This window comes from Lissotriton vulgaris, chromosome 2_2 (assembly GCF_964263255.1).
Source record: "Lissotriton vulgaris chromosome 2_2, aLisVul1.2, whole genome shotgun sequence".
In the NCBI taxonomy this organism is placed as follows: domain Eukaryota; kingdom Metazoa; phylum Chordata; class Amphibia; order Caudata; family Salamandridae; genus Lissotriton; species Lissotriton vulgaris.
The window spans coordinates 226,446,055-226,590,233 of record NC_141688.1 but is presented as its reverse complement, the minus strand read 5'-3'; the positions used below and the strand labels follow the sequence as shown (position 1 = coordinate 226,590,233).

The following is a 144,179-nucleotide window of genomic DNA, read 5'->3' as shown; positions in this document are numbered from 1 at the left end:
GTGACATACCCCGAAACCGGTCCTTGGATGCTTATTTCTGGCCCGGGGAGGACCTGGCTTGGCAGTGCGGTCTAAACTGTTCCCATGAGGCACAGGGTTAAGACTGACTTGCATATGGATGGGTCCAAACTGAGGTTGCGCAAGGTACAAAAGAACAATGGATTTAACTCAGATCTCTTAAGTGGGGGGAAATGTTTGAATCATTCAGCATTCCGTCCATCATTTGTTGAAGTTACACTTCCAGCTCCAGAGGTATGGTTCTAAATAGAAATAGAATTTTGGACAAAAAGAAAAATTTTCAGAACAACATGTTTGCTGATTAAAGTAAGCTGTAATCCATTAATCTGTCTCAGGTCTTGGCTGGCCTTTCCTAACATCACTCTAGATTCACTTTATAGAGAGTACCAAACGCTGCTGTGATCTTTATTCCTAAATATGTGGCATTATGAACTCTGCTGTCTGTCAGATCAATGTTGCGAGTGCATATCAACTATGACTTCCCGGTGTTAAGATGGTGCCTTGAGAGTGATCCAAACTCCTCTGCCAATCTTTCTACTTCCAAAAGGGCTGTCTGGGCATCAGGCATCAGCAATGCTATATCATTTACTTACACTAACACTTTTATATGTTATGTTATGTTAGGGGGTTTATAGAGCACTTGTTAACTCCAGGAGGCGTGGTCCTGTGCTAAGAATCCTCCAACAGTGGCCTAAAATTCCTTTTCTGAGTTTCATTCATTATTACCTTCAGTGTTGCCAAAATAGCCAAGTCTCCAATTTTTTTGGGACTCAAACTTCAGTTAGCTCCATTCTCAGATCGAAAGGCATAGAGTTTCAAAGTCTGGCAGCCTGGAATCTGAAAGAGCTACCCCCAGGTGCATTCTGGTAGCCATAAGGATCACAGTCATTGCAGACCCTGCGGACCTGAGATGGCTGTTAGGAAGGTAGAGTCTAATCAAGGGAAGAAGGTAGTGCAGACTTCCTGAGAATTGAATGGCAGTAACAGAGTGCTTTCAAGGATACCCTATGCTTGATAGGGAGCAAGTGAAGTTGAGCAAGTCCTGTGCTCATGGGAGAATGTTTCAGAACAATCAACGACATTCAAGCAGGAGCGTTTTGCAGCCTTTGGTAAATTCCCAACCTGCCTTTGGAAACCCCCAGGTAGAGTACAGTACAGTAGTACAAACCCGATAGCAGCAGGGCCTGGACTACAGTTTTCTTGGTTGAGCCCGGAGGAGCCCCTATATTTTTGGGAGAATCTTTAGTACCCTAGAGCAGGTGCCAATAGCAGCGGAGATCTGGCCATCAAAGGACAGGGAGGAGTCGAACATAAAACAAAGATTTTTCACCTTAGGTTTGGGGACAGGTGTGGGGCTCAGTTGGCTAGGCCACCACATGGAAGACCATATTGAGGGTTGTTTCCTTATCCTCAGGGCCTCTGTTTTGCCTGCATTTAATTTCAGGCAGCTGAAGTTCATCCATTCAGCGAGGTCCGCCAAGCAGGCCTTAGAATTGGCTGCAGCACTTCCATTATCTTGCGCCAGGTTGATGTACAGCTGAGTGTCGTCAGCATAAGACACGATCCTAATGCTGTGGTGCTCAACCACGTCCGTCAGAGGGTGCATATACAAGTTGAACAGGAACAGACTGAGTGCCGAAAACTGTGCACTCCCTGCTGCAAGTAGATGACTACAAGAGATGCAGGGCTACTGAATCACCTGAAAGGTGTGGTTATGCAGGAAATCCACAAACCATTTAAGGGCACGTCCCCCGATACCCTGCTTCCATAGCTGCTCTAGTAAAAGGCCATGGGGCACGGTGTCAAAAGCCACACTTAAGTCTAGCATGATTAATCAATAATCCTTAATCAATTTGTCTATTTTGTCTATTTATTTTTTTTAACTTACACTTGACAAATTGTAATTTTGTTCTATTTACATAATTATTATGTTCCATATTCGTTTTTCCTCTCCTTATACCCTTTATAGTTTATTTTTTCTTTTTCTCATGGTTCTTCTCCTCTAATATGATTATTTACCTGTGTACAATTAATATTATGCTACTTAATGCTCATTTATGTTGCTTTGTTATTTGATCATCTTGTCTTTTCTCCATTGACATACTTTTAATGAACGTATCTTTTGAAACTTAAAAAAATTATTTTGTGCGCCACTATGGATGTGTTACATTTACAATGCAGTGCACTGTGGTGCAAGGATTAACAGATGCGTGACACATCTATTGGCATAAAGGCAACGCATTGCTGGAGTCGTATACAAGCATGACACAACTCCAGCAATGCTTCGAAATGCCTATTTCTATAATGCTGCAACACTCCTTAAGCCTGCTTGAAGCAGGCGTAAGGTTTCAACACAGTGGAGTCATGAAAATGACTCTGTGAAATCCTGTAGAATTCACAGCCTCACTTTTATGAGGCTTTCTTGCGTCAGAACGCCCACCCTGCATACATTATACCTGACACAGGTATAATGTGACACAGGGCTTTACAACGTGATGCATCGCGTAAGGTTTTCTTGCAGTGGCGTTGTAAATGTGTCACAACATGGTGCATTGTTTATGACGTTGCTGCTTCACAAAAGTTACACAACAGTGGCGTAAAAGTGTCGCAAGAGTCTTGTAAATCTTGTTCAAAATGAAATCTCTTCAGACTGTCATTCAACTAATCTGGTAACATTGTATCTACAAGAGACATACCAGACAATAATTTCCTCTGCAGTCCTCCCCTTCAGTCTCTATGTCTTCTCCGAGAGTCTCAACGGAGGTACGTGCTCCAGTCGTTGCTCATCTGCATGTGCTTGGTGTACAAATATTTCCATATCTGGATGACTAGCTATTTGATGCGCCTTTTTTTTTTTTTTTGGTGAAGGAACATTCACAGCGGGTTTGTGAAACCTTGGAGTCTTTGAGATTTGTCATCAGCAGTTCTCCAAACTAAGGAGGTTGAACCTTCGTTGCCAGGTGTTACAACTACTCCAATTCAAAACTGCCTCAGCTCATCAGAGGCTGAGAGTTCAAGGTCTCATGGCCTCCTGGACAGCAGTAGTCCCATGGCTTCAACACCACCTGAGGCTTCCAAGATCTACCATTTTCAGATACCAATGCATCAGACCACTGTTCAGTCCCTGCAATGGTGGTTAATCCCAGAAAATCTTCAGTAGGGAAATTCTATGATAGATACTCTTCTCCAAGTCATTACAGCAGATTCGAGTCAGTGGGTTGTAGAGTGAAGTTCGAAGATCAGCAGATGCAGGATAGTTGGCCCCCTGTGTAGAGCCAAATCTTAAACTGGTGGGAGTTAGACGCGATCAGCAGAGCTCTTTACAGCTTCACTATTGCTGTCATTGGAAAAGCTGTGATTGTCAGCATGGCCAACCGAGTTGCGAAGTCCTATTTAAACAGCCGGGGGACCAAGTCTCTGACCTTAGCTTCTCTAGACAGTGAGATTTTCCTATGCGCAGAAGAAAATCTTCTATACCTACAAGCTATGTATATTCTTGGGTAGGACAACTTTATAGTCGACAGACAGTATGGAAACTACCATACAAAATAGACTAACACCGCAGTCAGAAAGATTTCCATTTTTTATTGAGCATAACATGGTTATTAAATAATATAATATCAAATTCATTCTTACATCGGACGTCAAAACATATATTAATCAGCCATAAAGTTAACCATTGTCATACAAATACATTCAACATTTTAACAGAATAATTTCATTGCCATTGATTCACCAATACCCATACTTCCTCTTGGTAGAAAACTGTGAAATCAGCAGATTTACATACATTCATAGGCAAGAGAATAGCAGGAAAGAAACACCCTCCAAGTTCCCCTTGTCAAACTTCATTAATCGTTGTTACCTGCCTTGCTTGTAGTCACAACATCTGGGGTGAGCCAGTCACTACAGTCGAAACGCTCTTTGATACATGTTGTCATGGGGGACCAAATCTGCGCCCCCGCTTTCTGGCGCCTATTCTGTTGCCATTATACCAAGTTCTCTCTAGATTATGCATGCGCAGTAGCTGAGAAAACCACAGTTGTGAACCATAGATGGTTCACTATCTTACCAGCCAGTCACTATCACAAGTAGTGCCACTGCAGTGGAAATAAACCTAAAATGAAACTGTACCACATCCCAACGAGAGAGGGTCAGCCCTCCATAGCATCAGTGATGGCCTTAAATATATCTCTCTTCTAAAGATCCTGCTCCAGTAACCCTCAATACCCTCTTCCAGTGCAGCTAACGTTGTACAATCATAAAATATGTGTCCTAAAACATCTGAGGGCATTTGTCATTAGACTTTTTGCCCCAACTGAACAAATTGGCCAGTGTGTAATATAAACTAAAAATGTTTTTATAATTCTGAGTTTCCAGACTTGCTGTCAGCAACACATTCATCTCAACCTCTACTGAGGGCCAATTTTTTAGACCCTGCATCACCAGCTATTCCACCCATTTAACTACTTGGTTGTCAAGGTCGTCCACCGCCATTTTTTTCAGTAATGAAAACATCTTAGTTGCCTGGCATATAATAAAATCCAAGAGAGGGACTTTTCAGGGTGAAAAATAACAGTTTATGCAAGCTATTTCTAGTCTGTGCAAATTTGAAAAAAATCCTCTATCCAATCCAAAGTCCTGTTGCAGAGCCACAAATAGCCTAATTACTCTTAGTAAAACAAATTGCCCAGCCGGGAAATGTCTGCCTTTATCAACCACCTATGAATACCATCCTGAAACACCGTGGGAAATGAGGGGGAGTACCATAGTGGAGTATAACGATTACACTTGGAAATTTCTATCTTTTTTTTTTACCCGGCTCCAAATCTTTACTGCTTCTGCCACTACCTTAAACTCCAATCATTTTGTAGTAATTGGGTTCAAAATGTCTTAAAAAACACCCCTAGCTTCACCACCCAAAGCTAACTCGTAGACACTTGGGGGTCTCCTAGAAATGATCCGGGTGACTGAGTATGACCCTTAGCTGACAATAAAACTTTCACATGCTGATAAAGTGCAGCCTAGTAATATAGCCATCGGATAGGTACTGCCCACCCACCTCTGGCCATTGGGAGCACCATACACTTTTGGGCCATCTTGCCCTTGAATATTGCCAAATAAAGTTGGTGCACATAGCTACGAACTTTTGGGGCCACTGCTCTTCCAGCTCAAAAGAACAATGGATTTAACCCAGATCTCTTGACTGTGGGAGAATGTTTGAATCATTCAGTATTCCGTCCATAATTTTTTGCAGTTGCACTTTTTGCCCGAAGCGAGATGTATATGCCCAGACGTGGGTCCCTTGCTCACTCTGCCACGGGATTCAAGCTAGCTTTGCTGATGAAGGATGACATACCCCGAAACCGGTCCTTGGATGCTTATTTCTGGCCCTGGGAGGACCTGGCTTGGCAGTGCGGTCTAAACTGTTCCCATGAGGCACAGGGTTAAGACTGACTTGCATATGGATGGGTCCAAACTGAGGTTGCGCAGGGTACAAAAGAACAATAGATTTAACCCAGATCTCTTGAGTGAGGGGACATGTTTGAATCATTCAGCATTCCGTCCATCATTTGTTGCAGTACACTTCCAGCTCCAGAGGTATGGTTCTAAATAGAAATAGAATTTTGGACAAAAAAAAACATTTCCAGAACAATATGTTTGCAGATTAAAGTAAGCTGCAATCCATTAAACTGTCTCAGGTCTTGGCTGGTCTTTCCTAACATCACTCTAGATTCACTTTATAGAGAGTACCAAACGCTGCTGTAATCTTTATTCCTAAATATGTGGCATTATGAACTCTCCTGCTGTCTGTCAGATCAATGTTGCGAGTGCATATCAACTATGACTTCCCGGTGTTAAGATGGTACCTTGAGAGTGATCCAAACTCCTCTGCCAATCTTTCTACTTCCAAAAGGGCTGTCTGGGCGTCAGGCATCAGCAATGCTATATCATTTACTTACACTAACTCTTTGATATGTTATGTTATGTTAGGGGGTTTATAGAGCACTTGTTAACTCCAGGAGGCGTGGTCCTGTGCTAAGATTCCTCCAACAGTGGCCTAAAATTCCTTTTCTGAGTTTCATTCATTATTACCTTCAGTGTTGCCAAAATAGCCAAGTCTCCAATTTTTTTGGGACTCAAACTTCAGATAGCTCCATTCTCAGATCGAAAGGCATAGAGTTTCAAAGTCTGGCAGCCTGGAATCTGAAAGAGCTACCCCCAGGTGCATTCTGGTAGCCATAAGGATCACAGTCATTGCAGACCCTGCGGACCTGAGATGGCAGTTAGGAAGGTAGAGTTTAATCAAGGGAAGAAGGTAGTGCAGACTTCCTGAGAATTGAATGGCAGTAACAGAGTGCTTTCAAGGATACCCTATGCTTGATAGGGAGCAAGTGAAGTTGAGCAAGTCCTGTGCTCATGGGAGAATGTTTCAGAACAATCAACGACATTCAAGCTGGAGCGTTTTGCAGCCTTTGGTAAATTCCCTACCTGCCTTTGGAAACCCCCAGGTAGAGTACAGTACAGTAGTACAAACCCGATAGCAGCAGGGCCTGAACTACAGTTTTCTTGGTTGAGCCCGGAGGAGCCCCTATATTTTTGGGAGAATCTTTAGTACCCCAGAGCAGGTGCCAATAGCAGCGGAGATCTGGCCATCAAAGGACAGGGAGGAGTCGAACATAAAACAAAGATTTTTCACCTTAGGTTTGGGGACAGGTGTGGGGCTCAGTTGGCTAGGCCACCACATGGAAGACCATATTGAGGGTTGTTTCCTTACCCTCAGGGCTTCTGTTTTGCCTGCATTTAATTTCAGGCAGCTGTAGTTCATCCATTCAGCGAGGTCCGCCAAGCAGGCCCTAGAATTGGCTGCAGCACTTCCATTATCTTGCGCCAGGTTGATGTACAGCTGAGTGTCGTCAGCATAAGACACGATCCTCATGTTGTGGTGCTCAACCACGTCCGTCAGAGGGTGCATATACAAGTTGAACAGGAACAGACTGAGTGCCGAAAACTGTGCACTCCCTGCTGCAAGTAGATGACTACAAGAGATGCAGGGCTACTGAATCACCTGAAAGGTGTGGTTATGCAGGAAATCCACAAACCATTTAAGGGCACGTCCCCCAATACCCTGCCTCCATAGCTGCTCTAGTAAGAGGCCATGGGGCACGGTGTCAAAAGCCACACTTAAGTCTAGCATGATTAGGGAAGCAATTTTATCTGCAGGGAGGGCGGATTCAGTGCTGAAACGCGGTCCGAAGCCTGACTGAGTCTCATGCAGGAGCCCTTTCTCATTCATAAACTTCACCAGTTGCCGGTTTACGTGTTTTTCAGCAGTTTTAGCAAAGAAACTTTTATTTTAAAACCAATTACCGTTGCTGGTTGTTTACCATTTGCTTTATTAGGGGTTCACTCTACAAGGCAAAAAGAATAGGGGATCGTGGACAGCCCTGCCTTGTACCTCACGAGATGTGGATCCAATCTGATTCTTGACCCATAATGTGGAGTTATGCAAAAGGATGGTGATATAATGCCTTCAAAGCCTTCACTATGCCTGACCCAAACCTTTGCACTCTAGGATCCTCCCCAAGGCAACTTGAGCAAATACTTTCTTGGCAACAAGTAGGTTCATAGCCAAGGAATCGCCTGAAGTTGCACCAATGTCACATAGAGCAATGAACCATCTCCTATAGTCTGTTATTCCCCGGCCCAGAATAAACCAGTGCTCCCAAGGTGATATTCACCTTTCTATGGTCCTCCCCATGTGAGTCGCTAAGAACTATGAGTACAGCTCTGTATGAGAGTTGATCAGGGATATCGGCCAATATGACCCTGTGTTTTTGGAGGCTTTCCCTTTTTTATTACAACTATAATGTCGGTTCCCTCCCATCAGCTTGATGTAATCCATTCCTGTTGAACCTCACAGAGCAGTTCCAATAGATCCTTAGCCAGCTGAAGAAAAACCGTTTTATTAAATTCTAGGGGAGTCTGATCTGTGCCTGCCGATTTCCCTGCAGTCAATGCCTTTAGCGCATTACCTACTTCTTCCATTGTAAAAACAGAATCTAATTATTCTGCCTCCCAGAGTCTAGGGCATGATTATTGCCGGACTATAAAAATTCCTTTGTTGCCCTTCAGAGGGATACTTATCCTCTGTATATAACTTTCTATTATATTCCTCAAACACCTTAATAATGTCTTCTGGCATTGTGGCCACTCTCCCATGACTCCCCTCAATTACCTTAATCACTCTGCCCACCTCTTGCTGCCGAATACAAAGGGCCGGGAATCTGCCAGCGGACTCGCTATATTCAGCAAGTCAGGAAGATGTTCTATTTGTGACAAAGTAGTGGGGTCAGTCGACTCTATACCTGTTTGTGTCCCCACAACTGCCCTTCTTCCTCAGTTTTGTATGGGAAGCCTGGGTACAGATGCTCTCTCAGTTCCGTGGCCTCATCAGCTTTTATACACCTTCCCTCTGATTCCCCTCTGCCCAAAGGTGTGTCCGAGGACTCTGAGAGAGAAAGCAATAGTAATCCTCATTGCTCCATTCGGGCCAAGCAGACCTTGGATTCCTCTCCTTTCACAGTTGTCTAACCTATGCTACCTTTTTGTCCTAGTCCCCTTCGATTTCCAGTGTTAAGTTGCATTCAGTTGCAACAGTAATGCTGACAGCCGGGAAAATAAAAGGGTTAGCTTACAAAAATTAGGATGTTCCATAGAGGAGGCCTGTGACATTTTTTTTCAAAGAAAGACTTGACCCCTGAACCTTTGCCCAGCAGTGGGTACATTTTTCAAAATGGTGAAATAAACCAGGATATGATCCTGTTTCAGTAGACCTCGTCAAGATACTGGATTCATTCTTCTATTGTCTGGGGTCTCTAAGGGTCGGGCTCCTTCTACATTGACAGCTCAATGGGCTGCAATTAATCCCTGTAGAAGCGCCTCTAGAGGATCCATCTTACACTGTCCTTTCAGTGAAAAAACTCCTCAAATCTTTTAACTTAAAAAGGCTGAGGGTATTGAATCCAATCTCTTCATAAGATCTTTCACTAGTTTTGCAAGGTCTACAGAAAGCACCTTATGAACAATTAAATCTAGCTCCCATCTCAAGGGTTTCTGCAAAAAAACTGCCTTCTTGGTGGCGTAACTAGCATTAACATCTACAAGAAGAATGGGGCGTTGATATCTCTGTTAATTTCCTATCCTTAGTTGAAGTTTCTTCAGGGGGATTCCCAAATCAAACCCTAGATTCAAGTTAAAGTCCAGTCTCATTTTCAACCAACCCAGAACATTTTTCTCCCAGGTACTCTGGACTATGAAAATGTTCTTTCTTCTCTAGATCTGATAAGAGCTTTGCAGATCTATCTAGAGAGATCAAAGGAATGTAGACGATCTCAGTCTATGATCATATCCTATGGGTCAGCAAACAGAGGCTAGCAGGCACCTATGGTGACTATCAGTAAATGAGTCAAACAGGTCCTTTCTCAATCCTGTGCGGCTATTGGTGAACAGCTGCCAGATAATGTGTTGGCTAGATCCACGAGGACCTGGCTACTACTTAGGCAGAGGCAGGTTGATCCTCCCTACCGGAAATATGCAGAGCTGCTACCTACGCCAACCTTAACACCTTTCGTCAGCATTATTGTCTCTGAATGATTCTGTGAATTTTGGAGCATCATTTCTTAAATCAGCAAATACGTAATTACAGGATGTAATAATATTTTTTGAGCAGCATAAATTGTATCTGCCTTTTTTTAGCTTTGGCATAGCCTCAAGAATATAGACTAAGGGGTCCATTATGAGCGCGGACGGACTTGAGTCCGTCCGCGACCATAGAGGATGAGGGAACCTCCGCATGGCCTGCGGAGTTCCCTCCTGTCTAATTAGGATGTGACCGCCACCCTGGCGGTCACATCCTCTATTTTTACCATTGCGGCGGGTGCGGGTTGAAGCTGCACCTGCCACAATGGTAAAAATGCATATATTGCATTTGTATGCAGAAAGATGCAGGCACGTGCGGTGCCTGCCGATTTCTGCATACAAAAACAGGGGGGTATCATAGGTACCCCCCATGTGCACCCCACACCCTCCCTTCACCCAGGGGGCCCACAACGGGCCCCCGCAGCGAAGGTCCACATGCTTTTCCATGGCGGAAAACCCGCAGCGGAAATGCATTTTTTAAAGCCCATACTAATATGGCTGGCGGTGTCTGAGAGACACCGCCACCTTATTACAGCTTTTCCACCATGGTTGTAAGCCAACGGCGGCTGAAAAGCTTCAGACGGAAACCAGGACCCACCAGCCATCCTAATGTGGCGGTGGGTCTTTGGTGGGTCCGCTGCGGTTTTTCCGCATCCTCCGGGCCGGCGGTGGCTTCCGCCGGCCCGGAGGATGCGGAAAAACCGCAATCGTAATAGGCCCCTAAGATGGGAAGGCCAAAGTTTAGGTGTAATGAACCCATTGCTTACCACTAAACTTCATTACCCTTAGAATAGTCTTTCTAATCATAGTAAGTTCCCTTCCTCTTAGTTCCTGTGACACAATTTATTCTTTGGTAGCTAACAGGAAGTGGCTGGGGAGGGAGGGATCTTTATGCATCGACTACGTTTGGTGTACTTCAAGGAAGCTTGGATAGTTACCTCGTGGGAGGCAGGACAGCCTCACAAGTATAAGAAAGAGCGCCAAATGGTAGAGTCCACTTCCCATACAATTATGCATAATTACAAGTAATTTTGCAGCAAATGCTTGTAATAACGCTAGAGAGAATTACGCCAGTCACTCCCACTCCTATTCTCGAGCTCCATCTCTCTGAGAGCAAATGTGGAGCCAGAATTCTGTGTCAGAGCCATCTAGCAGGTTCTCTGTGTGTCTTTGCTGCGGCACCTCTGCTGCTTCTCATCTTCGCGTCTTTCTTTTTTGTAATGGGAGTGGTTCCCTGCTCCCACTGTACTCTTGTTTTTAGAGGTAAGGGTGATGGACGCCTAATTGCCCATGCCTGCAGGGCAATAATGCCTGTTAAATATGTGCATACCTATTGGGACTCAAGTATATATTTTTTGACAGGTAGTTAACAGTTGTTAGTTCCCATAGATACAGTTAATAATGCTTACATATTTAACACATTGGATATTACGTGTAATAAATATTGGTATAGTCAATTGGTCTTATCTTTGCAAAATAGTGCAATAGTTACTTTTTTTGTAGTCTAATCCATTAAAAGAAAAAAGACAGCCTGCCACTGTCTAAACATGATGGCCATATGGCTGTATATAATTTTAATAGAATAGTACATGCACTTTGTATCAGAAAAGCAAAAGCGCATCTAGAACAGGTATGGAAATACTTTCTTTTGCTTAAAAGCACAGCAGAGGAAAATTAAATTCTAGACACAAAGTATTTATTTATTTATTTCGTGTATTTTGTTATAGAGCACAGATACCCGAACGGGGTGTCCCGGCGCTCCTGTGCGATCTTATGCTGAATTAGATGTTGTTTGAAGAGGGGATGGTTAACAGAACAGGTAGGTTTTTAAAGCTCTTCGGAAGGGGAGTTCTTCCTGGATCATACGGATGGAATTTGGTAACTTGTTCCAGAGGGCAGAGGTACATACTTGGAAGGTTTTTCTGCCTGAGCGGGTTTTTTTGAATCTGAGAGTGGTGAGGAGATTTTTTGAAGAAGAACGAAGAGTCCTGGTGTTGCTGTAGGGGGTGAGGCAGGTGGAAAGATAGGCAGAGCCCTTGCCTCTCATTGCACGATGAGCCAGTACCAGTGCTTTGAATTCTGCCATTTTTTGTATGGGCAGTCATGAAGTCTGCGACGGTGGGGAAAAATGTGCTCGCGTAGGGGAATGCCACCAACCAGTCGTACTGCAGCATTCTAGACTGTCTGAAGTCGATGGCATAGACCTGCAGACAGTCCGGTGTACAGGCCATTGGCGTAGTCCAGATGCGAGGTGATCAACGCCTGGACTATAGTCTTCCTGGTGTTGTTAGGTAAGAAATTTATGAACTTTTTCACCATCCTGATCTTGGCAAAGCATGCTGCAGAGACTGTGTGTACTTGTTGTTGAAATGAGAGGTTAGAATCCCATCTAACCCCTAAGTTTTTCACCGAGTCTTTAGGCTGGGGTGGGGCACTCAAATCAAGAGGCCACCAGATGTTGGGATCTAGTGGGGACGCTGGTGAAAGAATAATACCTCCGTTTTTCCTGCGTTTAGCCTGAGGAAGTTATTGTCCATCCACTGGGCGATTGTACGTAGGCAGTTTTTTAGTGGGTCAAAGGTGGTTTGGGTAATACTGTTGAACGAAAACAAAAGTTGAATATCATCAGCGTAGGAGGTGGCCTTTATTCCAGTTTGAGCGATGATGTCAGCAAGGGGTGAGAAATAAACATTAAATAGGAGGGGGCTCAGTGAGGAGCCTTGGGGGACTCCCCACTGAAGTGGGCGTGCCCTGGATGCCTATGGATTGTAGGTGGTCTAGGAGGAGGGGGTGGGAGACGGTGTTGAATACTGCTGACAAGTCAAGCAGCACCAACACCGCTCTTGATCCCTCGTCCATGCTCCAGCGTACAGCATCTGCCATCTCGATTAGTGCTGACACAGTGCTATATCCTGGTCCAAAAATGTGCTGAGAATCGTGGTAAGCACCAGATGTTTCTAAAAAGCCAGCTAGTTGTTGCTGAACGAGTTTTTTCGAGCACTTTGGCGGGAGCTGGTAAAGTAAACGTACTATTGGCTTTTAATTACTGTAACCTGTAGATATAGTTTAGACGCACACAGTTGGCTTCAAGAAATGAAAAAGTTAGAGGATCTACAGCAAAAAAAAGGATTGACATGGTAAAGTATTGGCCCACAAGCCTGGCACTGAAATGCATTTTTTTTAGGCAGATGTACACATTTGATTGGAGAACAATCCATTGTTCACAGCTGTAGAGCGCCAGTGGCTTAATTTGACTCATCCATTACCCACTATTGTTCTGTGGCGGGTAGAAACAAAATGCGAATGACAGTTGCAAAGACCAATGAATGAAGTTAGGTCAACGAAAGTGCCGATATATGGACGCATTTTTACTTTATATATTTCTTATTGGCGCACTTATGTGCAGTCGCCAATTAGAGTGGACAGTCAAGCTGATGTAACGGCTCAAAGCCATGTAGCCCCGCCCCCGACAACAGTTTTACAGGGAGTAAATTTGTGGGTGCGTCAGTTTTGCGCTTCTGATGCGTCACTTTATGTGACGCATTGGCGGCGTAAAACATGCATCCTGTTGCGCATTATTTACAAAGTGACCATCTAAGCAGATGCATCACTCTGTAAACCCCTGCACTACATTATTCTTGCGTCAGGTATAATTTATGCAGGGGGGGGGGCGTTCTGCCGCAAAAAGCCTTGTTAAAATGATGCAGTGAAATCTATGAGATTTCACTGCATCACTTCTAGGACGCCGTTGCGTCAAAATCTTGCGCCTGCCTCACAGCAGGAGTAAGACTAACTCAGGCCCTTTCACATGGGGCTCGCCCCATGTGAAAGGACGCATTGCTGGAGTTGCGTCACTTTTGTGACACACTCCAGCAAGCGCCACTTTTGCACTTACAGATAGTTCAGAAATACTGACGTATCTGTAACTCCTTGCAACATGATGCGTCATACATTAAATATGACGCATCAGGAATGTCGCAAGGAGTGCGCACTGAGAAGTGATGCATCGCTGCTTTCATGCAGCGATGCGTCATTTCTCATAAATGAGGCCCATAGTTTCCACTTTGAGCTTCTCGACCATCTCCAACATGTGTTCTTTTCCATGGATATTTAAATTAATTGCAAATAACATAGGTAAAAACTGAGTTGTAGGCGTAGTTGTGTCTCGAATGTAAGAAACCACCTCTTTTTAACTCTTTTTTTCTCTTTCCTTTGTTTCTAGCGTGTTCGCAAATTGTTGTTTTGAATCTTGTTGGTCGGGTGTTTGTGTAAGCTTACTTGGTAAATTTCAGTATTTTGTTACATTTTGAGCCAGAACTATGAATCCGTTTTTAAGTAAAATGAATACATTTCCTAATTTCCAAATCCCGCTACATGCAGCGTTCAGCTGCGCGCAGCAGGTGTTAGCAGCATGGCCTGGGCTGCTGCTGACATGAGCTTTCAACCCCTGCAGCAGTCGCTGGGTGCAGGGCAGTGGTCAATTTGTAAAAAAAATAAGTGCCAGTGCTCTCGTCAGGGGCCAGCTTGCACCAGCCTATTTCTTCTGACAGCGCTGCCTAAAAAAGTAGAACCGACTCCCAACCATGAAAGTGGAGAGATGTCAGAGCAGGGTAACCAGGTTCAAGTCTCAGCTAGGCTTAACTTCTTGTGATTCTGGGAAAATTATTTAATCTCCCAGTAAATTAATGTGTCCCTAACTGATCCTCATGAAAAGCGCTGGTGTTGATGATTAAGGGCCGGTGCACCGGAGACCACCGGCTCAAACTAAGCACTGGTGCAGGGCCTGACAACCTCTGCACAAACCACTGCCGTCCGCCAACTCATATGGAACACAGCCTTTATCCAGTGGCCAGGTCCAGCGTGCCTTCAGCTAACCCTTTGGCGTCTGCAATGGTGATTGTGCGTAGGGGTTGATGTGAGGCCACAATCTGCACCCAACGTGTACCATACCTGCCCCCTGATGAGCATGGAGTTTCAGCATGTGCAGTTGGTGCTTGGCACAGGGCCTGGCCTGCAGCCAACCCCAGTGCTTTACACCCTTCCCTCAGTTACCTCTGACTGTGCATGCCCGCAGGGGCTAGCCTGTGGCCAGTCACTGTGCCCTACCAAATGCCGCCAGCCCACGTTAGCGACCTTTGGCGTAACAGTGGGGGTTAGGTAGATGCCAGACTTGCAGCAAGGGCCTTCGCCCATCTCTTTGCTGTCATCCACGGCCTACTTGCAACAGCCTTAGGCCATGGGCAATTGGGTTTACCACAGTACCAAGCCTGTAGTGAGGCACTGTGCCCTACGCCCTGCCTCTAGCCTCCACCCAGATTAAATAGCCTTTGGACGTGCACAGTCGAGGTTAGATGTAAAATAATTGTTAATATTTGTTTTAAATGTATAACACAATTAAAATGCTACAGCAGTATTAGCTTCATTTTGAATATGTAATTAATATAATCAATCAATCAATCATGACACTTATAGAGCGCGCTACATACCCGTAGGGTCTCAAGGCGCTGGGGGATGGGGGGTGCCGCTACTGCTCGAACAGCCAGGTCTTCAGCTTCTTCCTGAAGGAGAGGTGGTCTTGGGTCAGGCGCAGGTCGATCGGGAGGGAGTTCCAGGTCTTGGCGGCCAGGTAGGAGAAGGACCTTCCTCCTGTAGTCGTTCTTCGGATGTGGGGGACTGCGGCGAGGGCGTGGTTGGCTGATCGGAGGTGGCGTTTGGGAGCGTAGAAGTTGATCCGGCTGTTGAGGTAGCTCGGGCCTTGGTCGTGTAGGGCTTTGTGTGCGTGGGTGAGGAGGCGGAAGGTGATTCTTTTGTTGACGGGGAGCCAGTGAAGGTCTCTCAGATGTCCGGAGATGTGGCTGGTTCGTGGGATGTCGAGGATGAGTCTGGCTGAGGCGTTCTGGATCCGCTGGAGTCTCTTCTGGAGCTTGGCGGTGGTACCGGCGTAGAGGGCGTTGCCGTAGTCCAATCGGCTAGTGACGAGGGCCTGGATGACGGTCTTCCTGGTCTTGGTGGGGATCCACCAGAAGATCTTCCAGAACATGCGTAGGATGTTGAAGCATGCCGAGGAGACGTTGTTAACTTGCCTGGTCATGGAGAGGGAGGAGTCCAGGATGAAGCCCAGGTTGCGTGCATGGTCTGTCGGTTTGGGTGCGGTGCCCAGGGCAGGAGGCCACCAGGAGTCGTCCCAGGCGGAAGGTGAAGAGCCCAGGATGAGGACCTCCATCTTGTCAGAGTTAAGTTTCAGGCGGCTGGTCGTCATCCACTCGGCTACCTCCTTCATCCCTTCGTGCAGGTTGGCTCTGGCGGTGGCAGGGTCATTGGTCAGGGAGAGGATCAGCTGGGTGTCGTCGGCGTAGGAGATTATCCTGAGGTTGTGTTGGCGTGCGATGGCCGCGAGGGGGCTCATGTAGACGTTGAAGAGGGTGGGGCTCAGAGAGGATCCTTGAGGGACGCCGCAGATGACTTCGGAGGCCTCTGACTTGTACAGTGGTAGGCGGACTCTCTGTGTTCTTCCGTCGAGGAAGGAGATGATCCATTCCAGCGCCTTGTCCTGGATTCCGACGTTGCTGAGGCGCTGTACTAGGGAGAGGTCTAGGAGGATGAGGGCCGCTGTTTCTCCGTTGTCCATCAGGGCTCGGATGTCATCAGTGGCGGCGATCAGGGCGGTCTCGGTGCTGTGATTGGCTCGGAAGCCGGACTGTGAGGGGTCGAGGGATCCATTTGTCTCGAGGAAGGCGGCCATCTGCTTGTTGACGGTCTTCTCGATGACTTTGGCTGGAAACGGGAGGAGCGAGATGGGGCGGTAGTTCTTGAGGTCGGTGGGGTCCGCTGTTGGTTTCTTGAGTAGAGCGCTGAGTTCGGCGTGCTTCCAGCTCTCAGGGAAGGTGGCGGTGTCGAAGGATGTGTTGATGATGTCTCGCAGGTGGGGTGCGATGACAGCGTCGGCCTTGTTGAAGACGTGGTGAGGGCATGGGTCGGTCGGTGATCCGGAGTGGATGGAGTTCATCGTGCGGATGGTGTCTACGGTGCTGATCGGGGCCCACGCGTGGAGGGTGGTGGTGGGGGTGGTTGTTCGGTCATGGTGTGCGTTGGTTGGTTGTTGAAGCTGTTGTGTATGTCCGCGATCTTGTTGTGAAAGTATGAAGCGAGGGAGTTGCAGAGGTGATGTCGTTGTTTCCTGCGCTGGGGTTGGATAGCTCTTTCACGATGTTGAAGAGTTCCTTGCTGTTGTGTGCGTTGTTGTCCAGCGGGTCCTTGAATGCAGTTTTCTTGGTGGCGCGGATCAGCTGGTGGTGCTTCCGAGTGGCTAGCTTGAGGGTGGTCCTGTTGTCCGGTGTAGGTTCCCTTCTCCAGACTTTCTCAATCAATCAATCAATCAGTGACACTTATAGAGCGCGCTACATACCCGTAGGGTCTCAAGGCGCTGGGGGGGGGGGGGGGGAGGGTGCCGCTACTGCTCGAACAGCCAGGTCTTCAGCTTCTTCCTGAAGGAGAGGTGGTCTTGGGTCAGGCGCAGGTCGGGAGGGAGGGAGTTCCAGGTCTTGGAGGCCAGGTAGGAGAAGGACCTTCCTCCTGTAGTCGCTCTTCGGATGCGGGGGACGGCGGCGAGGGCGTGGTTGGCTGATCGGAGGTGGCGTTTGGGAGCGTAGAAGTTGATCCGGCTGTTGAGGTTGCTCGGGCCTTGGTCGTGTAGGGCTTTGTGTGCGTGGGTGAGGAGGCGGAAGGTGATTCTTTTGTTGACGGGGAGCCAGTGAAGGTCTCTCAGATGTCCGGTGATGTGGCTGGTTCGTGGGATGTCGAGGATGAGTCTGGCTGAGGCGTTCTGGATCCGCTGGAGTCTCTTCTGGAGCTTGGCGGTGGTACCGGCGTAGAGGGCGTTGCCGTAGTCCAGTCGGCTGGTGACGAGAGCCTGGGTGACGGTCTTCCTGGTCTCGGTGGGGATCCACCGGAAGATCTTCCGTAGCATGCGTAGGATGTTGAAGCACGCCGAGGAGACGTTGTTGACTTGCCTGGTCATGGAGAGGGAGGAGTCCAGGATGAAGCCCAGGTTGCGTGCATGGTCTGTCGGTTTGGGTGCGGTGCCCAGGGCGGGAGGCCACCAGGAGTCGTCCCAGGCGGAGGAGGAAGAGCCCAGGATGAGGACCTCCGTCTTGTCAGAGTTCAGTTTCAGGCGGCTGGTCGTCATCCACTCGGCTACCTCTTTCATCCCTTCGTGCAGGTTGGCTCTGGCGGAGGCGGGTCGTTGGTCAGGGAGAGGATCAGCTGGGTGTCGTCGGCATAGGAGATTATGCTGAGGTTGTGTTTGCGTACGATGGCCGCGAGGGGGCTCATGTAGACGTTGAAGAGGGTGGGGCTCAGAGATGATCCTTGAGGGACGCCGCAGATGACTTCGGAGGCCTCTGACTTGTACGGTGGTAGGCGGACTCTCTGTGTTCTTCCGTCTCCGTTCTTCTCGAGGGCTCGGCAGTTCTTCTTGGAGCTCTTGAGTTCGTCGGTGAACCACGGGGCTTTCTTGCTGCCGGGTCTGCTGGGCGGGGTCCTCAGAGGGGCGAGCTCGTCCGCGCAGATGCTGATCCACTTCGTGAGGTTGTCGGGGGCCTGGCTGGGGTTCGCTGAGCTGGCAGGAGGGTGCTGGCTCAGGGAGGTGGCGAGCTGGTCTGCTGTGATCTTGTTCCAGCTTCTGCGGGCGGCCTGTTGCTGGTGGTGGTGGGTCGTCGTTCTCTTGAAGGTGAAGTGGATGCAGCTGTGGTCCGTCCATTGAAGCTCTGAGGCGTGGCTGAAGTCGATGTCTGTGCTGGAGGAGAAGACTGCGTCGAGTGTGTGTCCGGCGAGGTGGGTGGGGGTGGACACCAGCTGCTTGAGTCCAAGATTGGCGAGGTTGTCGAACAGGGTGCTGGTGTTGCGGTCGTTGTTGTTCTCCAGATGGAAGTTGAGGTCCCCCAGGAGAATGTAGTCAGCGGAGGGGAGGGCATGCGGGCTGACGAAGTCGGCGATGTCCTCGCTGAATTGGGTGCGTGGTCCCGGGGGTCGGTAGATCAGGGTGCCTCTGAGGGTGGTGTTCGGGTTGGTGTGGATCTGGAAATGCAGGTGTTCGGCGCTGGTCAGGGTGTTGTCGGTGCTGGTCGTGAGACGGATGGTGTTCCTGTGGATGATGGCGATGCCTCCTCCCATCTGGTTGGCGTTGCGGTCCCTCCGGACGATCTTGTAGCCCTCTGGGATAGCGATGGCGATGTCGGGAGCTGAGGAGGCGTTCATCCAGGTCTCCGTGAGGAAGGCAACGTCAGGGGCTGTGGCGTCTAGGAGGTTCCAGAGTTCGATGGCGTGTCTATGGACGGAGCGGGTGTTGAGCAGGATGCACTTGAGGTGGGTGCTGCTGGTGTTCGACTTGGCGGGTGCTGGTGCGAGGCAGGTCCGGATGCAGGTGAATTTGCAGGCGTGGCAGCTGAAAGGTCCGTGGGTGCGTCGTGGTGTGGCTTGGTGGCATTCTGGGAGTCGGCCGTTGTTGAGTGCGATGAGGGTGGTGGCGGAGTACGTCAGGCGGGTAGGACGGGGTCTTCGGGGGCCAGGGGTCCTGGCGCTGGTCGCGATCCGGTCGCGGACGGGCGCAGACCGGCTTACCTTTGGCGCGCCTTCGGCGCACAATCGGCGCGCCCGCTGTGCGTGACCGCTGCGCGTTCGCACGGTCGCCATATAAGGCGAAGTGCGCGGGTGGGCGGAGCAGCTGGGAGGCGGGAGCGGGGAGGGAACAGAAGAGAAAAGGGGCGGGGCAAATGGCGGTGGCGGGAAGCGGGGAGGGAGAGCGGAGGGCGGCGAGGTAGGCGGGCAAACAGGAAGGAAACTGTAAACACGGCACAGAGATTACAATAAATGAAACAGGCACAAATAGAGGGCAAAACAAATGGCTAAAACAGGAAGAGAAACGATCACACGGAACAAAAAATGCAAGCACAAATAGAGGGCAAAACAAATGGCTAAAACAGGAAGAGAAACGATCACACGGAACAAAAAATACAAGCACAAATAGAGGGCAAAACAAATGGCTAAAACAGGAAGAGAAACGATCACACGGAACAAAAAATACAAGCACAAATAGAGGGCAAAACAAATGGCGAAAACAGGAAGAGAAACGATCACACGGAACAAAAAATACAAGCACAAATAGAGGGCAAAACAAATGGCGAAAACAAATGGGGAGCGACCAAGGCGGCAGCGAGGCCGGCGGCGAGGCAGTAAGGCAGGCAATGGGGCACACGCAGCAGCTGGTGGCCGTGCGGCGCGGGGGTGTCCCACAAGTGTATAATGGGAATATACACTTAATAATGGGAAATATTCATCTTGTAAAGATTTGTGAGAATGAAACACCTAGGGTAAAGGTTTCTATGTACTTATTAAGTATTAAAGTGTCCAAAAACTGATTTATAAAATTAAGTTCAATGAATTTAAATTAATTGTTTAGAAGATTAGCTACATTTACCTTTAAGTTAGTAAAAGGTTAATAAAATTTGTTATCATAAAATAGGTTTATTTTTCTATGATATTTAAACAAAACAAAGATATATATATTTACAGCTTCAAAATAAATTTATTTATTTTAGAATAATTTCACGAGGAGTTCTATTAAAAAATGTTATTCCATTATTTTCTATGCGAGGGTTTTGAAGTACCAGAGGTTGGGCATGTGGGTTGCTGCACTTAAACTGGATCTAAGCTGGAGTGCATTTACTACGGCTTTGCGTCCTTTTTGGCTGTAGTAACTGAAGATGTGTGGTTTATGAATAGCAATAGGGCTACTCTTTTAAGGGTGCGTGACTATACTTCTCCTTAGCCCCACCCATTTAGTAGTAAGTATTTCACACTTTCCAGACACTCCACTTGGCACTGGTCACAATTACTATACATTAATTTCTATGCATAAGGATCTTCCCATAGAAAAGAGGCGAGAGGTGGTGATTGTCACTCGTTGAGTTGTGAATTGCATTTTAAGATTTCCACTAGTAGGTTTGTGAATTGCATTTCGAAGTGAATCAGGCCATTTAGGCAGAAAACCCCGGGGAAAGAAGCACCAATTTCGGCATGTCACATGCAACACAACTGGGTGACTGTAGAAGGGGGGAGGAGGCAGTCAGTGATGGGAAAATGGACGTCAGGCGGACTCCCCAGCCAAAGCGCCTTCAGCACTGCAGTTGCCACCTTAGAGCACAGACAAGGAGAAAGCACTGGTACAGAGAGTGGACGTGTAAGGAGGGGAGGAAGAAAGAATGTGAAGGCACAGACATAGAAATGACTAATGTAAAGACTGAATCAATCAAAAGAAAGAAGGCATTAAGAAAAAAAAACAGATTAGGATTGAAAGGCCATGTAGAGAGGAACAGATAGGATTACAGACCAAAACAGGAAGAAATTCAAGCAAATGAATGTCTAGGAAATAAACCGAGGAACAAACATAGAAAAATAAAGAGCAAGGAGGTTGAAAAAGAAAGATAAAAGGAAAAGAAATAGAAAGAACGGAAATAACGAGGAAGACAGAGAGAGCGAGAAAAAAATACACTGCTGTAGAAATACATTGATTATTAACGGCAGAGAGGAAATAGCGTGAGAAAGAAATAAAGGAGGATAGGGGAGAGATGGAAAGACGAAGCCCAGGTGTGTGGCTCTTTCTTAGACAATACAGAGATCTGCAAGTGAGACACGTGATCTACCTTCTCCTGAGTGCTTGGCACCAGACTGGCAGTCTGCTCTGTTCTCCTCGAGCACCACAAATCTCAATGATTAACTCAGAGTTTCCAAAGAATGGTATTCAGAAGGAGAATAAATGATAATATTTAATAGATCTGGCCTACCCGGTCCAGCTGTCAAGAAGGAGAAAGGAGCCATTGTTGTAGCAGGAGATTATTATCAGAAGTTTAAATATGTACATAACCAGGCACAGTGCTGCACCCATAGAAGAAGAGAGCGGCATGCACCGGGTACAACCACTTTCAGTTTGGCAGACACAGCTGATAGGTGCTGCTGTTTCTTTAAATAAATAGAATGCTCTTTAGAACTCATTACCTTCTATTATTAAACCAATGGCCACGGAGAAAGGTACCATGTGTATTCTTCAGGGGTCTCTGACCTTTTCTGTAGTGAGAGCTACTACTGATCTGGGAAAATCCTTGTGAGCTACTGAAGGCCAAGCAACTTTCATATTGCTACCAGACAACCTCATGCCCAGCTCTATTGGCTGTAAGCCTAATGTCCAGAGAGCCCGAGACTATGGTTTGAACAAAATACTTTGAATAGGTGCATTATGACAGAGCTGCCATGTGTATCAGTGAGAATGTGGCCTTTTTGGATATATGAACATAAGTGCGTATGAAAGAGATATATGTGTATGGGTGACTGACGGCCTGTGTCATATGTACTTTAGCACAGGACATACCCTTCACTATTTGTATGCCATTACATGTATAATGCAAACATGTAACCATTTTTTGAAATTGGAGAAATTTCAAGTGTAGAAAATATTTCATCAAAAATGTTTATTAAATTGAGCATTTTTTTGTGCACTTAAAAGTTTTCCTTCTTAAAATAACGGCTGTATTTTTCAGTTACAAATATGGCAACGTGTCTACCAGCCACTGGGAGCAAGAGGCCTGTTGTGTGTAAAGGCAACATTTTGAAATAGGAGAACATTAAACTCAAGAGTTACCTTCATGTTGATATAGATTCCACAACACTCATCATTTACATTTTCTCCCATTTCCAAGTGTCGCATTCACAAAAACCAGGCATCTTGCTCCCATTGGCCTATAGACACGGTGCCATATTCATAACAGAGAAAATGCAGCCATTTGTTTTAATGGAAAACATTTATAGTAAAGAAACATGCTTCATTAATCATTAAATTGCATTATTAGAGTATGAAGCACACAGAGAAGGCAGTCATTTGCAATTTTGTTGAGAACTAATACACTTATGTTTTCCAATCTTGATCAAATGCATTGGTTTCTCACAATACTGTATTAATTCTCAGGACCCAATTCACAAAAGTAATCTGAGGCAAAATCCTAATTTTAGAACTTTCGGTATTCACAAAAGGCATTTAGTAGTAGTAAAGTTGGGATTCCTAACTTTACTACTACTAAACTGAGACAAAAACCTAACTTTACGACTTTCAGTATTCACAAAAGGCATTTAGTAGTAGTAAAGTTTGTTTTCTTAACTTTGCTACTACTACTAAATGCCTTTTGTTAATACCGAAAGTCGTAAAGTTAGGATTTACAGATAGATTCATCAACGAAAAATGGGCTCGCAAAGGGCCAGATTCTGAGAACCTGGTCCTAAGTGATTTGCCCTGAATTACAGGATGTTACACTGACGAGACTTGACCCGGGATCCCCAGCTCTAAGGTCAGCAGCTCTGCTCACTTCTCACATCCTGTTTATTCCTGTAATGCTTGTCAGGGAGCACTTTCCTTCTTCCCTTCTTCCAGGACTCTGACCCAGGTTATTATTCATCAAATAGGTGAAACCAATGCATTGTCAATGCTTGTTTGGTCTGTGAAAAGTGAAAACCCATATTCCCCTATGATGCCTGGATAGATGGGATTCCACATCACTATCCTTTTCTTCAAAGCTGTCTAACCTTACAACAAACATACTCATTGCATTTGCCGGATAATGTGGTTGTCCAGTCCATAGTCAGCTGACATCTCAAGGTCTCCAGGTTGAGGCATACATCTGCTGGATGGAGAACCTCGTAGGTAAGAGGCCTGGCTTTGTTCAACACACTCCATCACAGGCTATGGACTGAACCAGACCGCTTACGGATAGAACATTCTGCGAGTGGTCTCACACATCCGGTGGTGTCCTCCAGGGATGTTGGTTGTGGTGAGCACTGATACAGACTAATACTGATTATAGGGAGCACCACAAATACTGCATTCATTCATCCACCAGCCATGTGGTACCCTCAATTAAGTTGCACAATGACTAACAAAAGGGATATTAGTCAGATGGTTTGAATCCAATCCAAGTCACATTCGCCCTGGTAGAGTTCTGCCCAGAAACTCCACATATTAAAAGTAAACTATATTTCTGTTTCTTTTGGTCTCCAGTTGGTGTCATGCTAGCTTGAGAAATGTTATTAATGATCTAATTTGTTGCAATGGATTCTATTATAATGGCAGAGTTCATAAAATCCAGTGCCTCATTCTGGCCCCCTTTATTGAGTTGGCAAAAAAACAGACATTTAAGCAGACCAATGACACCGAGCCTACAGACCTGATTCAAGTGGAAGTATCGATACTTAAAGCAATAACAGCCCCACCACCTAAAACTCCCCTGGTCTGGAATTACAGGGTATTATATAAGGTCAATGAGCCAGCTCTGAAATTAGACTGTAGTGGCTAGTGAACAGTGTGAGTCTGCCAGTTATATGTGCCTTTTAACAGAGCTTTATTAGAGGGCGACATTCTGAATACACACTGAAACTCATTGTGTTCCTTTTGTACATTCAGTGGCTTCTATCTGCACTCTTCCCATAATTCCTCTGTGTGTGATGTTGTGACTGCCCTGTGAAAAGCCCCTTCAATCGGTGGTGCCACAGACAAAATTCAGTTTATGTAAAATTTGACCCTTATGAAAATGAAACTTATGAACTCTACAGCTGGTTTTACTGCCAACATGGCGCGCAGTGATGACACATTTTATAAGCTATGTTAGCACACTAGTGTTTTACTAGACCTATTTCCATAAGCATCGATTGTCTTCCATGGATTTCCTGTAGGTATTCCAATGTACCATAAGGAAGACAACAGAAAGATACCATAGACTGGAATAGGCTGGGACAGTGTGCACAGTGGAATAAACAAGTGGGTCTGGACAAAGTTTGCATTTGTTGAAAGAACTAAAAAATAATGCATGTAAAATTAAACTACTACATTTCATTCAGATAACAAACAGTAATTAATCTGAATTTCAGTTGAATATCATCATATAATTTAATACAAGTCTTCATTTTTATAATTCATGGTCACACAGATATTTTAAACACTATCCAGTTTCTCTATAGCCTTTGGCTGAACTGTCTTCATGTTCTTTATATACAAAACAACATATTACCGAAAAGTATTTTATGTACAAAAATATCAACAATGCACTAGTCTAAATCCGTTTGCTTACAAAACAAAGAAGGCCTTGCTGAGTCCAATTCTTCGCAATGATCACATCATAACGCCAAATCTCAGTATCGGTTTCCCACTTCCACAAGAAGGAACACCAATAATAAAAGCAAACATTAAAAATTTTACATCAACATAATTCACAGAAAACTGTGTACGTTTTTTCCCCATATAGGACATACTTAGCATGACAAAATCAGTTTAGCATCAACTAGCATCAACTAGAGTGTACCTCCATGCCGTCCTTGTAGATAGACCTTTTTTTATTTAAATAAAAGAACATTGTCTCTGACTTAATTAATGCTGATGCTTTGGATGTCTCAACATCCTTAGTTCTCATTTTCTTTCCATCCACGAGCGTTCTTCCCGAATTTGTAGACTAATCTCCGCCCATCAACGCGTTCCAGTATTTCCCGCTTGTAGTAGTACCTGTGTAAAGGACAATGAAAGTTGACATATTAATACTTTTTTTAGGTAAAAAACTCTGGGCCATATTATCAAGCAAGGGCGATACACTATCGCTGCTTTTATCGGCAGGAAACTGCCGCTAAAGCGATGATAGTGGGCTTAATAATATGCCCTTGTCAATTCCCATAGAAGCCCAGGTTAACAACTGAACCTGGGTTTCTATGGGAATTCACAAGACCCTATTATCAAGCCCATTATCACCGCTTTAGCGGCAGTTTCTCCATTTGAACCAAGACGATCAGATGATTTGCAGGATCAAGAGTCTCGATTGCTCATTTAGTGATGCGACCCAGCCTCTATTAGCATGATCTTTCAGTCACACTAACATTTTTTTTTAAATTTATTTTGTATTCATATTTTGTCAACAGTTACAGTTAATAACTGTTCTCGCATACAAGGAATAAAGAGAGGGCAAGTAACATCATTAGAACTACGCATTATCTTCTTGCATCGTATACTTCAGCCAGAGGGTGACAGCCTAACAAAGCATATAGCGGTCGTGTGCCCATGGAGTAAACAAAGGCCGCATGAATCTCATGCTAAGCATAAAGCGTTCTGCGTTAAAGAAAAAAAAGAAAATAACCGAGAGGTAGAGAAAAAAAAAAGGGGAGGAAGGAGAAGGATTGTGGGGGAAGAGTAAGTAGAGGGGAATCTCTCTGGCAACTAGTTGGACAGCGCACCCGGTAGTTGGACATCGAATGAGGGTGTTCTTCTTACGCCTACTGGCCCGTATTGATAGGAGCCCCCGCCTGGTCAGGCAGCAAAGCAGCAAGGTAACGCTGCAGCGGTTCCCAGATGTTCTTAGGGCACGACTGCAAGGGCAAAAGCTCCCAGAATTTCACCAGCTGGTTATGATAGAAGACAGCGTCTTTAAGCCAGTCAGCCATCTGTGGCTTCCGCTTGCATCCCCAACAGATTGCGACCCGCCTCTTCTGCAAGCAGAAGAAGCATGGCCACCAGCTTCCTGTTTTCAAATGGTACATTGCTCACATAGCCAAGCAGGGCTACCAGTGGGATCGCTCGCATGCATACCCCGTTATCGCCTCCAGTACATTCTAGATATTCCCTCAGTATTCTATGATGGCAGAACATTCCCACGCTGGTGCAAAAAGGAAGCATCCAGCGCTCTGCAATACACACAGCATGCATCAGCACTCAAACCCGCTTTATGCAACCAGGCCGGGGTCCTATATTGCTTGTGGAGGAATTTGAAATGAATCAGGCGGAATCTGTAACTAGGCGATAGCTCCCTATCCTGCGTGCAGCAGTCTTCCCACACTCCCTCACTAAAGGGGGCTCCCGGGCTGTCCTCCAGGGCCGGACTGGGAACCAAAACCGGCCCTGGAAAAGTGCTCGACCGGCCCCCCCACACCCCTCGGGGGGAGGGGGTGATTGGGGGTGCCGCCGAGCTCTTTGCCGGGTCTGGTTTTCGGCCGATTGTGTTACTGGGCCGATTGTGTTACAGGGTCCTGTAACAAAAAAGGCCCCCAGGGGCCCAAAACCAGCCCCCACCCCTGCAGCGCACCGGGGGATTGCCTGGTGCCCGCAACGGCCAGTCCGGGCCTGCTGTCCTCCCATTTGCGTTGTGCTAGTGTGGGGCATTTCCGAGTACAAGCGGGTGATGAGTTTATGAGGGAACGGGTTAGTCAGAAATTCCTCCAGGATGGGCAGTGTCGGAGGTGCTATCGTGAAAGATTCTTAGGCTGTATGCAACGCAGCTCTAAGCTGAAAATATTTTAATTTAGCCATCAGTCATGTGTGGTCGTCCCCCAACGCCCTCTCCATGCATACGAAGGTGACATCAAGGAATGCATGTGTGTGAAGATGCAGTCTCCGCAGTTAATGATAGACACCGGCCTCAGCAGTAAAACGGAATGCGGGGTGTCTAATGAGTGGCACAGAAGGTGCAAACAAATAGTCCTGCTGCGCCCTGCATTGAAGCTCACGTCAAGCCCAGCAGTGCAGCCGACCGGGTAATTCCAGCCCGGGGGCGGCTTTGTTTCCGGAAGAGTGACTAAGATCAAATGTAACTACATTTTTTAACACATTCTAAATTTGTCTATTTGATTTTCAGAACTTTATTCAGTATGTTTAAAATAACCATAAAAGTATACATAGTTTTACAAAAAAGCTAACTGCATTACACTTGGATGGCATAAGTGTTATAAAAGATAATACAAGGCAAAATTCTGTATACAACAAGTAAACAAAATTGGTCTTTTCTAAAAACACTTAGAAATGTTTAATAGGGTACAAACTCTAGTTGAAAACTTAGTTGAGTCACAACTATGATGAAACAGCGATGCTTTTACATATATTAATTGCATTATTAATAAAAAGTGCTACATTGAGACAAACCCTGGAATCACTTAATTTGGACAAGTGTTTTAGGGCTGCAATTAGCGATCCATTACCATACGCAAGCAGAAGTGGTATTCGGTAATAACTACTAAAACCAGAATAAAACCCACAAACAACATAAAGTGCACAGTGCTTTGCTTACTCTGTCAATCACATGGACAAGGAGTCGAATCCAGGGGACACATAGTCATATTGGGGTAGGCAACAAGGTGGTGGGCAATTCCCAATCTGAGTCTAATTAGTGCAAAACGATGCATGAGATTAGGAAAATAAATGAAATAGTCTTGACAGCCCAACATCACAGTGTCAGATAGAACCTGACAGCTGGTGTCCTTATCTCGCAATCCAGCCGAACTTCCCTCTTAAAATTCATCAAAGTTTCACTAATAAACTGCTTACTAAGTGATGAGACTAGCAGAGGGCTAGTCTGGATTGACACCTGAAATAGTTTACTGTACATAAAATCAATGTAGTGTAACCAAGGGATAGCAAATATGTTGTCTAAAGTAAAATAATCTAAAATGATGGACTTTGCAAAACTAGTTTCCTCTTTGATCCATATGAAACGCCAGAGCAGTACAGGGCGCAGTGCAACTCTCGCTGAAAGTTGCTAGAGCCATACTACTCTAAGAATGATCTAGGAGGAAGCGCCAGTAGGTGGACAAAGCAGGCATTTGAGGAAACCAATTTCCTCAATCTGAAGCGCTCAATCTGAAGCGCTTTACTGTTGTGGTAGCCCCACACACCAGCCCCATATGTGGCAATAGACAAAACCCTTGACCTATACCTTGCTGTCATCTTCTTAACTGGCCTGGAGCCCAGCTTGGCAGAAAATATAAAGACTCCATGAGTGTTTCTGTTCATTTTGCTCCTAAAGTTAGTAATTTCATGGGACCATGAACCTTTACCCAAGAAGGTAATAACCAGGTAGCAAAATGTATCAACAGAGGCTACTGGCTATTTATCCATAAAAAATGTTCTACAATGCTTTTCCCTTAACCCACAGGTCATTGTATAAGTTTTACTTTTGCTAATAATCAATTTTCTAGTAGCAATAAAATCCCCAAAGGTATCCAATAAATGTTGCAGCCCCACCGGAGTCCCGGCCAGCAGGATAGCATCATCTGCATACAAGAGCACTGGGTGGCATCCTTTAGTTCTTGGGTGGAATCTGGAACACTGAATGTGTGGTTCAGATACCACAGAAGGACGGTCAGCTCAGGCTTGTTGGAGCAGCGTAATTGCTTATCTCCTGTGTACAATACATTATAGAAACATACCGGAGTATCCTGTTATCTATTTCTGAGGATTTCTCACGCGGTGTGGGACGCCCAGCGACCTTTGGGGCATCAGCATGCACATATTGTAAAGTCTGGTCCACCCCACTTACAAATAAAGGAAATAACAAGGAGGCTAGTCCACAGCTTTGTTGAATGCCATGTTTAACTGTAAAGTTGGTGATACATTTACTCCATGGGCCATAACGCACTTTACTCGCCAAATTCTCACAAAGTCTAATCAGATAGCAGATGATTGGATAGCGAGCAAAGTGGTCCAAAGAATTGAATGGTCAACTACGTTAAGAGCACTGCTCAAGTCAGCAAAGCAGAGGTATAATATTTCCCCTTTGGCACTTGTATACTTCCTTTAAGTAAATCTAGATTCAAACATTGCTCAAGGGTCCCCACACCTTTCCTGAAACCAAACTGTGCCGCTGAAAGTATTGAGAAATCGCTAGGCGTGCAAAGAACCACAGGCCCTTTAGAAGTGAGAAGAGCCACAATCCCGGAAATGTTCCTAGACATGATCATGGCTACCGATGATGGAGGTGTCCTAGCCCCGCATTCAGACTCATCAAAGAGCTAAACTCCTTTTTGGAACACTATGGGCTTTTACGGAACATTACTATCACAATATATTACAGTATGTTTGAGTAAATACCAAATAATTAATTTGTAAGAAGTCTGGCGCTCGACTACTACTTCCATATATAATTATGGGGTGTTTACTAATCCAGCTCTGAAACTACTAAAAGGTCAGACATAATTATTAGAGATTAGCTACTAATCTCATCTAAATTAAATATTCATGTGGCCTTTATTAATTGTCATTCTCCAAATATACTTGAATTTAGAATCCACAATAGAGATTAAGGTGAGTTGGTACAGGTTGTATTTCCACCATGTCTATTAATGCACACACCATCACGTAAAACAATGAGCGTGCCTTAACATTCCACAAGTATTACTTTGTTTTAGGAATGATTGGAAAGACCAAGGGGCTTATTTATGAGAACCCTGCATCACCTTTGAAATTTGCACCACGTCAAATAGTACATGCATGACACAGGGCTCTTCTTTCAATTTATGAAGCCACACAAAACCACCCTGCGTGGCTCTGAGTGGCGTCATAAATCATGAGTGAGGCATCGCCTTACTCTGCGTCCTCGATGCCTTCCATGGGCGTTGCAGTGGTTTTTCCCACGCAACACCTATGGAATTTGACGCTGCCCCAGATTTAGAAAGTGATGTAAACTTGGGTAAGTGACAAATTTGGTCACCTCTGAGGTGAGGTGTAAGGTGGAGGAATATCTTTATTTTTTTATCTTTCCATGTGCACTGTATTTTGCAGCATACATAGAAAGAGCGAAATACCTCTTTTCATTTTTTTTTGTGCAGGTAGGTGCGCCTTTCTGCACAAAAACAATTGTGCATGTATCAGAGGTACCCTCGTACCATGGTGCAAGTGTGCCTATGTTGGCGCTAGGCTGCCGCAACTGTGCCAGCACATGGGGAAATATTGCTTAAAAACAAGGCGTGGGGCAGTGCAGTGAGGTGCCTTGCAATGCTGCCCTAAGCCAAAATGCCTTAAATGAGGGCCCACATCTCTAAGACTATTTCTTATATATTAATCTAAATTCTAAACTGGGGTACTGAACATCCCAACACATTCATTACCTCAGGTTAATATGTACAGCAGAGGAACAAGCTATCAGATTAATTTATCAAGTTGCAACTAAGGCACCTTTGTGGTATGGTGGTATGGTACAGAATTTACGGTACTAAATTTAGTACTAAATTATGTGACAAGATAATTGACAAGTAGGGATCATATCCAATGTAAAGAAATATTGCAAAGGACAATGATTCAATGCAGAAATATATAGCTGTACTTGTTGCACCGACTTAATGTTGCGTGAGTGAGTAGAGTTTCTTTACAGGTGGCAGAAGCTGACTGATGTTGATGCTGTGCACAAGAATCCTTAGCGAGAGAGTGATAGAGACTGGCGTGTTTTGTCTTGTAAACAATGTGTTGTACATGCTTTGTATACTGTGATAACCGGCTTTTACATGATGTGTTCACATGATGGACTTAGGTCTAGCAGATACCTAAATAGACTATTGTAGGTTAGAATTCCCATGACTATATAGAAAATAATGGAGTCAGTAACTTGAAGTAATACCCTATAGCAAATAAACGAAAGTATATATTTTTTAAGAATTAATAGTTATTTTCAATATAAAAAAATATTAACATTTTATTGTATTTCTCATATTAAAATATTATTTTAAAATGGATTAAATAGGTAAATTAATTCAAATTCAAATTGATTACACAAATAATTGTTTATAAAATTTAGTAATTAATAATAACATATACAAATAATAATATAACTCAAATACATGTGTGCCTGGTTAGTACGTTTAGGACGCCTACTGCTTGTTTTCCTCAAGTGTAAAAGTCATTAGACAACAACAGATGAATTCAATGTAAATACAAAAACGTCTTTTGGTCAGCCTTTACAGAACCGGATTTTAGAACATTAATCATTTAACAGAGCCAAGGGACTACAGTTCACTCTTGCTTTCTAAAAAGGAATATGCTTACATACATAGCACTGGTCGTGTTTGTTTTGCTGTAGTATGTTTTTATTTAGTTTAAAGCCTATTTGTAATGGAATTACCAAATATTATGGGTGCCGTGGATGCTTAAAAAACATAATGCAGAGTGGCCGCCTCAGATGCTTGTGCATCCACGGTGGCCATTTTGAGTGAATTTTCTTAAAGCACTACAAGATGGCCGCTGGCTGTTACTGGGGGCTAGAGCCACTCAGAGCACACGGGGGAAACATGAACGGGAGAGTAGAATTTAATAAAGAAGCGGAGAGCAGGGAGAGCCAGATAAAGAAATTAGACTATTCATCTGCACTGTATTGCAGCGGAAAGATACACGCCATCCAACAAAACACAGTGAGCTGGAAATGTTAGTGGGGGGGAGGAGGGGGAGGGAGGGAGAAACACGTTACTATAGAGGAAATCCAAGAAACCAGTAGCAAGGAAATGAGATACAAAAGAAAAACATCTAACCGTGAATAAGGGAAAAACCAAAAACCCTATAACTCTATATTGGATAGCAGTAGGCAAGATCTAGGTAATCAACAGAGGAACAGCTATTGGAACTGAAAATGAAACCGCTTGAATCCCATTAAGCAATAGGAAAGAAACATAATGCACAACACCAGACACATCAAAACATCTGCTGTTACAGAAGTCTGTTTCAGAGATATACCATGAGGATACGAATATTGCGTGTGTGGATAAAATCACCTTGGAAAGGTCATTATAAACGTACCCACTTGAGCACTACCCCCAAACCTTTGATACCTCAGATTGAATTTCCTACAGACACAGGGATCAAATGAAGCAGAAGGGCGTTGAGATGCTTGTATGAAATAGTCCACCATGGGTTAAAACAAATGTGAGCTTTAACTAAATTTTTTGTTTCATTTAGACAACTCTCGTAATTTCTAAAATAGTCTACCTGTAACAATGACACCTTCAAAAGTAGAATTTAAATTTCATAAATATGCCTCCAACTTTGTAGCATAGATCATTGAATTTTCTAGAAAGATGAAGGACCAGGTATCAGTTTCCGCTATGAGTACGCTAACATCTACTTTCCGTGATGGGTCCATGTTCGGCTGGCTTCTTTTTCAAAGATTTAAAATTCATTCTTAACTTTAGTGTATTTAATATTTATAAATTATGGCAAGCAACACATATTCAAAGTAGGTCTGCCCTTTTGAAGTTCAAATGGTACACTCAAATATAACAGTACGTTTAGCATGGCCTCACTCTGATTATCATGCAGTGCAACAAGTTACCTTGCTGCGCTACAAGAAAAGGAAAGGGCATGAGTGCGCTACCCTTAACAATATTCAGCGCATTCCTGTCATTTCCCACCTTTGGCGCACAACGCGCTACCCAGCGCCATCGCAGACACCCTCGCACCATATTTCAACAGTGCCCACATAGTAAGCAGGATTGTTTTTGTGCTATCCTGAATTGCACTTTCCTCTTTGTGTGCTGCAGGATACAGAACAAATAGAAAGAGGAAATAATGAGAAGAAATAAAGATATTTCCCCTCATTACGCCTCACCTGGGGAGGCATAGCATTTTGACGCATTCCTAGGTTTTACCAGGGTTGAAAAATCTGTGAATGCGCCACGCTACACCCATGGAATGCGACGCAGCAACTTGCACTGTGTTGTGTTACTCTAGATTTATCAAGTCATGTGTGGCTTGATAAATCCGACTTAGGCTTTGCGTCCCCCTTGGACCCCCTTGCTTGCAAGGGTAATGCAAAACCTTCATAAATATGGCCGCTGCTTTCTAGCTTTAGTTTGTGCTATAGAAAGATTTATTAGACCTCTTAGATGGCGACTTCTCAATAAACACTTTAGTTAATGCTTAAAATTTCCAGGTTCCGTTTGCATTAATCCTTGACTCTGGGACCTGAAAATACTTCATAGCTTTAGGGAGAGCTACCCAGACAGAAGGTGTTAATGATTTTGGTCATACCTGAAATAAAAGTGACACAAAACAGCGATTTTTTTTTGTGTGATTTACTTTCTATCCCAAACTTGTTTTGCACTTTAAAGTTCCCTAAAAGTAAAGGAAAGCAGCGCTTTGTGCTTCTTTGCGGTACTTAGCACCATGGGTGATACATGGCAGTCCCCATGCAGCCACCCATGCTTTTTGACGCAAACTAAATCTACTAACATTCGTAGAGAAGGTTTCCACCAAAGACTAATGCCTGTTGGAAGCAGGCATTAAAAAGGGGAAATGCTTTAATTGGTCTTAATGCTACCAACTTTGCATGCGTACTGCACAGTACAGTACACATCCGACATGGGAAATGTATTACAGTCAGTCTAAGTATAAGATTTTGTACTGGAAGAATACCCTTCCAGTGCAAAACGTATGCTAGACTCATGCAAACACCCTCCCAGTATGGTGCAAAGGTGTGCCAGTTGCACTCCTCTTGCTGTGTTTTCACCGGTGCTAGGGGAGAGGGAAGAAGACTGCCATATCCCAGTAGATATGGCGCTGTCCTTCTCTCTCCCTTTCACGCAACACAGCACAACAATTTTGGGTGCTTCATTGTTTTTCCATTTTTTTTTTATCTGGGCCTATGTGTTATGAGTAGTTTTGTAGCACACTGTCACGCTTGAGGGTATCCTAGCGTCCACTTGCCACTAAATATGCTTAGTATAGGCTGGAACAGGTCGAAGTGAGTCCAAGTGGATTAAGGAATTTGAAACACATTTTCATTTTGATATGAGTTTCTGATATGAGTTGGTTGTGTGCTGGTCAAGCAATTACCTCATGGCTCGACTCAGCTTCTCATAGGTCATGCTACTGTTGTTTTTCTTCTTCCCCCAGAGTTGAGCCACTGCCTCCGACTTTAGGAACCTGAAGACACCCTCCGACCGGTCCTCCCACTTTATGAGTCCTGGGTTCTTCTCTGGTGTCAGTAGAATGTCTCGAATGAACTCCCACAGGTGAGTTCCTCGGGGGTCTGGAAGAAGATAAAGGTATATCAAAACGGGGTGCCGCAGGATCAAGGTTCAGCTTCCAATACATTGACAAACAATCACCCAATCCAATTCCTAGAAGTCTTGGGACATTAAGATAACCTATACCCTGCACTGAAGACAAAGCTATGGCTGTTTACTCAGGCGAGAGCTAAATGTAAATTGTAGGGTAATCTACACTGACCACACTGAGGTGAGACCACCAGCTCCTATGATAGAGGGCCAATACAGGCATCCAAGGTCAACACTGATCTAGAAAAACATGGCTAAATCAAACCTCACAAAATTGAAAGGGCTCAACAAGAAAGGGATATAATCATCTGAATCTAGGTTTTATTTTTAAGGCAACTTCCTTCAATAAGCTAGAGATGGGCGGTAAACTCAGCTCCGACAGAGCAGTGATCACGGAGTTCTGCCCACTCTCTCTGTAGGAGCAGTTGAATCCAAACAGCCATCTGCAAGCCGTTGGATCCATCAGTATCCATTGGTAGTTGATCAACTTTATCTTCACAGACAGTAACCATCAATCAGCACCGCTCAGCCTTATCATGTAGTACTCCAAAGTGACGTGCTGATGACATGTTACACGGTAAAGAGCACCACTTGCATAACTATACTTCACACCATACTTAATTCAGTAACCACACAACACCGTTGCGCTATAAAATACAGCACATAGCACTATACAATAACACACCAAAACGACACCACACAATATAACAGAATAACAAGACACAATTATATTACACTTCAGAAAACACAATAACATATTACACTATGACATATGACATAACTGGACAGAAGTGCAGCGCTGCTCTTATACATGGGATTCCATGATCCAGGGAGGCCATTGCAAGCTCATGAGTATACTCAGTTAGAGCTTTTGAGCATTGCATAGGGCTGCACGAGTCACTCTTGCGCTATCGCTCATGTGATGTGCGCAAGGTAAGGGGCTCCTTTAAGAGTCAGGTGGCTAGTAGTTTATTTAGAGGAGGGGGGTAACAAAGAAGGTTCCTCACCTTTGCGACTCAGATGTGGTGTCTCTGAATCCAGGGAGAGTCCTCTGACTCCACCTTTCACTCTATCAGGGTCCAGAGTTGCAGATTAGAAGGTGACCGAAAGGTCACAATGTCGGCCAGAGTTGGTGCTGACTATCAGGAAAAGGAAGCGTGGTGTTGCAAGGATTCTGGGCTGCACCCCTAAGAGTAGTTGTGGGACTACTTTGAGGAAATTGGTCTTGTTCTCCTACTTTAGGCGCAGTCTCATTGCCCATATTTGAGAGTGGAAATTCGGCCACAACAGGGACACATTGATGGGGATTCCACTGAAATTTTTCTCCACAACGTTTTCTCGATACTAGCAATTTGGTTGAGAAACCACCACTTGCTCGGTAGGGGTTGTAAGACTACCAACATGGCGGATGGAAATGTGCCAAACAAGCTCTTTTGCTACTATACAAGTTAACAACAACAAAATGAGAAAAACACAATACACAATAACAAAATACCACAACACAATATGAAATAAGAACTCAACACAACTGCACCACACAATATACCATAAAAGAATAACACAGCACACAATACCACAGCAGCAACGGAGTGACAACACAGCATTAACCTGAAATTGAAAACAGCAAATTGGGTTTCTCTTTCTTTTTGCTGCAATGCGCTGGGCCACCTCATTCCAAGCTCCCTAACCAGCAGGGCCGACTGGGAACCACAACCAGCCCTGGCAAAGTGCTCGGCCGGCCCCCTCTCCTCACTCAGTGAGAGTTGGAGGTGCCGCCGAGCTCTTTGCCAGGGGCGGTTTTCGCCGATTTTGATACAGGGCCGATTTTGCAGCTATGCTGCAAAAACGGCCCCCAGGGGCCCAAAACCGCCCCCACCCGTGTGGCATACCGAGGAATAGCCCGGTGCCTCCTATGGCCAGTCCGGCCCTGCTGACCAGTCATACACATTCTTCTGGTCCAGTTATGCACCCAGACTACTATGCATGAATGGCAGTTGACAGTTCTGCACAGAAGGTGCTCTGGCAACCTGAGCTTTTCTAGGAAATGTGGCTATTTCTAGGTACTGATAGCGCACCCAGGCCCTCTGGAATGCAGCTACAGGAAGTGAGTATCCATAAAAAAGATTTGTTTAATTGTACTCTCTAGTGAACTTCACATTGGCTCAGATGTTAAAAGACACTCTATTTGGATAATAAACATAGGGTTCAGCCCAGGGTGTTCAGACACTTGCTTGTTACTTTCTCAATTACTCTTGTCCGGTTTCTTACCTTGCCTGCGCTGCATCCTTTTGATGCATGATGTGATTTTCTTTTGGCCACAGGTGGTTCCACCTGATTATGATACGGATAGATCAATAGGTTCAATGTCTTATTATGTGGATTCTTTTGTGGTCATCAGATTCCCTCTTACTTAGATACTGGGGTAACACGTGCCTGTCTGACTTTTACAGTGGCCTCTCTTTGACGTCACCTGAATCCATCTTACTCTGAGTACTGAGGCATCCAGTGCCCACCTGCCATTTATATTAGGAATCTCTTTGAGATCACCTGCCAATCTGAATCTGACAATGAGGCACCAGGTGACAGCCTGCCTTTTACAGTGGTCTCTTGTTGAGGTATTATTACGCTATGTTATATAGTGTTGTAGAGCGCACTATAATCCAGTAAGGTATCCTGGGGCAGAGCAAGTATGAGTCTCGGTGCACCTAAGGCCTACTGGGACTGCTAAAAAAACGAGGTCTTTAGCTTCTTACGGAATTCAAGAAAGGAGGAGCCGTTCCATGCTTTAGGAGCGTTGTTAGAGAATGCTCAACTGCCGGAACTAGTTTTTCGTATGCATGAGATGTGCACCAGCAGACATGTCTGGAAGATCTGTGAAAGCATTTGCTATTGTCGAGGTACGCTGGCATAGTGTTATGAGTGCTTTGAATGCTTATCGTTTCTGAATGGGGTGCCAGTGGAGCTCCTTTTGATGTACTGTGATGTGAAAGCGGCATGGAAGTTTGAGGGTGATTCTGTAAGCCGAGTTCTGAGTGGTCTGAATTCTTCTGGTGAGTTTTTTTATTTATCCTGTCATAGTAGTTGTTCCAGTAGTCCAGCTTGCTAGTGACGAGGGTATGTGTGATGATTTTCTGAGTGATGATTGGGAGCCGTCTCAAAATAGTCTTCAGCATCTTCAACACCTCATGCTATCATACCATGAGGTGTTGACGGTGTTGACTTGGGCTGTCATGTTGTATTTGCTGTTGATAACGTACCAGAGGATCTTTGTTGGCAGACTGTTGGCCACTAGGTGGAGTCCTGTGGTGTTCTTCCCGTAGACCATGATTTCAGTCCTGTTGGTGTACAGCTTCCGACAGGTGATATTCATCCAGTGGGTGATTACAGTCATGCAGGCATTGAACTTGATACATGTACTGGGCATCTTATCTATGAGGGAGAGAATGAGCTGTCTGACGTTGACATAAGAGAGGTTGTTGATGTCATGAGAACAAACGATGCTGGTGAGAGAGAACATGTATGCATCGAAGAGGGTCGGGCAAAGGTAGTATCCTTGCGGAACTCCACAGATGAGCCTGCGGCCATCCGAGGTGTGTGGTGCCAGGCTGACTGACTCGGTCCTTGCAGTCAGGAAGGAGCAGATCCATCGGATTGCATGTCCTTTGATTCCGATGATGTGTAGGCATTGGATAAGGATGAGGGGGAGACCATGTCAAATGCTGACGAGAGATCCAGGAGGATGAGGGTAGCCATGTCTTCTCTGTCCGGAGTCATGCGGATGTCATCTGTGGTGAGTTTTTGTGCTGTGGTATGGTCTGAAACCAGACTGAGTGGTGTCAAGGAGTTGGTTGTCATTGCGGTATTTTGTGAGGTATCTGCTGATGATTTTTTCTAAGACCTTAGCCGGGAATGGTAGCAGGAATATTGGTATGTAGTTGGTGAGCCTTGAAGGATCCATTGAAAGTTTTTTCCACAATGGGAGAACAGTTGCATGTTTCCAGTCATCTGGTAAGGTTGTGGAAGGAGTGCAGGCATTCAGAATGAGTGTGAGCATGTGGCTGGTTGAGATTAGTCCCCTGGATTAGGTGTGGTAGGGCCAGGGGTCTAATTGGGCTCTAGAGTGCATGGACGTCATGGTTGTGGCAGTTTCTACTGGGGTGATAATGGGTCATTTGGATAGCAGTAATATTATGTAAAAGGTGGTGATTTTGTAACTAAAGAATTCAGACAAGTTGTTGTAGAGGTGCTGCGAGGGGGTGATTAAGTTGAAGGTGAATGCTGGCAAGATGAATATTTTCATAATGGCAAACATCTATGTCTTTTCTTGTGTTGGTGCTGGCATTGGTGCGGTCTACCAGAGCACATCTGACTCTGCCTGACACCGAGGACCACATCCTCACCTGCCCTTTACATTAGGCATCTTTTGAATTCACCTTAATTAATCGAAGTCCAATATTGTGGCACCACATGCCTGCTGTCCCTCTACAGGGACCTCTCTTTGCCCACATCCAATTCGGACAGTTCCTGTTTTTAGGATATTAACACATATATGGTCAATGTATGCCTTTGCTTTGGCCTCCATTTGTTGACATCTGAATCTGATGCTGAGACATCTGTAGTATGGACTGTATTTTCTGCGATCTGTCTTTGGCTTTGGTATGTGATATAGATCGATCTAGTTTAGGTGACCTTTGCTTTGACCTCCCCTCGCTCACGCCTGAATCTGATGCTGAGACAGCTGCTGTCTTGGTTGTTTTCTCTTTGTTCTCAATTTGCTCACACCAGTCCCTCTGAGCCTAATACTGAGACATGTAAGGCCCTGACTACTAACAAACGTGATGCTGAAACATCTGTGCCCACTCCACACTGACACATCCTTGTGCTGTACCTGAGCTTGAACATCTGTTTGGCCATACCTGAGTCCATCTGACAGGCGCACGCTCTTCTGCACATGAGTAAGTCAGGGTGATATCCACAGAATCATGCTACATTCTCTCTTTGTTTACTACAGGTTCTGCCCAAGCCTCACACACAGACCTTCACTGGTTATCTATTTAGCTTCTGCTATTGCCAGCCCCGCCCCCTCCCTTGCAGACACATCACAGCTGTGCAGCCTGTCCACATTTCCATAGACAGAGACCGTATTGTTCTCGACCGGCACAGCATCGATCCATTACTTACTGTGCTTTTTGGAGCCTGGTTTCGGGGGACCGTCTTGCTGCTTTTTCGTATCCAAATCTGTGCAACATTCGAAAAACAGGGATCAGACTTCCTGGTGTGAAATAGTGTTATTCTTCAACTATATATTATAAATTATTATACATATAACCAATAAAGCACCACAAAGTAAAAGCAAGAAGTAAGAGAACTTTGCATAGCAAGTTAACCATTAACAGCAGAACCTCAAACTGAACAAAGAGCCCTTTGAGTGACAGAGATATGTCTAGGAGACAGCAGGAAGTGGAGAAGTCACCAGTGCCCACCATGGACTGGCATTGCCATCTGCTTCCAGCTAAACTGTGATGGTAAAAAGGATCTAACACAATCCATAAAACCTGCATGCCAGCTGTACTGTGAAGGCATCGGTGATATTATCACAGAACTGATAGGCAGATGAAGAGAATATAAAATATTTAAAACCCTAGACATTGTTGGAAAGGAGGCAAAGTGGGGAAAAATTGACATTTCTGAAGTGACTAAACATACACAGACAGGCAACTGCGCCTGTCAGAGAAACTATACCGTTTGAGGTACAGCTTCCAAACTATATTATCTTGTTTTTCACTCTGCAGGTATTCAATTTTTGCAACATAGTAAATACAAGCCACATGTCTAAAGTATTTACGCCTAGGATTGGCACAGAACACAACTTCAAAGTCCTCAAAATTCTCCACCAACGTACAAGTAAAGCACCATTTGAGCCTGCATTTGGTGTTACCTTAGAATATGTGTTCACAGAAACGTCAATGGAAAGTCTACAGCCTCCCTGCAGGAGCTGCGAAGGTATGCTTAGTAATGATAGATGAAGATAAGGAGCATGAAAGGTTTGAGTGTGGCTATGATGTCCTATAATATAACAATGTTCAATCATGCATATGGGGGATCCTTTAATAAGGACGGAATCCCATCACCCGCCTAGGTGGCATGCTTTATCATCTGGGATTTCTACTCTGGGTTGCAACACCTAGTGCAGCCAAGGGCTATAAACCCCCTCACTGTGAGGGAGGAGCTCAGGATTGTTTTGGGTTACTATTCTTGCATAGGATCTGCTAAAATCCAAAAGTTGTAAAGCACTAGTGGTTTTGAGTGATGGGCGCAGTGTAAAAAGAGGGTGAAGTGTGTTATAAAACTAACTCCCAAGAGACAAAGGCATTAATAATTAACTGTTGGCGCAGGATTAAAAATAGTGCTAATGCAGTTTGGAAATAATAACTGCATCTTTCCGGTAAACAGGTCTACATGTTTCGACCAATAGGACCTACAAAAGTGTTATGGCCTTCCTTAGGAGCAACATGTTTGATTGCTACTGCGTAGTGAAAATGAAAAGAATAGGTGTAACTCAAAAAATGTGGTTTCGAAAGTTACCCCAGAAAAACCATTTCGATGTAGCTGGCTGGAACATAGCCACATTTCCCTTCAACACGTCACACCTGTGCTCATCGGATTGCAATGGTTGCCATCGGGATGCAGAATTGACTTTGAAGTGGAGATAAGGGTTGATACCAAATTATCTCTGGTCAACAGCGACACTGCTATCACCCTTCTTTGATCAATGCTCCACTCAAGCCAGATTACTTTCAGTTCCTGGATTTCCTACAGCAGAAGTGTCTGGCAGGGCCTTCCCAGTGGATAGAACTCACTCCTGGAATGAACCTCCAACCAAAATATGGAGTAGAACCAGCTATACCCTTTTCAAGAAAGTGCTGTGACCACAATATTTTACCTCTCAATGATGCCTCTTTGTTTGCCTCTCTGTCTGTCATCTATGTTCAGACAGATTAGTTCCTGACAGTCTATGCAATAATTTTCCTTCTCATGTTGAAGCATGTGACCAGTTTTGTCACCATTATTTGCACATCAGCATAATATTGTGCAATTCCACTGTATGCAGCAAATATCTTTTGCAGAAAAATATGAAAGGGGTTAATTCAACAGAAGAGCGCCATATTTACAAGTTAATGAGAATAATTGATAGAGGAGATGTATCTTACCTATCGGTTGGTGGCTCGCGCTGGCCATGGAGATCTGTTCTCGACAATGGGCTTTGCTCTCATACAGTTCTGGGGGAAATTATCAAAAAGATAAAATTTCAGATAACGCTACTCGCCGCCATTGGTGATCATGTAAATAACACTGAGAGAATGTATTCAGTTGTAAGGCACAAGTTATTTTTGAACAAGGTGGTGGCACTTGCAGTCAAGAGATGAGTCTACTAGCCATGATGCATGTGGTGGCATATGAATTTATTGGCGAATAAGATAAGGTTGGACTGAGCTGTAGGTTACAGCACTGAAACACAGAATGTTGTTGTATAATAATGCAACCAAAGTTTCATGCCTGTAAGCAGCTCAGACTCACAAATTACAAAAACAATTCTGATTGAAAAAAGGTTAGGATTAAATTGTGACATACCGTCATAGCTGCCATCAAATAAAAATCTCTCATCATTCCACGTTGTTATCAGCGAGGGCTCTTAAATAAATCAGAAGAAAAAGAATGATGAATACAATTCATACCCAATGAAATATCACAAGTGGCAGAATCCAAGCGTAGCTTAGAAAATGGATTTTAATAAGCTATGATGATATCCACCTGGTCTGACCAATAGGACCTTTCGGGGAAACTAGAATATACAAAAACGCATTTGCAGTGTAATTCGTCTCACGCTTCTTCAGTGAGACTTGAAACAAGCCTCCGTTAGCCCTGAGAAAGGCACAGAACTACAGCTACTTCAAGAAGAGCCTCACACAACTGGTATTACAACAAGCAAATCAACTGGACAGTGACGTGCAAAAAACCAATAGGACAACCTGAAAAATACTCTTATTCTAAGCATACAGACAAACAACAACCAGATTCCACCAGGTGGAAGCTTTAAACCATATTCTAAGAAAACTGGAGATGGAACACCATATGTCTCAAGATGAATAACTTCAAACCTCAACAGCATTCAGGGATGGGGAATTATAACACACCACTAGGAGGAACCTCAGGATCCTCTTATTCTTAGGAAGCAAATCTCTTAGGGATGAAGGTTTTTCAGAAAACACTAGCATAAATCCAAACACCTGTGTTGTATGAAACCAAGCATCACTCAACGAAGGATGGCCGTCGCACAACACTAGGAGGAAAATATAACGAGTGGAATGCTAACATGTAATTCACAGAGATCCAGAGGCACTCACAAAAAGGACCATCAAACACTACCAACAAGAACCACAACCCTCCTCCTAATCTAAGTATCACTGCACTACTCAGAGACAGAGGACAGTATTCACCACTTTGAAGAACCTCAGAACCGTCACACTTCAGTAACAAAATGCCAACCAGCAATGGAAGACCTCTGTTTACCACCTGCAGGAACTTCAGACTATGAGAAACCCAGCATCATTCAGAAAAGATGGATTGTAAAATAGGTATAAAAGTTACTTTTGTATTTGTATTTGTATAGCCTTTAAATTTACAAATCCAATGGAAGAGGGGCAAATTAAAAACCTAGTACAAAAGAAAATCCCAGACACTAAGATTTTCACTTAGTTCAGTAATTTCTATTATTGAAACACTTCAAAATATGTTAACATTTGTTAATTTTCACATGCAATATTAGCCACAACAATCACTTTCCGTTAAAATGCGAACATTACTACAGCAAGTTCATTCACACTTCATGGACTTCAGAAATCTCAAACAGACACATATATGTTATTAAATTCATTGAAATGCAAAAAATACAACACAACTCGTCATAGATAGATACATCATTTGTGGATATTTAGTTACTGTAAACGGTATGAAATGATGTAATCACAACTCTGCTGTTGATGGTCTCAAACAAATAATAATTATGGTTGACACGCATTTCAGTGCTGGTAATGGAATATAGTGTACCTACTTCAGGAACACTTTGTTTTCAAACACTGCTGCAACATGCTTCAATTAGGGCAACATTTATTTAGGTATGCTAGTTAGTGCAAATTAGACCTTTCTGTTGTCTTCTATAATCTAATAATTATAAGACTCTGGGGCATCTTTCCTAAAAAAAAAGCGTTTCGCAGCATTACGCCACATTTGGCAGCACCACGATCGGAATTTTTTTTTTATATTTCTTTTTTTTGTAAACAAATCGACATTACTTATTTTTGTGCAACAAGAGCGAGAAATTGAAAATAGTCTAATTTTGTAATATGGGTTAGGGTAAATCAATCACAAATATACAAATCGTGACAGTTAGGGCATTTCTAAAGTTTCATCACCATTTTGAATTGCTTGTGGGATACAAATATTTCACCTATACGAGTTCCAAGGCCGCCATAGCTTGTTCCACTTCCCAGGACACCCTCTGGCCACATATACTGACTTTTCCCCAAACATTCACCAGTCCAGGTCTTCTCCCATTTGTCTAGTGTCGACGGTTTGAAGGCACCCCAGTTTTGCACTATGTTTAGCTTAGCAATCATTAATGCCAGGGTTGCCCATTGCCTGGTACAAGAGGCGAGGTCTTTCGGTCCACAAATCTTTAGGATACATCTGCGGGCTTCGGGTTGCAGGTCTACTGTGAGTGCATCCCGGAGAGTGTGATTGTTGCAAAGTCATCCTGTGCCCTGGGCACCTCCCAACTGACTGGAACTGGTGGTAACTGACTCTGACTGACCCTGGGCTATGTTTAACCAGGCCCAGGGCCAGTGCCAAGCTAAAAGAAACACATTAGAATACAGTTAAGACACCCCACATACACTAGGGTACACTATGGTATGGTGGGGCACCCCTGTAATTAGCATGACCTACCCCATAAGCCCCTAGTATGTAATAGGGCAGGGAATTGAAACTACCTAGAAGTCTCCAGTATCATGGGTTAGGACAATTAGAGGCCAGCAGATTTTCTGCACTAGTATGTGTGCAGTGCTGAAGCCTAAGGTCAGTTTAAAAGCATCCCTGGTGTCCAGGGCTCCTTTTAAACTTTAAATTGTTCCCAAACTCGACTTTGGGGGTAGGGCCCTTAAAAATGAAAAACCTACCATGTTTTTGCATATTAGGGACCCCCAGGGTCACCCATAGGTATCCCAGGGGTGGGGGGTCAGTTATCTATTAGGAGCACCCTTATAAAATGAGTTGTTATGTGCCTGGGTAAAGTGAAATTTTACATATCTTCCCCATATTGTGTTAAAGAGCTGCTCAAATTCGACTTTGATGGTAGAAGGATTGGGTATGGATAATCTGCATGATTTCTGCAGATTCAGAACCCCTGAAGTCTCCCCTAGTGGCACAGGGTTTGGGGGTCCTGTAGAAATTAGGGAAAAACTTATTAAATATGGTTTTATAATCCCTGGCTCTTGAAAAGTGGCCCAAGTCATTTTCCCCATTGCAAACCCCATGGCCCATAGGTTAACATGGTAGGAAGTGATTGATTAATAAATATTGATAGGAAAGTACTAGCCGGACCATTCAAAGACTTCCCAGAAATACAACAATATTATATTGTTGAATTTCTCCTAACGTGTACATACAAGAAGTAATGAGACTTTCTTGTTTGTAAGTCCAGATTCAGCCTTTCAGTGGACTGCCCTGATTGGTCAGAGTTAAGTGGATTAGCCAGGCTGCTGGGAGGGCAGTGTGCTGGTCTATAGGAATCCAGGCCAGGAGGTGGCATCGTAAATTATGCTCTTCAAAGGCAGAGAGGAGGCCTGGGTTTCAGTCTACTCTGACAGTCTTGACCTAGAGTCAGGGCTAGGCTTAAGGAAGGTATGTGCAGATGGTAGGGGGAGAGTCCGTGGAAATAAGACATCCAAGGGGGTGTGTTTAGCCAGCTCTTCCCTCCTTGTAGGAAATCAGCCATTATGGATTTGGAAGAATAATGCACTCTGGGACAAACTAATGCCACACTCCACAAAATGTGGTCATAACTATGAGGAGCTGCCCTGCTCTCATTGGTCAGCAGTGACCTGGTGCTTGACCCAGAGAATTTTGAATAAGTGTCTGAGAGGGGCAGAGCCCTCCAGATCTGCTGCTTGAAATGTAATGAAGCAAGAAGTGCCCGGCTGGAATGATTTTGCTGTGCCTGACCTATGAAGACTGCACCATCTGAAACTACAGCCCTGTGGATTACCTTGCTGCCAAAGAACTAAGAGTTGACTCCCTGCAAGCTACAGGTTAACAGAGCTCACCTGGATAGCCCCACAAAGAATTCAAAGCCTGGAGTACCAGTGGATTTGTAAGGGTTTTGTTCAAGTGGAAGGCGGAATTGAAGTTTCACACTTTCAAGGACCCTCTTGGAGATTCCTGAACCTTGGATTGTATGTTGGATACTTTGGGACCGGCAAGCAGAACGCCAGGAAGGTGTTCTAACTGGACCCGCTTGCTGAAGAAGGCGGCCCACTACAGTGATTAGAAAATTCTTCAGAACAATTTATAAAGGTGTGTCCCTGACAGAGAAAACAAAATGACTTAAAGGGGCACTGTTGATTTCTAAGCACTAGAAAGTGACTAATCTTTAAAAATTCATATGTCTGGTACCCTACAGTGGATTATTTTCGTTTTGGTGTCATTTAAAAGATACAAATATTACCTATTCTTATAAATCGGTGTTGGATTTTTATTTTGTGTTGTGTCTTATTTATTTACTGAAATGGTGTTTTTGAATGCTTTACATACCTGTCTTTGAAGTGTCGCCTGTCTGCTCGCAGCCACGTTACCAAGGGTTGAGCAAAGGTATAATTTTCTAAGACCTATGCTGAGTCCTATCATGTGTTAGTGGCCTTATTGCCAGTGGCAGACCTACATTTCCCCCTACCAATAACCCACTTTCCAACAGTGATTCACTATTTTCCAATATGATTGTATACTCCTACACTCCCATATTATATGGATAAAAGAGCCCACCTCCGCACATCCACATCTGCACTCTCCATTGTCCATTCTACCCATCCGTACTAGATCTGGTCCAGCGATATATATTCTGTGCAGAATTTTGTACGCTCGGACATTTTTAAAACACAGGGATACGTCGTATTCACAAGAATACAGCTCACCACTGCATTTTCCCTTGCACTGGTACTAAAGAGGCTGTCCAACGCAGGCCCCCCGCTGCCATGCTCTAGGGAGCCTATGCTGCAGGATCGACGGTTTATGTGCAGGAAGGGACACCTTCCTGCACATAAACAATCATTAAAGGTAATTTGCTCTTTCTATGTGTATTGCAGAATCACACCTGGAAAGAGCAAAACACGAGGAATCATTAATTTCTCCTTGTATCACCATACTAAGACCAGGTATTCCCTGTAATTCGTTTTTGGTGCGGCCTCAGCCTTGAAAATCTGAGAACACTTCAAAAAGCAATGGGTGTTGAGGTGTAATCCATTGCACGGCCTTTTGCCACAGAGGATTTCAACAGAAAGGGGTATATTTACAAGGTGGTATTGGGCAAAGTTAAGTTGCTAAGCACTGCCTAGTAAATATGGGAAATGGCGCTAGTCCCCAAGTGCGTCAAAAAATGGAACGCTCTGGTGGCTTAAGGGGCATGTACAAATGCCCCTATGTAACTTATAATCTTCTGTAAATTAGATACTAAAGGTAATATCATTGCTCAACAAGTGTTCCAAGTTACGTATACAAGACAGTAATTTTCTTCGGATTTAGAATGTATTTTCTATGTGCCTTTATTGTAGACTCTTCTTTGTTAGTAACTGACTGAGCATGGGCCTTTCCATCGCCTGCCCATCTGTATCACCCAGTACAAAACCATACACTTACAACGCTACATTTTGATTTGTTTTGGCACAATTATATCAACAATCTTTTGCGTGTCTTTAGTTTTCCTTGTCCTATAGTAAATCACTATGAATCATTGAACTGGTTCAATTTACTTCTCAGATACATGAGTCTTAATATTCCATGTACTTTTATCATTATAATCTTGAGAATATCTCTCCTCTCCTCTCCTCTCCTCTCCTCTCCTCTCCTCTCCTCTCCTCTCCTCCCCTCCTCTCCTCTCCTCTCCTCTCTTCCCCTCTCCCTCCTACCACCATTTGCCTCATCTCACTTCTGCTCCCCTGCATTTCCCTTCACTTCCCTCCCCATACCTTACCTCCCCTTCCCTTTTCTTCCCTTCCCTGTTTAGAGTGCTACAAGTGTCTATTGAGGTTGTATATATCCAGCCTCATACTGAGTAGTGACCTAGCTGGATGTGTTCACTTAAAACAGAATCAGTTTAGGATCTGAGGATCTTTGTTACCTCCTGCAATTCTTTTGAGAGTGTATTCCACTAATTAGCTCCTCGTTGTGAGAAGGATCTTTTTACCCCTCTGGCATATTTGCAGGTAGGGACAACAAACACAAGGTTAGAGTAGGAGTATATATTTGCACTGTGGCAGCCCTTTCTTCTTACTTTATGTGCTACCTAGAAATGTAGGCCGGCAAAGGTAAAACAATGGGGTGCACCTTACAGGCAGTTTAAAAGATCAGCCAGCTGGTAGGGGTTCAATTACTTCACCCAAACCAAAATGGGATTAAACTCTTTTAAATCCAGAACACTCTAAAACCAGATTTCACAATATTCTACGATCATTGCAAAGCTTTCTACAGGAAGTCATTGATACACGGACAAGGGGCCTGCTTCACAACCGCAAACTTGCACTTTTGTGTTAGTATAAGAGTGTTTGCTATTTACAAAGAGATTTACGGGTGTGGAGTCTCCACACACAAAAAGAGAGACCTTTGTGAGACAGGCTAATGGTGAGGCTGCAGAAATGTATTTAATTCCCTAAAGGTCTGCTCCATATGTAAAATAACGCATCACTGCAAGAATATTTCTTAGATGCCATGGCTAGAAGTCAAGTTTCACTCTACGGCTCCAATTTCTTTGGAAGGGTTGACTTTCCCAGTCTACAAAATGTCCAAAGAGTTTGATGTAAGCAAACACAATACCTGGCAGTGCAGTAGATATACTGTACGAATGTTGACTGGGATTTTGTACGTGATGAAAATAGTCTTCCCAGCTCTACACAAAAGGTATTAATGTCGGCCAGGATTGGCGTGCAATTCACCACTTAATTTGTAAAAGAACAAGTGCTGGCAACCAAAGCTTTTGTCTGTAGCCTGCCTCTGGTGCTGTCAAATGCTAGGTTTGCTGAATAACAAAGTTGTCTAGTCTTGATTTCAACACACCCACCACTATTCAGTTCCTATCCCTTAAATTCACAGGTTCTGTTTCATCCCTGCTTTCTCGCTTGGTCACTATTTTTCCATCTTTCTCTTATTTATTTATTTATTTATTTACGTAATTTTTATAGCGCAACAAATACCCTGGGGTGTCTCGGCGCTGTGGAGCTACTGGGGTCAGTCATCCTCTTACTGGTTAAACAACCATGTTTTTAAGAGCCTGCGGAAGCTCATCAGGTTCGGGGCAATTTTGATGGCAAGTGGCAAAAGATTCCAAAGTTTTGGGGTAGCCACAAGGAAACGTCTATCTCCCCAGGTGGCCGTTCTTGTACGTGGCACAGGGAGGAGACTGGTGTTAGCCGATCTTAATTGCCTTCTGGGAGTATACAACTGAAGAGCTTCAGTCAGGAACCTGGGTCCTATGCCATGTACTGCCTTATATGCAATGCAGAGGGCCTTGAATTTAATGCGGCTCTCAACTCTCAGCCAGTGGAGCTGACGAAGGCCAAAAGTGGTGGATTTGCGGCGCAGAATGTTTAGGAGGATCCTGGCAGCCGCGTTCTGGATGGATTGCAGCTTTGTTATGACACGCTTCTGGGTGTGAAGAAAGAGAGCGTTTCCATAATCTATTTTGGAGAAGACTAAGGTAGAGACCAGAGTCTTCCCAGCTGAGGGAGGGAGATAAGGCAGCAGCTTCTTAATTTTTTTCAAAATAAAGAATGAAGACGACACGACCTTGTTAGTGTGGAGGTCAAAAGCCAGCTTGCTGTCAAAAATGACTCCCAGATTTCTGGCTTTTTCCACTGGGACAGGTGGATGGCCGAGCTTTTCCGGCCACCAACTAGAGGACCATTCAGGGGAAAGTTTTCCGAAGGTCATAACCTCGGTCTTGTCCGAGTTGAGCCTAAGACAATTCGAGGCCATCCAGGTACTGACCTCAAGCATAGCTCTCTGGAAGTTGGCTGCCACAGTAAGGCCGTCCTTGTGGATACCCAGAACCAGCTGGGTATCATCTGCATAAGATGTAAGCCGTACTCCATGGGCCTTTATTACCCTCGCTAAGTCCGCTACATAGATGTTGAATAGCATAGGACTTAGCGAGGAGCCTGTGGAACTCCACAAGGGAGTGCAGAGATAGGAGAATAGAAATCTCCCAGCCTTACTGTCTGGGTACGGTTTGCCAGGAAAGATGAAATGAGATCCTTGGCCGGACCGTTTATCCCCAGGGCTGTGACACGGTCGACTAGAGTGACATGGTCGACCGTGTCAAAGGCCGCTGACAAATCCAAAAGGATGAGGACAGCCGCCCCTCCCTGATCCATGATCGCCCTGATCTCATCAGAGGCCTTTATCAAGGCAGTCTCTGTCCCATGCCCTTTCCTAAAACCAAACTGCGTTTCGTCGAGAAGTTGGTGGGTCTCGACGAACTCTGAGAGCTGTCTATTCATCAGGAATTCGCATACTTTGGCAGGAAAGGGCAGGCACGCAATAGGTCTATAACTGGCGACAGCTGTGGGGTCTAGGGAAGGTTTTTTTAGAAGGGGTTTTATAACAGCCTGCTTCCATATACTGGGAAATTGGCCTGTCTGAAATGCAGTGTTGCAGATCTCCATAAGGGGGCGTGAGCTCACTTCTGTGAGTTTTAGCATCACAGAAGGAGGGCAAGGGTCCAGAGGGGAACCCGATTTAATGGTGGAGATGAGTTTAATAACATCATCATGTGAGGCAGGTGAAAAACCTGAAAAGGAATCATAATTATGATGAGAAAGTACTTCTTTCACAGTACCGCCTCTGTGTTCAGTTTTGATGTCACCTTCAAATGAAGCATATATATCTGCCACCTTTGTGGTGAAGAAGGTGGATAATTCATTACAGAAGGTCTGTGAGGGCTCAACCCCAGGGCCAGAGGGGGGGGTAGACATAGTCGTGACAACAGAGAACAGCTCTCTGGCAGAGTTGGCAGTGGTCTCAATTCGCGCCGAGAAAAAAACCGTTTTTCGAGCCATAATTGCCTTTTTATAAATCATAAGGGCATCTTTATAAATTTGTGTGGCTATGGGGCAGTAGGCTTTCCTCCAGCGCCTTTCTAGATTCCTACAGTGTTGGCGATGAAGTCTGAGATCTTCATTATACCAGGCAGCCGAAGGAGATGCTCTGTTAGGTCTCGTAAGTTTCTCTGGGGCCACTAGATCGGCGGCACTTCGGATCCAATCCTGGAAATCTGTGGCTGATAGTGCAGGAGTGTTTCCTCCCTGAGGACAGGAGGAGGCCAGGGAATCTAGCATCTGAGGAATGTCTGCGTTTTTCCAAGCACGCGTCCCCACCCTAGTTCGGGGCCTGGGAAGTGAAGGGTATACAGTCCGTATATCTAGCTGAAATATAATAGCCCTGTGGTCTGACCACGTGATGGGAATAATGTCCAGCACGGAAATGTCAGGATCATTAGTGAACAGACCATCAAGGGTATGTCCAGCTTGATGTGTAATGCCCTTAACTAATTGGTGCAGTCCTAGCTTAGAAAGGTCAGTAGTTAGTTGAATAGTATCAGAGTTGTCCTTCTCTTCCAAATGAAAGTTAAATCTCCAAGTATCGTATATTTTTCTGAACCTACGACGTTATCATTCAGGTCAGAGAAAGTGGAGAGAAAAGAGTTACGGGGGCCAGGGGGTCGGTATAGTATTATACCATTTAGGGCTTGCTTGGGGTTAATGCTAATAGCAAAAGCAGCTGATTCACAGTTAGCAGAATTTATAGGGTCGAGTGTGGTACGATATTTGTCCTTGTAAATAATTGCAAGGCCACCACCTCTTCCTATAGGCCTATCATGTCTAGCGACGCTATATCCATCCGGGGTAGCGTCGCAGAAATCCGGACCTGACCCGGCATCTGCCCAGGTCTCAGTGGCAAATAATAAATCCAGGTTATGAGTGATAATAAACTCATTGATCTGAAAACTGTGACATGGGAGTGAGCGCGTATTAATGAGCGCGGCTCGACAGCCATGCAGAGAAGCGTTATCTGGAACATGTGACGGGACGTGATTAAGATCTAGATAGGCTAGTAGATGTGATTGGGGGAGTTGGTAGCCGCAACCTGGACACGGGGGGGGGGCGAGTGCCCATCACAGCAGTAAGAGAGACGGGAATACAATCCTGATGTGTCTTACCAGGATTCAGCTCTCTTAAATACAGGGATGAGTACAGCAGTCGAGGACCAGGGATTATGGCCCTGGGCCGTGTCCGGCCGCGGACGGGCGCAGACGGGCTTGGCTTTGGCGCGGCTTCGGCGCGCGCCCGCTGCGCCAGCCCGCTGCGCCGTCTGGTAATAGTACTCATTTATAGGCCGTGAGGAGGGTGGGAGGCCAGCGCGACTAGAGCGCAGCCCCAGCCCACACCAAAGATGGCGCCCGCCGCCGCCTACAGTCAATCAAAGCGGCTAGGCGAAAGAAAGCTGAAATAGCGTGAGGGGGGGTGTTAGAGTGCCTGACACTGAATTCCCATTAAGCTAATAGAATAAAATGCCCCCAAAAAGATTTTTCAGCACGAGGTTAAAATGATTTTAAAACGAAGTACAATCACATTTAAAAGCAGCAATGAGTGTTACTGATCTCAAGTAGCTCACAGCCCTAGTGCTCACACAGGGAGAGCTCAGATAGGCCATTCTTTCCCCCTTTGCTGTCTTTCTCTCTCTTATTTGAAGTCTAAGAGACCGATTTAAATGTCGGCGGAAGGATTACTCTGTCACAGTGGTGACGGATATCCTGTCCGACAAAATATAAATTCAAATGGGTATTCTGGGATTTATAGTTCGGTGGTAGGGATAGCCATTAACGTTGAGACAGAGTAACCTGTCCGCCAACATATGAATCAGGCACTAAATCTGATTATGAAAAATAAGTCCTGGTCCCCAAAAGTGAGTGCTGGTGGGTCCCACCTGCAACCATCAGCACAAATTAAACCCTGAGAGCCATGGACCTCATCAGGGGAGTAACTCAGGCCCCTGTAGCCCCTGCAGTGCAGAGGAACCACAACTATTCATGGGGTCCCACTCAGCCCAAGACCAATGAATGTCTTTGAGTTATGGGAGACTCGGGACCCATCATCATAGTCTCCAAGGGCGGCCCCATCATTCTGTGTTACACCATTACATATCATTTAGGCCAGTGCTTACCTGTGTGTTCAGATTTAACAACAGCATTCAACGTCTGGAGCATTTGACTACCACACTGACCTAGCATAAGAATAGAAAAGAGGGTTAAATACACTGACTTACACCATCCGTTAATTCTTAGGAACGTCTTACGCGGAACAGATTTAATTTAAGAGCATCAAGAGTAGAATGTTTTTTAAAAATGCTTGTCCCTGTGTCTAATATAGAAAAAAGTCAGAATTGTGCACCTTTTGTATTACTCCTTCATTTGTAGGAAATAGCTAACTTTCTTGGAATTCACAAAACATTCCTGCGGTACTCATGTAAAGCTGCAACTCTTGTGGCTTTCTCAGAGCACACACATGTTCCAACAAAACATAGCAAGTATATAGTGGCTCAGGCCTGGTAAACCTATTCAAGCTAGCACCACAGGGCAGGAGGCTCTGACTGAAATGGGGTGAGTGAATTAAAAATCACAGTTCCAGTGTGCTGCCTCTAGTGCCTGTGTTCCATGTGTGTGGTGACTAAACACCACTACCCTTTATTTTCACTTTAGTCTGCCCCCCAAATATCGCAGCCAGAATACTGAAACATACGGATGTTAAGTACAAAATATTGAATCCAAAATAGCAAAAAGTAAGTATACATTTTCTATAGTTTACTCGACATATATGTACTGTGACAATATATATCTTCAAGTTACATAGAGTTAGGAATAGTAAACCCATTCTTCTAACTACCTTTTGATATTTCATCCCTAGGTATACTGTCCAAGATATGCTTGTATCTCTATGTGATGAGCTTGTAGGTTTATTATTTATACAGTGTCCAGGCAGCAGTCAGTCATAGGTTCACTGCCTCCCGGTGTGAGCTGTGACTGAGCTGCAGTTCCACTGTCCCCGTACGAGATCCTGAGAAGGATGAAAGCTGTGCAAGAGGAGTGCGCAGGCTTGTGAACTCTGAGAGGAGTGCAATCATTAATTCACTGAGGCCAGCTTTCTGACATACAGTACCAAGGTATGGGGTTGGGCCACTCCAATAGACTTGGCAGATGTGTACTTCCGACACATTCTCTTTTGTATAGAGGAACTAGCAGTAAAGGAGTAACATCAGTGTTATTATGAGCAATTGACTTGGTGGAATTGTTTGTATTTTTTACCTTTCTAATGAAATATTACAATGATGTGTCTCATCTTTCTAATAATCGAGTTTCCTGTTTAGTTACAAGGAGTAGAGCTTTTCAATAAACAATTAAAAATACATCATTTATTTTCTTTGTGTACACCTTGCGCATGTAAGAGTAGCACACGAAAAGGTTAGATCTATTTTCACGATTCCTCTGGAATCAGAGTGATCATCTCATGAGTGCTGTATTATATGACGGGCATGGGCAGTGCCTTATGGGGGCTAGGTCAGGTACCTATAACGGGAAACAGCAATCACATCACATGCGTGACAACGCATGCAATTACAACATGGTTATAACAACAACCGCATTGTTACATCGCAGTACCATTATAACGCAAGTCGTTACAACAACTTACTGTCAGGGCGCTCTAAACTAAGGAGTAGTACTTACTGTTTCTACACCTTCCCTACTGTTAGACACACTGGAGTTGGAATAGTAAATTATACTATACCTAAGTCCAGCGATCCCCTACAGCAGGTCGTAGTAACGACTTGCGTTGTAATGGTTCTGCAATGTAGCAACACGGTTGTTGTAACAACCGAGTTGTAATCTCATGCGTTGTAAACACATGCGATGTAAACACCTATATTTAACTGTAACTGCTGAATTTTAATGTTTTTTTATGTGTGAAATCTGAGCGTAACTATAATATCCTTATAACCTTCGGTTTTTTCAGTGAATTTCTAAGCGTTTTTTTTAGTCTATTTTCTAACTATATCTTCCCAGTAACCTTTGGCTTTTTCAGTGAATTTAAGTGTTTAAAAAAAATTATATTTCCTACTATAACATCTCTGAAAGATTTATTTTTAAGTGAATATATATATATGTATCTATATCTATTTATACAACTATTTCTCTCTCTCTATATATATATATATTTGGTGAAGCAGAAACAGAAATCAGGCGAGCCCACAGGTTGATTGAAGCAGGTAAGGTGTTTATTCTGGCAGCTAGGTATGACGCGGTTCGACTACAGCCGTAGTCTTGGTTATATATATAAATAAATATATATGTGTGTGTGTGTGTATGTGTGACTTGGCCCTTTTTACAGGGTCATCCCTGAACTTTTTGCCTACCTGGTATTTTTTCTGACCTGGTTTTGGTGGTTTTAGGACTCTGGCCAATTTATCACTGCTGTCCAGTGTAAAGTGCATGTCCTCTCTATGGTAAATGTGGTAAGATTGGTCTACACCTGTTTGGGTATTTAATTTACCTATCAGTCCCTTGTAAAGTGGTATCCCATATACCGGGGCCAGTAAATTAAATACTACTGGTGGCTTGCAGCGCTGCTTGAGCCAACCAACAAAGTCGCCTTTCAAAACAGTCTCAGGCCTCTGCCATTGCAACGCCTGCGCACAGTTTGTGACGTTGGCACATTAAGTGGGTGCAACGTCTGCTATGACTAGAGTGGTGGTTTCTGCCTGGCTTAGACGCATGCCCTAGCCAACCAGAAATCCCATTTCTATCTATATACAGGGCTGGCTTTAGAGCTGGTGGCGCCTGGTGTGACAGTCTTTTTTGCCGCCCCCACACCTCATGACCGCCTCTTGTGATTCTCTCACTACCACCAGGCAAAAGTGCCCCTCATCTCTCCAATCCTAGGTTATTGCTAAAAACAGTGCCCCCTCTGAGGTCAGCGTCCCTCTACAGGTCAGCGCCCAGTGCGGCCACACCTGTCGCACTGCTCTAAAGCCGGGGAACTTCAGGCTGCACCCTATCAGATATGGCGGGCACGCGTGGATCCAGGCAGGTATACTTACCATGCCACTTCAGGCTCTGGATGCTGTTGTAGAGAAGATGGCCTGCAGATCCCGCTGCCTGGGTGAAGTCTTGCAACGTCATGCTGCATAGCCGCTCTCCGCAGATGTCGAACTCTTGAAAGGGGATGCAGCTGGCGTCCATCTGGTTGGTGTCCAGGAGGTGCTGCAGCCACTCCCACACCTGGAATTTTGTCCAGTACTGAGGGTGTAGCTCGTGCCATTGACTGCCACCAAAGAAACCTGTTGAAACTGGAAATGGACAGAGAAGCTTTCATCATATTTAGGTTCTAGTTTGGGTCTTCTGGTTCAATGAAAATTGAGTGTGTTCTCTATATTATCGGGAGCCAATGAGATACCTTCTTTAGTTAATATCCCTGATTCAGAGACCTGTGTGTAATGTTTGGTCAAAGAAAGAATGATAGAATGAAACCAGGGTCTAACTGCTGTTAAGAACCTTGTTTCAGCCTTTTATTCTTCTGATGTCGATAAAAACTCTCATTGAGTTAGACAACACTAGTGTCTATTATTTACAGAATTATAAACTTTATGCCCAGAGAAGCATAAACAAATGGTTATTATCAATTAATACAATATGATTCTTTTTCCTGAAGAACAATGGTAGCAGGTAAACTGTTTGCATTTAGCTATTAATATATAACGCAATATATAACGGCCGCAGACCACATCTGGCCACATACATTCCCAGTTCATAATTCGGAATACCTAAGGTACAAATTCTGGTTTACTAATCTGACCAAACTGTGTGATCCTGAGCACATCATATCTCCTTGTGCCTACTCCCCAGTCTGCTAAAAATGAGGAGTAGCAGGAGGAGACATAGTAGTGAGGGTTAGACAGTAAGATGTATCAATACATTCGCTGGCTCATACTGGACGCACTCTACAGGGGAAGGGCAGAGGGAGTATGAAATACTATCTCTAAAAATTCAGAAACCTACTAAAGATTAATGCGACAAAAAAAATTGTCTTTTTTTTCAAGCAGCCTTTGGAATTGCTATGCGATTTTGTAAATGGTAAATAAGTTTGTTATGAACTGTATATAGCTTTGCAAGCTTTTTTTATGCTACGAATGCAGCTTGGCGAAACAGCTATCAACTAAACGTCTTGCCATGTCTGAGCCATTTATTTCCTGTTTCGCTTTCTATAAATCCTGCATAAGAACGCCAACAATATGACGTGAATTAATAGCAAAAGACACACAAATGATGAACGGAATGCAAAACAAATCAACCCATTCACCCCCAGTCAACAGATCTGGGTTAAATACATATTTCTTTTACTCACCTTGCCACCCCAGTTTAGATCAGCCATATGCAAATCAGTCTTGACCCTGTGCCTCATGGGAACAGTCTAGACTGAACTGCAAAGCAAGGCCCTCCCTGGACCAGAAACAAGCTTCCGAGGACCGGTTTACTGGGTTTTAAAATAAAATGCATACTGTATTTTGATGTGTGTTCTTATATCCTTACAGAATGTGGACCAGCCTATAAGCTGGTACCACTGAAAATGCCATACCAATAATAGTATGGTAACTTCTTTATAATTATTTTTTCACACTTATTAAGCAGAGTGACAAAGTGAAACGTCCTGAGGAATTCCAAGAACCTTGTCAGTCTATCAAGGCAGAAACATGTTGACCTGATCCTAATAGGGAGCATCCATATCCCTGTTTTCATGGAGCTGATTTTAATCTATTCATTAGGGACACTAATAAAGGATTGACTTTGTCAACCAGAAGATAGTTTTAACCCACATTTGATTGTTGCACTCTTCCCCTTACTGTGCCCTATATTGGATGACATAAAATACCTCACACTCCTCTCCTGTGGGGAGTTGTAGCCCACACTGGGTACCTTGCACTCCCAGTGTGGAAGAGGGAACCCAATGATGTAGCATGTCACCTTAGGGTGAGTGAGGGTTCTTGTCTTAACACATGTGTGCAACTGTCCCTCCCCATCACTGTGAATGTCTGGTGAGTAGTGTAGGTACACATCTGGTTACCTTTTTGTGAGTACTTATTATATGGAGTGGTACGGTGAATGGTGAATTCCTCCTTATAGAATAGATAGTTAGATTATAGGCTGTGGAAATTAACACTGCACTTGACTTGTGTAGTCAGTTTGGTTCTGCAGTCTAACTTAGTAGTGGAAACACAGAAATACTATGCAATATATAGTAAAAATATATATTATGCCATTGAAACTGATATAAAGATACAAAATAGTGAGCAGAAATGTATAGCTAGAACATTACCGAATAAATACAAAGATTAAAATATATCACAATTGACAGAAAGAGTATACATGTATTGGTAGAACACAATGGAATAGAGATAAGAGATAACAATTAAAAATATTAAAGTGGATCGAAAGAGAATAAGATGTATTGAGAGATTAATATTGAATACATGAAAAGCTAAGAGGCTATAACGATGGATGGAGGAAAATATATTAACACAGAAAGACAGTGAAAAGCCATAATAAGAACCACAGTTTATAAAAAAGACATACCGTCTAATCTTATAATATTTTTTTCTTTTTCCACAATTTAGAAGCAATTTACAAAATGAGTGCTACCAATGGGTTTCCACCTGAGCTGTCCATCGACCACGAGAAGTTAAAACAAATAAAGAGGTTTTCTCTAGATGATGAAAGTCTAAGGGCCAAATTTAGAGTCAGGAGGATGGGTTACGGCGTCTCAATATGGTGGATATTCCGTCCACCTTATGGCGAGTGCCACAGGATATAAGGCACTTGTAATAAGGCAGACCGGTACACGCCATGTTTGTGATGGAGTAACCTTTCTCCCTTGCTCTAAATCATGCCCTCAGTCTCCAGTGTAGCCTAGTGAGATCTCAGCGTGTAAGGCCTACTTGACATGTTCCATGGACAATGGTAAGCTAGTATCACAAAGGGAACCATTGACAGTCAACACATCTCTGTCTCGTGTAGGGTGCTGGTATGTTGGAAAGACAGGCTGACAGACAAACATGCAGAGATGTCACCCTTAATAGTAGCGCTCTACTACTCAATTTACGTTGCGGCTATCCCCTAAACTCAAGATAGTCTGACAGATACACAAACACATCGACAAACGGACAGACAGATTAAGAGATGAATAGCTAAATTGGCGAATCCTACCGTCACACGAGGGATATCCATGTGACCAGGTAGCTTGATGACCCAGCGGGTTGCTGCTTGAGTTAATATTCATTATGTTGCTTCCTTGCAAAATCATGTTCTGTAAGAGAAAAGGGTGTAAAAACCACTTGGTCAGTATTCTAAAGACTACTCTTCCAGCAGTGCTGTCTCCAATTGAGGGAAGAAAAGTGTGTTAATAAAATGCCTAGGGAGTAACCTGTGTCACAAGACCAGGAGAAGGAACAATACCGGTCTCTCTGCTTCTCCACCAGACACATTGTCTAGTGCACGTATTTCCATATCAAATTTTAGTTTGCATAACACCGGGTATTGAAGCCTGGCACTGGTACAGAAGGGAACAATTGCTTATGATACCAGTGAAAAATGATAGTCCTCGTTCGAGTAATCCTGGAGGCAGAAACCTGGAAAGAACCCAAACCCGCGACACAACAAAGTAAAAAATACAATGTGACTCTTAACAGCATTAATTACTCTTGGACGTTCTCCCTCTCTAACCAGTGTAGTGAACGATATCATCGGCTATGCTTAGACGCTAGCCCTTCCCACAAACAATATGTGGGGTAGGACACTGTCAGCTAACCGTGTACAAAAACCCGCACCGATCTAGGACACATGGCAGAATACAATCGACTACCCTTGGACACAGGCCCCCGCCAACCATTGTGTAGGGCAAAATCACATTGATGACACTTGGACATTAACTCATTCCAACCATGAACAGTGACTGGGCAGGATATATTCAACTAGCCTTGGACAAAGGGCAGTACGCCACACTGCATATAGAGCAGAATAGCAATGACTACTCTTAGGCACATGTCACGCCAAGCAGTATGCAGGGCTGAACAACACTAACTCCCCTACGACACATTACCCTGCCAGAAAAAAGGATAGAATTCCTAGGAATACCCTTGAATACCAGGCCCTCCCCAAACGTGTGTTTAGGGCAGAGATGTGCCAGGCAACAGTGAGATTTGCTATTGGCCTGAAAAGCCAGGGCACATGCTGCAATATGTCATCTGTGTAGTTTAACCAAAAAGGTGTCCCCTCGTACAGAATTGCCACATATATACAAACTATTCTCTCAGCCCCCAAAAGAACCCCTTCTTTAGCTGCCTCACCTCCCTGGTTTCTTTTTTCAATTTCCTGCTGTCCGTTGATACTCAGAAATGAGGCTGGTAAGAAACAAACATCTGTTAAATATGTTGCCCACCGCTATGCCCTCCAAAGAAGGGAACCAACCTTCATCTCAACTATCATCAGAAGGGAGAGCAAGTGGCCTTGATGGAGTTGACCAGGACAAGAGCACTCTTCTCCTGTAAGTTAGGGGCAAAGCCTGGGAGAGAAACTTTGCTGACTAACACCCCAGAGTCACAGAGAATAAAACATTATCTTTCCAACTAACAAGGGTGGAGACTGGGAAAGGATAAAGGACTCAGCTGACCCAACCATGGATACGATATAGAGACCTTCATACTAGAAAACTAGTATTCTTGTTCTGCACACCTACAACTTCTTAGGTCTGGCATTAGAATTTATTTTTTTAACACCAAAATTCTTTAAAAATACAAACATAAACATATATACATAAGAGACTTTCAGTGAGCCCCCTTCATCCACTGGTAGTTCACTTTTTGGTTCCACCCTCCACAGCGTACAGTACAGGATAATAGGGCAGCTCACTGTATCCATGTGTCCCTTCGTTGTGAGAGACAGTATTTACCAAGAGCTTGTGGGCCAGTGTGTATCCTTTGCATTAAAAAAATCTTTCCCCCTTTTTTTTATTTATTTTTTTTTAAAACTATTTTTATTAACATAGCTCATAGTACCATAACGCAATAGACAGTGTTCGATAAGCATATTAGAAAATAGCGTTGTTGGGAACAAAAGTCAGCACATCAGTACACAAGCAGAATCTACAATACCATGATTACTCCCCGGACTCCATCCCCGATCCCCTATATTAAAAAATATTTTTCCCTTTTATTAACTTTTTCTTTTACAAGGGCACAGTCTCTCCCCTACCATGTGCTATAATTGCTCTTTCTTCCACTTGCAGTGCTGCAGCATTAGCCCACCTTTAAATGAGGTTTAAGTCCATTCCAAGATGGCCGTCACTCCATGTACATATGTGTGCGTGCACCTGTGACATACTTTATAACAAAACACATATTTGGTTTTTGTTATACTTTATAGCAAAAATAATTCTGAGATGAGTACCCATGCATGTGCATAGGTGTGTACAAACAGGTAGCTATCTTTGAATGGTGTTCGGCAAAGTATAACAGATAGCATTACAAGAAGGCTGCCTTGCAACCACACACATGCACTCAAAGGCGGTTCTCTTGAAATGTTATTGTCAAATGCAAATTAACGTGATTCCCCAATCAGCCTCCACTACAAAGTAGCGCTCCTTTACAATACTTTAGTGAAAGGAAAGTGAGGACGTTCGGCTTTTGTACTGAGACAGGATGACAACTTCTAACTTTAACAGCTAGGATTTTCAAGGGACAAGGCAAAAACTCTGCAAAGCATTATTCAATAAAAGAACCGTTCTTGGATAACCACAAAGTCTAGGGGGCGACGTAGGACCAACTACGAGCACATATAGAAGGCAAAAGTGAAACCTCAAGAGATGGGTATTTTTATCAACAAACGATATAGGATAACACAGCACCACATGTGTGTGCTACAGGTGCTACACCTGTGTGTCCTGTCTAATAATAATGCAAATTCTTTATTGTTTGATTACTTTAAATCTTACAATGAGGCATTAAACATGTAATATATAATACAATATAAAACAACTAAAACAAGAATAAAATGCAGCATCTAATTTGATTTAAGCCAGTTGCGTTAGGTAAAATCCATTTTTGCAATATATTTTTTTAAAATATTCATTTCATAATATAAAAAAAATGTATATTGTGCTAGTGGTTTCTTAATTGTGATCTTCCAATTTGGCTCCTACAAAAGCAGAATTCATGATTAAATCCTCAGAATGCAGACACATTTTCAATGCTTGCCTACATGACCTTATTCCTCGAGCATTAAAAAGTATGTTTTTTCTTTCAGTTTGCAGTTCAGGGCAGATACATAATAGGTGAATAATATTCTCTTCTCCTGTTTTACATAGTCTAAATAATGTGTCCTCTTCCGACTTTATCCATGGACACCAAATCGTGCCTTTATAAAGATTTGTTTGTTTTTTAATGAACATGGTGTTTCTAAATATGGTTGAATCTTCTTTTTTGAACACCCACTCATTATTGGCCATGCATGTTTTCTTTTCGCAAATATATCTTTATCTCGTACAATTGATAGATGATTTGTTAGTTTATTGATTGCTTTTTTGAACGATTCCTTGGTTATTGTAGTTATCCAGATTGACATCACATCTAATTCTCCCAGCGCTGTATTTAAATATTTCCAGGATTGTAATTTTCTGTTTTCATTTATTTCTTGCCATAATAGCTGCGACATTTAATTTTCGTGATCATTTTTTATCCTGTTCAATACTTTGATAAATTGTCCCTTTCTTGCGTACAACTGATTATGTAAACCAAACTCCAACCTTATTTGTGCTTGTGATGCATTATTTGGTAGGTGAAAAAGGGATTTAAAAGTTTTTGAAACTGCATTGTTTATAATCACAGTATCTTTTCCACTTAGAGCCTCACTTTTTTATGTTAAGCTAGGTAGGAGTTTTGTTCATATAATCTTAATAAGGGGCGATAAGTAGGATTACCTAATGATTTCTGCAGGATCCTGAATGCTGCTGTCAAAGCATTTGCTTTCCTTTATATATCTAATTTTTGCGGGTGAAAGTTTCTATTATCGTCGAATAATATACCCAAGTATTTGTATGATTTGACTTGTTCTAATTGGATATTCTCCAGAAAGTCTTTGAATTTATCTGTTAGTCTTACTTTAGTCTTTGTTTCGTTTATCACCATCCCGTTTACTTCTGAGTATGAAGATATTCGATCTATTAAGCGTCGCAACCCCACTATGGTTTGTCTCAGGAGAATAACATTGTCTTCATATAGCAGATTAGATATTTGTTTACCAGCTAATTTGGGTGGATGTGCATTTATTTAATTCAAAACAGCCCTTAGGTCCGCTAAAAAACAAATTAAAAAGTAAAGGGGCCAATACGCACCCCTGCCTGAGACCTGCTGTCGTTAATATTTCCTTTGGTAATGTCTGGCCATCCATACTCTTACCCATGATGTTGGTGTACAAAAGTTGAATTAGTTTTAATAATTTATCTGGAATATTTTTTTCCTGAAAATTTCTCCACAGAAGATATCTGTGCACACAATCGAAAGCTGATCTTAAATCTACAAAGCACAAGTACAAGGGTTGTTTCGTTAAAATTATTTTGTCCGTTAATAGTGTGTTGTGTGTACCATGGGTGTCATCAGAGGATCGTGCAACATCAGCCCATAGCTCTTCCAACCATAGAGGCACTAGTGGCTCAGTGGACTTATTCGTTCACTCCAAGGATCTGTGTTGACCTCAGGTTCACATGTTCAAATCCAGTTGGGTTCACTCAGTCTTTCAACCTTCTGAGGTCGATCAAATGAATAGCATTGAGATGGGTATCACTAAATATTTATTACTCAGCACCAGTAACTACAGAGGGATGAATGTGTGCTTTACAATTCGTATGTTTAGGTCCAAAATAGAATTTCCCACAGCACCCCATATTATCTGTCCATGGTTGTTTAAGGACAAGAGGAAAGTGAAAATAAGCATGTGTGATGGAAGCTTGCACCACAACTATTCCCAATATGATGCACTTGCATCTTTTCTTCTCTTGTACCTCTCACTGGTATGATGCACCTGCGTCTTTTATTCTCTTGCACCTCTTACCAGTATGCTGCACCTGCATCTTTTACTTTATTGCACCTCTCATCAGTATGATGTACCTGCATCGTTTATTCTCTTACACCTCTTACAAGTATGATGCACCTGCATCTCTTATTCAATTGCATCTGTCACTAGTAAGATGCTCCTATATCATTATTCTCTTGCACCTCACACCAGTATGATGCACCTGCACCTCTTAATCTCTTGCACCTCTCACCAGTATGATACAACTGCATCATATATTCTTTTAGACTTCTGACAAGTATTATGCACCAGCCCCTCTTAATTTGTGGCACCGCTCACCAGTATTATGCACCTGCATTGTTAATTCTCTTGCACCTCTCACTAGTATGTTGCACCTCCAACGTTAATTCTCTTGCGCCTCTCACCAGTATGATGCACATGCGTCTTTTATTCTCTTCACCTCTGACCAGAATGATGCACCTGCACCTCTTAATCTGTTGCACCTCTCAGCAGTATGATGCACCTGAAACATTTATTCTGTTACACCATTCACCAGTATAATACACCTGCATCATTTATTCTCTTGCACCCCTTAACAGTATGATGCACCTGCATCTCTTAATCTGTTGCACCACTTACCAGTGTGATGCACCTGCATCTTTTATTCTCTTGCATCTCTCACCAGTATGATGTGTCTACGTGTTTTATTCCCTTGCGCTTCTCACAAGTATTAAGCACCTGCAACTATTATTCCCTTGCACCTCTCACCAGTATGATGCATCTACATCTTTTATTCCCTTGCACCTCTCACCAGTATTATGCACCTGTATCTTTTATTCCCTTGCACCTCTCTCCAGTATCATGCACCTCTACATTTTATTATCTTGAGCCTCTCACCAGTATAACACACCTGCATCTTTTACACCCTTGCGTCTCTCACCAGCACTATGCACCTGCATCTATTATTCTCTTGAACCTCTCACCAGTATTATGTACCTGCATCTCTTATTCTCTTGAACCTCTCACCAGTATTATGTACCTGCATCTCTTATTCGCTTGCACCTCTCACCAGTATACCGCACCTGCATATTTTATACCCTTGCGTCTCTCACCAGCACTATGCACCTGCATCTCTTATTCTCTTGTACCTCTCACCAGCATTATGTACCTGCAACTTTTATTCTCTTGCACCTCTCACCAGTATTATGTACCTGCAACTTTTATTCTCTTGCACCTCTCACCAGTATTATGCACCTGTATCTCTTATTCTCTTGCACCTCTCACCAGTTTTATGCACCTGAAATGAAATGAAATGAAATGAAATGAAATGAAAAAGAATTTCTAAAGCGCATGGCTGCCCTTGAGCGTCCCAGCGCTAAGTGTACACACAGACAGACCTCCTCTGAACCGCATCCAGAGATGTTAGTCATTCTGGGGGAAAAGGAACGTTTCCTGCAACTTTTATTCTCTTGCACCTCTCACCAGTATTATGTACCTGCAACTTTTATTCTCTTGCACCTCTCACCAGTATTATGCACCTGTATCTCTTATTCTCTTGCACCTCTCACCAGTTTTATACACCTGCAACTTTTATTCTCTTGCACCTCTCACCAGTATTATGTACCTGCAACTTTTATTCTCTTGCACCTCTCACCAGTATTATGCACCTGTATCTCTTATTCTCTTGCACCTCTCACCAGTTTTATGCACCTGCATCTCTTAGTCTCCAGCCGTTCTTATTCGCTGCTCATCTTCGTTGTTCTTCTGAACCTCTAGCCAATCTCCGGACCTCTCGTTCTGCTGCACCTTCTGCTCGGCTGCACCTTTCGTCCTGCTGCACCTCCTGTTCTGAGACCAGTAAATATAACCATTCTCACTCATGCATTTACCCACTTACCCACCCTCATACGCAACTCTCCAGCCAGTGAGGAAGCACTTTCTTTACAAATGCCAGGCCTGCTGCTTTTTTCAGTGCTTGTTTCATGTGCTTTAAGTTAGGTATTAAATATAGAACTCATTTGAATGATGATCGACTCTCGAGTGGCGTTTAATGGCTGCAATGTGCTGTACACATCATTGAAAATCGGACTTAGCTGTCCTGTGGACAACACAGCCATGCACCATCCATTTGTATTAATATTTTATTGCTATGTTAAGATGTCTAACAAATGCCATGTTTAAATAAACCACTGTAGATACTCTGATCAGCGTATATCAATATTATTTCACTCACCCTTGAATGCGAAACAGTACAAATAATTGTAACTAACAACCAATGCCTGTAATGTGATTTTTCTCCTATATTCACTGAGGCTAAAAATTGGAATGCGCTCTATTAAAAATACAGTGGTGCATGCAGTTGTCAATTCATCGTCAGTGAAAAAAAGTGTGTTTCTTAGTTGGCTGTTTAGCCTCCCAGTTGTCTGGTTAGCGCCGTCGGGTGACCTGGACGTCCAAATATGATGCGATGTACCCCCACCACGTGACTGTTTTGGTTAATCCAGTAAAAGATATCACACCATAGACTTTTAGCCCTATGGAATAAAATAAAAATGGCACACAGCAAATGAGGTTAAGTACCCGTATAATTACATCATCATAGTTAAACTATCATAATGTTCATTTGCTAATTTTGACTTTAGGGGAATATTATCAAGCCCAATTATGCTGCTTTAGCGTCCGTTTTTGCCTAAAAAGCAGCGATTATAAATATTGCGCTATCATCAAGGACACGCTAAAGCGTATTTCCTTGAGTTAGCAGCCATCTTATCTCCACTTTGCATGTCAGCGTTATATTTCGCTAATGACACGCCCTGTAGACGTTCCTGACTCAAACTCCATAGAAAAAGTTGCAAACACAACTTCCCTCTATTATCAATGCCTGCGAACCGAAAAGGAATGTCACGCTAACCGAGCTTATCGCTGGAATTTAACGCCTGAAAAAAAGTAGACTTCACCATCTTTTCAATGGGGGGTGGATTGTTAGGTATGGACACACTTGCCTATTAGCAAGCTTTTCTGTAGCTCCGTTAATTTAGCACTGGAATTCTCACGCTATTGCTGGTTTCACCCGCTATCCCTGGATTTCCTATCGCCTTTGCGATACGCGTTGATAATATCACGCTATCACAGCGAGGAAATCCGGCGATAAAATATACAGCGCTGAGCGCGCTTTGCGATAATCATGGTATATCGTTGATAATATGCCCCTAAATTCTCTAGGGTCACATTTTATAACCTATTGCCCTCTCCTCTGGTTTATGAGTAGAAGTGCCTCTTCATTGGTAATACTTCCATCTTTCACTGATGAAGTGGCACTCTCCGTCATGTCTTGTGGGGAAGGGGGCACAGATGGCTGCACTCTAGTGCATCAGTGATAGTGGCACTCTCAGTCATGTCTGGTGGGGGGGCACAGATGGATGCACTCCTGTGCATTAGTGACAGTGGCACTCTCAGTCATGTCTGGTGGGGGGGCACAGATGGATGCACTCTTGTGCATTAGTGACAGTGGCACTCTCAGTCATGTCTGGTGGGGGGGCACAGATGGATGCACTCCTGTGCATCAGTGACAGTGGCACTCTCAGTCATGTCTGGTGGGGGGGGCACAGATGGATGCACTCTTGTGCATTAGTGACAGTGGCACTCTCAGTCATGTCTGGTGGGGGGGCACAGATGGATGCACTCCTGTGCATCAGTGACAGTGGCACTCTCAGTCATGTCTGGTGGGGGGGCACAGATGGATGCACTCCTGTGCATCAGTGACAGTGGCACTCTCAGTCATGTCTTGCTGCGGTGGCACAGATGGATGTACTCCTGTGCATCAGTGACAGTGGCACTCTCAGTCATGTCTGGTGGGGGGGCACTGATGGCTACACTCTTGTGCATCAGTGACAGTGGCACTCTCAGTCATGTCTGGTGGGGGGGCACAGCTGGATGCACTCCTGTGCATCAGTGACAGTGGCACTCTCAGTCATGTCTTGCTGCGGTGGCACAGATGGCTGCACTCCTGTGCATCAGTGACAGTGGCACTCTCAGTCATGTCTTGCTGCGGTGGCACAGATGGCTGCACTCCTGTGCATCAGTGACAGTGGCACTCTAAGTCATGTCTTGTGGGGGGCACAAATGGCTACACTCTCGTGCATCAGTGACAGTGGCACTCTCAGTGATGTCTCGTGGGGGGCACAAATGGCTACACTCTCGTGCATCAGTGACAGTGGCACTCTCAGTGATGTCTCGTGGGGGGCACAAATGGCTACACTCTCGTGCATCAGTGACAGTGGCACTCTCAGTGATGTCTCGTGGGGGGCACAAATGGCTACACTCTCGTGCATCAGTGACAGTGGCACTGTTAGGCAGCAGTTATAGCTGCACTCCTATGCATATTTAATGGTTCCATTTCTATACGCTAGTGACAGACGCATTTGTATGCACTAGTTGTAGCTGCAATCACACGGACTAGTGATGGGGGCACTTTGAGGCAAGGTACCAGGTATGGCTGTACTCACATGCACTATTGACAGTGGCATTTTTATGCGCTAGCTGTGGCTGCTCTTCCTAAAACTAGTGATATTGGCACTCTGAGGCAACCGTAATATCTGCACTCACACCCACCAGTGGTGAAACTTATAGGCAAGGAACCAGTTATTTTTATTTTTATTTTATTTTATTTATTTATTTTAGAGGTTTTATATAGCGCTGGCTGGACCCAGAGGTATCAGAGCGCTTTACAATTGTAACAAAGGTGTTTAAAGACAGGTACAGTGTGTATAAGTACAGAAAGTTGATTAAAAAATAAGCAGTCCACATAGGATAAAGGTTACACTAGATGAAAAGTAAAAAACAATTGCTAAACACCATAAGATATACAATATAGAGGTCGCAGTTTGGTGGGAAGGTTCGATAAAATATACCTAGGAGCAAGAAGGACCAAAAATATGAAAGAAAAACGGAAGATCATAAGGTGTAGTAAGAAACGGGAGGTAAAGGAGAGGTAAGGAGGGTAGGGAAGGTGATAAGATTGAAGGGGAAGGGAAGGAGAGGGGGGCAGGAGGGCGTTCACTAGCCGTAGGCGGAGCAGCTGGGTCGGGGGATGCTAAGGAAGGCGAGGCCACTCGGGAGTTAGTTAGAAGCCCCCATATTTATTAAGGAGAAGAAGTTTGAGTTCTTTTTTGAAGCTGGGGTAGGACGGGTTACAACTGAGGTCTGGTGGGAGGGCATTGCAAATAAGAGGGGCATTGCCTGAAAAGGAGCGTGGCTGAGTGGAATTCTTTTTCTGAAGGGGGGGATAAGTAGGAGGGTGTTAGAGCTTCTCAGGGATCGCGTGTAGCCTGCTTTGGTCAATTTGATAGCAAGGTATGTCAGAGTGTTTTGGTGGAGGATATTGTGCATAATGCAGGCGGTTTTATAAGTGGATCTGCCTTCAATGGGGAGCCATTTGAGGGTTTTGAGGGCGGGAGGGATGTGGTCAAATCGTTTGCAGTCTGTGATAAGCCTGGCCGTGAGGTTGAGCACTGATTTTAGAGGTGCCAGGTGTGTTTTGGGAATTCTGGTGAGGATGGCATTGCCGTAATCAATGCGCGATAGAACAAGAGATTGAACTGCTAGAGTTTTTGATGTGTACGTTGAGAGATAGGCTGTTGTCAAGGGAGATGCCCAAGGATTTGACTGAGGTGGCTAGGGACAAGGGGCAATTGAGGGCATTAAGGTCTGTGATCCAATTTTTTTAATGGGGAGCTGGGTTTTTTTTGGGGAGTAAAGAATAATTTCAGTTTTTTTAGGGTTAAGTTTGAGGTGGTTCGAGTGGAACTAGGCTTGAATTTTGATGAGGTTGGTGTTGAGGTGGAGGATGTCAGCATGGGTTTTTATCTTGTGGTAGAGTTGAGTATCGTCAGCGTAAAGATGGTAGTTGATGCCGGCTTGTTTGAGAATGAGGATGAGGGTGAGGGGTTCCATGAAGAGGTTAAAGAGACAGGTAGAGAGAATGGATCCTTGCGGTACTGCTAAAGAAGTGGGGGAGAAGTTAGATAAGCAGTTTTGGATTTTAATTTGTTGAGCACGGTGTTGCAGGTATGAGACAAACCAATTATGAGTCATACCTTTAAGGCCGAATCGTTCTCTAAGGACTTTGCGTAGAACAGAATGGTTAACGGTATCGAACGCTGTGGAGAGATCGAGGAGGATCAATAGGCTAGATTTGCCATTGTCGAGGGAGTGGTGAATGTCATCTACAATGTTAAGCATTGCGGTTTCAGTGCTGCAACCTTTCCTGTAGCCTGATTAGAGGGAGTCAAGTAAGTTAAAAAGTTCAATGTGTCTGTCAAGCTGAAGAAGGACACATTTTTCCAGGGCTTTCGAGAGAAGGGGCAGATTGGAAATAGGACGGAGGTTGTTGAGGTCATTAGGGTTGGCAGTAGGGTTTTTGAGAATGGTGGTGATTTCGCCCAGTTGTAGGGAGGAAGGGACACAGCCTTTGGCTAGGGAAGTGTTAATGATCGAGGTCCAGGAAGGGGTAATGATGTGTTTGAAATTTTGAACAAGTTTAGAGGGGAGGGGGTCTTTGGTGTGGGAGGAGGATTTAAGTTTCGCAATGATGTCAAAGACATCTCTTTCAGTAACTGGCTGGAAATTATGCCAGGCTGCGTTATTTTTAAGGAGAGTGTTAGGGGTATCAGAATCGTGGAGGGAGAAGGGAATTAAAGTGATCGGGAGATCAATGTTATGTAGGTTCATGGAGGGAGCAGGGGGGGTGGGAGGGATGCAGGTGAGTTAGGGGAGATGTCCAAAATGGAGGTAGTGGTCGGAGTCTGGAGGAAGGATTGTTCTATTCTAGCAATTTTTTCAGAGAAAAAGAGGGCTATTTCTTCGCATCTAGTGGTCGAGGCCAGAAGTATAGGAGGAGTGGATGAGGTTTGATTGCGAACAATGTTAAACAGTTCTCTGGGTCTATTTTTGGCTCGGTCCAGTTGTGCTCAGAAAAAGGATGCTTTTTGTTTAAAGATGTGTTTTTTTATAAGATGATCTTACAAGTCTGAGGCGAGCTAGGTGCAAAGGGATAGGGTGTTGTCTCCACGTTCTTTCCGTCCGTCTAAGTGAGCGTCTTTCTTTATTAAGCTCAGAATTGAACCATGGTTTGGAAGGAATGGTTCTTTAGTTTTTGAGCTTCAGCGGGGCCAGTAGGTCCAGGGTATCCACGACTGCTAGGTTGTAGTGTTCTATAAGCTCATTCGCGTTCAGTGAGGGAGGGATGGCGAGAAGTTGGGCATGGAGTTTGGATTCCAGTAAATCAGGCGGGATATTATTAAGATTTCTGGACAGTTTCATGGGTTTAATGATTTTCGTGGGAGGAGGGATGGCAGAGACCGCTATAGAGAACAGAATGAGATGATGGTCGGACCAGTCGATGGGAACGATGTTGAATAGGAGGGCTAGATCTTTGCTTGTAATGAAGGCATCTAGGATTGCTCCTTTGGAATGGGTCTAAGATTTACAAAGTTGCTCAAGGTTATTGATCTTGAGAAGGTTGGATAGGAGGGTGATAGAGGGGTTATTGGTCTCATTCCAATGGAGATTGAGGTCTCCCAGAAAAATGTTTTGGGAGTTGGAAAGTGATGATTGTGTAAGAAGGTCGGATAGCTCATCAACGAAGGGATGTGTATGGCCGGGAGGGTTATATATGTTGTGAAGGCGAATGGGTTGGGAGCCGTGAATTTTGAGTTCAGCTTCGAGGTATTAAAGGGAGGAGTAATTAGGAAAAGTTGTAATTCCTCTTTGAAGATGATGGCAACACCACCGCCTTTTCGGGCGGGCCGGTATTTTCTTAGAATAGAGTAGCCTGTAGGGGCGAGGAGGTCAAGGATGCTTGTTGAGTGGTCATTGTGCCAGGTTTCCGTTAGGAACGTGATGTCGATGGATTCACTTAGAATTGTTTCAGAGATTTCAATGGCATGTTGAACAGCGGACCGACAATTGACAAGCATGCAGGAAAGAGGTTTAGGGAGAGCTTTGGGGAGTGGAAGGGAGTGGATGGAGGTTAAGTCGGGAGGTGGCCTAGGTGTATTAGGTGAGTGGGGAGTTCGGCTAGTCCCTAATATGATGGGTATGCTGGAGACAGAGGGAGGCTGGATTTTAGTGGGTGAGCAGAGGTCTAGGATCTCCATAGGTGAGAGGGGGCAGGCGGTGCGGAGAGATCTGTGTGCGCGGCAGTGTAGAGGAGTTGTGCAAAATGGTTTTGGGGTAGTGGGATTAATATGTCTGGAGTGAGTGGTGTTTATCCGGAGTGGGAGGGCTCCGTTTTTGCGGGAATAGAAATCAGATCTAAGATGAGCGAGCTCTCTAGAGAGAGTGGCGAGAGTGCGTTCAATGTTGTCAAGAGAGTTAGATATAAGACTAAGGTGGGAAATTGGAGAAGGTGGAGGGAGCGGCACGGGGTGTTACTAAGGTGGGAAATTGGAGAAGGTGGAGGGAGCAGCATGGGATGTTATGGCTGCACTCACACGCAATAGTGACAGTGGCACTTTTAGGCACCAGTTCTGTGTGCATTTCCACGGACAAGTGATGACAAAACTTTCATGCTTTAGTAGCAGTGGTACTCCTAGGCACTAGTGATGGCTGCACTACCAGGCGCTAGTGATGGTGGCACTCTGAGGCTACAGTTATATCTGCACTCACATGCACCAGTGGTGAGACTTTTAGGCAAGGAACTAGTTATGACTGCACTGACACTCACTAGTGACAGTGGCACTTTTAGGCACCAGTTCTTTGTCAACTGCCACAGACTAGAGACAGTGGCACTTTTATATGCTAGCTGTAGCTGCTCTTCCTCTAAAGAGTGATGGTGGCACTGTGAGGCAACAGTGGTATCTGTACTCATGCACTGGTGGTGGTGAGACTCATAGGCAAGGTGCCAGTAGTGATTTTACTCACACGCACTCGTGACAGTGGCACTTTTAGGCACCAGTTCGGGGCGAACTGCCACGGACTAGTGATGATGGCACTTTTAGGCACCCTACCAGGTATGGCTGTACTCACAAGCACTAGTGACAGTGGTAGTGACTTTAGGCACTAGTCCTTGGTGCACTTCCGTGGACTAGTGATGGTTGAATTCTCATGCTCTAGTAGCAGAGGTACTCTTAGGCACCAAACACAACATGCTTCCATGCAGCCATTCCACAGTTAGCATTTACCGCGATGTTATAATGCACTTAAGAGTATATGATATAGCTGCATCACAGAACAGCCTCAGCGAATAGATTCTGAAAGATGCGGAGGAGTCCAGCTCATGCATGGGCACCCTCTCACATAAACCCAAGCACTATGCCTTCAGGATTGATAAGGCCTGCCATAGGAGTGACAGATAGGTTTATATGTGTCAGTGATTAAAGGTAGATATAGGTAACCTATGTCTTAGTAAGGAGTGCATGCACCACCTTACCCAGGCTGCAGTAGCAGTCCTGTGGTGTCATTTTGGAAGGCTTCCTAGGAGTGGCATAATACATGCTGCAGCACCTGGTAGGCCTCTGGGGCAGCTGTGCGCTTAGCACCTGGTGTACCATATACTAGGGACTCACAAGGGTACCACAGTAACTAAACTGGAGTGTACCTAAAGTACATGCAATCATTTTAGAGAGGAAGCCGTTAGGCTGGGATCCTGGATAGCAGGGAACCAGCCAGACTAAAGTCGAAAAACAGTAAAACACCGGCAAAAAGTGGGGGTAACTATAGTAAGTAGTTCCTAATCTCCTACATGCACTACCAGGAACTAGTGATAGTTGCACTCTGAGGCAACAGTTATACATGCACTCACGCACTGGTGGTGGTGATCCATAAAGGCAATGTGCAAGTTGTGATTACACTCACACGCACTCGTGACAGTGGCACTTTAGGCACCAGTTCTGGTTGAACTACCACGGACTAGTGATGGTGGCACTTTAAGGCAAGGTACCAGGTATGGCTGTACTCACACACACTAGTGACAGTGGTACTTTTAGGCACTAGTCCTGGATCCACTACCATGGACTAGTGATGGTGGCACTTTGAGGCAAGGTGCCTGGTATGGCTACACTCACATGCACTGGTGACAATGGCATTTTTAGGCACATGTTCTGGGTGAACTTCCATGGACTAGAGGCGGTGGCGCTCTTAAGCAAGGCACCAGTTATGGTTGCACTCACATGTACTAGTGACAGTGGCACTTTTAGGCACCAGCACCTCTGCTCTACTAGCTAAGGCACTATTGATGGTCTCACTTCTAAGTTCTAGGGACAGTGGCACTATTAGGCACTAGTGATGGCTGCTCTACCAGGCACTAGTGATAGTTTCACTTCTACGTTCTACTGATGGTGGCACTCGTAGGCACTAGTGATGGTCTCACTTCTATATTATAGTGTCAGTAGCACTATTATACACCAGTGATGGCTGCTCTTCCGGGCACTAGTGATGGTCTCACTTCTACGTTCTAGTGACAGTGGCACTATTAGGCACTAGTGATAGCTGCTCTTCCAGGCACTAGTGATAGTTTTACTTCCACCTTCTTGTGATGGTGGCACTCGTAGTCACTAGTGATGGTCTTTCTTCTACGTTCTACTGATGGTGGCACTTTTAGGCACAAGTGACGGCTGCTCTTCCAGGCACTAGTGATAGTTTCACTACTACGTTCTAGTGATGCTAGCACTATTAGGCAGTAGTGATGGCTGCTCTTCCAGGTGCTAGTGATAGTTTCAGTTCTACATTCTTGTGACGGTGGCACTTTTAGGCACTAGTGATGGTCTCACTTTTACGTTCTTGTGACAATGGCACTCTTAGGCACTAGTGGTAGCTGCTCTTCCAGGCACTAGTCATGGTTTCACCTCTACATTCTAGTGACGTGGCACTGGTAGGCACTAGTGATGGTCTCACTTCTATGTTCTAGTGACAGTAGCACTATTAGACACCAGTGATGGCTGCTCTTTCAGGCACTAGTGTTGGTGTCACTTCTACGTTCTAGTGACAGTGGCACTATTAGGCAGTAGTGATAGCTGCTCTTCCAGGCACTAGTGATGATTTCACCTCTACATTCTAGTGACGTGGCACTGGTAGGCACTAGTGATGGTCTCACTTCTATGTTCTAGTGACAGTAGCACTATTCGACACCAGTGATGGCTGCTCTTTCAGGCACTAGTGTTGGTGTCACTTCTACGTTCTAGTGACAGTGGCACTATTAGGCAGTAGTGATGGCTACTCTTCCCGTCACTAGTGATGGTTTCACTTCACCGTTCTAGTGATGGTGCCACTCTTAGGCACTAGTGATGGCTGCTCTTCCAGGCACTAGTGATGGTTTCACTTCTACGTTCTAGTGACGGTGCCACTCTTAGGCACTAGTGATGGCTGCTCTTCCAGGCACTAGTGATGGTTTCACTTCTATGTTCTAGTGACAGTGACACTCTTAGGTACTAGTGATGGCTGCTCTACCAGGCACTAGTGATGGTTTCACTTCTACGTTCTAGTGACGGTGCCACTCTTAGGCACTAGTGATGGCTGCTCTTCCAGGCACTAGTGATGGTTTCACTTCTATGTTCTAGTGACAGTGACACTCTTAGGTACTAGTGATGGCTGCTCTACCAGGCACTAGTGATGGTCTCACTTCTATGTTCTAGTGACGGTTTCACTCTTGGCACTAGTGATAGCTGCTGTTCCAGGCACTAGTGATAGTTTCACTTTTAGGTTCTAGTCACGGTGGCATTCCTGGGCACCAGTAATAGCTGCTCTTCGCGGCACTAGTGATAGTTTTGCTTTCATGCATCAACGATGGCTACATGCTCGGGCACTTTTGATGCCTGTTTTCCCAGGCGCTGATGATGCACTTCCAGGCTGCAGTAATGGTTTCTGTCCCATGCACTAATGATAGATGTAGAGAGGGTTGACTCCTGGGCTCTACAAACAGGTTCATTCTCTAGCAGCAGTAACCTCAATGGAGAGGTACTATAAGGTACTCAGTGCCTGCACTTTCTTTTTAATTGGATTGGAAGTGATAGTACAGGCACTTCTCAGCACGGCTTCAATACTTTTATTAGAAGAGTTCATGCACTTTTCATCAGCAAATAGGTACTCTGTGACAAGTCCAGCTCATTTCAGCACTGGCAAAACAAACACACATCTCCCCTGCAGCACAGCAAAAACACTCATCACCTCTAGTAGGTACGAGAAAGTCCTACTGTACAGGTTTATTGGTGCGCCTTCCACACTATTCTCTGCCACACTTTACTAGATCCTAAACTCACCATCAGAACCAGCGACCATATGGGCACGTTCAAATCTCACCCTCCTGGCTTCAAGCTTGCTGGATTTCCATCAAAAATAGCGCCACGTGAAATGTTCTGAGATGGATGGGGCTGCCACCAACCGCCTCTCTGCCACCCTATCCAGGTACACTCCACCTGGACCCTAATACCATACTCGTCGCACCCAATCTGCCCTGTGCTAGCGCTAGGTTTCGGTCCTTCTACCTTCTGGGCTCTCTATACTGGAAATCTCTAACACGAAGCATACATGAACGCTCCTCTTTCCAGGGGTACAAACGAGAGTTGTATAAGTACTTACTGCTCAAAACAGACTCCGGTGAGCCAGCCTGTCTCTAAGTAAGTGGCCACGTCTGCCAGCACGCCACATTTGACTTCGATATGTAATTACATGCGTGTTTGTCTTCATCAACGAGTCCCACAAAACGTGTGCAAACAATTATTGTGTCAACATATGCGGCAAATGCAGTGGAACATCTGTAAAACAATACATGCCAGGGCACTCGTCAGAACCTGGCATCTTGCACCATCCATTGCCTCTGCCAGTGCAGCAGTGACAGTACCAACACAACTGCTAACCACCCCTCTCCTACAAGTGTCACTCATTGTATTTCAGGCCCCAAACGCTATAAGACGGCTTGGGCTGCAGGTATTAGTCAGCCGTGGCCGGCAGTGGGAGTGCCTGCAGGGCGGTGAAGTGGGGAGGGGGAGGAGTAGGGTGGGGGGTAGTAATGTATGGATTACGGAGGTTTACAGGTAAGTAAACAAATAAATAAATAAAACAAATTTAGTTGAGTGCACTGCATCCCCAAATGCGATGCAGTGCGCGCAACGAAATTCGTTTTATTTATTTAAATGTTTACTTACCTGTAAAACTCCGTAATCCATTCATTACTACCCCCCACCCTGCCCCTCGCCATGTCACCGCCCTGCAGGTACTCCCAGTGCTCTGGCTGGTATTAGTGATTATTAATGCATGATAAAGTCGTGAACAGCTGTTGTTGTGCTACTACCCAAATGTGGTAGACAGCGCCACCGTGTGGCAGAATGCCACAAGAACCAGTGCTAAGAATTTACTGCTGGTGCCGAGCACAAGAGACCACCGGCTCAAATTAAGAACTGGCAAGGTCAGGTTATAGTACTGTGCGTTATATCAGTATTGCGTTAAAGTATATATGATGTAATTTTAAATTACCACTACGACCTTGAAAAAAATAAAACTAGTGAACAGAAGTGAGCGGAAGTGCCCCCCCACGGGTCTCTATCAGGCTCTGTTTTGTGCCCTGGCACAGGCGGTTCGTTTTTTTCCGGACTGAAGTGATAGCAGGCACAACGGTATGCGCTGCTCACACTGCTCACTTCTCACTAGTGGAGAAGTCACAGCATGAAGGCATGCCAGGTGAGCGCTCTAAGGCAAGGAAAATCCTTTAAAGAAAGTAATTTTCTCTCTGGATTTCCCTTCTCTTTTTGAATCTCAGGAGCAGCAACATTGTCGTGGTGCCACCAGGCTTTAAGAGGAAGTTTTTTCAATATTGTATACAAACCACAGTTGCTGCTTATTTATCTTGTGAAACTAAACAAGCATTGACAAAGCCAATAGTCCTGACTTGTTGTAGGTATGACGTTACTTGTATCAGATATTTGTATGTCACGACAGAAACAGTGTTTTTATTCCACTTAAAGCCATGCCGCGGGATTTCCTATGCGGCCAGTACTGTCGCGTCAGGCGCGTGTAACAGGCAGCAGAGCTGGAATAGTTGTTTGCTGTAGACGCAGAATTAGCACAACTGGGCCCGGATCCGGGCCTAGATGTATCAAGTCTTTTGCGATTCGTTAAGGCCGAAATTCGCAGAATTTCGGCCTTAACGAATCGCAAACGGACATTTTGCATCTTTTGGGATGTAAGAGAAATTAGCAAAATAAGGAATCGCAAAAAATTGCGATTCCTTATTTTGCTTAAGCATTTAAGGAATCGCAATTTTGCGATTCCTTAAATGCCATGTATGAAGCAATTTCAATTTGCGAATTCAGGTTAAGAAATCGCAAATTAACACCAATTTCAGGTTGGTGTTAATTTGCGAATTCCATTCAAAATTCACAATTAAGCAATTTTGAAGGTGGCATGTGGCACACATACATGCCCTGGGCATGTATGTGGGCCATATGCACACACATGTAAGTTTCAGGGGTGCAGCAGGGTGTCTATGAGACACCCCTGCACCCTTGCAATAATTCTCAAATTGCGATTAGCAAATTGCGAATTCGCAATTTGAGAATTATTTTACAATCATTCCTATGGGCCTCCTGGCCCATAGGAATGAATGGGAAATGATTCCTTATTTGCGAATTCGCAACTTGCGAATTCGCAAATTAGGAATAATAAGGAATCGCAAAAAAAAGCGATTATAAACATACATCCCATTTTGCGATTTCTTAATAGCGATTCGGTAAAAATCGCTATTAAGAAATCGCAAATGAGAACGATGATACATCTAGGCCCCGGTCTTTTTCAAATGTGCGAAATGTTCATACCTGATGCTGACGTGAACTAACTCCCATGGATTATTAGTAAGAGCCCCCTGAGGGCAGTGCAAGTGGGGTAGCATCCTTACCGCGCACCACAAAAAATTGCTCAAAAAATGCGTATTTTCTGGTGGATGGGGAGCGCTCCAACTGCAAAATCCATCTGTGTCTATAGCGCCGAACATCCTTTCACCGTGCACGCTCAGGGGCGTTGGACTGGTTTCTGTCCAGTTCCTACAAGCAGGATTCTGCAGAGGTGGGCGCCCCAATCTCAAAAGGGGCACTCCAGCCTGTGGTGCACGTGGACGGCAAACTCAGGAGCGGACGGGCCTGAGGCTGGCATCTGTGCTGGCTCCATTTGACGCAGGAAATCAAAGCAACCACAAGTGGCAATTAGCAGCAGAAAGGGAGAGAATTATCGGCGGTCATGGACCCTATGGGTTCTGCCCGTAGCACAGTTTTTGCACTACTGCTGACTACAAGCTAATCTCAAAACCAGTGCTCGCTCGTGTTTTGTGGCCTCTCATCCCACCAACTGTTATCTGGTGATCAATAGTGGAATACAACTTTTGAAATGGTCCTTAGAAACAGTGCTGGGACTATTGAAGGGCACGAATCTCATTATTAGCCCTGGCGCCTAATTGACCACCAATACCTCACCTGGTACCTGCTGTAAAGGGTGATTTGGGCCACGGAGTGTTTGCACGCACAGCGTACACTGGGGTCTCAGTAAAGCGCTATATGAACAGTGCTAAAAGTTCTCAGCTCGGATAAAGGCGCACTGTCTCGGCAGGTAAACACGAAGGGTGAATCTGACCCGACTCGTGAGGTGACCGCGCACACAATGCTTTTTGTCTTGCTTGCTCAACGGTCGGTTTTCCGTTTCGTCGCACGATACATCCGGGCCTCTCCTCGGGTGACCCCGCCGAGTCTTTCTATGTACAGCACAGGACAGTGTGTCTGCTGGGAGCTGAGCCGCGCACAAGCAGCTGATTACAGGTGACCCTGCTGAGAGTTCACGGGTGACGACTGCCAGTCACCCGCGCCCGGCTGGCGCAAGGATGTGAGATGTCCCAGCAGAAGTGGCGGTCCCCCCTCCCCCCTCCCCCCTCCATAGTAACAGAGCAACAAGCATTTGCTACCTACTGGGACTATACTATCCCCGCTGCTGGTGACTCGCAGATCCCCCCCGCTCCCAGAAAGATGACGAATACTGCTTCACACTTGATCTAAAAGCAGTGCTTTCAGCGGGATGGAAGGGGTGACGGCGCTTTAGAGGGGGCGTGGATTACGAAGGTAACTAAGGGATAATTTGGGAGCCAACCCCTATGTACCCAATGCAACGGCCTATTAAACAGAGCCCTCATTTACACTGAGAGTGAAAGAAGATAATAGCCAACAGCACTTCAACCCTGCAGAGGTTGATACAATGAGTACCATTGAGTTGCGTAACAATAAACATCTGTCCTTCAGCGCCAAGATACCCTTGGGTGAATGTGCGCTCTACATACATATGTTGTGTTATGTTATCCATTTGTTGTGTATTCTAGATATGTCCAAGATTAACTTTGCTCACAGGCTAGCCATGCTCTTAAAGAATAACATCGTTTTTATTTTTTTTCCAGTGATTTTCAGCGTTCAGTATGCTTGCGTGGATTTATTTACAAGATCTGGTTGCAGTTTGTCTATCAAGCCGAATGGAGTTGATAGTGGGATAAGAAACTTAAAGGGAATACTATTATACAATCTAATGGTGCTCCATGTCGTCTGCAGAAGGATGAATGCCCGGTTTGGCACTAGATGTTATTAGTTCCAATCCAATGATTTGCAGGACACAATCAGATGTCAGCAGGGAGCGTTTAACTCTTCGCGTCACCAAAATGTGTAGCCAGATTCGCCAAATTAACTGTTGTCTGCATTTATTTTTGTATTTTGTCCTTACATCTCTCTCAGAGCATTCTCTTTGCACCTGCTTCACATGAAAGGTCACTGGATGAAAAATCTTATTTCTGCTTGACAAGAGCGTAAACTCTCGTGACGTGTTATTCTAGTTGTTTCATGGTATTCTGTACTACTTTACTAATGTGTAAAACGTTCAGACATAACATGATGTAACTTGTTGTACAAACTCCAAATAAATGAATGAATGAGGAAGCACTTGTAAAGCGTCTGGTTACCCGAGGGCATCACAGCGCTAAGGAGCACGCTAAACCAGATTCACAACACGTCAAGGGCATAGGAAGGTTTTTAACAGTGTACGGAAGTGCTGGTGGGTCGGTTGAGAGCAGATATGAAGGGAAATGAGATTCCAAATTTTGGCCACAATATAAGAAAATGAGGGACCTCCACTTCTGGTTCGTTTGATTTTTGGGACTGTCAGTAGGTATTTACCCTCTGAGCTTAGGGCTCTTTTGGGCTGGTAGGCATGAATCAGCCTGAATCATTGTGGATCCTTTCCCAGCTAGCGCTTTATGTGCAATGCACATCGCTTGGAATTGAATCCTCTCCTGGATTGGAAGCCAGTATAAGGAGGCCAGAGCAGGTTTGGCTGAAAGCCGTTTTGGGACATTTAAGAGCAGCCGGGCTGCACAGTTTTGGACTGTCTGTAATATTTTAGTAGTAGAAAGTGGGCCTCCAAGATAAATGGCGTTCCCATAGTCCAGGCGAAACAGGATTAATGCTTGTACTAGCAGTCTTCTGGCCAAGAAAGGTAGTAGGGGAAGGATTTTCCTGATCATCCGCAAAAGGTCATAACAGGTGCCTGCCACTTTTCGCGCTTGTTCCTTAAGATCTACATTGGAATCGAGTACGACTCCTCTGCTTTTTATATGCTTTTTTGGGGGAGGTAGATGACCCAGACTGTTAGGCCACCAGGAGTCTATATTGAGTTGGGCCGCGTTACCAAGAAGCATCATTTCCGTTTTTACTCCATTGAGCTTCAGATATGAGGAGTCCATCCAATTGGCCACTTTTTTTAGGCAGGATGAAAGGGCCAGTCCTGAATTGTCATTTTTATTTAGGGAGACGACTAACTTTGTATCGTCTGCATAGGTGACGATCTTCACCCCGAAAGGGATGTCTATATGTGCCTGGGAGCTCAGGTAGACGTTAAACAGGGTGGGGCTTAATGCAGATCCCTGAGGGACTCCACATGTAAGAGGTACTTGTTTGGAGGTACTGTCTTCCTCAAACACTGAAAAAACTCTGTTTTCTAAAAAAGACTGCAACCATTTCAGTCCTATTCCGTTAACTCCAATATCACGGAGTCTGAAAATCAGGAGCGAGTGGTTGACTGTGTTGAAGGCTGCACTTAAGTCTAATAAAATGATTTCAGTGCAGCCTCCGCTGTCAAGAATGTTTCTAGTTTCCTCCATTACCGACTAATCTGAAGCCTGTTTGCGAGTAGTGGAGCAAGTTATTATTTTCTAGGAAACCCGAAAGTGACGAGTTTACATGTTTCTCTGCGATCTTGCTTATGCCATGCAGTAGGGTAATTGGTCGGTAGTTTGCTCAGACTTCAAGGTCTAGATTGGGTTTCTTTAGCAGAGCCTTTACAATCGCCTGTTTCCACAGGGGAGGTACAATTCCTGTGCGAAAAGAGGCATTAATCAGGTCAACTATCACTGAGGAGATGGTCTAGCTAATCTACTGTAGGATAGTGGGCAGAGCTGGGTCAATAGGTGAACATGATTCGAGACAGGTCAAGATTTCTACTAAGGAGTTATGGTCCAGTGGGCAATATTCCCTCAGTAGGACCTGTTCCTTTAATGGGTCACGTTGAGGTACCAGCTGTATGTCTCTTTCCTGAGGGAAGGACGAGTAGATGGTTTGTATCTTAACCGAGAAGAATTCTGCTAGCTGGTTACATCGTAGTTGAGGATTATCTCTGGTCTGTGAAGGGGCCGGAGGAGTCAAAAGTGATTTGGCAATACGGAAGATTTCGAGCGGAGAGTTTACCGCCAATGTTATTTTATCTTGATTGTAACAGCTTTGTGCAGATTTTTTTCAGATTTGTAATGTTTAAAGGCTTCTTTGTATGTAGCTCTGTTGCTGAGTGAGAAGTCTTTTCTCCACTTCCTTTCCAATACTTTGCATTTTTGCTTAAGTTTCCGGAGTCCAGGGATATATATAAGCAAATCAAATTCAAATACATTGTTATTATTCAGAATTGACACTATTTGGATTAACCTGTTCACCTCACGTTTTACCACCAGCCAATCAAAGGTCGTTCCACGAACAATTAATGACTTTCGTTTCCAGAACTAATCGATATTCTGTTTTTTGGAATCAGCTGTACTTCAGGATCAGGACACCCCGGGCTACCAATGCATTGTATTTGACAGGGGCGCTCACCGCTGTGGAGCCGTAGTACAGCCGCACTTTCCTATCAAAGGGCAATTTAGGGCTCGGGTCTACGTCACACTGCGTAGCAGTGTGGGCCTAGCCCAAGAGTCCTTTTCTGAGGGTCTCCGAAAACCTACCTAACAAATTCCTGGCTGCTTGTGATTTTTCATCCTTTTTTTTGCCAGCTGCATGGCAATTGGGCTTCGTATGCATGTGTTTTCAGAAGAGAGCACGCAATAGGCCATAGGCGGTAGAGTAGCTCCCCCTATGGCATATTGTGTGCGGTCACGCGAACCAGAAGGCCATATTTCTTCAATTACCAGCTGTCAGGGGCCGCAGTAATTGAAGACAGATGCTGGGCGCACGTTTCTTTGTTTTTTTTTAATCCATTTCATCGAGCTCTCCCTGTCAGCGCCTCTTCTCTGTGTGTACGCTTTCTCCATCTCTGGTGTGCTGCGAATGCCCTGGAAACATTTTAATAATGGCACTTAGTTCAGCATTCCAGTTTTGTGTCTGAAATTAACGTTTTAAAGTTCAAATAATGACCGCGGATGAGAGCCGGCTCGTAATGCAGGGTACTCGGTTTCAAGGTGTTGCCATGGAAACTGTGCTTTATTGCATTTTCTCCACTTGATTTAGGATATTTGACAATCACAGCAACTATGTGCTTGTCTTCCCAAATCACAATATTTTAAAACACAAGCGGTCAGCGGGTAAAATCAGATTGTGTCTCTCAGTAGCTGTGAAAAAAAAATCCAGACAAAATGACTGTATTTTGTTTAACACAGACCGTTTGAGAGACGCTTATGTCTCAGTAGGTGCCGGAGAGTTGGAAAATGTAATCAGTGGCCTTCCTGGCACTGGTTTGTCCTGCCTGTACCTGTGTTTATTGTGCCATCTATCTTTTATGATCACTAGGACTTTAGCCTGAAACAGAGTTTTCTTTAACTGGAGCCATGTTTCCTCTATGCTGTTTATTGCTTGGGAAACATTGCTTCGTAAAGCCGCCCTACATTTCCATTTGAGCAGAGGCCTGTAACCGAATACAGCATGTCTGTGTTTATTCAGGATGGAGAGTAAAAAATACCCCTGCTCATGTAACATTAATCACTTCGCTGGTGTTCAGCTGAGGTCCCGGGGCGTCCCAGTAATGGCGCAGGTCGTGCTTTCATTAGAGCAGTCTACACTAAACTATCGAAAAATGGCTGCTCAGCAGTTCACGTCTACTGCCACACATGGCACCCGCTGGGAACACTGCTTTTTAGACAGCAGCAGCACACATATGATGCTTACACAACTGCTCCCTTCTTTCAGAGGAGCCGAGTCCGATGTACCCCACCGCAGACGCCCCCCAAAGTCAGCAGGGCCCAATTCGTATATTCTTCTTTACTCACAGACAGAGCAAAGATGCTTGCTTTTAGATGCAGATCACATACCTACAGACACCCAGGACGCAGACTGACAGACATGTACTCTTACACATACATGCACATGGACCGACAAACATACAATCACGCATACGCAAAAATCAACACATATCCAGACGCATAAACACAGTTCAACATGCATGATCCACATATACAGATGTGTACACAGACAACACACAGATGCACATTTACACATAAACAGCACACATGCACAAAGTCACAGACAACACACCGGCACACACTTACAGACAGACTGGGGAGTGCGGAGTGACAGTGAGTGCAGAGTGAGTGCGAGAATGACAGTGAGTGCAGAGTGAGTGTGAGACTGACAGTGAGTGCAGAGTGAGTGCAGAGTGAGTGCAGAATGAGAGTGAATGCAGAGTGAGAGTAAGTGCAGAGTGAGAGTGAGTGTAGAGTGAGAATAAGTGCAGAGTGAGAATGAGTGCAGAGTGAGAGTGAGTGCAGAGTGTGAGTGAGTGCAGAGTGACAGAAGTGAGTGCAGAATAAATGCAGAGTGAAAGTGAGAGCAGAGTGACAGTGAGTGCAGAGTGAGTAAGTGCAGAGTGAGTGCAGAATAAGAGTGAGTGCAGAGTAAGAATGAGTGCAGAGTGAGAGTGAGTGCAGAGTGAGTCAATAGTGAGAGTGAGTGCAGAGTGAGAGTGAGTGCAGAGTGAGAGTGAGTACAGAGTGAGTCCAGAATGAGTGTAGAGTAAGAGTGAGTGCAGAGTAAGTGAGTGCAGAGTGAGTGCAGAATAAGTGCAGAGTGAGAGTGAGTGCAAAATAAGAGAGAGTGCAGAGTGAGTGCAGAGTGAGTGCAGAATGACTACAGAGTGAGAGTGAGTGAGTGCAGAGTGTGAGTGAGTGCAGAGTGCATGCAGATTGAGTGCAGAGTGAGAGTGAGTGAGTGCATAGTGAGTGCAGAGTGCAGAGTGCTGAGTGCAGAGTGGGTGCAGAGGCAGAGTGAGTGCAGAGAGAGTGCAGGTGCAGAGTGCAGAGAAAGTGAGTGCAGAAAGAGTGCAGAGTACAGAGTGAGTACAGAGTGAGTGCAGAGTGAGTGCAGAGTGAGTGCAGGTGCAGCGCGAGTGCAGAGTGAGTGCAGGTGCAGAGTGAGTGCAGAGTGAGTGCAGAGTGAGTGTGAGTGGAGAGTGAGTGTAGAGTGAGTGCAGGTGCAGAGTGAGTGCAGAGTGAGTGCAGGGGCAGAGTGAGTGCAGAGTGAGTGTGAGTGCAATATGACTGCAGAGTGAATGTGACTGCAGAGTGACTGCAGCATGAGTGTGACTGCAGAGTGACTACAGAGTGAGTGTGACTGGAGAGTGACTGCAGAGTGAGTGTGACTGCAGAGTGACTGCAGACTGACTGCAGAGTGAGTGTAACTTCAGAGTAACAGTGACTGCAGAGTGACAGTGACTGCAGTGTGTGAGTGTGCAGGGTAAGCAGTGTGTGAGTGTGCAGGGTGAACAGTGTGTAAGCGTGCAGGGTGCACAGTGTGTGAGTGTGCAGGATGAACAGTGTGTGTGATATGCAGGGTGAACAGTGTGAGTGTGCAGGGTGAGCAGTGTATGAGTGTGTAGGGGCAGTGTGTGAGTGTGCAGGAAACGAACACTCAAACTAAGTCCACTACACACATACATAACACCACATACATAAGACCACACACACACCATACACACACCACACACACATACACCACACACACATACCACACACACACACACACACCACACACACACCACTCTCTCACCACCACACACTCATCACCACTCACCACCACACACTCACCACCACAGACTCACCACCACACACTCACCACTACACACACAACCACACACACAACCACACACCACCAGCTGTCAGTGCACGCTTTCACCAGGCACAAACACCACCAGCCATCAATGCACGCTTTCACAAAGCACAAACACCACCAGGCGTCAGTGCAGGCTTCCACAGTGCACACTTTCACCAGTCACACACAACACCAGCCGTCAGTTCACGCTTTTACAAGGCGCACTCACCAGCAGCCGTCAGTGCACACTTTCACCAAACACACACACCACCAGCCATCTGTGCACGCTTTTACCAGGCACACACACCACCAGCCGTCAATGCACGCTTCCACCAGGCACATACACCTCCAGCCGGCAGTGCACGCTTCCCCCAAGCACACACACCACCAGCCATCAGTGCACAATTTCGACAGGCACACACACCACCAGCCATCAGTGCACACATCAATTGTTAACGCATCCACAATTAACTATTGTAGCAATCGCAGTATGGTGCACTTTACTTTTAAACATATTCATCTAAAGCGCAGCATGCCACCATTGCTACAATTCCAATCCAACCCACATAATTCCACTACAAACCACATGCATACACTCCATAACACATGGCGAAAAGACATTGCCATTTACAATGCCATTAGCTCACACTCAAATAAATCCGAGACTTATTGCATTTCTAATGCTTGCTTTAATGTGCAATTATACAGATGAATCACTCAAGCAATCGGGCATAAACACAGCGTTAGCTGTTTGCTCGAGGTTATATGAAGAAACAATAACGCACAGAATACAAAGAGATTGAACGCTGGCCAATCTCCTTCGGACATCCTTGTTGGATGCACCTCATTGGATAATACATCGGGAAGGGCAGTGAGTCACGCCCCTTCCACTCTTGCTTTACTAGAAACGCCTGGACTGCCCACAGGACAGCCACTTGGGGAGTGCGCACAAGCACTTTAGCACCGGTTAGCAGTTGTAAAGTATGCAGAGTCCTAAAGCCAGCAAACATGATGACAGAAAAATTGAGGAAGGCAGGCAAAAAAGTTGTGGCAAGACCACCCTAAGGTAGCTAGGTCTAACACATTTTTATGCTATAAAAGGTATGAGTTAATTATTGAATCTTCGGTTTGCTTTTGCTTTTGCTTTGCGAATCAGCCCTAGGCAATTTTAAAATGTGCACTTTATTATAAAACAACATATGCACTTGCTGAAATTCTGGATGGAGATTCTTTCCAAAGTTTCCATCGACTAACACTCTTGTTCACCAACATTTACAAAAACCTCGAGGGAACGCTGTGGTCATCTGCAGAATGATGTAGTCAAGCAGAGAGGTCAACGTTTCCTGTACTATTGCAATCTCATATCCTACATGGAGCAAATAATCTGTTCCACGTGAAATCTGGCTGCGTTTATACACTCTGCAGTAGTTTGGAATTCCAAAATAACAATCATCTACTCTGGTATTTTGTTCCACAAAGAATAGACCAATTCACTCTTTAGTCGTGAACCGGACGCTAAATAAACATGAAGGTATTGAAATTACAAAGTTTGCTACTTTTGGAATGCAAAAACAGCTGTGGTCCCCCCCCCCCTAATATTCATGGAATGAAGTCCCATAGTTACTGGCTGGCGGCCAGAACACATCAATCAATGGCAGTTAGTCAGTCCCTTGGCCTGGCTTCCTTTTCACCAATCAGTCTGTGTTTTCTAAGCATGACAATCTGTTTGAATAATGAATGCACATCATCCAATTAGTTCGTCCGAGCCCTTTGTTCTCTGTACATTATTTCACCAAAGTGCAAACAGACCAACATTACTTAGCTGTCCATTATAATAGACAATGAGCTGTCCATTATTATCCAAACATTCCATAATGCATCACACGTTTATGTTATGTTGCTTAGCTACGTGGAATGCTTAGAGTAGCTTGCATGCATGGAATGTTTATGTTCAATTGGGAAAGGAAGGTGGGAGATGGGTGGATGGTGGACACAAGATAGGAAGTTAGGTCTATCAATGCCCCTCAGCTTCAATAAACATGCCTTACTTGTACAGCTGCACCTGAGTGTTTATAGCCCAACAGTTTATTTCTTATTTTTAAGTGTCCTCCTGGGTTCACCAGGTATACTACAGTCTGCGAGCACTGTTTGTAGTCTACTGAAGGTTCGCTGAACACTGTACGAGCCCTACGCCAATTCTGACCACTTCCTCCTCCTGACAGGAAGTGGTCATAGACAGGATACGTAGCAACAGCCAGCGGGAGTACAAGATAGCGGATCTTCAACATTCTCTATGTTCAACATTAAACATGTAAAGAACGCTGTCCCCAGATTAGCGTCCACCTTCGGAGAGGTTTTACTGCATTAAGCTATCTTCACACTCACACTTGAGACTGTTTTACCCCTTCCATGCTGATGACGGCAGGGAGCCGTCATGGCACACAGTGCTCGTGTGCTAATGACGGCTCCCAGCTGTCATAACCGCACCGGCGATTGGAATTTGCCGCACAGGTGCAAAATCGAGGACGCAGCCAGGGGGTTAAGACAGTTTTTATTTTTTTACGGAGTTTTTTATAGAGTGAACTTGACCATAATCGGGTATCCGGAAGCTTTATAAAGCACCAGTTGCGTTACATTAGGACACACTCATTTTTTGACATGGACAATCACCGGCCATACGAACAATATGCAACCCAAACGGACCAGTAGAGGCGGGGGAGACTGCCGGGGCCGGGACAATATCAATCACCAAATATACAAACAGTATCTAATCTCACCAGCCCGGATTGTCACTGCAACCTATTGCTACGTCTCCTACCCCCCCTAACCCACCCCCGAGGCACTCCTGCTTTTCCTTTGAATGTACCCCTGTATACTGTACCTTGTATATATAAACTTTCTTTTCAATAAAAAATTACTAAAATAAAAAAAACAAATAAGCTGACTCTCCTCAGCTAACTAGGATGGCCAGGTATAGAAAGACTATACTAGGGGGGACGAGCGTTCATGATTGAAGCAGCTCAACTATGGAATAATCTTCCAGTGGCCCTGAGACTCTCTTCTATTCCTTTACATTTTAGAAAGGGACTCTAAACATTTCTTTTTCCAAAAACCTAGAGCGCGTTTTAGGTTCTTTTTACCCAGTCCTATACGGCTGAGTAACGTCATATTGTATGGTATCCCTCTCTCTCCTACCATTGAGTACTACAGCGCCACGGTACCTGTTAGGTGGCAATGCGCTTTATAAATAAGACAGGGAATGGTTTGTGGGCTGAGCACGTGGTGCATATTGGAAAAAAAAATTCTAAAGTGTTCTACAATATACTTAGCATGCCCCAACCTGGAAAGACACAGGTAGTTTCTGCCATCTTCAACATTTGTAAACTACAATGTATCCCCACTGCTACTTATGGTGCAGAAGTTTGGGGATTTAGGCAGTGCGATAGCATTCAGGGGGAAAAAATAGATTTTGTCGTAAATTATTGGGTGTCCCTATCTCTTCATCACAGTATGCTTGTCACAGTGAATTGAAACTCCCTTACTTCGAAGACTATATTAAAGCACGTCCGCTTTCTTTTGGCTTGCGGTTTGGAGGAATCTTCGGCGCAGCTAACAAGGGAAATAATAATAGATTACCTTAGCTGTGATAAAGGAAGGGAAATAAACTGGCTTGCTGCAGTTAGGAAGAGTTTGATTAGCGTGAATCTTGAGTGGATATTTTGAAACCCGACTGACTCAGATGGCATAAGCAAAAAAAGTCTATAGAAGGCACTTTACGCCGTATATACCAAAACTAGATACGAAACAAAGGTACAGAAACTCTCCATAGCCAGATATATGATGATTAAGAACACCTCCCAATTACCCTGTAGTTATCTTTTAAGACCAATTAGCCAATGGGGAAAGGGACTGCTTTTCTGACTAAGGGTTGATACTATGACATTTCTGCTCTGTTTCCCATTGGGGTTCAATTCCAACCTCGATCAACTTTCATGCCCCTGTAACGCTCAATGTATCAAACAATGTTGCACTTTTTATTCTTTTATAGTTTTTATTTAAAATATACAAAACAGTTCTTGATGCCATTTTTAAGACTAAAGCCCTTATTGATTACAAGGCAGCATATGGGTATATAGTTACCTTGGAAGATGAGGAGTTGACCTTTTGTGTCGCTTCCTTTATGAAAGTAGCAGTACGTGCTCGCAACTCAATGTGCACCCTCTGAAATGTACTCCTTGTGAAATGTATTTATTTACATTATAGATACATCTTGTTGAGATCTTTTTATATTGTATTTTTAACTACCATGAATTGTATGACGTACCAGTTGAAGTCGATTAACATGAATTCCGTTCGATTTTTAATTGTCTCCCCTTTTATCTGACCGATATACTGTTATCATATGTTGAGATTTTTGGACCTGTGCTTTTATGGATATTTATTGTATTCAATGTTTTTTTTAGGGAATTTTTTTTATTGACAAGTTAATTAGGAAGACATGACTGTGTACATATAATAAATAAAAAAAAACAATTGTTTACAAAATAAATGTGGCTTATTCCCTGACAAAGATATATTTCATTTTCCACTTGGACCATATTTGCAAGGTAATTCAATTATTCATATTGAAAGCAAAAACAGTAAAAACATAATTGTCTGCAGCAACAAAATAGATATCGAACAAAATGAAAAGGTTAAGTAACCAAAGAGTCTTCAGAGAAAAAATTACCCCAGATTTTCTCGAATTTTTTTAATGAGCGAACTCCTCTGAGTTTTGCGAGCCCTAACTCCATAGAGTGAATTTCGTTGATTAAAGACCACCATTCCCAGATGCTAGGGGGTTTAGGACATATCCAGGCTCTAGCCAGTGTAAGTTTGGCACAGGAAATTAGGATAGTTATCAGGGCAGATTGAGGAAGGGGAACAGGATAGATGTTGAGTAAGACTATTGGTATTGTAAGAGAGGGTAAGAAGATTTTCTTAACTTCCAAAACTTTGAGTATTTCCCCCAAAAAATCTTTTAAAGTTGGGCAGGAGAACAGCATGTGTCCTAAGTGCTGCATAAGCGGAGCATTTAGTACATTTGGTACTATCGCCTTGAATGTTATTTTGGGACCACTTAGAGATCTTTTCCGGTGTATAGTATAGCATACATGTTGTTCGAAACTGATGTAACCTTAAACTGGACGATCGTACAGTGTTATTAATATTAGATAAGGAGCATGATATTTGTTTGGGAGTTATGTTTAAACCGGTTTTGCTACTCCATTTTTCAGCTAATTTTTGACAATCGTCGGTTTTGGTGGCACAAAGGTGTTTGTAGGCCTCACTTATCAGAGATTTGTTTTTGGTAGAATATAAACAGTTCCAGATATCACAATCTAAAATGTTGTAGATTTGGTTCTTCCCTATTAGAAAGTCATGTATTTGTAAATATTTAAATCTCATTGTTTCCGTCAAATTATACAGAGTTTGAAGTGTATTATAGTCTAGAAACCCTTGAGCGCCATACAAATCTCCCAAAACCTTAATTCCATGAGCAGACCATCTAAGGGCCATGCCATCTTTGAAAATCCCCGGGAGACCCGGGTTGCCCCATAACTGTAGTTTTGGATGATAAAAAGATGTATTGCAGTACGATAGAATATTAGCCCATATCCTAAAAATATCTTTGGCGGTCTTGAATTTCACCCTCTTGTAGTAGTTAGGGTTGTTCGCTCGGAGTAGAAACATTTTTGAGTCAGATTTTAACATAAAAGAATGGAAAAAGAAAGTGTCCTCAGTGTGTAGTAGAGACCGGAGGCGCCTGAAAAATGAAGACCAAAAGTACAATTTAACATCGGGGAAGTTTAGGCCTCCCTTATCTATATTGTTTTTTAAGAGTTTCAACGATCTTCTGGCTTTTTTGTATCCCCAGATAAAGCTGCTAAATATTCCGTCTAGTTGCTTAAAAAAAGAGTTGTTTAGTGCTAATGGAATAGAGCGAAAGAGGTATAAAAATTTAGGTAGTACCTTCATTTTGATAAGGTTAATTCTGCCAATTAGGTTCAAAGGCAATCTGTGCCATTTTTTTTGTAATATGGTAGTAGATTTTATTAGTTCGTTGTAGTTAAGATTGTTTATTTCTCGTATATTAGATGTAATTTTGACTCCTAGGTAAGTGGCAGTTTTACAAATCTCGGGGATTTTTACCGCTGGTGTGTGATTGGCTATGATTTGCGTTTTGTTTGTGTTTAGCTTATAGCCGGATACTTTGCCAAATTTACAAGCCTCAATGTTAATCCCTTGTAGTGCCTTAATAATATCAGAGGAATAAATGGTAATGTCGTCGGCATATGCCGTGATTTTCAATGTTTGTTCATTAGATTTCAAAGAGGGATATTTATTGTATTCAAATAAAGATTAAAATAAATAAATAAGACAAATAAATATTTCATACCATGCCTTTGCTGTGGCTATCTTTATGAGACATGTGTAAAGGTGGCTGAATCCGAGTTTTTTTCCATGTATGATATGTGCAGTTTTCTACAGAATTATGGGTACTGCGCACATTTTCAGGATATATTTTTCCTCAAATCTTGCTGCGTTTTATGCCAATCACATCCCATTCTTTGTATCATTATTGAATTGTTGCTTTGTGCAACTGCATTTTCTCTTTTAATTGTCTGATTTCTTTTTAGAATACCCTGCTTACTATGCTGACTTTCTGTATTATTATAAACAGAAAGAATGCAAAGAGGAGCACTACGAGCCTCAGCCAGTTTGATTACATTAGGGGGACAATTCCCATGTCCTGTAAAACCCATACCCTCCATAAAACTAAAATATCTCTGTTACTTACCGTATAATGTGTTGCAATGGCAAGCTTTGTAATAGTATGCGTTGTAATGGCATAGGAAATAGTGATATATGTAGTAATAGCATGCGTTGTAAAGACAGTTGTGTAGCAGCTGTGTTGTAATAGCAGTGAGTTGGAATGATTACGTTGTAATGGATTTTTCCTGTTGTAAGGTGAGTCTATTGAAACACGCAGCTGCATACACCCTTGCTCTGCCGTATGTTGAGGTGTCGCCTAGGTACAGAATCTGCAAACTCAAACTGCACCTTACTGGTGAGGACTCCCAAAACCAAAACACAATAGAGTTTCTTTATGTTTACGTTTGGAGAGATTTGGCCTAGTTCATCCCCTCTTTTCAGAGTATTTGGTAAAGGTCTGTAATGACACAGAAGAGCTAATAAATAATGGAATGAAATATGCCCAGAGTATTTACCAGTATCTCCTTTTCATTAAAGCATTTCCAACCATGACTACTTTACTGTCAGTGCCTACAAACTGTTTTTGTGCTGCCTCTCACTTCCAAAATGTTCAGCCTGACAGGCACTCTTCAGGTTTGGTAACAGGTGGGGGGGTCTCCTCTGCCCTTAAGGGTGGGGCGCTGCTGTGCAATACACGAGTAGAGATGTATTTAGGGACACAATTCCATACAGGATTTAGAGTGGAAAGCAATGTATAATATATGGTAACCCAGAGGCAGTAACAAACTCTACTAACTATATCAGTAGTTGCTGTCTACCGTGATGCAAAAGGCCCAAAATAACATGTGTGAGGGCATTTTCAAGATAGTGAATTGTCTTTAGTCACAATAAACTTTAGTCCTGAGGGCTGAGGTGTATGTGGGGAGTGCACTACAATAATCCTAGTGACCTTCCACATCTAACACTAAAATCCAGTTTGGATTAGGAAAGGCTCCCACAACAAACCCAGATACAGAGGTCTGGTAGGACAAAGCATTGTTCTACAGTATGATGATAGTTTTATGACGCCTTGTGTGCGACAATCGTGTGTTCACTGGGACTCAGGTCTAGTAAAGGGTTGTCGGTAAAGGCATGTTAACCATACTTTCTCTGGACATGGATTACCATCCTTTTGCCATCTGACATGAGGTTGGCAGTGTTGGTTACATATTTGTGAATCATAGATGCAATATAGGCCTTTTTTCTGTCCCCGGTTCCTGCAAGTGGTGCCTTGGCCTCACCTCAGAAGTTAAGTCCTAGTTGTGTAGCTGGATCCTTTTGTCACATCCCCTATGACTGGCTAGTACTTTTGTATCATATTATATGGATTGGAGTGTGAGCCAGTGTAGTGTTTGCACTGTATGAATATGTGTCAAGTGACTCTATTAGGATTGATACTGAATATATGCTGCATAAGATGGAGATTGGAGGCAGCCTGCTAGGCTAGCATTGTGTATTGCTAGCATTAGGGCAGGACATGCCTTCTGTTCCTCCTCAGGGCGCTGCCCACAACAGGCTAATTCTTGTCAGGTTTGAGAACCATACTACTCTTGCTGTTTGTATTTTGGGTGCCCTCTTTGGAGACTCCCCTCATCAGACCTCTGCTTCTGAACCACCAACTGAGGACAAAGACTGTGTGTGCTCTGGAGAGGAGAGAGACACGAAGTAAGGTGATTGCATCGACTCAGGTCATATGGAATCAAAAGCACATGTCTGGAAAAGTCATCTTGGATAAAGTTGGAATCAGGCGTAAATGGTTCCAAGATTCACTCACCAGTGATGCAGAGTGTCAAGAAACCATCGCCGATTCAAAGTAGTGTGGCTAACAGCCAGTCTTCCAGTGGTGGGGGACATCACCTGGGGACGGCTGCAACTACTTTTGTGGAGGAGACCTATGGCTTTTCCTTAGAAAGGGTCTGCCTGATAGTTGAGAGAAGAGTACCGAGGGTATCCCTGCAGAAGGAAGTCTATAATTAGGAAAGGCAAGCTACAGTGGCCTAAGGGAGGCAGGAAGTAGACTGATCTTTGGTTGGTGCTGCCTGGAGAGCTGAGGAAGCTCCTGGCTACTATAGTGTATGCCCCCAGTTATCCTCACCTGTCCTCAAGTGTTCTCAGCACCTCTCTTTGTTGGGTAGTAACGTAGTGGTACCAGTTCAAAAAACTATGGTGGGGGGGGGGGGGGAGTTTTTTCCTAGCTCACTCTCGTAACTTTAAGTTGGTTAGCGTGGAAAATCTTACTGCAGACCACCTCCCGGTTTGAGTTCTCAATGTGGGCGGTCATGGATGGTTGTTAATGCTCGTATAGAGAAACTTTCCGTTTGCGTTGAGGAAGCAGAAGAAAGAAGTAGTGCCCCAACTAGCCCTGTGTAGGGTGCCAAACACCAATTGTGAAAGATCAGCACCAACAGTGTGCTATAATGCACACCACTGCTTGTGGAACTCCGCTCAGCGCAGCAAAGTTTTTTGGTCACTTACTCCGATCAAGCCTAATGCTGTAGAATGTCACAGGGATCGACCCATAGCCTATCCCAGAGGGACACTCCACCAAGAAAAACATGTTATAGGATGCCCAAGCTCAAACCAAGATCTGCTGTGCACCTGGGGTGTGAGTACCGAGAGAAAGGAGCAACAGCCAGCTGCAGTGAACTCTGCACTGCAATCCCCACTAGCACTGGTAGAGGCAATCCTATGACCTTCAAGTCCAAAGTCATGCAATGAAGTTCCCCTACAGGCCCCCTTGAATGTACCAGTGGACCAGTGGGTGGGTTCTCCACCTTCATTTGGGTGGTAGGTTTCCTTTGTGCCTGAACTGTGTTTGTAACTGTGGCCGCTTTCCCAGCATGACCTCGGTGGTACAAAGCATAATGCAGGTCCATTTGCACAATTTTTGTTTTTTGTGAAATAAGTAATGGATCCAATTATATCAGAACACATTTTCCTATTTGTATACTAGAGATTTGTGGGGAAATGTTTCACCATTTAAATGTTAGAGATAGGACTTTTTTAGTCAAAATCATAATGGAGCTCTATTACTTTGTTATGCACTAAGTGTTCTTTGTCAAAATCTCAATTATAAACAAAAAATGAATTGTAAACAACGTATTACAAGAGGTTTATATGTTTAATAATTTTCTCGCAATCTGTTTCTTTCAGTTCGCCCTTTGTGCAAGTATCTTTCTTTTACACAAGCAGAGTCCTCACAAACCAAGCAGTGAGAATAATCAGCAACCCAGGAATGACGAGATTTGTGTAAAACCTGAACCCATTCATAATCAGAGCCCAGACCCATTCACAATCAGAGCCCGAACCTACTCATAATCAGAGCGCAAAACCATTCACAATCAGAGCCCGTACCCAATCATAATCAGAGCCAAAACCCATTCACAATCGGAGCCAAAACCCATTCATAATCAGAGCCCGCACCCAATCACAATCGGAGCCCGAACCCATTCACAATCAGAACCCGAACCAATTCACAATCAGAACCCGAACCCAATTATAATCAGATCCCGAACCCAATCACAATTAGAGCCCGAACTCATTCACAATCAGAGCCCAAACCCATTCATAATCAGAGCCTGAACCCATTTACAATCAGAGCCGGAACCCAATCATAATCTGTGCCCTAACCCATTCACTATCAGAGCCCAAACCCAATCATAATCAGATCCCGAACCCATTCACAATCAGAGCCCAAACCCATTCACAATCAGAGCCCGAACCCATTTACAATTGGAGCTCATACCCATTCAAAATCAGAGCCCGAACCCATTCAAAATCAGAGCCCGAACCCATTCACAATCGGAGCTCGAACCCATTCACAATCGAGCCCGAACCCAATCACAATCAGAACCCGAACCCATTCACGATCAGAGCCTGAACCCATTCATAATCAGAGCCCGAACACATTCATAATCAGAGTACGAACCCAATCACAATCAGAGCCCAAACCCATTCACAATCAGAGCCCGAACCCAATCACAATCAGAGCCCGAACCCATTCACAATCAGAGCCCGAACCCATTCATAATCAGAGCCCGAACACATTCATATTCAGAGCCCGAACCCAATCACAATCAAAGCCCGAACCCATTCACAATTAGAGCCCGAACCCATTCATAATCAGAGCCCGAACCCAATCACAATCAGAGCCCGAACCCATTCACAATCAGAGCCCAATCACAATCAGAGCCCGAACCCATTCACAATCAGAGCCCGAACCCATTCACAATCGGAGCTCGAACCCAATCACAATCAGAGCCCGAACACATTCACAATCAGAGCCCAAACCCATTCATAATCAGAGCCCGAACACATTCATAATCAGAGCCCGAATCCAATCACAATCAGAGCCCGTACCCATTCACAATCAGAGCCCGAACCCATTCATAATCAGAGCCCGCACCCAATCACAATCAGAGCCCGAACCCATTCACAATCAGAGCCCGAACCCAATCACAATCAGAGCCCGAACCCATTCAAAGCCGAACCTATTCAGTCAGTCAGTCAGTCAGTCAGTCAGTCAGTCAGTCAAATATCTTTATTTTGGTTAATTAAAACCATAAAAGCAGTACACAGTTCATAATTTAAAAAATCCGCACAACAAACAGAGATAAGATTGCAATTAAACAGATATACACATGATTGCAGTTCCTATGTGAATTCATTAAAAAAAGGAGTATATATTTTTATTAAAAACAGGGCAATTTAAAAAGATTAGATACAGAGGGAAAATACTAAGCAGCCTAGAGTCACTTAAGGCGCCAGTTCCTAGTATGTTTGGCACGTTTCCCCAGTACGTAAGAATATCTACTTTAGTGGTTATTTGTCTGTGAGGGACTTATTTTATTTAAACGAGCTGCTGCAGCCAAGAAGCTAGCTACACCAAATGTGACCTGCACGGAGTCAAGCATTTGCAGGTGTAGTAGGGCAGGCCTCACCTGAAAAAAGTTTAAGTCCTTTAAGATTGGAAGCAGGAATTTTTTACGGGCCAACAGATAACGTTCGCAAAGCATCACTAAATGAAGCGTGTCCTGTGTAGAAAAGCTATCACAGGTACATGGTGGGATATTTTCCGGGGTCCCCCACTTAGTATAGGATCCAAGCACGAGATGTATGAGGTTGAACCTAAACCTTACTAAGAGAAAACGATGGAATGGTTTGGTTACATACTTTAAGTAAGGTTCCATGGCTAGGGAGGTAGAGAGTTGGTATATTGTCCTCACCATTGGTTTTCTGAGCTCAGCCTCTTCCCTCTCTGTCTCCAACACATTTCGGAAGTGCAACTTGACCCACCTTATATCCTCTTTCTTAAGGCCCTGTGGTAAAGAATACATGTCCGGGCGCCCCAGCCTCGCGCATGCCGCTCTAACATACGCCAACCAGGGTATATTGTCCGCTTTATCCAGGGCCATACAGTCTTTGAGTATACGGTGGTTCAGCGTGATCTCCTCATTTGTCCAAGTTTTAACCCAGCATAACAGCGGGGCCATTTTTAGGAGATCAGTGATGTAACCCAAGCCCACTTTATTGTGAATTGAATATGTAGGAGATTACTTTGGGAGTAACAACAGAGCTTGTATGAAGTTATTTTCTATGATTTGGATACCTTGGGATGAGGCATAACCCCAAATATCTGCCCCGTACGATGCCATTGCTACACATTTGGATTTAAAAATACGAATCATGGCCTCCATAGGTCTTGACCCAAGTCTTTTAGAAAAATGCATGAGAGCTGTAGTGGATCTAGTGACTGCGTTTTCCTTCAGTTTCAACTGGGTACCCCAAGTTCCTCTTTCGTCAAAGGTAACGCCCAAATAACAAAAGAAAGGTACCCTCGATTTGGATGTATCGTTGCAGCTAAAGGTTTTAATCTTCATGTTTTTCTTACGTGCACCAGTAACCATGACATGGGATTTTGCTATGTTGATCTTTAGGTCCAAGGCTTCCATAAACGATCCGAAATGGTCTAACAGTCTTTGTAGGCCCGTGCCTGTGCGGGCTAAAAGGACGGCGTCATCCGCGTATAGGAGGACCGGAATAGGTGATCCTCCCATACGCGGGACGTCCAGAGTAGCTGAATTCAGGGATTTGCCCAGGGAATTAATGTAGAGTGTGAATAGGAGAGGGGCCAGGATGCAACCTTGTCTGACCCCTCTCCCAGATCCCAGATCTAAATTTCTCCGTACACCTACCTTCCCTTGTTACCCTGACAGAAGCAAATAAATTCTGATGGAGATAATGCAAAAAATTAACCAAAGTGGTGTCCAAACCCAAGTCCCGCAGAATAATCCATAATTTAGAGCGATTAACCAAATCAAAATGAGGATAAGTCCATGAAACCTAACCATTGCCCCTTCTTCACCACAGTGTATTTACTAATGATAAGGTGAAGGTTTAGGCATTGGTCTATGGTCCCCCTATGTGCTCTAAAACCATACTGGAGGTCGGAGAGAACCCCCGCTCTCCTCCAGCCAATCCCCGAGTCTTTGAAGAATCACTCTGCCCAAGATTTTAACGGCAGAGTCCAACAAGGAGATTGGCCTATAGCAGGCGGGGTCCCCCCTGTTCCCCTTCTTGAAAATGGGAACAATAATAGAGGTGGCCCAGGAAGAAGGAAAACCAGCCGCAGGTATCGCATTAAAGACATTTGTTAGTATTTTTGACCAAAATTGCGGATACTGAATATAGAGATCGGCAGGGACCCCGTCGGGTCCAGGAGCCTTACGTTTACTTGTATTTTTAATTGCCCTTTCCACCTCGGTGTTGTTAAATTCCATAACCATATTGTTTGGAACAAGGGGACTAACTGGTGAATTTGGGACCGTGGTTTCATAAATCTGTTTGAAGTGATGAAGCCATCTATCGTCTTCAATCACACAGTCCATATCAGTTTTCCCATCCTCGGTGAAGAAAGGCTGGTTGACAATGGCCCAAAATTTTTTGATGTCTCTCAATACATCTGTGGCTAATAAGCTGTCCCAGGCTTCCTCCTTAATTTGGGACTTACGCTTGGAAAGTGCAGATTTATATTCCTTTCTAAGGCCACTAATATCCTATCTCAGGGTCTCTGTTTTAGTGCTTTCAACAGGGCACTATGCTTTCGTGAGCATTCCCTATCGAACCATTTGTGGGTGTTCTTAAAACCTTGTGCACCGTTCCTTAGCTCCAGGTTCTTAGAGATCCTTGTACATATATCCACATAGGCGGCCACAACGTCGGAGCCCAAGGAGGTGGGATCTAAACAGACTGCCATGTTTGCCTCAGTTTCCTGTGCTAATGTATGAAAGAACTCTTCCTGGACAATCTACTCCCACTTTATCCGCCTACCCTGGTCCTTCGATAACAGATCTCTAGGAGCTGCCACGCCTGTCTTACTGCCGTTAACGAAACAATCTAGGTCCAAAGTTAGAAGGACAGGGTTATGATCGCTAAAGATAGCAGTCACGACCCTATACTCTAGAGCCTTCACTAAGACCCCTGCTGAAACGAAGATATAGTCAATGACAGTGTTTGCCTCTCTCCCAATAAATGTGGGTGCTCTAAACTCATTATTACCTTGGCCTAGTTCAAATAAGTTTAAGTTGGCAAGAAAGGTCTCGAGCCCCTCCCCCTCCTTTGTGTGTTCGAAGTGGGGAATGCCCTCGACCAGTGCTCCCCCATATCTATCATTGTAGCAATCCCCTTCGCAGGGGTGTATATTAAAATCGCCCAGGATAACCATCTCTGGGAAGGAAGTGCAATCGTGACTGTAGACTGACAGAAAATCTAGCAGGGAAGTCAAATGCTCATTCACGGAAGAACCCTCCCTGGAATTATAAAAATTAATAAACAATAAAATATGAGAGTCCGAGATCGTCCACTCAACTATTAATGTATTAGTGGGCGCTGAGTCTAGTTTTTTGAAGACCCCCGCCAAATTCAATGAGAACAATGTAAGTAGGCCGCCCTTAGCTCCCCCTCTTGCGCTCGAAACTGCTGGGGTAAAAAAGCTATTAAAGCCATCCAATGAGAAGCTAGATGATGTGTCCCATGTTTCTTGGAAAGCCAAGATGTCATATTGTTTGACAAACCCCTGCCATATGGGGTCTGAAACCTTGGCTGTTAATCCCGCCACATTCCAGGTGAGAATTTTACAGAGAGGTTTGTCAGAATTAGGCAGGTCGAGCCTGTTAGGCATTCCTCTACTCTCTCCAGCTACAGGACCCTTATCAATAGTTAAAGATGAATTTGGCTTCTGCAAGTCCAGAGTACTAATTTCCTTTTGCAGTTGGATAGAGGGGATATGATGCCTCTGTCCATTTGGAGAGTCCTGTGTTTGTCAGTCGACCCAATCCGTGGTTGACAGACAATCATATTGATTAGCAGTCGGAAAGTTGGAAAGATTATCTTGCCCGTTTGCAAACTGGTGGTAATGGTGAGGTTGAGTGTTTTGTGGCCCAACAAAGAAACCTCCTTGGCGCGGTCTACCTCTTCTTCTCCTGACCAGGTTCCATTCCACATCCACCCCCTCCTCCCAACCATAGGGTGGCATTTCCCATGGGGGGTTAAATCTCTGTCTCAGTTTTGAGTCTTGTGGTCCCTTTAACCAACTCCATCTATTGTCTACTTGGTTTCCTGGTAGGTAGAAATAGGAGAGAGGTCTGGCAGTCACAGTGCTTGCTTGGTATCTAGGTGCGCCGCTGCTACATATATAATCTACAACTTCGGTGTTCTCGAAGGTGACCACAACGCAGTCCCCTTGTAGATTTTTTCTGTTACCTCCCACCCACGGAGTTCTCTCCACCATTAGGATGTTGCTTGGTATGTTGGGCGGAAGGGGGTGGTTTTTGGACAACCAGTGGCATACTTTGTTTTTAAGAGCCTGGTAAGATTCTACTTCCGATGGAGAAATTTCGGTGACTCCGGTGAGGATGACTACATATGGGCAGGCATCGGGAGGAAGATGGATATTTCTGCGAGCAGCTGCCTTGACTCTTGGGGCTGCATCAAGATTTGAAATCTGGGGGATGGGATCATTAGATGTAACTTGCGGGGTTGGATTGGATTTGGTTACATTCGGAACTTGTCTAGTTTCGAGGGGCTTTGCTTTAGTACCACCCTGTTTCGGAGTGTTGCTAGATTTCCTAGGCACGTTGTTTTTAGACACAGGTACACCATTACCATTCAAAGATGATTTAATGGCTATATTAGCTGTATTGGCGGCCTGGGTTGTCTTAGAGTTCGAAATGAAGCTAGGAGCGCTAATGTCCTTATGTATGTTCATTAGGATGGTTTCCAGGCAACGTAATCTAGCCTCTATGGGTTCGAGCAAGACTTTTAGCATGTTAAGAATATTAGTGTTATCAATACTTAATCCGCTCCCCTCCTGAGGTTGTCTAGCAACTTCCCCACTCAGCTCCAGGATTTCCTCCAGACTGTGGTCAATAATTGTATCGTCTGGAAGGCTCAAAGGTAGGCCATTCTTATTCGGGTTCAACCCCCCTGTGTCATTGGAAGAAGCTACCAAGTTGTTGTTCACGGTGACAGTGTCAGAAATATCATTATGTTGTTTAGGAGCAGTGTGGGCTTTCTTCCCTTTGTTAGTGACTGGTTTGATAGCCTTCTGTTTTTGTTTGGGGATTGCCCCTTCTTTTAAACCCCTTTCATTGATGTCAGTTGCCACGGTAAAGGGGTTTGGCTCAGTTTGGTGTGTTCCAATGTCTATCAAGAGGTTAAGATTGGGGGAGGCCTCCAGGTCCTGTTGTAGATTAGAACCCTCAAGGTCTCCGTTGACCCCGGTACTATGTACTATGGCATGAGTGTTTGAGCGAGAGTCTATATTAGGTGTCTGTGCCTGGGCGATGAGACCCAGAGAGGATCTCTTGGCCAAGGCTAGATCTTGGGATACTCTCCTGTCCATTAAAATTATTCCCTCATCGATTAATGCATGGGTATGGGTGATAAAATCATCCAGGGTCCCAGTAAGTTTGTTTGCTCCAGCTGCAGCCATGCTTCTGGTTTCCCGACAGTTCATAGCAAGCCTATGTTAAATACAGGTAATCTAGGAGTTTTAACTGTGGGGTATGTCACATATAATTAATTCTTAGCAGTGAAAGGCATCTATTAACCCTATGTAAAATAATAGAGCATTTACACGACTTACAGTTCCGAAGGAAGACGATGACCGGAGCTAGTGATGTTCGACCAGGGTTTGTGGCCCAGGCCAGGCTCCTCAGGCCTCTGAGGGCCACAGAGGGCCCGCCCTTTGCCCGGGCTTAGCCCCGGGCGTCCCGCGACGCTGAGGGCTTGCTCTTTTGAACGCCCCTCCTGGCGCCTTGGTCGTGCGTCAGGGAACGCGCCGCCGCCGCTAGGGCTGCCGGGATTTGGAGTCCCGGAGCGGCGGTGGCGTGCCTGGTGGTGGCGGTCGGCGAAGACGGTGCTATCCGGCGTGGCGTGGGTCCGCAGGACTCCTCCTGTCGCTTGCTCCCAGTTATTTCTTGCCAGGTATGATTTGCCAGGAATAGGGTCTCTCTCGTTTTGCTACTGCTCCCCCCGCTCCACCGAGGGCTTGCTCTTTTGAACGCCCTCCTGGCCCCTTTGGTCATGCGTCAGGGAACGCGCCGCCGCCGCTAGGGCTGCCGGGATTTGGAGTCCCGGAGCGGCGGTGGCGTGCCTGGTGGTGGCGGTCGGCGAAGACGGTGCTATCCGGCGTGGCGTGGGTCCGCAGGACTCCTCCTGTCGCTTGCTCCCAGTTATTCCTTGCCAGGTATGATTTGCCAGGTATAGGGTCTCTCTCGTTTTGCTACTGCTCCCCTGCTCCACCGAGGGCTTGCTCTTTTGAACGCCCCTCCTGGCGCCTTGGTCGTGCGTCAGGGAACGCGCTGCCGCCGCTAGGGCTGCCGGGATTTGGAGTCCTGGAGCGGCGGTGGCGTGCCTGGTGGTGGCGGTCGGCGAAGACGGTGCTATCCGGCGTGGCGTGGGTCCGCAGGACTCCTCCTGTCGCTTGCTCCCAGTTATTCCTTGCCAGGTATGATTTGCCAGGTATAGGGTCTCTCTCGTTTTGCTACTGCTCCCCCCGCTCCACCGAGGGCTTGCTCTTTTGAACGCCCCTCCTGGCGCCTTGGTCGTGCGTCAGGGAATGCGCCGCCGCCGCTAGGGCTGCCGGGATTTGGAGTCCCAGAGCGGCGGTGGCGTGCCTTGTGGTGGCGGTCGGCGATGACGGTGCTATCCGGCGTGGCGTGGGTCCGCAGGACTCCTCCTGTCGCTTGCTCCCAGTTATTCCTTGCCAGGTATGATTTGCCAGGTATAGGGTCTCTCTCGTTTTGCTACTGCTCCCCCCGCTCCACCGAGGGCTTGCTCTTTTGAACGCCCCTCCTGGTGCCTTGGTCGTGCGTCAGGGAACGCGCCGCCGCCGCTAGGGCTGCCGGGATTTGGAGTCCCGGAGCGGCGGTGGCGTGCCTGGTGGTGGCGGTCGGCAAAGACGGTGCTATCCGGCGTGGCGTGGGTCCGCAGGACTCCTCCTGTCGCTTGCTCCCAGTTATTCCTTGCCAGGTATGATTTGCCAGGTATAGGGTCTCTCTCGTTTTGCTACTGCTCCCCTATTCATAATCTGAGCCCGCGATCACTCAGAGCCTGGCATAACCAGAACCGCTCAATAACCTAGTACTTGCATAATCAAAACTTCATCTTAGTCAGAGTCCTGACATAACTAACCATAGGTCTGTCATAACCAGAAATCTGGCATACTCATAATCCATAGGTCTATAATCAGAGATCTGGCATACTCATAGTTAGCACAGTCCTCTGCTATAATATAATCCAAATATGACCTGGTCAGAGTACCCCCTTTTCAGATTGCCTTATAATCAGAAACCCGCGACATGGTGTTTTACACACTTTTGCAAAAATATCACTAATTCAAACCCTGGGCCCTTTTTAATTCAGAAAGCTTTGGAACTTTCCTGGAAAACATTTCCTCTAGTTATCAACCCTGGGCTAGATAATAGGTTCCTTTGTACCCAACTGAGGTCTGTGCGCATAGTTCCATCGGTTGGGTGCCATTTTGCACCTTCCAAACAAAGGCCAAGTGTGCGCTGCGTCCCGGGCACGTGGAACAAGCTGTCAAGGTGGTGCCCTTATGCCAGAGACAACGGTTGGCTGGCTGGTACCGGCGCTGGGTTTCACACCATTGGGTACCATTGGGTACCCGACTCCCCACTTAGGGTGGGCTGCTTGGCACCAGCGCTTGTTGTCACATCCTGGGGTACCCGACTCCCCCTCAGCGTGGGCTAATTGGCACCAGCGCTTCTTGTCACACCCTGAGTACTCGACTACCCCTCAGCGTGGGCTGATTGGCACGAGCACTGCTTGTTGTCACACCATAGGGTACCCAAATACCCCTCAGTGTGGGCTGCTTGGTTCTGGTGCTGCTAGTCACACCCTGGAGTACTCGGCGCCCCCTCTCCTCAGCGTGGGCTGCTTGGCACCGGTGCTGGTTGTCTCACCATGGGGGACTCGACTCCCCCACGGCACGGGCTGCTTGGCACCGGCGATGGGTGTCACAGTCTGTGGTACTCCACTACCCCTCAGCCTGGGCTGCTTGGCACCGTTGCTGGTTGTCTCACCATGGGGTACACGACCCCCCTCAGTGTGGGCAGCCTTGCACTGGTGCTGGGTGTCACACCCTGGGGTACTCGGCTCCACCTCCCCTCAGCGTAGGCTACCTGACGCTGGTGCCTGGTGTCACGCCATAGGGTACTCGGCTCCCCCTCAGCGTGGGCTGCCTGGTACCGGTGCTGGGTGTCACGACATGGGGTATTCGGCTCCCCCTCAGCGTGGGCTGCCTGGCACCGGTGCTGGTTGTCACACCCTGGGGCACTCGACTCCCCCTCACCCTGAGCTGCTAGGCACTGTTGCTGGTTGTCCCACCATGGGGTACCCGACGCCTCCTCAGCGTGGGGTGCCTGGCACCGGTGCTGGGTGTCTCACTCTGGGGTACTCGGCTCCCCCTCCCCTCAGCGTGGGCTGCCTGGCACCGGTGCCGGGTGTCACGTCATGGGGTTCCTCGGCTCCCCCTACCCTCAGCGTGGGCTGCCTGGTACCGGTGCTGGGTGTCACGCCATGGGGTACTCGGCTTCCCCTCAGCGAGTGGTCTGCCTGGCACCGGTGCTGGTTGTCACACCCTGGGGCACTCGACTCCCCCTCCCCTCAGTGTGGGTTGCTTGGCATCCACGGCGGTTTCGTACACCTGTTGAGGTGCGCTGATAACAGCACAGGCCTGGCTTTGATTTACTAGAATATAAACAGAGAAGGGCAGAGAGTGGCATGTGCCCAAACTGGTTTGGCCTGCGCGCCCCCGAGACAGGTGAACTCTGTTTTTCATGCAGAGGACGCCAGAGCTTGGGTTTCAGTTTTACTATGACACATTTATGGCATGCTGCAACCACACAATGCAGGCGTGGGAGGGGACGCTGACATCTGATACAGACCATGCTTTATTACGCTGTAAATTTCCATTCATTCTGGTTCAAGTGATTGTGAAAACGAACCTGCTGGTAATGACTCTTTTTAGACTTCACCTATGTGTTTGATATTTTTTTCTTACATCTTTGTCTAAGGCCATGTTTCAGCGTTTGGTGGACAGGTACTCCCCTATGAAGGTGACAGATATCCGGTCCGCCCTATTACAAGTGCATTGTGTCCTAAAGCTCTGTACTAATGCATCAGACAGACGAGCAGGTCTGGCCTGGGAACACAATCCAGCCCTGGCGATTCTGCTCCACCTGCCCTGTGGGGGGGGGTGGAGGAGGGGGGGTGGAGTGCTAGTGAGAGACAGCACTGTTGCCGCTTTTGTTACAGGGGGCCAATATTGCAGCACTGCTATAAAACCGGCCCTCAGTAACAAAACTGCCGCCCCTCACGCCTGGAAAACCAGCCCCATCCTTCGGGCCACCTAGAACACGCCCTCCGCCTGCTACGGGCAGTCCAGCCTGAAAATGGGATATGTCAGAGGCCGGGTCCCATGCACCAAGCGAATGTTGGGAGTGTATCAAAAAAAGAAACTGTGATCCTGAGTGCAATGGATCAGGGTCACTGAGCATGGATGTGGAGTCAAAGGCGCGGCTAAAAAAAACAAGATACTCTGGAAGTATTTTGTGGGGTTTTCACCATCCGGAGACTGCATATAAGGCACACCATAAAAGAAAGATAAATGCAATTTAAAGTAATCACTGGGAAATATCCGCGCAGGTTATTATCCACGATTATGAAATTCCTGATTGATTCACTATTACACACAGTATACAAGAGGCTGCTACAAAATGCACAGAAACATTATCGGTTTAAGACAAAAAAGTGCTACCAAAATATACTTTTTATTGACCTTCTAGTTGTACCAAGTGTAAGCATTTTTATATCTTACACTACCACTGAAACAGAATACATCTTTGTCATCATGAAGCTTCAAGTGACTCCATTGATTAAAATCAATATCGCTTCCAAGTAGCCTTTACATTTACAAATGAACTAACTGAAAACATCTACAGTTCTTTCATGCAGCAGGTCCCGAGGCAAGAAGGCTTGTTTATGCTGGCTGTACCTCTCTGAGCTACACAGCACAGGGGACTATACCCCTTTCCACTTCACATCAGACAGTTGTCTTATATCAACAAGCATTGGTAAAACCAATAAGCCTAAGTCTTTTAGCCACATTGTACACCAGTGTGGCTGCTTTTCATCATTGCTGACAGTGAGTGGTAGTGATTGAAGTGGGTTGGGGTGGAGCGAGGTGAAGTGGGGTTGATTGGAGTTGAGTACCCCAATGGGTGAGGCGGGGGGGGCAGAGTGGAGTGGATAAATTGCCAAGGGATAGTGTGGAGTGTGGTGAAGTGGGGTAGAATGGGGATGTGTATATTAGAGTGAACTAGATTGGAGTAGCGGAGATTGGGGTGAGGTTACTTAATTGGGGTGGGGTGGGGTGGGGTACTTTGTGGAGGGGTAGAGTGTATTAGGGTGGATTGGAGTAGGGTAAATTGGGGTGGAGTGAGGTTAAATTACAAGTTCAAAACATACTGTGCATACCCAGATTTATGAAGAAGAATTCTGGCATGTGCTCCTGAATGTTCAGCATGGATGCGGCAGAATCATTTGAAAACAACGGGTACTGAGCAGGTAAACCGGAATTATGTGGCAAGGGAGGGTACAATTATGGGGCCGAGTTGACTAAATTTTGCGGCAAGAAAAGACAAATTATGCAGAATATTTTGTGATAGCATTACTACATTACTTTGTAATCTTTATACTTGTTAACACTACATGAAAATTAGTTGCACCTCATTAGAACCAGTTGAATACCCAAATATAGAAAAAAGCTGCAGAATAGTGGTCAGCCATCCTATGCAAAGGACCTTCCGCTGTGCAGCAACACACTGGTTAAAATCTGTAGATTATGCAGCAGATGATAGATTATGTGAATAATGCAGCAAATCTACAATTATATGAAAATTGCAGCAGCTGCACAATCGCATAATTCCAGAGGCTCTGACTATAGGCAAGTGTTCCATTTCGATGAGCCCTCACTCACCCACAGGCTTTCGTTAACAGCGCCTTTAGACAAAGGTTAGGCAGACTTACCTTTTGTGGCATGTGCAGGGGCAAAGGCTATCACTGATGTTGTAGGTGCAGTGTCATCTAGACCCACAGCCCTGAGTGCTTATTAATCCCCGATAATTGATGAATTTTTCTACCCCCGAACAGCAGTCAATTGGGACCATTTACCTTGCCTGAAACCGGGCCAACGCTACTGGACAAATCTGATGTAAGTAGTGGACAGAAACATAGCAGCGGTGGGCGGAAAACTCGCAAACGTCTATGAGACTGGCACCAGCTTGAATAAGCATTCTAGCCCATCATTTTTGCCAGACTCAACCTCAGCCCGCTGACATTCCGGAGACACTTCCAGTAGAATAAAAGGGAAGCAGCCTTGCTACTCGGATAGAGTCCTCCACACAACCCTGATCATTGCAAACTAGAACTGCTGTGATACGTCCAACCATAATCATCTGGTCCGAAGCATCCAACATGGCCAAGAGGCTAATGTGCAACATCTCATCCTACACCAATGCAAGTGGGATCCCATTCATCCCTTTAGCCTGAACCCTCAATCAAGAGAATCAGCCCCCATAATTCCTCGACCCGTTGTCTTAGATTTGGAGGGGATTACAGACAGGTTGAGAGGGTTTTAGAGCCAGATAAATGGTTTTTTCATATACAGTATTGAGAGTGAGGTGGAAAAAACTCTAGCGGAGGAATTCCTACGTCTCCTGATGAAGGGAGCGGGTAGTCAGCAGTGCAATCAATGAGCCATCCTTAAATGACAGTTGCAACAAGCAGAATCAACAGGTAACATCCCAGCACCCTTCATGCAAGGGAGCCAGTGCTTAGGTTCTACAGTAAACACTGTCACAAGGGACAGGCGCATTGTGTCCCATCATGACGTCTTGACGCCAGATGCAGTGGCCGCTCCTTTGGCTATCTGGCTGCCAAGCTGTGGAATGCCTTCCCTGCCAAATTAAGACTAACACAGCCAGAAACTCCCTTCAGGAAACCTTTAAAGAGCCATCTATTCTTACTTCAGTATGACCAGCCTAGGTCTAGCAGGTGTGCCTGTCTCAGTGCTAGGAGGCCTCTTGGGGCAGCTGTGCGCTATATAAGACACCTAGAACAGAATATACACAGACACCTGTCAAGGACCAAGGAGGCTGTATATGAGATGCCCAGGAGATGCCTGAAGACATTGCGAGTGGCTGGTTAAGACTTGCAAAAAAGGTGCTTTGATTGTAAGCGGATCATGATCGTTCTTCGCTAATCTATGTTTGTCTAATCACCAGGTTACCTTTCTAGGGTACAATTCTTGAGAAACCGTGTGCCGTGCACCATCAGGCACATATCGTCTGCTGGGATTTCTTGTGAAAGGTCAGTCTGGTGTTCAGCCTGCAGACAGCATCCATAAAGCTACCTGCCAGGTGGTGTACAGCGCTCTCCAGATAACTGGTGAAGGGGTGTGTCTGTTTGCTTGTGTTGCTAGATCTGGCTGAGTTTTGTTTGTGACACTGTAACAATCGAGCCTTTCTAATACTGAGTAGTGGACATGGGAATTGGAAGTAGAGTACATGGTGTCACATCACTTATGGAAATAGGAAAACAAGTAAGGGGCAGCAGACCTACTTGACCAACAAAATTTGTTTCTACTGACAGCTGACTTAACAATACAATAGAAGCCTGGTGAACAAAAGCAGCGGATGTGAATATAGTGTATACATAGCTGTTAACTGGCCGCGTGTCAGGAGGGTGACTTTCAACTTTCAAAGAGAACTTAGAATGGTGGGGCTTTTAATATAATTCTCAAACTGGAAAAACCAGAACTACACGCTCCAGCATCTTTATTGGTGTTGGCTGAAAAAACAGAAGCCGAATAACGTATGTATTGTTAAATGTGCTCAGTTGACAACTCTTTTGTTAGTGTCAGAGTTACCGGTAGCGGTCGGTGGTGGGAGTGCAGCCAGGCGGTCACGTGGGGGAGGGGCAGGGTGAAGGCAGTAAACTACAGAATATGGGCAAATACAGGTAAGTAAACATATAAAGAAATAAAACGAATTTCGTTGCGCGCACACTATCTGGCAAATGGCTTTCCTCAAAGACTCCTTGATCTTTATCGAGATCAATATATGATTTACATGTCTGAAAATGTGCGTCAATAACTGAAACAGAAAATGGACTTGAATCAAGCTCCAGTTCCCAACCGTCAGAAAACATCGCAGCCATCTTGAAATTGGCCTTTCCAATATCATGCCTTATTAATACCCTGCAAGCTATTCAGTACATGTTCTGCATCTCAGCAGGAAGGACTATTGCCCTACAACCAGGAGGTTTTGTGAAGCAGGTATGCAAGGGTGATGTCTCAATATACGAACGAGAGTTGTTTTACTACATTACATTTTTATCAAAATATTTGTGTGAATCCGCAGAGAGAAGGATATGAGTCTATTAGAATGCCTGGGGCAGTCAAGAGACAATGTGAACCCTGACACACAGTGGCATCACAGGGTTGATACCTATTAACATACTCTTATTTGTCAAGAGTCCAAGGCAAAGACAAGCAATGGGAAATATAGACTACAGGCCTGTAGACCCTTTCATGAATTCTGTTCTGCTGAAAGACCGCGACGAACTGGGATATCTAGGGCTGTGTGAGACAGCATGTCTGGGTACCACCTGCTACCCCATGACATCCCCAAATTGGGGAAGACTAGCAATGCCTGTAGGATATAAAGCCATATGATTGAGACGAGAAGGGGCCTCTTCTATGATCTGAGTTTACCTAATCTGTTTCACAGAATCACAGAATCAGGGTGGATCAATGGAACTTTCAAAGCATACTTGTGTCAACAGAAAATCCCGTAGGATGCAAAATTTACCATGATTGTAAATTTAGGGTTAGGGAAAGGTAGTGCTTACATGCAAAATGCAGCAGAATTTCCCACGCACTAAGTTGCTGAAAACTGGAGCATCTGAGATAGGTCTGGTGTTCTGAACGGCAAACATCTCTGATAAACATATATGTCTGCACAGAAGTATCATGGATGTAATAGCCAGTAACAGTTATAGGAGTCTTCAGGCATACTTTTTGGGTCTTAAGACATATTTGTAGGTACCTACAGACATACTTAATGCAGTTGCTAGTGTATTCACATGATCTTGTAGGATCTTACTGTGAAGCTGTAGTGATCATCATGACTATTCATGTAGTTTCGGGATCCATTTGTCGTGATATGCAGATTTAGTAGTCGTCACCTGTAGAGGGAGTTCTATTGGTCTTCAGAAACAGTGATAGTTGTTTGCAGGTGCAGTTGATGTGGTCTGCATAGTGCACAGTGGATGAAGGTGTAGTGGGCTAGTGACATGATTGCAGTGCTCTTCAGGACAGAGGCATTTTGGCCAGTTGGACACAGTTGTAGCAGCCTGGGCAAATTGGGTGTAGCTGATCTGACTATGACAGGGCAGGGAGGAGCCAGTTCACACCAAATTCAAGACCTATTCATAAGTAAGGCTGTAAGTTTTCTGTTTTTATTGATGTTTACAGACAAATACATACAGAAAATAATGTGTCATCTATCTGTATTTATTTTTAAAAGCGGATTAATACTGAATAGTGTGCTTTTTGTGAAAGACTCTCCATGTTGTCTTTCATGAATTCCAGGTAAAAGCTGAGAAGATGCACAACATGGAGAGTTACAAAATAGGAGCAGATTTCCTTAAATACAGGCACAGGTTAACAAATATTTGTAGGATAACACTATACACAAATTTAGATTTCATGGGATTGACCACATAACAAACAATGTACGGGGTAGAATCAGAGAACTCCAATTTAGGTGAAGGGAAGCAATGTGGATTAAGAAATTACAGGCGGTAATGAGCTCGATATCAATATGGATAATGAACAGCAATATTTTCTTGGAGATTAACATAGGCACTAATATCATTTAGGGTGTGTATTTCATTTTGTTCTATTTACACCACGAACACAAGTAAATTGCGTGGACAGGCAGACAACGACTCTATCGGTATTCCTTGTCTGCTATGATCACACTGAATGGTGAGTAATGTTTTACTAGCTTTGCACAAACTAGCAGGCTGTAGGGACCAACTGACAACTATTCAATCTGTATAATTTACACTTCTTGTTTGCTTTGGTTATATTGAATTGTTTGCTAAATATCTATTGAGACTTGTCCATACCTTGGGCGTAGCGATGAGTTTTACTCTGTGCATACTAAATCTATGCCCATTCTGCTTTCCCAACTTCTTTGATGTGAATGTTGTTATGCCATTTACCAATGTAAATTGTGCTAGTCACGTCTTGCTTACTTTTGAATTTTATTACAGTTGAGGACTACTTCCCTGTGAACTGCTTCGAGCGTTTTTAAACGCTATATTATGGACCTTTTTGACAGGTAAGATCACCACTTGTATACTGTTTAGTCCTACTCATATGGCAAACACATTATTTTGGAGTTGTTGTACTATTCTTGTGACTTTACTTCTCTATTTGTTTTCTAACGTTCACACCAAATCTGGTTTTAGACAATTTGGTCAACTAATATTTGTAACATCTACCTTTTCACAAATGTTAGATATTGTCTGTGTCACATTCTTTTTTTATAATTTCACTATGGTACACTACTTCTCTTTATATTGCGGTCCTTTTTTCCCCCTTATTTTGTGGTAATATTACCATTTTTGCCACATCACTTCTCTCTAATGTGGACTCTTTCCAGAATGAAGGAAGTAAAAATAGGGCGTCTAACGCATAATGGTGACTATTGGTTCTTATCTACTATTAGGATACATTATTCTAACACCATGTTTTCATAATTTACAGCCCTGAAGGAGTCGGGTATGACTTACTATAGACAATACAAATTTTGGCTGTATCAGACTGTATCAAACTGCATATATATGTCTGTATCAAAATTGGAGATATAGATATTATTTACACAAATGGATCAATATTGAACTGTTACAAGGAATTTGCATTGCTGTGAAGAACAGGATACTGATTACTCCGGATTGTGCATTTTGGATTAAAAGTAGACTCATCACCTAATGCTGGACTGCTTTTGTTGTGCTCGGATTGGTAATTTGTTATAAAGATTGTTCCCTTCTCTGAGGGTTAATGTTTGGGATTATTGTGGTAACTGACCCCCATTTCCTAGTAGCACCTCTAATATTGTGTTGCATTAACTTTCCCCTACACACGTTGCAGAGCGCCTGCAGATTATATTATACCTGGTTACCACATCATCTACTACCACTAATTTGTACCTATGGTGAAGTGTTTTGTTGTATAGTGTTAAGTGGCTGCTAAATTTGCTAAAATATGACAGGCATCCATGTATGAGTGTGCATCTAAGAGTTAAATAAATGTGGACAAATACCATTTTATGATTTATGTTTGTGAGAAGGTAGATGTTACAAAAATTAGGTGACCAAATTATCTAAAACCAGATACGGTGTGAACGTTAGAAAACAGAGAGAGACGTAAAGTCACCAGAATAGTACAACACCTCCAAAATAATGTGTTTGCTATAGGAATAGGACTAACTAGTATACAAGTGGTGTTCTAACCTGTCAAAAAGGTCCATAATATAACGTTCAAGAACACTTGTAGCATTACACAGGGAAGCAGTCCTCAACTGTAACAGAATCCAAAAGTTAGAAAGATGCGTCTAGCACAATACACATTGGTAAATGGCATAACAACATTTATTGTGAAAACACAAAATAAATATGGATAAATACCAATTAGATGGCCAAAAGCAAATATGGATAAATACACACGGAAATGTTAAATAAAGAAATACCATAAACCCTGGAGTCCTATTCATAAGCTGAATTATAAACACAAAGCACCTAATTTGAAATTGTGACTGGTACATGGCAAACCTCGCAGTTACCTAACATGAGCACTGTATCAGAGATAATCACACTAAGGCAATGGTTTTAAATTTTTTTTTATCCTGCGTCCTCCCCTCCTGCCCCACCCCTCACCCTCCCTCCCCCAGTATAAACAAAGAAAATCTTTGGCTGCCCTCAGAATTTTTCTGAAATATTCCTTTCAATTGTCAATGTTTTAATATGTCTATACTTAATTAAACATTGCACTTACGCGTTGTTACTCTTTTAAAAGTGCAATCAAATACATGATTGCCAAAAATACCATTTTGGTCAGCCAGGCCTAACGTGTACAGGTATCCATAGTGTGATTATTTTACATGAGGGTCGGGGTTTCGAAGAACATTTGGAGTCCCTTCCCTTTTAACACATATATATGGAAGAGCATGTTAGTGATGGTTCATTACAAAGAGGCTAACTCTTTGCAGCTTGTTTTACCCCACTAAAAACAAAGCACTGTAATCAGCATAGTGCTTTTTTTGCCAAGAGTCTGGCACCCCTCCCCTGGAATAATTAAAGGACCCCCAGGGGGGTCGGACCCCCAGTTTGAAGACCTCTGCACTAAGGTGTATCTTTCATGCAGCGCAGAGCAACACAGCGCTGTGGAATGCAGCGCAGCTCACTGCGGCATTACTTGTCAACCTGTTCATATATATGAGGTAAGCAGTAATAGATTGTGCTGGAGAATGCCTGTTGACAAAGGTTTTTGGCGACCGAAAGCCATCCATCTACATGGAAACGGTATACCCCATCCAGGACCTCTATCATCAACACCTCAATTGACACAAGTTATGTCCCTACCTCCCTTCAACTTGGACAAATCACTCCCATTCTCAAAAACCCTATGGCCGACCCCAATGTCCGTATCAATCTCTATTCCATCTCTAGCCTCTCCCTTCTATCCAAAGCGCTCAAAAAATGTGTCCTGCTCCAATTAGATAAACACAATAAAAACTGCAACCTACTGGACCCCCTACAATCAGGCAACAGGAAAGGTTGCAGCACCGAAACTGCCAAGCTGAACATTGTTGATGACATCCACCACTCCCTCGACATTTGCGAGACCAGCCTACTTATCCTTCTTAATCTCTCCACTGCGTTCGATACAGTTAACCACTCTGCCCTACTTAATGCACTCAGAGATCAATTTGGCAGCAATGGGACAACACATGAATGGTACGTCTCCTATCTCCAACAGAGAAAACAGCAAATCAAAATATACAACTGCCTATTAAACCCCACTCTGGTTTCCCAGGGATCTATTCTCTCTCCCTCTTCATGGTACCCCTCACCTTTATTCTTAAACAAGCTGGAATCAACTACCACCTCTATGCAGATGATACCCAACTCTACTATAAGATCAAAACCCAGGTGGACATCCTACACCTAACCAACACCCTCACTAAGATTTAATCCTGGTACCAATTAAATCATCTCAAACTTAAACCTTGAAAATTGAAATAATTCTCTACTCCCATAAAAACAACTACCTCCCCATTCAAACCTGGATCTCCAACCTCAATGGCCTCAACTGCTCCCTCTCCTTGTCCAACTCAGTTAAATCCCTTGGTATCTCCATCAATGATAGCCTAACTCTCAATGTGCACATCAGAAACGCAGCTACAGGAGCTCTCTTCACTCTCCGTCATCTAAAGAAAAGTAAGCCCTATCCCTACTGATGACTCTAAATTAGTAGTCCAATATCTGGTCCTTTCGCATATTGATTACATCAACGCCTTCCTCACCGGAATCCCTAAGGTCCACCTTGCTCCGCTCACACCTTGCAGCCAGGCTCATCACTGATTGCAAACACTTCGACCACATCTCTCCAGCCCTCAAAACCCGTAAATGGCTCCTCATCCAAGGTAGGTCAGCCTACAAAATTGCCTGTATTACACACAAAATCCTTCATCAAAATACACTGCCATACCTCGCCAACAAATTCTGAGAAGCGGGCAGCACATGACCCATGAGAAGCACCAACGCACTCCTTCTAGTCTCTCCCCAGCACAAAAAGAAGTCCATTCCCCAAAGAGTTACGATGCAACCCTACCCACACCAGCTTCAAAAAATACATCAAAATGCACCTCCTCAATAAGTATTGGGGGTCTTAAGCAGTGCCCTGAACTCGCCCCTTCCATTTTTCTGTTTCCTCCTTCTTCCTACTGTCTCTAGACTGGCGCCCACCGCTTCCTCTACTAGGCTGAATTTTTTTCCTCCCACTTCTGTCACCCGCTCCCTCTCATAGTCATTCCCACCCACTCCCACGACCCCCTCCTCCCAACCTACCCGCTCTGCTTCCCTCCTTCCTTTCTCACACATAACCTCCTATTCCCTGGTGCCCTTCATGCCTTTCTCCTTCCCATACCACTATATAAAGTTTGAATCTACCACTGCCATGTCCTACCTGTGTATATAGCCCACACTCTTTCTATCTGTTTATTTGATTTATGTAAACTGTAGCTGTTTCTAGTTTGTTAACTTGTTGGTTTTCCATGCTCTTGAATTATTGTTTTATACCATGACCACCTTCTTACCCATGTAAAGCGCTGGGTACAACCAGCGCTATATAAAACCTCTAAAATAAATAAATACAATTATTAAATACACTTGGGCAACATTGTGCCTCAATTAGTTGCCTTTTAGGAAAGAAAAATAACTATGCCTGAAGACCACTAGAGCAGGGGTTCCCAAACTCTGGACTCCTGAGGCCCCCCATTGACTCACCACTGGAAGCCGGGGACCCCCAGCAATTTGTATGATTCAAATTTCAAACATTAAAAGAGTAATTCGAAAAAAAATAAAGACACTTGTGCGCACAAAACAAACACTAGAATTACTAAGGATTTTAGTAATTTATATTGAAAGAGTTTGCAAAAAAAGGAAACATTTAATGGGAAAGTTGGTGTTGCATCTCTGTGATTAACTTTTAAATGGTTAGTTTTATTCCGCTGTACAAGGCTCCTGCTCCTGCCAAGGCCAGAGTGGAAACTCAAAGCAGCCCTGGCAAATGTTTTCAGACCAGTCCCAATACAGTGCACACGAAGTGCAGTGAGTGAGCCTGACCACTACAAAGGGGGCTTTGAAAGGCTCTCCCTCAAGAAAATTTAGTATACAATGGTGCATTCTACAACACATTTATCATTATATACTTAATTGTATTAGCTTTTAAAGAATAGTAAATTATGACCTTACTATGCACCAGGATACAACAATCTTGTTTGGGGTTCTTCAATGATTCCCTTATTATCACTCTTCAACAGGGCCTCTCATTTCTCCATAGCACATCTGTCACATGTATTTCATTTGTTTGATAGCATCTCTCATACCATTGTAGGATGTCAGAGCACTTTACATCACACACATATAGAGACAATGAATCATACGTGTAAATCAGTGTAGAGAAAATGTTACATAAGGAAAAGGGGACTACAAGGTGTAGGATTCACATGTCCTTCATACTTGTAGGCATTTTTAAAGAGTGCTTGGTCTGGAAAATCACAAACTAAGGATTCAGATCTTTACACAGTGATTAGCATTATCTTTAACAATTAAAATCTTTTTCCACCCAAATAAACCCCTTTAACAGCACCAGGATAATGAAAGACTGGGAAAAACAAAAGTTACTAACTTGTACCATGCAGTGTGTTAGCAGCTCTTTGGTGACAGTTTATAGGTCACTGTGCTAGATTATGATTGTCTCTTATGAGCTGCAGAGTAACACAAGAATATCTGTGACAAAAGTAGTAACCCACTGACCTATGCACAAAAAATACAGTTTTTTAAAATGCATGGTACGCGTTATTTGCAGCAGGCATATTAACCCTCTGTGCTACATTAGATAAGTGAAACCTGCCACTGGACAAAACTCTCATCTCTTTCAAGCAGGTACATTAATCAATGGCGTTATCTTTACACTGTTATTGTTGCTGGATAACTGCTAATTCTACAAGGAACTTTGCAGTGCTTTTAAAACAGCTGCCTGAGGACCACCTGAGGAATGTGTCATAGACCCCTGTAGGTGCACGGACCCCAGTTTGGGAAACACAGCACTAGAGTACATAGGAAGCCAGTGCAGCTGTATCTGAAAACCTGTCTGAATGAATTTTGGCCTGTAGCCAATTTATTTTTCTGATGGATAAATTGGACATAAATTCATACTGACCAGTGGCAAATGTTCTTTATTAGAATGCGGGGCTGACATGCAGAGTTTTGGCCAGCTACCAAACTATGAAACAGAACATTGCAATTGATTCAAATTAGACCTTGGTAATGGTACTTAATGTCTACTGGTGCGTTTTGGTTTTAGTTGGTAAATTAAATTAACAAGCAGAATTCCAATTGGTTCTTTTGCCTTGCAATAAGTAAACAGCCAGATGTTGAAAAGCCGACTTGCATCAGCTCAATTCCGTCTAAAACATGTTAACTGGAATGTTCTCCAGCATAGTCACGCAAGGTGGCATACTTGTATTCTAGCCCTGGAACATAGAATGGTTGTTTCCTTTCAAGCCTTCTTTTAGGATTCAACCCTGTTTTGGAGTGGCAAGAGAAACTTCGGAGCACACCTATCACTGAATTGTTAATAACAGAACTCTTGTAGTAAAAGCAAAAACTCTACACAGTTCGTCTGGGTGTTCAGCAGATGAGGTAAACAGACACTCCCATACTTTGCAGGTCACGGACAGAGTCCCTTAATACACAGTAAACAAGTTGCCAAGACTCCACCTGTCAAGAAGTAATGGCTACAATTTAAGTTGATGATGGTAATTAAAGAACAATAAATGTCCTTCTGAAATAGTCATATGATTTGACTTGCCCCGATGAAGTCAACGGTTAGCTAGTATTGTGATGAAACGTGTTGGTTGATTCGACTTTTACAATTTGGAGCAATAAATATACAGAAGAACTAATCATACAGTGGTATACTATTGTCTTTTCAGATATGTTGTTATCATAACGTGAGCAAGTGTTCTTTGGCTGTCATTGTTCTATTTGATGCTTTTGTCCTTATTTTGTATGCCCTACAAGGACATCCTTATAGGTTGAATAGAATTATGATTAGAGCCTCTTGTTGCTATTTTTGAAGGTGCAAAAAGACCTTTAAACTTAAAACTAGTGGGCGGGAAGGTGGGTCAATGCAGGGAAGTGTGACTGTTTACCAGTATGCATCACATATTGTGAGTTTGCACCTGTGCAAAGCCTTGATACATATTCCCTAAAATATGTCCTAGTTCTGGATTTCAAGGGCACATATTGTGTAGCTTGTGTGATGTCTCTGTCCTCGGCAGCTTCGGATTGTGCCAAAGTAGTGAGGCCGGATTAAATTGGTGTGGAAAGGTGGATCTGGGAGAGGCACTCCCTTTCCATCCTGCATTGTTAAAGGTCTGTCAGTGTGGGTAAGGCGCGTCTGCCACCTGCAGAACAAAAGAGCCTTGTGATGGTGGCAGCTGGCAAGCAACCTTTGAACAGTGGGCATGTGTATCCTCCTGGTGATAATGCCACTACAGATATGCCAATCTCGTCCTGCATCTGGCCTGTGCCCAGCGGACGGCGCAGGCACAGTGGGGTACGCGAGGGAAGGGGATTGACTGTCCATGAAACAGCTGGTCCTTTTAAGCTAAGAGGTTGGTGATATCTTTAAGGCAAAATACCCAAAGCTGAATGTGGCAAGGCTCTATGCGCAAAGATTTCTAATAATCCCCACTGTGAGATGCAAAATTATCAGATTGTTTGCTTCAAGGAAGAAGGCAGCCACTCATACCCCCAAAAATGGACCAGAAAATCTGGTCCTACAACAACAAACAAATTATCCTGAGCACTATTCAGTGTGTATTATGAAATCGATGTCCAGACTATCCTCTTTCAACTCTGATGTTTATTCCTGAGACACATTACAATCTTCTCCAGGTTGCAAAATAGCCAACATGTGTTTCGTCAGATCTGATGAGTCCGCAACTCTGACTTCATCAGGGCTTTACAAAAATATCTCTCTATTCCAGATATCTACTGTTTGGCATAGGCTTCTGTACTATCAGTAATCTTCTTTAATCCTCCATCCAGGACATTTAATAACCATAATAGGTTCTTTCTGACCCGAATGGCATGAAATACTCCTCACTCGTCTTCTCAGCGTCTGCCTGCAGGTTTCCTAGCCCCAAGGGAATGGAAGTGCTCCACAGATGTAGGGAAGGAGACAGCAGATAAAAGGACCCTCGGCAGAGATCTGGTCACTAATGTACCTGCTGTCCCATAGCGCCTTGTCTCCAGACCCGGATTCAAGGCGTTCATCAATTGGACTTTCACTGTTTTATAGAGTAAGTACTGTTCTGGCACCTATGCTTTCCCTAGGAGAAATAGGAGGATAGGGGAAGGCTGAGAGATCCAATGGGTCCTTCTCTGGCTTGACCACGAGTCCACAGTAGGACTGCTGCAAATGTTGTTGGGACCCCTCGCCCATGTAAGGCATGGCAGGGGTGCACGGAAAGCCCTGGGACTGCCCCTGCTGTGCTGGGTGAACTTTCTTGGAACATCAAGGACATTTCTAATGTGAGTAATAGAAGTGCACTTCTCCTTTTAGTATACATTTACCCACATGTGATGGTGGCATCTCCTCCATGCCACATGAGCACCGTGAAATTACCATGTGTGTAAGTGTTATTGATACAGCGCCAACCTAGCCAAAATACAGCAACGCACTGTATCACCATGTGTCTCCTCGGAGGTGGCCCCAGTTCTGGAACTGACATCCCTGGTCAGTCTTCCCCAGGTGTGGTCACCACTCCACCGGTGGCGGAGACACCTGCCAGTGTATCTTAAAATGACGGCCTTAGCCACCCAATGAAGACAGGTCATCCAAAACAGGTTCAAATCGGGGAGCTCATGGCGCACTTGTTAGAGGCTGCCCGGATTGAGCTCCGTTCCAGGTTTGCCACCTCAGCGTGATGAACAGCGTTTGGCATTGCATGTTGTTCCTCATTTTGATGTGTGCAAACAAACACAGCGTGTGTACTATTTGCTTTCATAATTTGGTCCGTTTTGAAAGCAAACCATGCTATGTGGCCAAAGCAGGTCTTTTGGGGCTCCCATCTTGATCATGTCACAGTGGGATATTTAGACCCTCGCGGATGGCGCCCTTGCCCGTTGGCGTTATGGAGGCCCGTCCACCCTTTTCGGGGATCCCTAGGTGCCTTGGAGGTATCTTTGTGTGGTAAAGAAAGCCAACTCTGTGGTGGATCCCTGTAGGGCACTGAAGGTTTTATGAGCTCGGCAACGTGTTTTTTTCCCTTTACTCAGCTAATAAATGGGCAAACTTGCGGCAAGTTCTCTCCTTGTGAGTGGGGGCAATTCCACGTTTTCCCTCCCTATCATGAAGGCCGTAGACAAAGATGACAAATAGCGCCATTCCCTCAAAAGAATGGGATAATGGTCACCATGACATTCCTTCCTGTGACATAGATGCATCCTGGTCAGAGGTTTATACTGGTAGTACCAGCTACAGCTCAAACCTGTCACTTCGCCCAACACAAAATCGAGCGGTGGTACCAAGAGTCTGGGGTGCGAGGAGACCACCGATGTATGATGATCCTCCCACTCGACCCAACTCTATATCAAGTCTAGTAGAAGTCTCTTGGGAACAGTGTGTAAATCTTTGAAGACCACAGCGGCATTTCTGTTGAAATACGCCTTCTAGCAGGTCTCTACCTTCCCACATGCCTCCAGCAAAATGCAATGGAGCTCTCCTACAGCGCTGGGACACTTCGTCTGAAGTAGCCATGAGCTTTACAATTCGCAGTATTATTAATATTATGATTCCTGCTTTGTGCAAAAGTACTTCTGGGAAACAGTGGAAGTCATATCCACCCAGAGGAGAAAGAGCTGGTGTTTAACTTGGATGGCCAAGTCAAGTGATATGTGTTTGACCAGGGCTTTCTATGCCGAAGACCGTCCATCCTCTTTTCATAGGCTTTCAGGCTCTTCTTTTACCACTAGGACCTATGTATAGTAAGCATTGTAGCAGAGCACATGCCTGCAGAAAGCCCTCTATGAATGTGCTAAACTTTATGTATGTGCCATTGAGCGCCACACTTGCTGGACCGGTATTAATACCTCCTTATTACTAATGATGTAGGTGAAGTTGGAGGTGGTCAGCCTGGACACCAACCTTTCCTGCCACATGATGTCCTATAAACAGAGGGTCCTGAGGCAAGAAAACATGGCTCAGCCTTCTACGCAATCTCCAATGGTAAAAAGGTGCAATGGGGCGGACTAAGTCAGGTCTCCGATCATTCCTTTACGATTACAGAAGCTCATTCATTTGATTGCTCGGGCTGCACCTGTCTGCTTCTTAGTACAGCACACGTTCAGTTTAGGCGCCATGAATCGTCCACACAGAGGCTTCTGGGCTCTGCATATTTCTTAGAGGATAAAGTGTCACCCTATGAGACAGCCTAGGTCCTACTTTCTGCCCCACCCCCTTCCGAATCTTAACTGGGTCAGGTGACAACACCAAGAATAGTCCTTGCGTCTACTATTAGGAAGTACCTACAAGTGCTGGTTAGATCAGCAGTTGGCCACTTACTTTTCAAAAAAAGTATCTCAGCCTTAGTTCTTCCCTCAATCCCAGATAGATCCATGTAAGTGTACGTGTTATATTGGAAAGACTGCCTAAAAACCGTATGGGTTGTAATGGCCCTCAATGAACCATTTAAAATAAAATAGCATGATACAACAAAGTATAAATTTCAAATCCAAATCAAAGCAGCCGCCTGCTCCTGCTTCCACACCCTCCACATGCTCTGAAAAAGCTAAAGATGGGTAACCGTCAACACCAGAAAAACCGTCACCCAGGCCCTCGTCACCTGCTGTCTCCACTATGGAAACCTGCTCTACTCCAGTATCACCACCCAACTCCTCAAGAGACTCCAGACCATATAGAATGCAGCATCCAGACTCATCCTCAACCTCCTCAAACTGACCCACACCACCGCCCACCTCTTAAACCTCCACTGGCTCCCCATCCAGAAGAGATGCCACTTCAAGATACTGACACACGCCTACAGAGCCCTACACTACCAGGGTTAGGCATGCATCAACCACCGCAAGGACTACCACCAACCCGCTAGACACCTTTGCTCCACATCCACATCTCTAGTCCTCACACACCCCCCATTTGTCACTGCCACAGGTCGTCCCTTTCCCTACCTCACTGCCAAGGCCTGGTACGGCCTGCCCCTCCACCTATGAACGTCACCCTCCCTTGCGGATTTCAGAAGGGGACTTAATACCTGGCTTTTTCGATCGAGACCTGCGAACCTTAGTGCACAGATACCCTTATGGGTGTAGAGCCTCGTTTTATAAATGACTCATTGCTAAATTGATTGATTGTTTGATTGGATTGATTGAAATAGCAAGGACTGTAATTCAGACTGTGCAGGAGTTTGATGGCAGGAGGTTCATTATGTCAAGTTTCTTATTATGCAGGGGGGAGTTTAAGTATTCAAGGGATCTGGTAAGGGCAGCTCCTTCATTACAGAAGTACCCTGATTAGGGCATAGTTCTCTCAATTCTCTCAGCATTGCAGGCATCTCTGTATACCAGGTCTCAATTATGCCCGGGATCCGTTTTTCTCAGTCTGCTAAGCATATCATGGCCCTTATTATGTCCACAGGCTTCCTATAAAGCTCTGCATAAAAGAATCTGCCCTCAAATAAGCTCTCCTTTTCCAGATGAATCTGTATCCGTGCATCTTTCAACTAATTATTTGCTGTTTTGTACATGGGATGTCTAACTCCCGGAGGGATAGAAGGCCTTACTTAGAGTTTGTTGGAGAGGGTGCTCCATTGCAAATGTGTTGGATCACTTTGCTCTCCAAATCCTCGGCCCACCCACCTCGTTTAGAGATGGACGTACTGTCAGTATTCCATTGATGCTGCCGCTGTTGACATCGTCAATGGAATACTACCTCTGACGGCTCGCGGCAGTAGTGGCCATTGGAGGAAGGGCAACCCAGGGTGCAGGGCCATTAGTTCTTCATTTTTCAAAAACAAACTCTCACTTTGGCAGTTTTGAAAACCAAAAAACTTTTGAAAAGTTTAATGGCGGGCCATCATGGCTGATGGTTCCATCTGTCAATCATTTCCTACATTAACAAGAACCGCCATGACCGTGGTACTTTTATATAGAGAGGTGTCCATGGGGCCAGCGGACATCTCAAAATTTGGCAGGTGGAGGTAATGTAATGGCCATCCTGACAGAGTCCGCCAAACACTCAATAGGCCCCAGTATATTCACTTCAAGGGCATCCCTCTGTAGAGGCATACATGGCTCTCTCAGCACATTTGTCTCTGACATTTCACAGTTCTCTGCATTATTCAGCTTTTCAGATTTTTTTTGCTACATTATTTTGCATGTTCAAAGCAGAATTTTATAATGCATGATAATGAGAAAAACGTATCATAACCTGCTCTATTACTAACTAAAAACTCAATTTTTCCAAATTATTTTTAAGTAGATTAATTATTGGATGATGCATATTCTAAGACCATGTTTGAGATTTGTTAATGTATTAAGATGTACCTACCACCTCTTATGAATGAGCTATACTTTCTATATCTCTTGATTACTGTTACATGGTTACTGTGTGAGATATAGCCAACCTAAAATGCTACCAAAACACTCTTATTTTTGAGGAAACATATTTTCTATGTAGAAGCACAATACACCACGTTTTCCACAACATATTTTTCTGATAGAAATAGGGCGGCCAACCAATCTGGTAAGTACATCTAACAATTATATTTCTACATACTACTCAACATTTAGTAGTAAACCATTTAAAGTAATAGTAATCAAAGTAAAAATATTTGTGTAACATATTGAAATTTGTTTGTTTATATCATGGAAGAACTATGCTGCTGACATGTATTCATTGGAAACAATCAGCAGGACGTGGTACTTTCAGTTCTGATGAAGGCTCTTGTAAATAACACAGCAGAGCCAAAATATCATTGACACATCGGCCAGACATGGACGGCCCTGGGGTACCGACCCCAGAGTCGAGGTCAACCATCTAGCCGTAAGGCCACACCCTGTCTTGGAAGTGTCTGGCGTATGGATGCATTACCCTGTTGGTATTTGTGTAACATGTATCTTTCACAAAATAATATATACCAAAAAAAGATAGAAATATTTTTAAGAAATGAAAAATGAATAAACAAAGAATGATGAATTTACAAGAAATACAAATGAAAAAACAATGATGAAATAAAACACTAAAATTAAATTCATTAGTTCTATGGTTATTGTTGTGCATGAGCAAAGTAAATTAATGTAAATTATGTTTATAATGAAAAGTATATAGGTCTTGAGGGAATTTTCTTAGTATTGAATGCATTACCCTGTCATAAAGACACAAAACAAGTTGTTAATCACTCTTCCTTGCTCAAGGTACCTTACTGCCATGATAACGTATTGTATATACAGCTAATGTGCTTCACTAAATAAAGACTATTGCATGCATAGACTTTTTCCAAGGTACATAGAAATACTGGTCCTGTCTCAAAAGTATCTATTATGCAATATTTTACTTTCTACGTCTTTTTGGTTTTGTATTTACCATTCAACCCTCATCTTCTTACTCCTTTTCATCACACTTGCCTTTGAGGGCCAATGCCAAATCCCTGCTTCTATATTGTTCTCTCTAAACCCTTTTAGACGTGCTCAAAGACAATTTAAACGGATGTATGACGTTACAACGCATACTTTTACAACGCCTACCTTTAAAACGCGGATTTTACCACGCATACCATTACAACGCATAATGCTTTTAGGCACTGGATAGTGAATAGTTTAATTTACTATTCCAACTCCAGTCCCCGTGGATAGTAGGGAAGGTTATTGGATAGTAAATTAACCTATTCCCTATCCTAGAGCGCCCCCCAGCGCAATGCGTTGTAATAGTTTGCGTGGTAAAAGTTACGTTGTAATGGTAGGTCGTTGTAAAAGTTGCGTTGTAACGGTTGTATACCATTTAAACATACCCAATACGGGCAAATTTGCCTGGAACGAGTGAATCAACATGCCCAAGGTCTGAGATGATGTAGATCCGACCAAGGCGCTGTCATGGCAACCTAACTAGACTTGATGAAGGCACTGTGAGCCCAGTGTACCATGCCCTATATCAATTTAAACATAAACAAAGCAAACACCGCTGCCCTCTATTCATGAATTGGGCAGCAGGAAATGTATTAGATATATGCACAGATGAGATGGGAATTTGCCTATAGAGCCCCCTCCTACTGGAATCAACTTCCTTTACACCTCTGCGAATACAACAATAATTTGCAATTCTGCAGGTTTCTTAAAACTAAACTCTTCTGACGTTGTAGCACTTCTGTAGAGCGTAGATACCGTTTCGGGGGTGATTCGGGCGCTTAACAAGACACATAAATAAATAGATATCAAGTGAAATGAAATGTGTAGACAGATGGTCCTTTCAGAATCTTACAAACCTGTGCTCTCCTCTTTTGTTATATTATTTATAACATCAGTTGGGACAGTAAAGATATCAGTTTGGATCCTTCCATTAACCTCTCTATTATACTAACTATAATTAATATTTCAGTATTTGATTTATAGCATCCATTTCCCTACATCAAAAAAGGTGGCCCACAGGCTCAACCATTGATCTTTTATTTGGGTTCCTTGAAGAGTGTCTAACTTCTAAGTCAAAGAGTACAATACATGGTCATTTAGGAACAAGAATAGACCGCTTCACTCGTAAATCTCACTTGACATTTCATAGTATTTTACTGTGGGACTATCATTTGATGTATTGTCTAATTCACTTTTTGACGAATGTTTACATATTGACCGGTACTTCTCAATAAAAATACACATCAAAAAAAAATCTCAATTAACCTCTTTAAACTAAAAGAAACATTAAAACTGAGACCACACATGAATTGTCGATTGCGAATTATCTTGATTTCCTTAAGTGCCTGGCTAGTTTCTCCCTCCACATGGGTTTATTTTTTTTAGATTTTTATATAGCGCAAACTAGACCCGAAGATATTGGGTATCAGAGCGCTTTGCATAGCACCAGTTTTGTTACACTAGGACACATTCATTTTTGTTAGGGACGGGGAGATGAAGGGGCAGATTTACAATAACTGGCGCATCCCCAGGGATGCGCCAGTTATTGTGCGCCACACATCCGCCACCCAAGGTGCGCCGCATTTACAATGTGGCGCACCATGGGGCAAAAACGGCACAGATGCGTGACGCATCTGTGCCGTAAAGGTGGCGCATTGCTGGAGTTGCGTCGCAAGCGTGACGCAGCTCCAGCAAGACTCAGGGGTGCCCTATCTGTCCAATGCTGCATCAAGCCTAACGCCTGCTTCAAGCAGGCGCAGGGTTTTGACGCAGCATTGGGCTAAAAGTGACTGAGTGAAATCTTGTAGATTTCACTCAGCCACTTTTGTGAGGCGCACCTGCCCCAGAACGCCCACCCTGCGCCGGAACGCCCACATGTGGCGCAGGGCTTTACAACGTGACGCATCTGCCTAGATGCGTCACGTTGTAAATGGGTCACAGGGATGCGCCACGTCTACGCCACCGTTGCGTGACGCAACGGCGGCGCAAGTCCGACATAAATCTGCCCCGAAGTGATTTGCCCAGAATCACAGGAAGTTGAGCATCATCGCCGAGACTCGAGCCCGGTTTTCCAGCTTCGACGTCGACCGCCCTAGCCATAAGCCACATCCTCTCTCCAGATTGTCTTCTAGACTCCCACTGAAGCATGAACACACAGACAATTCAGGCAGAAGGGCTGTCTCTGTTCAAGCTGTGAAGCTTTGGAGCTCCCATCCCAGTCCATCTGAGCACTTTCCATCCCTCCATCCATTGTGAAGACATAGCGTCTTCCTTAGTAGTTAATTAGCAGCACTTTTGTGTTTTAGATAGTACCTGTACATGTCCCTCCCATAAAGCCAAATAACCAAATATTTCTAATAAAATCAGAAAACTGACCGGCAGGGGCACCCTGGCTCCTACAAGGTCCTTCGCCTGTTCCTAACTTACCTCTCTGGCTGCTAGGCTAGCCTTAGTGCCAGGGCCAAGAGGCGGCCTTTCCTCTATTGTCTGTTGTTCAGTTGTTGTCATTAACCCCTTCCCTGCTCATGACGGAACCACGCCGTCATGATAGAACCACGCCGTCATGAGCCACGGGCGTGTGCTCATGACGGCGTGGTTTCGTCATGCTGCTGCCGCTCCGACCATGCAGCACTGATTCCCTGCGTGTGCGGGCGAATTAGTGAGTGGGCAGGGTCGTAACTGAACCACGCCCAATGAGCACAGCTCACCCGTGACTCATGACGGCGTGGTTCCGTCATGAGCATGGCAGCGCCGAGTTAACCCCTCACCCCCCCAGCGCTGCGGCGGAATTAGCGCCGCGGCCAAGGGGTTAATGGTCTGTAGCGTTAAGACAAATGCTGGACTTTGCGTTGTATTTAATGACAGAACTTTCGCAGTGCGCTGTTTCTCCACGGATGGGCTACCTTCATGTTTGTCTGTCTGCCTTGAAACTCCAGTGAATCAACAAAGGTGCGACAAGAAAGGAGTATTCAGCTTTGGGGGTGGAAAACATTCTCAAAAGTAAGCAATATTCTAGTAGAGTTTTTTGTATTATATTATTTTCTGCCTCGCTTCAAGAAGTGTCAGTGATCTTTTTAGAGAATAGTTGCATCTCACAACAGAGTTGCTGTTTCATTTTCAATATGTTAGATGCTAATTGGTAATGACTGGCTATTAATATTTATAGTATTTTAACTCTGAACACATATTTTCTTCTCTCTTTTCACTTATTTCCTCTTTTACAAACTTCCTTTAAAAAATTAAAGAACTTGTACATTTTGATTAGTATGATATTCTGTGTGCTTTGTACTTTACATTGTTTAAGGCAGTGTTACCATAGGATGCTTTCATTTATTAATGGTATTAACATTGATGTATTTATTTTTCTAACATTGGTGTGGGTAACATGTAGTTGTTTAATATTATATTTAATAAAGGTTTGTACATAGAAAAGATTTATGAGCTGTACAGGGAACAGTACTGCGTGTTCACACGAACTCCATAGAAGTGCTTTTAAACAGAAAGAAAATAGAATGCTAGAAACTGTTGCTTTTATTTCAAACACTTGAGGTGCCAAAATTAAAAGACCTCTAAAAAAAGAGCCAGGTTAACTCCAACATTCCAATCGTCCTGCCTACCTCCATCTTTAAATTTCAGATAGTATTTATCAGCCAATCAGCATCCAGTCCTGCTCCTTCTAGCAGAGTCTCTTTCCCGCTTAAAGAACCTGCGTCGCTTTATCCTCCTGAAGCAGGGGGACAGGGGGACAGGGGGACAGGGGCGGCTCTGGGCACATGGCGGACCTGGGCAGGAAGTACAGGTAGGGGGCCCCGGAACAGGGGGTCTGGGCGGGCGGAGCACCCCGGAGCTCATGAAGGTGTTTTAATAAAACGTCCAGAAAAGGTGTTAGATGACTAGTACCTGCGGCTGCTCCTACCCTTCCGAATTCATCTCAGAACGATAAAATTTAGGAGGAGGAGGGTATTGTGACACACGACATGAGGGACTGACACAGACAGCTGCAGTGCCAGGCTAATATATTAATAATACCGCGAGTTGTAGTGTGAGTGGCCTCATACATGTGGTGATGACTAGAAATGACAAAAGGCCCACTCTCTGTAACAGCTGGTCATGGAGTGCCAGTCGGGACTCAACATGAAGGGTTGAGTGTGGCCTAAAATACGTGCACCTACTCACAATTATTACTGGTACTGGCAAAGGTTAAAATGGCTAGGTAGGGGCGACATGATTTAAACCAAACGCGGGGCGTGCTTGCGTTTCATAAATGCTATCAATGGTTACACATTCAAACATGGTCATTGTATGCGGCGGAAGGGGCCTCCTGAGTTGGAGAAAGATCATGCCAGACAAAGGTTTACAAAATGAGCACATGCTGTTGCGGTATTATTTATAGGCGGGGTGGCGAACGCCTCCTGATAACTGAGAGAGGTGGGGGCCATAGGCCATCGTCTGCTCCTCAGACGGGACACGCAGAGTATCGTGCAGCAAAAAGAATTGGTAAAAAGCCAGTTCAGCTATGGGTGTGTGCCTTGTCTGGCGCAGTGTAGGCCAAATGTAGCAAAGGGGTAGCGAGCAGCAAGCTCACTTACCTGACAATGCCGGCCGTAGCTCAGGATTTAGAAAACACCGGTGCCGGTTGAGGAGCCGAAATATATTTGATGTGTGCGCGAGGACTCATGAACGGGCGACGTCATAATTTCTCACACTTAGGCAGAGTCAGCACAAGACTACAGTATTGGCGTGGCGGCCCCTGGGGTTTGGCAGCCCTGTGCAGGTGCACAGCTTGCACATGCCTAAGCCCCCCCCTGAGGGGGCGGTTTAACAAGGCCGTGTTTTAAGTCTAAGAGACGACAAGTATCCCGGAAACACTCAACCCCGAAGTGGGAGACAGACACCCAGTTGTGCTAACAATCTATGTTGTTAAAGCCCACCTCCGCCCTTTGCCACACCTAGTACTCCCCTGCAAAATAGACCCCAGACCCGCAGCTTAAAAGTGAAGTGGGAAATTTATCGGGTAGAAAAAATTATTTTATTCTAGTCGTTGTTCATTTGACCTTGTCACCGGCATGCACTTTTATTAAAATGGAACAGGCACTTCTCATGAGGGTCATTGACGTAAACAGTGCCTGCATTTCTGAGCATGGCTTCAGCATACTAACTAGGGCAGAACCAGCGCTATAGAAATACATATACAAGCATACATGCGTACATACAAACATACAGACATACATACAACACACATGCATACATACACAGTCCACAATAGGACTTTAGTACTTCTATTAACACATACCTGCCTCTTATCAGCAGTACCATCAGTATTATTTTTTAGGGCAATAGTTGGTAAGGAGGAATCCGCACTTGAAATACAGTAAATATGAAGCTAGCCAATCCACCTGTAGTATATGGTGTTTCTGTTTGTTTATTAATGTGTCTTTGTGCTGAAGCCGACACGTGTTTCGCTCGCTCACTCTGTTTAACTAATGAGCTTTCTCAAGGCTTCTAAATGGAATACTGCACCAATACATAAATGATGAGCACATTATAATGGGGCATTGGGTAGCTCCAAGTTCAGATTGGAAGTCATATTGAAACGCCTGTCACCGGAAAATAAGAAAAAAACAGCACCAGGATTGTTTATATTAATTACATTTGGAGGCAGATTCGACTTATCAACAATTTCAGCCCACCCTGGGCAGCCAGGTCGACCTAGGGGATTACAGTCCACCCCTTATACCAAGAGTATGTATTGTTACATCACAGAGTCGCATTGACAGCTCCATACAGCTAGAAAAGCTACATTTATCACATTTCTAAGACAATATTTTCACTTTTCAGATGTCCTCCTGTCCTTTTATTAAAACAGAGCTGGCCCTTCCCAGAAGACTCTACACTCTAAATATTGGAGTGTCGTACCTTATCGGCAGGATACCTGTACATTTAATAAGACAGTGCCGGCCCTACCTGGCAGGGCTCCTGCACCTCAGTTAGAACTGTACTGATCCTGCCCCGCCACGCCAAGTTGCCCACCGGAAAGTGCCAAGCCTCCTCAGCGTGGCTCTGATGCACCGTTGACACTCATTAAGAGGACTTTGCAGGCAACTGTCATTAAGGCTACACTATTAATAATTGCAGAGTAGCAGCACCCCTGCTATACTACTTTTATTAGGGGAGTGGCGGCACTTCTGTCAGCAGAATTATGATTTTTATTAGAGTATTACTAACACTCAACAGCCTTTGATGCTTTTATTAGTGTCAGCACTTCTGCCAGAGATTCTGTTATTTTTTTAGGGTAGTGTCAGCACTTGTCACCAGGACAATGAGCTTTTAGTAGTTTAATGTCAGCACTTCTCACCAGACTAAGATGCTTTTACTAATGTAGTGTGACCTCCTCTCCCCGGGGATGTAATACTTTATTTCGGGTAGTGTCAGCACTTCCCACTGGTGCTATCATACGTTATGTAGTACAGTATCAGCACTTCTCACTAGGGGTCTGATACTTTATTTAGGGTAGTGCCAGCACTTTGCCCCAGAGCAACGGTCCTTTATTTAGGGTAGTGCCAGCACTTCTCCCCAGGGCTTTAATACTTTATTTAGGGTAGTGCCACCACTTCTGTCCGGGGCTCTGATACTTTTTTTAGCGTAGTGCTAGCACTTCTCACAGGAGCTATGATAATTTAGGATACAGCCAGCACTTCTCATTGGAGCTATGATACTTTATTTAGGGTAGTGCTAGCACTTCTCACCGAGGCTATGATACTTTATTTAGGGTAGTGCCAGCACTTCTCTCCGGAAAAATGATACTTTATGTGTAGCAGTGTCAGCACTTCTCACCGAGGCTAAGATACTTTAATGAGGGTAGTGTCAGCACTTCTCTCCGGGGCTATGTTACTTTATGTATGGCAGAGCCAGCGCTTCTCACTGGAGCTATGATGCTTTATTTAGGGTAGTGCAGCACTTCTCTACGGAGCTATGATACTTTAAGTATAGCAGATCCAGCACTTCGCACAAAGGTTATGATACTTTAATGAGGGTAGTGCCAGCACCTCTCTCCAGAGATATGACTCTTTATATAAGGCAGTGCCAGCGCTTTTCCATGGAGCTATGATACTTTATTTAGGGTAGCGCCAGCACTTCTCTCCGGAGCTATGATACTTTATGTATAGCAGATCCAGCACTTCGCACAAAGGTTATGATACTTTAATGAGGGTAGTGCCAGCACTTCTCTGCGGGGCTATGTTACTTTATGTATGGCAGAGCCAGCGCTTCTCACTGGAGCTATGATGCTTTATTTAGGGTACTGCCAGCACTTCTCATTGGAGCTATGATGCTTTATTTAGGGTAGTCCTAGCACCTCTCACTGAGGCTATGATACTTTATGTAGGGTAGTGCCGGCACTTTTCTCCGGAGCTATGATACTTTCTGTATAGCAGTGTCAGCACTTCTCTCCGGGGCTAAGATACTTTAATGAGGGTAGTGCCAGCACTTCTCTCCGGGGCTATGATACTTTATGTATGGCAGAGCCAGCGCTTCTCACTGGAGCTATGATACTTTATTTAGGGTAGTGCCAGCACTTCTCATTGGAGCTATGATACTTTATGTATAGCAGATCCAGCACTTCGCACAAAGGTTATGATACTTTAATGAGGGTAGTGCCATCACTTCTCTCCGGGGCTATGTTACTTTATGTATGGCAGAGCCAGCGCTTCTCACTGGAGCTATGATGCTTTATTTAGGGTAGTGCCAGCACTTCTCTACGGAGCTATGATTCTTTATTTAGGGTAGTGCCAGCACTTCTCTCCGGAGCTATGATACTTTAAGTATAGCAGATCCAGCACTTCGCACAAAGGTTATGATACTTTAATGAGGGTAGTGCCAGCACCTCTCTCCAGAGATATGACTCTTTATATAAGGCAGTGCCAGCACTTTTCACTGGAGCTATGATACTTTATTTAGGGTAGCGCCAGCACTTCTCTCCGGAGCTATGATTCTTTATGTATAACAGTGCCAGCACTTTTCACCGAGGTTATGATACTTTATTTAGGGTAGTGCCAGCACTTCTCTCCGGAGCTATGATACTTTATGTATAGCAGTGCCAAGGCTATGATACTTTATTTAGGGTAGCGCCAGCACTTCTCTACGGAGCTATGATTCTTTATGTATGGCAGTGCCAGCCCGTCTCGGCGGAGCTATGGTACTTTATTTAGTCCAGAGCTCTTCGCCCCGAGCTCTGGTAATTTATTGAGAGTAGTGACAGCACTTCTTCCTAGGCACTGACACCTTACCAAGGGTTGTACCAGCACTTCTCCAGGTAGTTATCCTGCTGGGAGCTAGAGGAGTTTATCGTTTTAAATATTCAAGATCCACTGAATAGGAAATGAGCAGACACCTCCATATACAGTCACTCTCAGACATACAAGGTTTCCCGTCAAATACACGTGTCATTAGAATGCCTTTTTCTAACTTAAGACATTCGTGAGACTGTCTTCATCCAGGGATACAGGTTAGGAGATAACGTCTACGGACTCTGAACTCTCGGCTATGGAACCTCGTGTATTCGTCCCTGGCTTTCCCGCCTAACCAAGTGTGACCCTGGGCAAGCTTGATTATCATAAAGGGAGACCCCTGGGGGCTCTCGGGTTTCGTTTCTGGGATGCTTTACTGACTCCCTCTGCATAGAAAGGAAACGTCGTGTATTTCACACACGAGTTAAAAAGTCGTCTTTTCTTAACCTGTCAGGCATCTTCGTTCAGCCCAGCGCCTTGAGGTAGCTTCAGCTGTACTGTGAGGTAGATACCTAGGCCCTTATTTATGAGGACTTGCGTCAGTTTTGCGCCGCCGGTGCGTCACTTTTTGTGACGCACCAGCGGCGTAAAAATGCACTTTGTTGCGCCATATTTAAAAAGTGACGCATCTAGGTAGATGCGTCACTTTTTAAACCCCTGCGTCACATTATACCTGCGTCAGGTATAATGTATGCAGAGGGGGCGTTCCCCCACAAAAAGCCTCGTAATAGTGACGCAGTGAAATCTATGAGATTTCACTGCGTCACTTTTAGGATGCTGTTGCGTCAAAATCCTGCGCCTGCCTCACAGCAGGCGTAAGACTGACGCAAGCCCTTTCACATGGGGCTTTCCCCATGTGAAAGGACGCATTGCTGGAGTTGCATCACTTTTGTGACACACTCCAGCAATGCGTCACTTTTGCGCTTACAGATACGTCAGAAATACTGACGTATCTGTAAGTCCTTGCGACATGATGCGTCATACATTAAATATGACGCATCATTGGTGTCGCAAGGAGTGCGCAGTGAAAAGTGACGCATCGCTGTTTTCACGCAGCGATGCGTCACTTTTCATAAATGAGGCCCCTAGTCTAAGGCACTTTGTTTTCCTGGGCTGTAGTATCTCTCAAAAATGAGAGCGCTCATAAATAAACGCCAGAATATACATTAAGAGTTTTCATTCTTTGTGTTTGCGGTTTTGTATAAAACAGACATGCACATATTTTTCAAAGAAATCAAACATTGGTTCCATATTGGTAAAATAATCATGTTGATTTTGATCAAAAATAAGCTTTCGAGTTAACAGATTGGAAGTTTTACTGGTACTATACATTAAATCTCATCAAACTCGCACGGTCACTGAGGACACCAGTTATTACTTATAAGACACAGTTTGATTACAAAACTAGCGAGTTTATCTTTATATATCAATACCTTAATATGTAAAGTATGTATTTTTGTATTTAGATCCTTATGTAGTAGAGTGAGCAGTAAATGTACCCGTTTAACCTAATAACAAAAATAAACTATCATCAATAGCAGAAAAATAAAAATAAAAACACCGCTGCGAGTGTCAGTCAAAGACTGAGGCGACGGACGAGATCCGGTGTGATGGCTGTAAGCAGACCTTGGAGCCTAAAGGTCTGACTTCTAACCGCAGCTTTGATATTTGAGCTAAAACCCGTGTAATTCTGGGCAAATAACTTCGGGTCGACTGCACAGAAATTTCGTCCATGAACTGGTCTTTCTCGAACACCGGCAGTCACAGTCAACTGAGTAGTGAGCCACAACTACTCGCGTAAAACGCTGGCGACGGGAGCCCTGCTCCCTCCTGTGCTACAGATTGTAAATATGTGTAATGTAAGAGATTAGAAATTGCCCCATAGTTCATTTCACACATCCGGTGTCAGGGGTGGCGCTGCTATAGAAATAATGCTCTCTGTGAAGCGCTTTGTTACCTCGTGGTGCTAGCACCTGGTGCACCCAACATCTAACAGAAGCACCAAACGCAATTACCCTGCAAAGTAACTGAAAAGTCTGACTTTCTTTGTGACCAGTAGATCCTGAGTTGAAAAGACAGGCAGGTCGCCTAAAGATCCCTTTGAGCGAAGTTTGATATATTTGGGGCGAGATCTGATAACAGGCCTCTGTAAAGAGCAGTATGTGCTGCCTTCCAAAGTGGAACAGGGGTCTGAGTATGGCAGGATAGCCCAGTGGGCTAAACTCCTAATGCTATAATAGCGTACATCTGCATTTCACAGGTTTGAATCTCGGCAGGGTCGACTCAACCTTCCATCCTTCCAAAGTGAAGAAAAAGAAGTGAGTGCTGTTCCATTGGTACACCAAAACCAATCACTCACAGAGCCTTGAAGGTGCAACAGGTGCAGCCGCCCCTGGCGCAGATAGACGGTGGGTGTTTAGAAGGCCCTTGCGGTTTTAACAGCACCTGCTGCAGAGTTCCTTGTGTGTCCAGCAGTTTTCAGGCAGCACTAAAAATGGCAAAATCTCTGGTGATTAATGTTCCTTCTGGCGAGAGATCTACAGTTTTGTCTAGTTGCTGTTTGACTCATCATAAAGCAGCAGAAGGTTAATGCGCCTGCTGCAAAGAGCCAGTACCCTGAAGAATACAGAACTGTATTTCTCATGTGGCTGTACATCTGAGTGGATACCTACTGTTATCACAGAGCTCCTTTTGTGATAGCAGCTCACGAGGGAGTCTGTGAGGGAGGTCATTGGTGGGGGCGCCAAACACATTGTCCCGACGGGCACCACCAGGGCCAAAGCCAGCCCTGCTTGTAGCTCGAAGCGCTATCGGCGTTATCAGCGCTATATCTGCTGGTGAAATTCCAACTAAGCAGTGATGGGCTTTTGCACGCAGGTGTGAAGTTCACAAGAATTCAGTTTACAGCTCACACTTTCCTATATTCATCAGACTGGTGGAGCAGAGGGGGTGGGGGGGGGGGGGGGGTGGATGGGTGCAGATTTTGCGAAGCAAAACCGGGGAGGTCAAATATAAAAGTAGGACTAAAGGTATAAAAGTCTTACTTTTATACCTGGCCTGTCCTGTTTTCTGCAGAGCCTTGTAAATGTGTGTATATACACACACACACAGAGATATATATATATATATATATATATATATATATATATATATATATATATATATATATATATATATATATATATATATATATATATATATATATAATATATAATATGTATTTCCACCAGAAAGATCCTCCCATTACTTCCGGGTCCCTCACAGAAATTGCTATTGCAAGGTCTAGTCTTATCAAGACTGGACTATGGTAATGCTCTCTTTCTAGCAGCCCCGGAATCTACGATCAACATCCTTCAAAGAACACAGAATGCTGCGGCAAGGATCATCACAGGGACCTCCCGTAGAGCCTCAGCCAAACCTGCCCTTAAGGCATTACATTGGCTGCCGATCCGCGAAAGGGTCAAATTTAAGGCCCTGTGTACCACTCATAAAGCTATGCAAAACCAAGGGCCTCCAATGCTAAAAGCGATGATCTCCCCATATAGACCCAACAGGCCCCTACGCTCAGCCCAAGATCATCTAGCCACAGTCCACAGAATCAAAAAAGCCCGAACTGGAGGACGTCGCTTCTCGGTCACAGCGGCTATCACCTGGAATGCTCTGCCATCTCATCTTCGCTCCGAAACTAATTATATGAAATTTAGGAAGCTTCTTAAAACGCATCTCTTTCCGCAATAACCATCTTCCCTATCACCGGCCTCCACCCCTAGAGGTTCTGCAATCTCAGCGCTGGGACGCTCACGGGCAGCCATGCGCTATAGAAAACCCAAATTTCATTTCATTTCATTTCATATATATGTATATACCTATATAGCTATCTCTCTCTCTATATATATACCATACATGCCAACATTTCAGAAGAGCAAAGTGGGAGATTAAAAAACAAAACTGGAGAATGGGGCCCTGAATCGGGTTACTGTCATGTATGGCCTATGGAAGTGTGCTGCTGCGGGATCGGACATTTGAAACGCAAATGCTCATTTAAAAAAAAAAGGTTTTACCTTTAAGAAGCATGGAGCGCGATGGCAGGTAGAGAGAGGGTGTTGCAAGTGTTGGGCACTGGCCTGGCAGGTTGCTGGCAGTGCATATAGCCCCCCTCCACCCCACTGTGGCAGCCCGGGCTGAGACAGCTTCCTGGGGACACAAACAGCCGCCCAGAGTACTTCACAGGTCTTTAAAAGACCATTTGCTTATTAATTAGGCTTTGTTGGTTTTTCACCCCTTCTAGAGCCCCTGCTTCGCCATTCTTGACTATTGCTGGAAGAATTGGCACTTAACACAATACCAAGTTCTGTCAGCTGAAACCCCTAAGGAATCAGGTTTTTGCTTTCAGGAATCCGGAGGCAGGAGACTAGCTTTGAAATCGGTAGTCTCCCGCCTGAATCGGGAGGTTTGGCATGTCTGATATACACACACACACACACATTTTCATGGTTACATTTGCATGCCCTCAGCAATGGAACGACCTCCATCCACCCTGTGCCCCCTTGCCCCTTCCTCCTCACTCTGTCTCTGCCGGGAGCAGACCGACAGTGGGCTCCTCCTGTGCTGCCTGGTAGTAAGCAATACATTATTTTAAGCTACAGAGGCGTCTGTGAAAGGGGAGCTTACTTTTAAATTCAGCTTCGCAGAATGACCTTTTGTCCCCCAAGCCGGCACATGTAACAAAAGCGTGGGGGCACCGGGATAGGTCTCTGAACACCGGGACTGTTCCGAAAACTCCGGGCCGGCCGGTCACCCTATCAGACGGAAAAAAGTCAGGTGAGAAACCTCAGTGTACTAATGCACCCACTGCAGAGTTATCCAGGGGTGTTACACTCAACATAGCATCTTTTTAAAGGTGAGCTGGTTTGTCATAACACTTTTTATATTTGATCAGCACCGAGAAACAAGGCACTTGATAGAGTGTGCTACATCAATGTAGTTGTTTGACCAAGGTATGATGCGCGCTTTGGGCACTATTAAAGAGTGAGAGGCACCCATGAAATGCGTGGAAAAACATTACCACCAACCACTTGTTACGGGCCTCTAGTGCTTCACTGGGAAATTAGTAGCTTTTGAAGCGATATCTAAGCACTGCTATTATTCGCCCAATGTATAACGCGCTTTTATATTGCACTCCATACAGTGCCTGAGCAACTAAAACATTAGTTGTTATCATAAGCAAGAATGATTACGTAGCGCTTCGTGACATTTGTTAGAGGTATCCCTACCAGGTGCTATCCCGTACAATGGTAACTACGCACCAATCTCAGCCGGACGAAAGCCTGAGTTGTCCTTGGCGGGAGTAGAACCTTTGACAGGCAGATGCGACCACCGTCTAACTCACTGAGCTATCCTGCGCCATTAAAACAGAGCTAGCTCTGTGCAGAGATGGAATGTAAAATACAAGCGTACCTCATAAAATGGACGTCAGTGGCTGGCCCCTAGAGGTGAATCGCGCAGCTAGGAGGGTGTCGCTCACGATGTGTCAGTTTCCAGGCCGGGACAGCGGCTAGAGGACCAAAGATGCAGCGCTTCGAGTGTGTGGAGACAGGGCTCACGCGATAATTTCAAATAAGCGGCCAGGAGAGCGAGCGAGACACCTGTGCCAGCCCAGGCAGGGGGTTTTCCCGGCCGTAGTTCCGTACATATTGATTGGTTCCCGGGAATCCGAGAAGGATGGTAAACATTCGCCTATTTGCATATAGCTCACACCTTAAAAACGCGTAAAGAACTGGTTCGGCCAGGTGAGGTTGGGCAACCGGCCTGGCACTGCGAGGCGGCAGCTCTGCCTGTCTGCGCCTTCTTTCACTCATTAACCCCTCTTCAGTGTTTCTGTGAGGACCACGGCAGCCCAGGGCAATGGCAGAATTTATAACGAAAGACAGTTAAAAACAATTCCTTTTGGGTACAAGTTTGTTTCGCTGTTAGTTCCAGGTTATTGTTTTTTTTCCTTCTTTTTTGTCTTCCATCATCAGGTGGGCGGTCGGCGTAGCAAAACATGGTTGGCATCTGCACTTCACACCGCTTACAGGAAATAAGCCATTTCCATGAGTGGAAGGCCTGTAGGGCTGAGGAAGAGCCAGCCACAACAGATTTAGGAAATTGACGGGCATTGTGCTCGTTCGGTGGATTTGCATATGGGAAGGGAAACCATCTACAGGCCCCTAGAGATAGGCCAATGCTTACAGCCGGTAGGGCTGGGGCGGAGTTCAACATATGCACAATGAAGCGGGCACTCTACTACTTACATTAGGGTCAGGGATGGTGTGGCCGTGATGTTCATTGTCGGCTTGATTGCAGTGAGTAGTGCCGCTATGCTTATTGTGCCAGGCACACTCCCTTGGCAAAAAGAACAGATGATGGACGGAATGCTGACTAAATTAAAATATTTACTCCCACTCATAGATCTGGGTTTAATCCATCATCTTTTTGCTTATCCTGAACTGCCAAACCAGGTCTTCCCTGGACCAGAAACAAGCATCCTGGTACCGGTTTCAGGGGATCACCCCTCATCAGCCAGGCTAGCTTGAATCAAGTAGCACAGTGAGCATGGGACCCACATCCGGGCTTGCTGTAGGGAAGCCAATAATCACGCAGGAGAGAAGTTGAAGATGGACGTGAGTTTATTAAGATGCTCTCGTCTTAAGTTCCAGGCTAGTAATAACAATAACAGTTCCCAGCTTCAACTCCCCACATTCCACATATTCAAAAGACAACACAGTGTCCCAATGCACGAGCTTGTCACGAGCTACCAGACACCTGAGCGCTCGTAACAGCTCACATGAACATATATACATACCCAACACACCTTCCCCCCTTAAAAAAAAACAAAAACTAGTTCATCACAAAATCATTAAACCGAACAGGTAAACGATGAGAACGTGTGACTCTAGTATTATCCGAGTTACATTCAGCATGTACACATTCCCCTTTATCTCTCTGTTCCCCAACATCCAAAAAAACATTGCTGTCAAAATCATCCACCGATTGACTAATCCCATTAAAAAGAGAAACTCTGCTCAAATTCCACACAGAACCACCATCAACCCTGACCGAATTCCTAAAGACTTCAATCACTTTCCTTGGCCTTGCCCAAACAGGAAAACCTTTACTCACACCCTCTTTCTTTTTAATGCGAACAAGATCACCCACCTTAATAGAACGACTGGACGTAGAACCAATTCTCTTAACCATGTCATGTTTCATCTTATCTTGGTACAACTTAACCCTGTGTTGAACAGCTTCAAAATCTACCTTCAAACAATTTTCAAAACCAGCCAAATTTTTTTTTAACCACCAAGGAACTAACTTTGTACTAGGCTTCCGTCCTCTTAAAAGCTCAAAAGGAGTGACCAATGTGACTGAGTTAGGTGAAGTCCTGTAAGTTAACAACATGGATTGTAATGCAACTCTCCAATTCAAATTACCTTTGATAGAAAGTTCACATATATGTTCATGTGACAGCTCACATGAACATATATACATACCCAACACTTGCCCTTCCCAATTAGGGCAACAAAAGTTAAAGGAACAAATGATGGACGAAATACTGAACAAATCAGACATTCACCCCTAGTCACAGATCTTGGTATAATCCATCAAGACTTTGCTCCCCATGCCATTCCAGTACACCCCAGCCATACACACATCAGTCTCGACCCTGCTCCCCATGGGAACAGTCCAGTCCATACTGCAAGGCCAGATCCTCCCCGGACCGGTTTCAGGGTATTACTACATTATGCATTGTTGGCGTTCACACCTAAAACCAGGCAGGTCAGATGAAAAGTCCCTTAATTCTTGTTCCTGTCCTTTAAAGGCACATTCCAGTAAAAAGAAAAAAATATTTTCTTTCCTCAGTCCAGCCTTAAAAATAATCCCCAGCACCAGGCATTCTAGAGTGTTTCTTTGTTTGATGACGTCTGCTTGGGCTTTGATACCTGATGTGACATCGTTCACCTGAAGCTTCTTTAAGTTGTAATTAATAACTATAGCAAAGGCTGTGGCCTAAGTAGAGCCAAATATTTGGGCCATTGTCATTGGTGGATTCGGGCCCTTGGATAGGTAGAGCGCAGGGCCAATACCCTCTAACTCACTGAGAAACTACTGTCACCATTTTTAGTGGAAGTGAAGCTAAATAATTATACATCAATGCACCAGACACAGCTTTCTTACCCAAATGTCATCACCGGTACTCTCAGAGCAATTTTTTTGTAGTCAACTACATACTACAGGTCTAATAGCGAAGGTCTGTAGCTGAGTAGGGCTGGGGTGAGTCTGCCAGTTGCATGTCAGGCGGTGATGGAGGTTGGGTCACTACAGAGGGCGACTTTCCATGACCACTTTGCAGGACACCCTGCTTGCACAGAGACACTTGGCACGTGCAGCTGTACCAGAAGACATCTGTTAGGGTGACTATGAGTTGGGGGGCAGGGGCGAAGCTAATACAGTCAGAATGGGGTGTGTGAATCTTAGATCCCCTAAATGAAAAAACAGGAGGCTTATGGTGGAGGGCTGAGGTGCCCACGGAACAACATTTGGAGCGTTGGAAGCTTGAGCGAGTTATACAATTAAGCAAGCTTAGCCATTTATAGAGACAACATTAAACATACATAATTAAAACCAGTGGCACTATTTAATATGTCAAAAACATATTAAATACGCTACAAATTTTGCCTGTTACTCTTTATGTTTCATGTTTAATGTTTTTTTCGCTCTTTTTACTTGCATATCGGGTGCAGGATTGCGTCCCTTGTATTGTTCCTTCTTTCACCATCAAAGTATTTGTTGTTCTCATTTGCACATTAAATTCTTTGTCCGGCTGGACATCGAAAATGTTATAGTACCCATCCAGGTCCATATGTCATTTGTTGTTGTTTTATACTTACCTCCGAAGGACCAATGTACTATAAATGTAGGCAGGAACCATGCACATTGATATTTTCTTGGGACAGTCATTTCCTTGACTTTGGCACAGAATCACTGCCACCCCAGCTGTGGCCTATTGGGCCACTTGAAAACTGTGGAACACAGACACATGGGCCTAGATGTATCAAGGCTTCTGCGAATCGCAAAAGCCGATATTCACAGATTTTCGGCCTTTGCGAATCGCAAACGGTATATTTGCATATTTTGGCATGCATCAAAAAATCGCAAATTAAGCAATTGCAAAAATTTGCAATTCCTTATTTTGCCATAGCATTTAAGGAATCGCAATTCTGCGATTCCTTAAATGCTATGTATGTAGCATGTTTCAATTGCGAATTTTTGGTTAAGAAATCGCAAATAACACCAACTTGTAGTTGATGTTAATTTGCAAATTCTTTAAAAAATGCACAATTTGGCATTTTTGAAGGTGGCATGTGACGCACACACATGCCCATAGGGCATGTATGTGCGCCATATGCACACTCATGTACATTTCTGGGGTGCAGCATGGTGTCCTTGAGACACCCCTACACCCTTGAAATT

General features: G+C 44.5%; 1 protein-coding gene across 2 annotated transcripts; it reads right to left on the bottom strand.

The window, feature by feature from the left end:
- Positions 1 to 24,684: 24,684 nt before the first annotated feature.
- Positions 24,685 to 140,340, bottom strand: EHF (ETS homologous factor). Of its 2 annotated transcripts, XM_086959593.1 has the most exons (10): positions 140,124 to 140,312; positions 88,064 to 88,161; positions 59,234 to 59,333; positions 56,074 to 56,322; positions 53,146 to 53,205; positions 42,235 to 42,294; positions 41,814 to 41,882; positions 39,784 to 39,840; positions 34,379 to 34,574; positions 24,685 to 25,312 (listed from the first exon to the last, which is right to left on the bottom strand). In XM_086959593.1, the coding sequence occupies exons 2-10, from the start codon at positions 88,082 to 88,084 to the stop codon at positions 25,213 to 25,215; spliced, it is 912 nt and encodes a 303-aa protein (XP_086815719.1). In that variant the 5' UTR covers positions 88,085 to 88,161; positions 140,124 to 140,312; the 3' UTR covers positions 24,685 to 25,212. The 2 variants fall into 2 exon arrangements, with proteins under 2 accessions (XP_086815719.1, XP_086815720.1); XM_086959594.1 differs by lacking the exon at positions 88,064 to 88,161 and having other exon boundaries at positions 140,124 to 140,340.
- Between the last annotated feature and the right edge of the window lie 3,839 nt (positions 140,341 to 144,179).

What these genes read in the sequence shown, in the direction of transcription:
- EHF (XM_086959593.1), bottom strand. Translation starts at nt 88,084, where the DNA reads ATGTGTTCTGGCCGCCAGCCA. An exon ending in CGCGAGCCACCAACCGATAG is followed by an intron (nt 39,841 to 41,813) that starts GTAAGATACATC and finishes AATGTTGCACAG; the next exon opens with ATTTGGATACGAAAAAGCAG. An exon ending in ACCAGGCTCCAAAAAGCACA is followed by an intron (nt 34,575 to 39,783) that starts GTAAGTAATGGA and finishes ATCTTCTTCCAG; the next exon opens with ACCCCCGAGGAACTCACCTG.